General features: G+C 46.5%; 1 protein-coding gene across 1 annotated transcript; it reads left to right on the forward strand.

Moving 5' to 3' along the window:
* The first annotated feature begins 12965 nt into the window (after positions 1 to 12965).
* DIPK2A (divergent protein kinase domain 2A) lies at positions 12966 to 87096 on the forward strand. Its single transcript, XM_075338603.1, has 3 exons — positions 12966 to 13850; positions 82674 to 82977; positions 86034 to 87096. The coding sequence occupies exons 1-3, from the start codon at positions 13197 to 13199 to the stop codon at positions 86363 to 86365; spliced, it is 1290 nt and encodes a 429-aa protein (XP_075194718.1). The 5' UTR covers positions 12966 to 13196; the 3' UTR covers positions 86366 to 87096.
* Positions 87097 to 144179: the final 57083 nt, after the last annotated feature.

The following is a 144179-nucleotide window of genomic DNA, read 5'->3' on the forward strand; positions in this document are numbered from 1 at the left end:
CCGGGAGCTGCAGCTTGTAGGAGACCTCATTTATTCTGCAGAGGACTTTAAACGGCCCGATGTAGCGAGGACCCAGCTTGTATGATGGTAGCTTCAATCGGACGTACTTGGAAGCAAGCCAGACGAGATCTCCTGGAGAGAAACACGGAGGATCCAAACGCCTCTTGTCTGCATGTCTCTTCATCCGCACGGAAGCACGTCCAAGGGACGCCTTGACAGAGTCCCAAATCGTTGCAAAGTCACGGGCTACAGCATCAGCAGCAGGGACATCCGAGGAAGAGGATACAGGTAATGGGACGGAAGGCTGAAGTCCGTAAACGACATGGAAGGGAGAGCTGGAGGAGGACTCACTGACGTGGTGGTTATGGGAGAATTCAGCCCAAGGAAGAAGCGTGGACCAGTCGTCATGATGGGCGTTGACGTAGTGACGTAGGAAGGAGGTCAAGATCTGATTGACTCGTTCCACTTGGCCATTCGACTGAGGATGGTAGGCTGAAGAAAAGTCCAGAGTCACTCCCAGATGTTTGCAGAGAGCCCTCCAGAAGCGGGAGGTGAACTGAGTTCCTCTGTCGGACACAATGTGTGATGGAAAGCCATACAACCGGAAGATGTGCTGTATGTAGGCGTCAGCGAGTTCCTGGGCTGAGGGCAGTCCAGCCATAGGGACGAAATGAGCCATTTTGGAGAACCGATCCACCACGACACATATGACTGTGTGTCCGGAGGACAGGGGCAAGTCCGTAATGAAGTCCATTGCAATGTGTTGCCACGGAACTGAGGGTATAGGCAGAGGCAGAAGACGGCCATATGGCAGATGTTTGGGCGTCTTGTTCCTGGCACAAGAGGAGCAGGCTGAGACAAAAGAAGCGACGTCCGTGCGAAGGGATGGCCACCAGTAATGACGTACAATCGTACTCCATGTTCTCTTCTGACCAGCATGGCCGGCTGTTTTCGAGGCATGGCCCCAGTGCAACACTTTTTGCCTGTCAGTCTCAGAGACATAGGTCTTCCCGGGCGGTATCTGGGCCAGGGTGCCAGGGTGACAGGGGCCACCGGAACGATTTTACTAGGACAGATGATGGGCTGGGATGTCTCCTCCTCCTGCTTCATGGGCATGAATGACCTGGACAAGGCATCTGCGCGTACATTCTTGTCCGCGGGTCGGAAATGGAGCTGAAAATCGAATCTGGCAAAGAACAAGGACCACCTGGCTTGCCGTGGGTTCAGTCGCTGAGCAGACCGCAGGTATTCCAGGTTCTTGTGGTCCGTGTAAATGATCACGGGGTACACTGCTCCCTCCAGAAGGTAGCGCCATTCCTCCAGAGCCAGTTTGACTGCCAATAGCTCTCGGTCACCGATGGTGTAGTTGCGTTCAGGCGCTGAGAAGCTCTTGGAGAAGAAACCGCAAGTAACCATCTTCCCGGAGGAGGACTTCTGCATGAGCACTGCTCCGGCTCCTGAGGAGGAGGCATCCACCTCCAAGGTGAACTGTCGGTTTAACTCCGGACGGTGGAGCACAGGGGAGGAAGCAAAAGCCCGCTTCAGAGAGCCAAACGCGGCGTCGGCCGCAGGTGACCAGTCCTTTGGATTAGCCCCCTTCTTGGTCAAGGCGGAGAGAGGTGCAGTCAGAGCAGAGAAGTGAGGGATGAACTGACGGTAATAGTTTGCGAATCCCAGAAAGCGTTGGATTGCCTTCAGTCCAGAAGGAGGAGGCCAGTTGAGAATGGAAGAGACCGTCTCCGGATCCATCTGCAGGCCAGTATCGGAGATTACGTAACCCAGGAAGGGAAGAGAAGACTGCTCGAAGACACACTTCTCGTACTTGGCGTACAGACGATTTTCCCTCAGTCTTTGTAGTACCAGCTGCACGTTCTCTCTGTGGGTCTGGAGGTCCGGAGAAAAGACCAGGATGTCATCAAGATACACCACCACACAGACGTAGAGAAGGTCCCGGAACACATCGTTCACCAATTCCTGAAAGACTGCTGGTGCGTTACACAGGCCGAAGGGCATCACACAGTATTCATAGTGCCCATCGCGAGTATTGAACGCGGTCTTCCATTCGTCCCCAGAGCGGATGCGGACGAGGTTGTAGGCACCCCGAAGATCCAACTTGGTAAACACACGAGCTCCTCTAAGCCGATCAAACAATTCGGGGATGAGCGGCAGGGGGTATTTATTTTTCACGGTGATTTGGTTCAATCTCCGGTAGTCAATGCATGGGCGTAGGTCGCCCTCTTTCTTCTTAACGAAGAAGAAGCCTGCTCCAGCAGGAGAGGAGGATCTCCGAATGAATCCCCTTGCCAGGTTCTCTGTGATGTAGGTAGACATGGCCCTTGTTTCGGCAGGAGACAGCGGATATATCCGTCCTCGAGGTGGTGTAGTTCCCGGGAGCAGGTCGATGGCACAATCGTAAGGACGATGTGGCGGCAGTACCTCTGACTCCTTTTTATCAAAGACGTCCGCGAAGGACCAATAGGCCGAGGGCAGTCCCGGTAGGGACTCTGGAACCGGAGGTCGTCGGATGGGTTGTATAGTCTTCAGACAGTTCTCGTGGCAAGAGGAGCCCCATCGGGTGATTTCACCAGTACCCCAGCTGACTGACGGTTCGTGTGTCCGTAACCAGGGGAGTCCCAGCAAGATTTGATGAGACATGTGTGGAAGGACATAGAGAGCGATGTTCTCGGTGTGCAGGGCACCGATACGCAGTTCCACCGGCTTGGTGATCCACGAGATGGTGTCAGAGAGGGGTCTCCCATCCACAGAGGCTATCACGAGGGGTTTGTCGAGTGGAGTAACAGGCACCTGGTACTTGTCCACCGTGGCCTGCTGGATGAAATTGCCTGCTGCCCCGGAATCGAGGTACGCCTCGGCCGTGAACCGCGTTTCTCCCGTTGTCACTTGAACAGTCCACGTAACCGGGTCTGAGAGAGTCCCAGCACCTAGGGTGGCCTCTCCTACCAACCCTAGGCTTTGGAGTTTCCCGGCCTCTCTGGACAGGAGCGTAGAAGGTGTGTGCCCTCTCCGCAGTAGAAGCAGAGGCCCTTGGCGAGCCGTTCTGCTCGGCGTTGTTCGGACTGCCGTAAACGGTCGATCTGCATGGGCTCGTGGACGGAGACACCAGATGACATTGACTGAAGTACGGCGGGCTTCTGCGGAGGAGAGGAATGCCGTATCGGACGTCTCTCACGGAACACCTCTTTGGATCGTTCCTGAAAGCGAAGATCCACTCGAGTCGCTAGGGCAATCAGGGCATGCAGGGTGGACGGCACGTCACGACCAGCCAGCTCATCTTTAATTCGACCCGAGAGTCCTTCCCAGAAGGCGGCGGTTAGAGCTTCATTGTTCCACGAGAGTTCCGAAGCCAAGGTGCGAAAACGGGTAGCATATTGGCCCACCGTCAGAGTCCCCTGACGTAGCCGAAGGAGAGATGAGGCAGAAGCGGAGGCGCGTCCGGGCTCGTCAAAGGTGCCACGAAATGCCTGCAGGAACTCCTGGATGTTGGTGGTCACCGGATCCTCCTTCTCCCACAAGGAGTTCATCCAGGCCAGTGCCTCACCCTCTAGATGGGACATCATGAACGAGACCTTGGCTTGGTCGGAGGCAAACAAGTGCGGCAGCTGCTTGAAATGGAGAGAGCATTGATTGATGAAACCCCTGCAGGTCTTGGGATCTCCGGCGTACCGGGGTGGTGAGGCCAAACGAAGTCTGGAAGCATCCAAGGAGGCTGCCACGGGAGCTGTGGCCGTGGATTGTACAGTGGAAGCTCGAGATGCCGAAGATGTGACCGACGCTTGCAGCGTGTTCAGGCGGGCGTCCACAGAAGACATGAAGTTCAGCATGCGGGTCTGGGTCTCACGCTGGCGTGTGAGTTCCTCCTGCAAGGCCGCTAGTGCTTCGGCGGGATCCATGGCCTGTTCTTACTGTTAGGACCAGGTGGACGGGCAGACCCAGGAGGTGGATCCACTGGGCCGAACACCTTACTGAAGGCAAGGGGTCCGGTAGCCGGAGCACTACGGGTAGCAGGACAGTCCGTGCAAAAGAGTGGAAAGGAGAAGTCCCTGGGACCACGGAGTCACTGATGGTAGTCCTGGTGACGGAGCTCAGGTTCGGAGGCCGAGATGTTGTCAGGCAGAGTCCGGAACCGTGGGAGCGAGAGGACAGATCACCACAGGGATCAGAGATGGTACGGACTGACGGGATGGCAGATAGTCAGCGTTCGGGGTTCGGGAATCGGCAGGACCGGATGGCGAGACAGGAGTGGCTCTAGAAGAGAGATAGGTAAGTATATCACAGAGACAAGGAGACCTGACTCCTAGCTTAGGAAACACGAAGAACAGTCCCCGCCCACTTGGACATTAAACCCCTTTATACCCTGTACCTGTGTGTTCAATTTCCTGTCAGTGGACGCTGGCCCTTTAAGAGAGGGTCAATGACCGCGCGCGCGCCCTAATGCGCATGCGCGAGGCCCGGGTGCCAGAAGCCAGGGCAGGGAGCGGCGAACAGGAGGCAGGGGAGCCGGGCTGGAGCGAAGCTGCCGACGGACGCCGGGAGCGGGGACCGGGACGCCTGGGGATCATAGGTGAGGGGGCCTGGAGGCTGTGGAGCGGGGGACGCCGGACAGAGGAGCCGGGGAGCGAGCCAGGGAAGCCGGGGAACGTGGGAGGTGAGCCGGGGAGCAGAGCAGGGGACCCGGGGAGCGTGACAGTATTTGTCTCTTGTATGTGGTGTTATTGGTCTTGGTATACTTGCTTTTGCTTAGTTACAGTATAGTTGTTATGTTCAGACACTATGTTATGGCAGTATGTGGTTATGGTGTGATGGCAATATTTTGCCTGTGTACTTTTCTCAGTATAGTGAACTTTGCACACAGTATAATATTGATAATATTTGCTATTTGGTAACTGCATTAGTATCATTTAGAAGTATCATTGATAAAATCAACTTATTGCAGCATTTCCTGTGAGATTTGTATATGTTATATTTCTTTTTTTAAGGCGCCCTTCACACGTCCGTGATAAAAATGCACTTCCATGCTGGGGTGCGTATTTGTGTGCGTGTTCCGTGTGTGGTCAACGTGTGCTATCTGTGATAGCAAACGAACAGCAGGAACTTCTATACTCACCTATCCCTGACGCTGCTGTCTCCGGTGCTGCTGATTATGAGTCCGTGGTGCCGTGAGCATAATGAGCGGGCCCAGAAGTAAGTGACAGTATCACGGAAGATAGCGGCACTGGAGACAGGTGAGTATAGATAACCATTTGATTTAAAAAACACGTGTTTTCTCCGGTACATGTCACACTCAGAGCGAAGTGTTCTAACTATGATTGACTGCAGCGGTCAGAATCATGGAGCCATTGGAGCATTGTGTAAGGGTCTGCTCAAGAAGAGGTGGGGAGTATAGCGCCTTTTATAATTTTAATACAATCCCTCCCTTTGAGACAGTAGGGTAGCTACCGGGAGGCAGAGGGTGCGGTTGCCCCGGGCCCTGTGCTCAGAGGGTGCCCACCCGGAGTTGCGCTACTGTTAACTATATCGGCGTGCATAGTTCGCTGATATAGCAAACCTCTGTGGTAGTGTTGGGAGAAACAATATCCCTGCACTGCTACTGTTGATAGCGCACGCACAGGTCATCAAAGTCCCAGTGTGTGACATCATTGCAAAGCACTGGGACTCTGATGTCTTGTATGTGCGATCTCCTGCCCACACTGCACCGTTCAAGACCTGCCGGATTAAGTGAGTATATGATTTTTTTTTTTTTTTTTAAGTGCAGAATGGGAGACATACAGTACAGGCCAAAAGTTTGGACACACCTTCTCATTCAAAGAGTTCTCTTTCTTTTCATGACTCTGAAAATTGTAGATTAACATTGAAAGCATCAAAACTACGAATTAACACATGTGGAATGAAATACTTAACAAAAAAGTGTGAAATAACTGATAATATGTCTTCTATTCTAGGTTCTTCAAAGTAGCCACCTTTTGCTTTGATTACTGCTTTGCACACTCTTGGCATTCTCTTGATAAGCTTCAAGAGGTAGTCACCAGAAATGGTTTTCCAACAGTCTTGAAGGAGTTCCCAGAGATGATTAGCACTTGTTGGCCCTTTTGCCTTCACTCTGCGGTCCTGCTCACCCCCAAACCATCTCGATTGGGTTCAGGTCTGGTGACTGTGGAGGCCAGGTCATCTGGCGTAGCACCCCATCACTCTCCTTCTTAGTAAAGTAGCCCTTACACAGCCTGGAGGTGTGTTTGGGGTCATTGTCCTGTTGAAAAATAAATGATGGTCCAAATAAACGCAAACTGGATGGAATATTATGCCGCTGCAAGATGCTGTGGTAGCCATGCTGGTTCAGTATGCCTTCAATTTTGAATAAATCCCCAACAGTGTCACCAGCAAAGCACCCCCACACCATTACACCTCCTCCTCCATGCTTCACGGTGGGAACCAGGTATGTAGAGTCCATCCGTTCACCTTTTTTGCGTCGCACAAAGACACGATGGTTGGATCCAAAGATCTCAAATCCGGACTCATCAGACCAAAGCACAGATTTCCACTGGTCTAATGTCCATTCCTTGTGTTCTTTAGCCCAAACAAGACTCTTCTGCTTGTTGCCTGTCCTTAGCAGTGGTTTCCTAGCAGCTATTTTACCATGAAGGCCTGCTGCACAAAGTCTCCTCTTAACAGTTGTTCTAGAGATGTGTCTGCTGCTAGAACTCTGTGTGGCATTGACCAGGTCTCTAATCTGAGCTGCTGTTAACCTGCGATTTCTGAGGCTGGTGACTCGGATAAACTTATCCTCCACAGCAGAGGTGACTCTTGGTCTTCCTTTCCTGGGGCGGTCCTCATGTGAGCCAGTTTGTTTGTAGCGTTTGATGGTTTTTGCCACTGTACTTGAGGTCATTTTCAAAGTTTTCCCAATTTTTCGGACTGACTGACCTTCATTTCTTAAAGTAAAGATGGCCACTCGTTTTTCTTTACTTAGCTGCTTTTTCTTGCCATAATACAAATTCTAACAGTGTATTCAGTAGGACTATCAGCTGTGCATCCACCAGACTTCTGCACAACACAACCGATGGTCCCAACCCCATGTATAAGGCAAGAAATCCCGCTGATTAACCCTGACAGGGCACACCTGTGAAGTGAGAACCATTTCCGGTGACTACCTCTTGAAGCTCATCAAGAGAATGCCAAGAGTGTGCAAAGCAGTAATCAAAGCAAAAGGTGGCTACTTTGAAGAACATAGAATATAAGACATATTTTCAGTTGTTTGACACTTTTTTGTTAAGTATTTCATTCCACATGTGTTAATTCATAGTTTTGATGCCTTCAATGGGAATCTACAATTTTCAGAGTCATGAAAATAAAGAAAACTCTTTGAATGAGAAGGTGTGTCCAAACGTTTGGTCAGTACTGTAAATATCAAGGCTGGGGGCCCATATATACCAGCATGGGGCCCAGACTGGAGTCTATATACACCAGGCTGTGAGTCCATATACACCAGGCTGGAGGCCCATACACCCCAGTATGGGGCCCAGACTGGGGATATACACCCAGGAGGGGAGATACTATATATACCACAACAGGGGATATTGCTACATAATGAAGGGGGAGCAACACATGTCTTTACAGTGGAGCCTCGGTTTACGAGTAACTTGGTATGCGAGTATTTCGCTATACGATCAAAGCTTGCTGTGAATTTGTAACTCAGTTTACGAACAAGCTTTGCTATACGAGCAAATACTCACCGCACACACTTCCGGTTCCGTACTTTCACCGCGCTCTGACCCGCTCTTACAGTCTGCACAAACACACACGCACAAACACATATTATGCTCACCTTACCTTCCGTTCCCTCGCCAGCCTCATGGTTCTTGTAGTTCGCTGGAGGAACTTCCGCTGTCAGCCACTACTCAAAGGCAGCGCGTTGACCAATCAAAGGCAAGCGGCTCATGCCTTTGACGCTAGCGCTCTGGCAGCGGAAGCTCCGGCATCGGTCACAATGGTTACCTGATACACATCCTGTAGCTGCGAACTTCAAGAACCAGGAGGCCGGCGATGGAACGGAAGGTAAGGTGAGCATAATATGTGTGTGTGTGTGTGTGTGTGTGCGTGTGTGGAATGGCACAATAGGGGACTGGGATGGGACATTGAACAAGTTGTGGAACAAATTGTCTGAGCTTACATTATATCCTATGGGAAATCTTGCTTTGCTAGACGAGTAACTTGGTTTACAAGCACAGTCCCAGAACGGATTATTATTGTAAACCAAGGTTTCACTGTATATAATTTAGAAAGTTACAAGGGCCTGTACATATGGCATAAACATGAAGGGGAGTGGGAGGGCACTTCTACAGTGTGAGGAGCCATTATACAGGGTGGGAGCTAATGTAGTGGTCATTATACAGTGTGGGAGCTAATGGGGGCCTTTTTGCAGTGTGGCAACTAATGTGGGGGCTGTCATACTGTGGGGACTAATTTGGTGGTCCTAATGGGGGGCTACTATTGAAGACATTATACAATGTGGTGACTACTCTGGGGACACATTAATTAGTGTATTGGCTACTGTGGTGGCTATTATACAATGTTTGGATTATTGTTTTGGAGGAGCTGTGGGCCCATCATACTATGTATAGGGGAGGTACAGAGGTAGGGTACTGAGTGTAGGGGATCTATGGAAATATCATACTGTGTATAGGGGAGGAGCAGAGGTAGGGTACTGAGTGTAGGGGATCTATGGAAATATCATACTGTGTATAGTGGAGGAGCAGAGGTAGGGTACTGTGTGTAGGTGATCTATGGAAACATCATACTGTGTATAGGGGAGGAGCAGAGGTAGGGTATTGTGTGTAGGGGATCTATGGAAACATCATACTGTGTATAGGGGAGGAGCAGAGGTAGGGTACTGTGTGTAGGGGATCTATGGAAACATCATACTGTGTATAGGGGAGGAGCAGAGGTAGGGTATTGTGTGTAGGGGATCTATGGAAACATCATACTGTGTATAGGGGAGGAGCAGAGGTAGGGTACTGTGTGTAGGGGATCTATGGAAACATCATACTGTGTATAGGGGAGGAGCAGAGGTAGGGTACTGTGTGTAGGGGATCTATGGAAATATCATACTATGTATAGGGGAGGAGCAGAGGTAGGGTACTGTGTGTAGGGGATCTATGGAAACATCATACTGTGTATAGGGGAGGAGCAGAGGTAGGGTACTGTGTGTAGGGGATCTATGGAAATATCATACTATGTATAGGGGAGGAGCAGAGGTAGGGTACTGTGTGTAGGGGATCTATGGAAACATCATACTGTGTATAGGGGAGGAGCAGAGGTAGGGTACTGTGTGTAGGGGATCTATGGAAACATCATACTATGTATAGGGGAGGAGCAGAGGTAGGGTACTGTGTGTAGGGGATCTATGGAAACATCATACTGTGTATAGGGGAGGAGCAGAGGTAGGGTACTGTGTGTAGGGGATCTATGGAAACATCATACTGTGTATAGGGGAGGAGCAGAGGTAGGGTACTGTGTGTAGGGGATCTATGGAAACATCATACTGTGTATAGGGGAGGAGCAGAGGTAGGGTACTGTGTGTAGGGGATCTATGGAAATATCATACTGTGTATAGGGGAGGAGCAGAGGTAGGGTACTGTGTGTAGGGGATCTATGGAAACATCATACTGTGTATAGGGGAGGAGCAGAGGTAGGGTACTGTGTGTAGGGGATCTATGGAAATATCATACTGTGTATAGGGGAGGAGCAAAGGTAGGGTACTGTGTGTAGGGGATCTATGGAAATATCATACTATGTATAGGGGAGGAGCAGAGGTAGGGTACTGTGTGCAGGGGATCTATGGAAATATCATACTGTGTATAGGGGAGGAGCAGAGGTAGGGTACTGTGTGTAGGGGATCTATGGAAACATCATACTGTGTATAGGGGAGGAGCAGAGGTAGGGTACTGTGTGTAGGGGATCTATGGAAACATCATACTGTGTATAGGGGAGGAGCAGAGGTAGGGTACTGTGTGTAGGGGATCTATGGAAATATCATACTATGTATAGGGGAGGAGCAGAGGTAGGGTACTGTGTGTAGGGGATCTATGGAAACATCATACTGTGTATAGGGGAGGAGCAGAGGTAGGGTACTGTGTGTAGGGGATCTATGGAAATATCATACTATGTATAGGGGAGGAGCAGAGGTAGGGTACTGTGTGTAGGGGATCTATGGAAACATCATACTGTGTATAGGGGAGGAGCAGAGGTAGGGTACTGTGTGTAGGGGATCTATGGAAATATCATACTATGTATAGGGGAGGAGCAGAGGTAGGGTACTGTGTGTAGGGGATCTATGGAAACATCATACTGTGTATAGGGGAGGAGCAGAGGTAGGGTACTGTGTGTAGGGGATCTATGGAAATATCATACTATGTATAGGGGAGGAGCAGAGGTAGGGTACTGTGTGTAGGGGATCTATGGAAACATCATACTGTGTATAGGGGAGGAGCAGAGGTAGGGTACTGTGTGTAGGGGATCTATGGAAACATCATACTATGTATAGGGGAGGAGCAGAGGTAGGGTACTGTGTGTAGGGGATCTATGGAAACATCATACTGTGTATAGGGGAGGAGCAGAGGTAGGGTACTGTGTGTAGGGGATCTATGGAAACATCATACTGTGTATAGGGGAGGAGCAGAGGTAGGGTACTGTGTGTAGGGGATCTATGGAAATATCATACTATGTATAGGGGAGGAGCAGAGGTAGGGTACTGTGTGTAGGGGATCTATGGAAACATCATACTGTGTATAGGGGAGGAGCAGAGGTAGGGTACTGTGTGTAGGGGATCTATGGAAACATCATACTGTGTATAGGGGAGGAGCAGAGGTAGGGTACTGTGTGTAGGGGATCTATGGAAATATCATACTATGTATAGGGGAGGAGCAGAGGTAGGGTACTGTGTGTAGGGGATCTATGGAAACATCATACTGTGTATAGGGGAGGAGCAGAGGTAGGGTACTGTGTGCAGGGGATCTATGGAAATATCATACTGTGTATAGGGGAGGAGCAGAGGTAGGGTACTGTGTGTAGGGGATCTATGGAAACATCATACGGTGTATAGGGGAGGAGCAGAGGTAGGGTACTGTGTGTAGGGGATCTATGGAAACATCATACGGTGTATAGGGGAGGTGTAAGGGCTTTATACTGTGTATAGACGAGCTGTACATGTGGGGAGATTATTAACTGTTAAGTGGACACTTAATCATTATTATTATTATGGGGGCACTCAGATATTGTGACCATCATAGGCACACAGGGGGCATTATTACATTCTAGGTGCAATATGTGGACACTTTTCTAGGGCACTTGCACAGGGCATTAATATTTTCTAGGGAGCAATTTGACCATCTAGAGGGCACAACTGAGGCATTTTACCATGTAAAGGGTACAGTGGTGGCATTAATATGTGTGGGGCACAATGGTGGCAATAATATGTGGGGGGCACAGTGGTGGCATTAATATGTGTGGGGCACAATGGTGGCATTAATATGTGGGGGGCACAGTGGTGGCATTAATATGTGGGGGGCACAGCACAGTGGTGGCATTAATATGTGAGGGGCACAGTGATGGCATTAATATGTAAGGGGCACAGTGATGGCATTAATATGTGGGGGCACAGTGGTGGCATTATTATGTGGGGGGCACAGTGGTGGCATTATTATGTAAGGGGCACAGTGGTGGCATTAATATGTGGGGGGCACAGTGGTGGCATTATGTGGGGGCACAGTGGTGGCATTAATATGTGGGGGGCACAGTGGTGGCATTATTATGTGGGGGGCACAGTGGTGGCATTAATATGTGGGGGCACAGTGGTGGCGTTATTATGTGGGGCAGTAGGAGGGGTCGTTTTTAGTGCCACACAACAGGTGCAGTACTAGGGACAAATACAACAGCAGCCGCTCAGTATTGGGATGACGTCAGGATGAGGAGTTTTTGCAGTTTGGGAATAGATGGGGACACCGCTGGAAATGTGAGGTCATGTGTGTCTTTGTTGTTATCTCTGTAGATGAGTCGTGGCTAGAAGAAGTTGTCATGTCGGTCTGGGCCAGATGGAAAAGATGAAAAAGGTGAACAATTCCATCCGAAAGAACATTGCTGTAAGTCACCATCTATAGCTGTGCTGTAATCTCTTGTATGTGCTGCAGGACCCCCCCTTCCTTAGCTGAACCCCTAGCTCCACCTCTGCTTTGAGGAAATAAAAATGTGGGTAATTTGACCCTTTAAAGGGAAACCAGCTGCAACCCGGCAGCCATAGATAACCTGTATTGTGCAGTACAGAGAAAACCCTCCCTGCACGTCATCTCCAGCATGTTTCCAATGGTCCCCTATGCTGCCTGTCACACCACAAGTGTCAGCAAGCACGGAAGGGACACAACAGCTGAAATCGGATTGGCTGCACGGTCACACCTGTCCCCGCCCCCTGCTCATCGCCTTCTGTCACGCGCTGTCCCCGCCTCCTGCCTTGCTCTGTCCCCGCCTCCTGCCTTGCTCTGTCCCCGCCTCCTGCCTTGCTCTGTCCCCGCCTCCTGCCTTGCTCTGTCCCCGCCTCCTGCCTTGCTCTGTCCCCGCCTCCTGCCTTGCTCTGTCCCCGCCTCCTGCCTTGCTCTGTCCCCGCCTCCTGCCTTGCTCTGTCCCCGCCTCCTGCCTTGCTCTGTCCCCGCCTCCTGCCTTGCTCTGTCCCCGCCTCCTGCCTTGCTCTGTCCCCGCCTCCTGCCTTGCTCTGTCCCCGCCCCCTGTCTCCTTTTATTTACTATTCAGGCCAGAGGAAGTTACGCTCTTATTGTAAACTTTGCCCATCCCAAGATGGCGGCGGAGAGTGCTCACGTCACGTCGTTCCACACACTCACCGCCTCCCTTGTCACATGACCAAACAAAGTCTCCCCCTCCCGGGGCTCCGCCGCTTGGCCACTCCCCCCACTCGCGTCTGTTGGCTCCGGAGCGCTCGAGCCGCCTGTGTCAGTAAGTTCAGAGCTGCCTGTACGCGGGGACCGAGGCTTCAGTGGGGACTCCACCGACCCGAGCACCCACGCTAGCGGCCTCGGCTACGAGCTGGCCTCACCGGTGCTCATTCAGCGGCCGCGGGAGGGCGACGCCGCCGCTCCCCTCCTTCCCCGGGAGGGAGGCTGAAGTAGCGTGGGACCATGTTGCGCCTTGTTTCGCTGAAGTTCGGCCGCCTGTACCGCTACGTGAAGCTGCTGTTCGCCGCCAGCCTGCTGGTGGTCATGCTGCTCAACACGCACTCGCTCCTCGCCTCCTTCCAGCGCAACGAGCTGACCGAGCGCCGCTTCCTGAGCCTGAACAAGTGCCCGGCGTGCTTCGGGACCAGCTGGTGCCGCAAGTTCATGAACGGGCAGCTGAGCTTCGAGGGCTGGGGCAGGGTGCGCCTGCTCGACTTCTTCAACGTCAAGAACGTGCACTTCGCGCAGTACGGGGAGCCCCGGGAGGGCAGCCGCCGCGTCGTGCTCAAGCGCCTGGGCTCCAACCAAGAGCTGGCCGAGCTGGACCAGAGGGTGTGCAAGCGGGCGACCGGGCGGCCCCGCTGCGACCTCATCCAGGCCATGTACAAGACCGACTTCGCCCGGCTCAACGGGGACGTGCGGCTGCTCACCCCGGACGTGGTGGAGGGCTGGTCCGACCTGGTGCACTGCCCCTCACAGCGGCTGCTGGACCGGCTGGTGCGCCGCTACGCCGAGACCAAGGACTCCGGCAGCTTCCTGCTCAAGAACCTGAAGGACACGGAGCGCATGCAGCTGCTGCTCACCCTGGCCTTCAACCCGGAGCCGCTGGTGCTGCAGGTAAGAGCCGAAGTTTCCCGCCTCCGGGGTCCCGAGCAGCTGCTCCGCCGTCAGTGTGCTGGGGGGCTGGTTGCGCCCCCCCAATCTTTCCCCCTCGGGGTGCTGTGTCTTGCGAGTCTAACCCCCCCCTACTCCCGGGGTGATGTGTGTGAGCTTGTTGTCCAGGTTTAATGTTTGTGGTGTTTGCGTGTGTGAGGGGTGCAAGCCTGTCTCTTCTCCCCCCTCCCCCCCACGGTTAGTTTGTGTGAGTGGTGAAAGTTTGCCCCCCCCCGGGGTTGGGTGGGTGCGAGTATGCCCTCCTGGGGGTGGTGTGTGTGTCTGGTGAGTTTCCCCCCTCGTGATTAGTTTGTCTGTGAGGGGTTTGAGCTTTCCCCCCCTCGTGGTTTGTGTGTCTGTGAGGGGTGCGAGCTTTCCCCCCTCGTGGTTTGTGTGTCTGTGAGGGGTGCGAGCTTTCCCCCCTCGTGGTTACTGTGTCTGTGAGAGGTGCGAGCTGTCCCCCCTCGTGGTTACTGTGTCTGTGAGAGGTGCGAGCTGTCCCCCCTCGTGGTTAGTGTGTCTGTGAGGGGTGCGAGCTTTCCCCCCTCGTGGTTAGTGTGTCTGTGAGGGGTGCGAGCTTTCCCCCCTCGTGGTTAGTGTGTCTGTGAGGGGTGCGAGCTTTCCCCCCTCGTGGTTAGTGTGTCTGTGAGCGGTGCGAGCTTTCCCCCCTCGTGGTTAGTGTGTCTGTGAGGGGTGCGAGCTTCCCCCCCCCCCTCGTGGTGTGTGTGTGTGTCTGTAAGGGGTGCGAGCTCCCCCCCCCCTCATGATTAGTGTGTCTGTGAGGGGTGCGAGCTTCCCCCCCCCCCCCTCGTGGTGTGTGTGTCTGTGAGGGGTGCGAGCTTCCCCCCCCCCCCTCGTGGTGTGTGTCTGTGAGGGGTGCGAGCTTCCCCCCCCTCGTGGTGTGTGTCTGTGAGGGGTGCGAGCTTCCCCCCCCCCCCCCTCGTGGTGTGTGTGTCTGTGAGGGGTGCGAGCTTCCCCCCCCCCCCCTCGTGGTGTGTGTGTCTGTGAGGGGTGCGAGCTTCCCCCCCCCTCGTGGTGTGTGTGTCTGTGAGGGGTGCGAGCTTCTCCCCCCCCCCTCGTGGTGTGTGTGTCTGTGAGGGGTGCGAGCTTCTCCCCCCCCCCCTCGTGGTGTGTGTGTCTGTGAGGGGTGCGAGCTTCCCCCCCCCCCCTCGTGGTGTGTGTGTGTCTGAGAGGGGTGCGAGCTCCCCCCCCCCCCCCCTCGTGGTGTGTGTGTGTCTGTGAGGGGTGCGAGCTTGCCCCCCCTCGTGGTGTGTGTGTGTGTGTGGGTGAGGGGTGCGAGCTTGCCCCCCTCGTGTGTGTGGGTGTGGTGTGAGCTTGCCCCCCTCGTGTGTGTGGGTGTGGTGTGAGCTTGCCCCCCTCGTGTGTGTGGGTGTGGTGTGAGCTTGCCCCCCTCGTGGTGTGTGGGTGTGGTGTGAGCTTGCCCCCCTCGTGGTGTGTGGGTGTGGTGTGAGCTTGCCCCCCTCGTGGTGTGTGGGTGTGGTGTGAGCTTGCCCCCCTCGTGGTGTGAGCTTGCCCCCCTCGTGGTGTGTGTGTGTGTGTGTGAGGGGTGCGAGCTTGCCCCCCTCGTGGTGTGTGTGTGTGTGAGGGGTGCGAGCTTGCCCCCCTCGTGGTGTGTGTGTGTGTGTGTGTGTGTGTGTGTGTGTGTGTGTGTGTGTGTGAGGGGTGCGAGCTTGCCCCCCTCGTGGTGTGTGTGTGTGTGTGAGGGGTGCGAGCTTGCCCCCCTCGTGGTGTGTGTGTGTGTGTGAGGGGTGCGAGCTTGCCCCCCTCGTGGTGTGTGTGTGAGTGGGGTGCGAGCTTGCCCCCCTCGTGGTGTGTCTGTGAGCTTGCCCCCCTCGTGGTGTGTGTGGGGTGCAAGCTTGCCCCCCTCGTGGTGTGTGTGTGTGAGGGGTGCGAGCTTGCCCCCCTCGTGGTGTGTGTCTGTGAGGGGTGCGAGCTTGCCCCCCTCGTGGTGTGTGTCTGTGAGGGGTGCGAGCTTGCCCCCCTTGTGGCTGGTGTGTGTCTGTGAGGGGTGCGAGCTTGCCCCCCTTGTGGCTGGTGTGTGTCTGTGAGGGGTGCGAGCTTGCCCCCCTTGTGGCTGGTGTGTGTCTGTGAGGGGTGCGAGCTTGCCCCCCTTGTGGCTGGTGTGTGTCTGTGAGGGGTGCGAGCTTGCCCCCCTTGTGGTTGGTGTGTGTCTGTGAGGGGTGCGAGCTTGCCCCCCTTGTGGTTGGTGTGTGTCTGTGAGGGGTGCGAGCTTGCCCCCCTTGTGGTTGGTGTGTGTCTGTGAGGGGTGCGAGCTTGCCCCCCTTGTGGTTGGTGTGTGTCTGTGAGGGGTGCGAGCTTGCCCCCCTTGTGGTTGGTGTGTGTCTGTGAGGGGTGCGAGCTTGCCCCCCTTGTGGTTGGTGTGTGTCTGTGAGGGGTGCGAGCTTGCCCCCCTTGTGGTTGGTGTGTGTCTGTGAGGGGTGCGAGCTTGCCCCCCTTGTGGTTGGTGTGTGTCTGTGAGGGGTGCGAGCTTGCCCCCCTTGTGGTTGGTGTGTGTCTGTGAGGGGTGCGAGCTTGCCCCCCTTGTGGTTGGTGTGTGTCTGTGAGGGGTGCGAGCTTGCCCCCCTTGTGGTTGGTGTGTGTCTGTGAGGGGTGCGAGCTTGCCCCCGGGGTTGGGTGGGTGTGAGTTTGCCTTCCTGTGGGTGGTGTGAGCTTGCACCCTGTGGTTGGTTTGTATGTGTGAGGGGTGCGAGTTTGCCCCCGGCGGAGGGTTAGGGGTGTATGTTTGCCCCTGTGGTTGGTGTGAGGGGTGCGAGCTTGCCCCACTCATGGTTGGTGTGTATGAGGGGTGCAAGTTTCCCTTCCCCCCCCCATGGATGTGTGTGACTGGTATGAGTTTGCCCCCCTTGTGGTTGATGTGTGTCTGTGAGGGGTGCGAGCTCGCCCCCCTCGTGGTTGGTGTGCGCGCGTCTGTGAGGGGTGCGAGCCCGCCCCCCTCGTGGTTGGTGCGTGCTTTTCCCCGGGGGTGGTGTTGCGAGCTTGCCCCATTATATACTGCGATGAATGAACTACAAGCCTCAGGATGTAATCCTTTCATATAAGTTCCAGCTACAGTATGTGTCCTAATCAGCGGCAGCTTCTATCTTGTACCCTGCCGCAGACGTTCGAGCCCCCGCATGTATTCTGCGTACTCAGTTTTAGTAAAACCTCTAACCCCAGATCTCAGCACTACAAGTTCCAGCATGTGTCCCATTCATAGAACTGCATTCCTATCATGTTTCCTGGTTACTGGTGACACTGGCACCCTCAGTTCTTCAGTGTTCAGAGGAACCTCACGTCCCAGAATGCAGCTTCCCATATTGCACCCTGTCTGCTCAGATACAGTAGAACTACAAGTCCCAGTTAGTACTATTGACAGCTGCTGTAAAACTATCACCAACACATTATGTATTCTCTAGGGTTACATGACCGTCATGCTTATTGTATCGTCCGCTGCGGGGGCACTACATGTTCCAGCGTGTTGTCAGGCTCCTCTCATTGTGTTTTCCTGATGGTGACATGCCATGTCGTTTCCCAGCCGATGAACTACAAGTCCCAGCACATGACTTGTAGCGGCTTGTACCTCTAGCAGCTGTGGAACTACAAGTCTCATCACTGAGTCCTTTTTAACCCTCGTATTCCTTTGTTGGCCGGCCCTAGCTGTGATCATCTTGGTGTGAATAGTTGAAGCAGATGTGAATGTGACTGGCATTGGGCACTGGGCTGTGTGCATTATACATGGCTAGTACGGCGTTGTGGGCAGTGTGAATCCAGCCGGGTCCTGTCACTTACTGATCATCCGTGTATGAAGCTGTCAATCAGTGGCGGATGCACATGACAGCTGTTTGGTTTCTGCGGGCAGCTTCACTATGTGGATTAGTGCCTGGCGCTGAACTATTGTTGGCATGTAGATGTCTCCTGGGCACTGATCACACTAGCGCTCACTTGTATCAGGTTTCTATGTGATAGGCAGTATGTTTCCTATTACACTATTCTGTCCCGTAAGAAAATAGAATTGTGATGCCCCATTGTACCAAAATAAACAGCTCCTAGTGGATCGCTCCTCTGCCATGATGCCAGTGTTAGCAGACGCTTATGTGCCCGGTCTGACAACATCTGTACTTCATGTTATGGCCGGAAACGAATGGTGGGTGCTTCCCCCTCAGTATAAATAGCTTGTTTGCATTGTCCTTAATCCCTATTACACACTTACTGCAGGATAGCTTCTTCCAGCTGTTTGTCCTGCACAGAGATGGGCCCTGCCAGCCTCATACCAGTGATTGCCTTCTTGGTGCATTGTGTTGGGGACACGGGGTGATTGTGGTTATGTATCTGGTACCCCCGCATGTTACAGCAGCTATTCTCTGCTCGGTAAGGGACAGATCTTGCACCTGCCCCTCCCCCACATGTTTGCTGCTCCTTTGCTCTGTGTAAGAGTTCATGCTTGCTTTAGGATTGTGATATCTTGCATTTATTTTCAGATCATGGACTCAAGGTAGCCATGTACCTTTTTAGTAGGTGTCAGTAAAATATTCCTAAATCTGATGTCTGTCTCCTGGGATTGGCCAAGAGTGCAATTGTTCTGAATAGGGAGGAAGAGGGGTGTAAGCTCCTAGCAGCCCTCTTTTGGAGGTGTCCTTATTTCCTTTGGGAACCCAAGGATAGCATGTGAGCATCCAAGATACCGGCCCCTTCTGACCAGTTCTGCAGGGTGACATTCAGGGAGCTCCACACAGTAGAATATACTGAGTAATAGTCAGCCAAAACAAGCAAGTTGCCCCCTGATTTCTCCAGTGCCTATGTGACATTCTAATGGCATTGCTCTGGAAATATCTTCTCATGTTTTTGGCTACATTCTCAAGTTCAGTATTTGATTGAATTTAGGAGCAATTTTGATATCAGAATCACATAATGTACGGTGTATTCATTGTGTGATATAGCACAGTGCCGGATAGAGCTGGTCAGTCCCTGTCGTCAATGGAGCGTGCCATCCAAATCTGTCAGTACCCCATAAGCACTGCGGGAACACACAGGCTGCATGCATCTGTCCTCCCAGGCAACCATTGACCACTGAACCCTTAAAAATAAGTGCGGCTTATTCCCTTGGTGATCTTCTGGCACGTCCCGTCATACTTCTGCCACGGATTCTTTGAATATGATTTTTTTAGCCAGATAGTGGAGGACATAGCTATGCATGGTTAACAGAGGACTATGCGTGTACCAAGAATGCACTCGCTGCAGGATGATGCTTGCCTATGTATTAGTGCGCCCCTGCGTGGTGGCTGTCACTTTCCTCTTGCGTCCTTCCGGCAGTAGTCGGCACGTGCTGAGGTGTGTGGCTTTCCTTAGTGCCAGTGAATGCTGATCAGTGTCTTCCTACGTCTGACCCCGGGGCTTTTCATAGTTTCCAGTGTCATGGCACGGGCGATGTGATGGCAGGATTACTGTCTGTGCGATCTTGTTTCACCCTGTAGAATGTATTGGCAGTCTCTATTACTCTGCACTGCTGTAACTACAGCAGTACAGCGTAGACAGGATCAATACCTCAGTAACAATTACACTGGGAGCCATATTTACTGCCGCTGAGCGGTCTGTGGCGCCTTGTGTGACGCTGAGCACTAGGATTAATAATGGTGACCAGCAGTGTACAGATCAGTCATATGGAGCTGCTTGGGACCCCCTGTAGATCATTGTTCTCCTGCACCTCCCCAGTGACACGGCTGTAAATGTCCTCTGCTCTCCACAGAATCTAGTAAATCTCTGCTTCCCTGCACTTGTATTGATGGATTGTTTTTGCAGTATACTTGCTTTCCCAGACTGTTAATAGTGTGCCATATTCTACCTTGTGTCACTGACAATGGAAGTGAAGAAGTAATCTTCCTGGGAAGCCCCAGCGCAGTAGATGGCAGTGCTGGGTCGCTCTTATTTTAGTTTTGTGCATTTTCCAGCTGCGCAGCGCTCTCCTATGATCGCCAGTGATGAGCGAGCCCCCGGCTGTCACTCCAGCTCCTCTTTGGGATGCCTGTTGTATGCACACACCGCAGTAATAGGAATGTGTAGTGAATATGTTGTGCTTTTTGTTCAATCAAATATAATGGGTAAAAAAATCAGTGTTTTGCATAAGTGATTGGTTACTGAGGGTTTCTAAAGGGTGAAGATGTTGAGGATTTGGACACGTTTTCTATTCCAGGTATCCTGCACGGTTTTGTGTTCGCTCTATTATGTGATATTTTTACAACTGAGACAAATTTAGACTTTATGCTGAGACAGTAGCCTTTAGGGTTGTGTATGTGTGACGTTAGTAAACTACATATCGTGCGTGTGTATAGCCACACATATCATTTCTTTCACATTGAGGACCTGTCAGATGAAGTGAGGATGGACTGCTAAGAGATACAGAAAGATGCTAATGCGAGAAGACGGTTTTGTAGCTTTTTCTTTTTCTCCTGCAGTAAAACAGGCTTTGAGTTGATTGATGGTTCAGATTCCCTAAATCTGCAGCTTTTCTGAATTCCCTGCAGGCCCTGTCCTAGACAACAATCCTCTGCTCGGGAAGTATGTAGAGCACAGTGCACAGCCCCTCAGTAAGAGTTGCCACATATTCCCTGTAGTGCTGTCTGTGCTGATCCGTCTCCATTTGTGTGGATCGCTGGTTACAGCTTTTAGCTTGATGGATGCTTCATAGGATGAGATCCATAGTTGCCCATCAGCTGCTGTTATTACTTTATGTTGAGCCATGACATTCAGCAAACTATTTGGTAAATTACAAGTTCCTGAATTGTTTATTTCCAGACACTTCTGGTGGGGATCTTATCAGGTGTACCTAGAGGATCAGACTTATAAACTGTTCTAGGAGTAATACATACAGCAGAGGTGTACAATACAAATACATGTACTGTGCGCTGAACTTGTTACTCCTAGAGCAGCTTAGGCTGGTTTCACACTACGTTTATTTAACATGCGTCAGGAACGTTTTTTTGCTGCAAAAGCGGATCCTGCTTTTACAGCAAAAAACGCATGCAAACGCATCTGTTATTTTGCAGGATCCTGTCACTGGATGTTTAGGGGCGGGCATTGGAGTCATGTGATCGGGAGTGAGGGGAACTAGACTGGGAGCTGGCTTCTGACAGCTGCAGACGCTGGTAACCAAGGTAACCACGGGCTTGGATACCCGATATTTATCTTGGTTACGAGTGTCTGCAGCTGCTAGGAGCAGGGCTGCCTGCACACGTAACCAACATAAACATCGGGTAACTAAGAGAAGTGGTTACCCGATATTTACCTTGGTTACGAGTGTCCGCAGCTCTCAGGTGGGAGAGAGAGGAAGGGGGAAAGAGAGATAGAGAGAGGGTGAGGGAGGGAGGAGGAGAGAGAGACAGATCACGCGAGACTGGTTCTGGGCATGCTCAGTACTTTCTGGGCATGCTCAGTACAAAAGCAGGATCCTGTCTATCAGCACGCCAGCGCTCACATGCGTTTGCATGCTGTTTAGTCAGGATCCGGTGACTTGCAGTATTTGGACGCAGCTCAAAAACGCTACAAGATGAAAGATGTTAAAAAACTGCAAGTCGCTGGATCCTCACTATAACGCACGCAAACGCAGGTGAACGGATGTTAACGCGAGTCCATTGCAAATGCATTGAAATGAAAACGCATTTGCACTGGATCCGTTTTTCCGCTAAAAAAACGTTATGGACGGATGTTAAATAAACGTAGTGTGAAACCAGCCTTACAAGTCAGACCCCAACCAATGTGTACAATGAGCAGCCCAATTTCCTGCTACAGAGCTACTACAGAAAATTTTATCTTCCTTTAATTTTATTTTTTTCTTGCCACCTCGAGTAAGCTTTTTTAATTTCCCTGAATCTATTTTGAAGACTTTTTATGTAGCGTTCTGCAAGAAGATGTATTTCTTTTCACACTTGGAACTGATTTTGCAGCCTTCTGTTTGAAAATGTCAGTGGGGAAAAATGCTGTAAATACTGAACACATGACCAGCAAAGTGGTTTTACAATAGAGAATAGGAAGGGTTTTGTTATTTTTTTGGGGGGGGGGGATTATTTTGAAGCAGAGACTTTCCAAAACTGTGTAGAACTAGATACCCTTAGCTTGTTAACAAGTTAAATGTAGAATATGCACAAAATGACTGTTCAGCCCAGACACATCACATGTTAGGGAGCATGATGGTAATGAAAGAGAAATCATCTTAGGGCAGGTGCAGAAAAGTGTATTTTTGGTCCGAGTGTGATCTGACAAACATCGAATCGCACGTAGACCAATGTTGGGTAGTATATGGGGCTTGTGAGTTTGATCTGATTATTGCATAACTCTCATGCAGGTAAATAAGTGTGTGGGAACATCACACTGCACACCTGAAGTCCCCAGACTGACACAATGGAGAAGATATAGAAACTCTTTCTCCATCTCCTGATTGTGGGAATTGGATCTCACCATACAGACTCTGATCAGTTTTTGGGCTATGTCTCCAACAAACTTTTGTCTGCTCTTGGTTTAAACCACAAAATGTAGTCTGTCAACACAAATTTACTATCAACTCTGGGCAACATTTACTTTCAGGATCTGATGACAATGGGACTCTGTCACCAGGTTTTGCTACCAGCATAACAGAGACAGAGACCCTCATTCCTGCGATGTCACTTACTGAGCTGTTTGTGGTTATTTTGATAAAATCAATGTTTTCTCTGCTGCTGATCTAGCAGTTATACAGAGCTCATGAATATGCTGGACTACCTGGCTGCACGCCCACTACTCCACTAATGATCTACTGCTGATTTAAATAGTGATTTTATCAAAACTGCACTAAGCAGCCCTGTAAGTGACACACCGCAGCAATCAGTGTCTCTGCCCAAACGGTATGCTGCTCTCAGATTAGGTTGCAAAAACCTGGTGACGGTTCCCTTTAATGTGCAGTTTCTGAAATTCTACATATGCAGTGGAAAATAATCGAGCAGGGTAATCACCATACTTCAGGCCTGCAGCATGCTCATTTGTTGGACAATTTCCACATAGAAAAAAATGCATATTGGCTGTATCGGAGAGAATCACATTGGGATCTGCTGGCACATTCACTGCAGATATACTGTAAGTGTCTGCGTTAAATTCCAGCCACAGATTTCTTGAAAAAGACCCATTTAGTAAACATCTAAGGAAGCCTTAAGTGCATGCACGAAAAAGCCCACCTACAACTTACCAGGGCATAGGAAATCATTGCAATGCAGACAATTCGTTCCACAACTATTCCACACATGCACAAACACACAAATTCGCACAAACACACACAAGCACGCACATATTATGCTTACCTTACCTTCCATCGCCGGTCTCCTGGGACTTGCTGTTCTCTAGCACGGGCTGTGTACCGGGTAACCATGACGATGAGGGAGGAACTTTCGCACCCAAAGCACTAACGTCAAAGGCAGGAGCCTCTGATCAGCGCGCTGCCTTTGAGTAGCATCTGACAGCGGAAGTTCCTGCCTCGTCGCTGTTGGTTAGCGATACACAGCGTGGAGTGGCGAACTACAGGACCCAGGAGGCCGGTGATGGAACGGAATGTACACATATGCTCATTTTACCTTCTGTTTCATCGCCAACATCCTGGGTCTTGTAGTTCGCCGCGAGGATTCCTCCCTCGTCGCGATGCACCGGGGGACTACAAGAACCATGAGACCGGCGGTGGAACGTAAGGTGAGCATAATAATACTGTATGTGTGTGTGTGCGTGCGTGTTTGTTTGTGTTTTGTGTGTGTTTGTGTGGACTGCAAGAGCGGGTCAGAGCGCGGTGGATGTACAGAACCGGAAGTGTGTGCATTGAGTATTTTGCTTGTACAGCAAAGCTTTTTCGTAAACAGAGTTACAAATTTACAGAAAGCTTTGCTTGTTAAGTGAAATTCTCGTTAAGTGGGTTACTCGTTAAGCGAGGTTCCACTGTACTGTGATGCTATACTCTGGAGTGATGAGGCATAAATGTTTTTGGAACTGATGGCTTAAAAAATGTAATGGTATTACAAAGTGGGAGTGCAAAGAGAAATGCATGGTGCCTATAGTGAAACATGGTGGCAGGGTACCTAGGGTATGGCCAATGCGTGTGTTTTTTTTTTTTCCTTCCTTGTGAAATCAATGGTTGGAGGGAATAAAAAGGCATAAAGAAGTGATGTGCTGCTCATATTTTTTTTTTTTTTTTGTCTACCAAAAACTGCAAGGAAGAAAAAGCAACGTGCGCACAGCATTTCTGATTTCTCATACAGGTAAAATATATCTTTGTACCGTGTTAGCCAGTAGAGATAAAAAATTGTTTAAAAGAACTGAAGTCCTCAGTGGTTGATACCTTTTTAATGGCTAACTGAAAAGATGGTAATAATAGCAAGCTTTTGTGACTACTCAGGTCTCCATCAGGCTCAGTATAATACAAAATCTGAAGTCACATATTTATACACAACAGGACATAGAATAGTGCAGTAAAAAAAAAAAAAGTTATATGAAGTTATGTAATCTGGTTTTACAAGAGCCGCCAGAATATCAAGAAACCATCTCCTACATTATAAAACTAAAGAAGAAAACAACCGGGTCCCTCTTGTAGTCGCCTACAATCCACATCTGGAGGTGTTTAGAGGAGCTGCATGGAAACTACAACCATTACTGCAAAAAGATGCCCGGTTAAAATCTATTTTTCCAGACCCCCCCACTTCTGTGTTTTAGACAACCCCCGAATCTAAGAAGCATCATTGTCAGAAGCTCCCTGTCCTCTCCAACAACAACAAGAATATTTCCCTGCAACCTGAAAAAATGTAAGACCTGTCCATTTATATTGACAACGGACAAGATAAAGATTCCCAGATCATATCAAGACTACAAGATCCCAGGTACCTTCAGCTGCACCACAACCAATGTGGTGTACTTAATTATATGTACCAAATGTCCAACTGGGGGTCTGTATGTAGGGGAGACAGGACAACAGCTCAGGACAAGGATGAATTCTCATTGCCACATAATTAGAGAAAAAAGGATGGATCTACCTGTGGCCAAACATTTTTGTAACCCAACCACTGCATCATGGACGTGAAATTGCTGGTATTGAAAGGGAATTTCAAGTCCCAGAGAGATAGGAGACTATGGGAGTACAAACTTATGATGACCTTTGACACATTCAGAGCAGGAATGAATGTGTCTCATGGATTCATGTCTTTTTACATCAGTTAAGAGATGTGCTCCTCTTACCATCCGAGCGCATCACAGCCCTGGACCAGACCCTAATGAGAGGACAATAAAACTTTCACACTGAACTGCAGCAATATTTATGGCCACAACAGTTTGCCCCCTGCCATAGTGAGAGTTCTGTTTCATATAAGGCTGCTTTCACACTACGTCTTTTTAACATGCGTCCTGAATGGTTTTTTGCTGCAAAAGCGGATCCTGCTTTTACAGCAAAAAATGCATGCAAACGCATGTCTTATTTTGCAGGATCCTGTCACTGGATGTTTAGGGGCGGGCATTGGAGTCATGTGATCGGGAGTGTGGGGAACTAAACGTGCCAGACTGGGAGCCGGCATCTGACAGCTGCGAGGCTCGTAACCAAGGTAAACATCGGGTATACTTGGATACCCGATATTTACTTTGGTTACAAGCGTCTGCAGCTGCTAGGAGCCGGGCTCCCTGCACACGTTACCAACGTAAACATCGGGTAACTAAGATAAGTGGTTACCCGATATTTACCTTGGTTACGAGTGTCCGCAGCTCTCAGGTGGAGGAGAGGGAGGGGGAGAGACAGAGAGAGAGGGGGAGAGAGACAGAGAGGAAGGAGAGAGACTGATCACGGAGGCTGGTTCTGGGCATGCTCAGTAGAGCAAGCAGGATCCTGCCTATCAGCACGCCAGCGTTCACATGCGTTTGCGTGCTGTTTAGTCAGGATCCAGCAATTTGCAGAAGTTGGACGCAGCTCAAAAACGCTACAAGTAGCGTTTTTGAAAGATGTTAAAAAACTGCAAGTCGCTGGATCCTGACAATAACGCACACAAACGCAGGTGAACGCATGCTAACGCGAGTCCATTGCAAATGCATTGAAATGAAAACACATTTGCACTGGATCCGTTTCTGCGTTAAAAAAACGTTCAGGACGCATGTTAAAAAGACGTAGTGTGAAAGCAGCCTAACTTGTTTTTTTTTTTTTTTTTTCGTTTTTTTTACTAGTCTTTAGTAGTCTGGAAAGCTTGCTATTATTACCATCTTTTCAGTTAGCCATTAAAAGGGATCAACCACTGAGGACTTCAGTTCTTTTAACAAATTTTTGATTTCTCATAGACTTTCCTGGGAGAAGGAAAGACGTGCACAGCCTTATGTGGGCATTCCTGAGTGCTCCTAGTGCAAAGGAGTAGAGTTGAGCGCGGTTCGTGGTTCGTGGTTCTCCAGTTCGCGGCTCGAGTGATTTTGGGGCATGTTCTAGATCGAACTAGAACTCGAGCTTTTTGCAAAAGCTCGGTAGTTCTAGAAACGTTCGAGAACGGTTCTAGCAGCCAAAAAACAGCTAAATCATAGCTTGGTTTCTGCTGTAATAGTGTAAGTCACTCTGTGAATCAAACTATTATCACATTTCAGTGTATAGTGTGCGTGAACAGCGCCTTCAGATCACTGCTGTTTCTATAATGGCGATCGCCATTTTTTTTTTTTTTTTTTCTTGTCTTCCTTCCCTAAGCGCGCGCGTCTTGTGGGGCGGGCCAGCATGTCAGCCAATCCCAGACACACACACAGCTAAGTGGACTTTGAGCCAGAGAAGCAACGGCATGTGTGATAGGATCTGCATGTCACATGTCCCTGCATTATAAAACCGGACATTTTCTTCACGGACGCCATTATCTGCCTTCTGCGTCTTTGGTGTCAGACATCACTGTCGCAGCTCCGTCTTCCTGAGTCCTATAGCCGATACAGCTGTATGCGCTGCATACACAGCGTTAGACAGCTTAGGGAGAGCACTTTATAGCAGTCCTTTTAAGGGCTCCAACCGGCAGGGTCAGAGAGCCATAGGTGACAGGTCCTGCAAACAGCAACAGCGTCTGTGTAGCCCAGGTCAGGGATTTCCTACCTGCATTTCACCATTAGGAGGGAATAGAAAGGCAGTCTTCCATTCCTCTACCCAGAGCACCACAATCCTGCCACTGTACCCTCTTGTCCTCTGCACACTCCAACTGATAACTAAGCCATTATACTAGCAAACACTCAGTGTACCTAGTGGCATCCTATACGTGGCTATTGGACTTTGCTATAGTCCCACTAGTGCAAAGACATTTGCAGAGCGCGTCTGCCTGCATTGCACACTACAACTCATTCTAACCAAGCCATTATACTAGCAAACACTCAGTGTACCTAGTGGCATCCTATACGTGGCTATTGGACTTTGCTATAGTCCCACTAGTGCAAAGACATTTGCAGAGCGCGTCTGCCTGCGTTGCACACTACAACTCATTCTAACCAAGCCATTATACTAGCAAACACTCAGTGTACCTAGTGGCATCCTATACGTGGCTATTGGACTTTGCTATAGTCCCACTAGTGCAAAGACATTTGCAGAGCGCGTCTGCCTGCGTTGCACACTACAACTCATTCTAACCAAGCCATTATACTAGTAAACACTCAGTGTACCTAGTGGCATCCTATACGTGGCTATTGGACTTTGCTATAGTCCCACTAGTGCAAAGACATTTGCAGAGCGCGTCTGCCTGCGTTGCACACTACAACTCATTCTAACCAAGCCATTATACTAGCAAACACTCAGTGTACCTAGTGGCATCCTATACGTGGCTATTGGACTTTGCTATAGTCCCACTAGTGCAAAGACATTTGCAGAGCGCGTCTGCCTGCGTTGCACACTACAACTCATTCTAACCAAGCCATTATACTAGCAAACACTCAGTGTACCTAGTGGCATCCTATACGTGGCTATTGGACTTTGCTATAGTCCCACTAGTGCAAAGACATTTGCAGAGCGCGTCTGCCTGCGTTGCACACTACAACTCATTCTAACCAAGCCATTATACTAGCAAACACTCAGTGTACCTAGTGGCATCCTATACGTGGCTATTGGACTTTGCTATAGTCCCACTAGTGCAAAGACATTTGCAGAGCGCGTCTGCCTGCGTTGCACACTACAACTCATTCTAACCAAGCCATTATACTAGCAAACACTCAGTGTACCTAGTGGCATCCTATACGTGGCTATTGGACTTTGCTATAGTCCCACTAGTGCAAAGACATTTGCAGCACGTCTGCCTGCGTTGCACACTCCAACTAATTATAACTAAGTTGCATTGTCAGGGATATTTATTCTTTATTATTCTGCTGTTAATAAAGCTAGACCACCACTGCAATCTTCACCACCTCTCAATTTTTACTACCACATTTTCAGTCCACAATCTTGTCGCAATCAACATGAGTGGCAAAATGACAGATGCTGGTGGAAAGGGGAAGAGGCGTGGTGGAAAAGGCAAAAAAGGTTTTGTCCGTGGGGAAGGTGGCAAAGCTCCATTATCATCTGCTGAAGATAGACCATCTACCAGCAAAAGTAAGATGTCTACTACTTACCGTGGACAATCCGATGTGCTCCCTTTTTTACGGACACGAACAACAGGAAGAAAGGTAGATGATGGGCAAAAAAGGAAAATGCTTGAATGGATCTCAAGTGGTCCAACAAGTGCCCTCTCAGCCACTTCAAGTACCGCATCCAAAAAACACCAGTCCTCTGAGTTGTCATCCCAATCACACTTGATTTCTCCCAGCTCTGAAGTCTCCATCAGCCCTGCACAGTATGGTGGAACTGAGATGGCTGAGTCTGCAGAGCTGTTCAGTCACACTATAGCCTGGGAATCAGAGGTCTGCTCCCAAGCTACAGTGAGTACAGAACAGGAAATGGTCTGCAGTGATGCCCAGAACCTTTGTGACTCAGATTCAGGCCGTGAGGACCAAGTTTCTGAGCATAATGTTGACCCTTTGTCTATAACCACAGGTGTTACAGTTTGTGACAATGAGGAACATACTGATGAAGATGAGACGCAGATACCCGATTGGGATGACAACTTAAATATTCCGTCAGGGCAAGAAGAGGCTCGGTCTGAGGGGGAGGGGAGTGCAAACACAACAATTGATGATGACGTTCTAGATCCCACCTACTGTCAACCCCCAGTCAGGCACTCGAGGAGGTCAACAGAGGCGGTGGAGGAGGATGCAACCGACGACGAAGTTACCTTGCGCCTTCCTGGACAGAGTCGGAGCACTGGTAGCACGTCTACAACTGCATCCTCAGCCACCACTCTGCCTATGAGCATTATTCGGGGTGGATCAACAGGTCGCATGGCCTCTAAGCCTTGCCTAGCCTGGTCCTTTTTTCACATCGAAAAAGATCGCCCAACTCATGTGATATGTAACATTTGTCATGATTCTCTTAGTAGAGGTCAAAAGCTCAGCAGTTTGACAACTTCTTCCATGAATCGTCACATGAATAAATATCATAAGTCCCGGTGGGAAGCTCACCGTGCTGCAATGCGGCCTAGCGGAGCGAACCATCCACCGCCCGCCCCTTCCACTGCATCCGCGCGCTCTTCATCTTCTAGGACTGTGGGGACAGCTGCCACACCTGTTTTTCCACGCAAAACTTCCACCACTGTAACCGCAACAGGCAGTTTGCTTGTAAGGTCGTCAGTTGGTTTGGAAGGGGAAACAAGTGAGTGTGTACAGCTCTCTCAGACATCGATAGCACCAACGTTGGATGAAGGCAACATCATGTCTCCGCCTGCACTTTCCTCACAAACCTGCATTTTTCCAGGGACACCCTACTCAACACCGTCTACACACAGCAGCCAGATCTCTGTCCCTCAGATGTGGTCAAATAAAAGGCCACTTCCTCCGACCCATGACAAAGCTAAGAGGTTGACTCTATCCCTCTGTAAGCTGTTGGCTACCGAAATGCTGCCTTTCCGCCTAGTGGACACACAGGATTTTAGAGACCTTATGTCTGTCGCTGTGCCCCAGTACCAGATGCCTAGTCGCCACTACTTCTCTAAGAAAGGTGTGCCCGCGCTACACCAGCATGTCGCACACAACATCACCGCTTCCTTGAGAAACTCTGTGTGTGAACGGGTGCATTTCACCACCGATACTTGGACCAGTAAGCATGGACAGGGACGTTACATGTCGCTGACTGGGCACTGGGTAACTATGGTGATAGATGGTGAAGGGTCTGCTGCACAAGTCTTGCCGTCCCCACGACTTGTGTGTCAATCCTCTGTCTGTCCAAGTTCCGCCACTGCTTCTGCATCCTCCACCTCATCTGGGTCCTCCACCTCCGCCCCAAGCCTGCCTGGTCAGGCCACCAGCGTTCTCACTGCGCAGAAGGAATCACGCACCCCTCATTACTATGCTGGCAGCAGAGCGCAACGGCATCAGGCGGTCTTTAGCTTGACATGTCTTGGTAATAAGAGTCACACAGCTGAGGAGTTGTGGTCAGCTTTGCGGTCCGAGTTTAATAAATGGTTGTCTCCACTCAAACTGCAGCCTGGTAAGGCCGTGTGCGACAATGCTGCAAACCTGGGTGCGGCACTTCGCCTGGGCAAGGTGACACACGTACCTTGTATGGCTCACGTGTTGAACCTTGTCGTGCAGCAATTTTTAACACACTATCCCGGCCTAGATGGCCTTCTGAACAGGGCACGAAAACTGTCAGCTCACTTCCGCCGTTCAAGCGCCGCAGCAGAGCGACTTGCATCGCTCCAGAAGTCTTTCGGCCTGCCGGTTCATCGCCTGAAATGCGATGTGGCGACACGCTGGAATTCAACTCTCCACATGTTACAGCGACTGTGGCAGCACCGCAGAGCCCTGGTGCAATACGTCATGACGTATAGCCTGGGCCAACGAGATGCAGAGGTGGGGCAGATCACCCTGATGGAGTGGTCTCAGATCAAGGACCTATGCACCCTTCTGCACAGTTTCGACATGGCGACGAATATGTTTAGCTCTGACAATGCCATTATCAGCATGACGATTCCAGTCATTTACATGCTGGAGCACACGCTAAACACTATTCGGAGTCAGGGGGTGGGACAACATGAAGGGGAGGAACTACAGGAGGATTCATATGCGCAAGGGACAACAACATCACGAAGGTCCAGACGTTCATCATCACCAACGCAGCAGGCATGGGACCATGGGGGACAGGGATCGACAAGGGCGCATAGTAGCAGGCGAAATGTTGAGCAAGGTGCAGGAGAACATGAAGAAATGGAGGACGAACTGTCCATGGACATGGAAGACTCAGCGGATGAGGGAGACCTTGGTCAAATTTCAGTTGAAAGAGGTTGGGGTCAGATGTCAGAGGAAGAAAGAACGGGTAGCACCTCTATGCCACAAACACAGCATGGACTTGGTCCGCATGGCTGCGCAAGACACATGAGTGCCTTTTTGTTGCACTACCTCCAACATGACAGTCGTATTGTCAAAATTAGAAGTGATGATGACTACTGGATTGCCACACTATTAGATCCCCGGTACAAGTCCAAATTTTGTGACATAATTCCAGCCATAGAAAGGGACGCACGTATGCAGGAGTATCAGCAGAAGCTGTTACTAGATCTTAGCTCGGCTTTTCCACCAAACAACCGTGCAGGTGCAGGGAGTGAATCTCCCAGTTGTAACTTGACAAACATGGGACGGTCTCGTCATCTTCAACAGTCTACCCGTACCAGTAGGACCTTTTCTGGTGCCGGTAACAGCAATTTTATGGAATCTTTTCATAATTTTTTTAGACCCTCTTTTGCAAGGCCACCAGAGACAACAAGTCTGACACATAGTCAACGGCTGGAGAGGATGATACAGGAGTATCTCCAAATGAACATCGATGCCATGACTGTGCAACTGGAGCCTTGCTCCTTTTGGGCTTCAAACCTACAAAAATGGCCAGAGCTCGCAACTTACGCCTTGGAGATTTTGTCGTGTCCAGCTGCCAGCGTTGTCTCTGAACGTGTATTCAGTGCTGCTGGGTGTGTGCTGACAGATAAGCGCACGCGTCTGTCCAGTGACAATGTGGACAGACTGACGTTCATCAAAATGAACAAGTCATGGATCCAGAAGGAATTTACTACCCCTGTGTCATCCTGGGGAGAGTAAATGCTTGTGGATTTGGAATGTGCTTGATGCAAATCAAAACATCCTGTTTGCAACTAGGGCCCAAGTGCTGCCACTGATGGGGTGGGTGTCTGTGTGGCCCAATTTTTGGAAAAAAGGGAGACTCCGCTTGGAGTAACCCTTGCTTACATTGTTTTTAAAAGAAGCCAAGATGAACAAGTCATGGGTCAGCAAAGACTTTGCTACCTACCCCGGTGTCATCCTGGGGACGGCTAAGAATAGCGTATTTTTGAATGTGCTTGATGCAAATCAAAACATCCTGTTTGCAACTAGGGCCCAAGTGCTGCCACTGATGTGGTGGGTGTCTGTGTGGCCCAATTTTTGGAAAAAAGGGAGACTCCGCTTGGAGTAACCCTTGCTTGCTGTGTTTTTAAAAGAAGCCAAGATGAACAGAGCTGGGATCAGGAAAGACTTTGCTACCTACCCCGGTGTCATCCTGGGGACGGATAAGAATGGCGTATTTTTGAATGTGCTTGATGCAAATCTAGCTGTGAAGTGTACAACTGGGGCACAACTGCTGCCACTGAATGGGTGGGTGTGTGTGGGGCCCAATTTCTGGAAAAAAGGGAGACTCCGCTTGGAGTAACCCTTGCTTGCTGTGTTTTTAAAAGAAGCCAAGATGAACAGAGCTGGGATCAGGAAAGACTTTGCTACCTACCCCGGTGTCATCCTGGGGACGGATAAGAATGGCGTATTTTTGAATGTGCTTGATGCAAATCTAGCTGTGAAGTGTACAACTGGGGCACAACTGCTGCCACTGAATGGGTGGGTGTGTGTGGGGCCCAATTTTTGGAAAAAAGGGGAGACTCCGCTTGGAGTAACCCTTGCTTGCTGTGTTTTTAAAAGAAGCCAAGATGAACAGAGCTGGGATCAGGAAAGACTTTGCTACCTACCCCGGTGTCATCCTGGGGACGGCTAAGAATAGCGTATTTTTGAATGTGCTTGATGCAAATCAAAACATCCTGTTTGCAACTAGGGCCCAAGTGCTGCCACTGATGTGGTGGGTGTCTGTGTGGCCCAATTTTTGGAAAAAAGGGAGACTCCGCTTGGAGTAACCCTTGCTTGCTGTGTTTTTAAAAGAAGCCAAGATGAACAGAGCTGGGATCAGGAAAGACTTTGCTACCTACCCCGGTGTCATCCTGGGGACGGATAAGAATGGCGTATTTTTGAATGTGCTTGATGCAAATCTAGCTGTGAAGTGTACAACTGGGGCACAACTGCTGCCACTGAAGGGGTGGGTGTGTGGGGCCCAATTTTTGGAAAAAAGGGAGACTCCGCTTGGAGTCACCTTGCGGTGTTTTACATGACTTTAGAAGGGCGTGCCATGCCTATATCTGTGTGTCCTCCTCTTTTTCCTTGTCCAGCTGTTTTGTTTTCGCATGAGTACATGTCCTTGTCACTTTCCCATGTGTTTGTGTTGTGTTGTGAGTTGTTTGTCACCTTTTGGACACCTTTGAGGGTGTTTTCTAGGTGTTTTACTGTGTTTGTGATTGCCTGCCATTGTTTCCTATGGGCTCGAGTTCGGTTCGTCGAACGTTCGACGAGCCGAACTCGAGCCAGACCCCCCGTTCGGCGAACCGCCTCGAGCCGAACCGGGACCGGTTCGCTCATCTCTACAAAGGAGCTACATTTCATTGATGGTATCATGAATTGACAGATGTAAAGCTCTATATTGAGAGAAGATGCTGCTATCACTACATGCCCGTGGTGGATCTGCACTTTTCCAACATAATAATCCAAAATGCACATCTAAGGACTCATGCGCACACTGCATCCATGAAGCGGGACTACAGATTTGCGGTTAACAAAACTGTACCATGTCAATTTGCTGCTTTGCCTACCTTTTTTTTTTACCCATTGGTGTTAAAAAAAAAAAAAAAACCCACAAAATCCACAGCTTGTGGTCAAAAACACATCCAAAAAAGTGTGTTCATATATATATATAATATATATAATATATGCGTGTTTTTGGCCACATGCTGCGTTTTGGGGAGCACAAGGTGCAGTTTTGTGGTGCACACAAAGCTGCAGCGTGCGGACAGCCTTAGGCTGCTTTCACACCTCAGTTTTTTGCAATCAGGCACAATCCGGCGCTTTGCCGGAAAAACGGATCCGTTTTTTTTTCTGCCGCCGGATGCTTTTTTCCTTATAGACTTGCATTAGCGCCAGATTGTGCCGCATGGCCTTGCGTTGCGTCCGTTTTTTGCCGGATGTGGCGGCCGGATGGAACGTTGCTTGCAGCATTTTTTTGTCTAAGGCGAAAAACTGCATTGCGCAGGATCCGGCGCGATTTACAATGTAAGCCTATGGACGCCGGATGCGGCGTCCTGCGGCAAAAAAACACATCCGGCGGCCAAATCCGTTTTTTTGAACGCATGCTCCGTATCAAACCGGATCCGTCAAACGTACAGGCCACATGGAAAAACTTTATGCAAAGGATCCGTTTTTTTCGCCGCATCCGTTGCATAGATTTTTGAGCCGGATTGTGCCTGATGCAAAAAACTGATGTGTGAAAGCAGCCTTAGGCCACTGTTGCATTTTTTGAAGATCAGGGTGAAAGTGACTCACTGGCCATGTTTGTCTCCTGATCTGAACCCAGTTGAACGCCCATGGGGAACTCTGATGAGACAAGTCCAGCATCACCCAGCATCCAGGCTCTAAGATGGGCCGTTCTTGAAGAATTGAAAAAGCTGTTGTAATATGTCCCCAGCTTGTTCATTCCATTACTAGAAGACTTGGTACTTTCCTTTAAAAATCATAGTGGTCATATAAAATACTAGATGTAGTAGTTTTTGCATAAAAAAATAAGTAAAACTGAAGATTTTGTAATTAGTTTACCACTGTGCACATGATCTGTTTTGGATGCATATAGAAGTGTCACATTTCCTTTCTATTTTGAGGGCTTTGTCCCAATTTATGGAAATAATAATCTAAGCCAATGGAACTTGGGCTTCCTGGAGTTTAGTGTCCTTGCAGTGTCTGCAAAGATAAGTGAGAACTTCTTTTGTGATCACGATAACATAAGTGACCTCACCAAAGCGTACAGTTGGCCTATTGGTTAGAGGTTGTCCAGTAGTTTTTTTTGGCTCATCCTTGGGATGGTGTCACACACAGCGACGACAACGACGTCACTGCTACGTCACCATTTTCTGTGACGTTGCAGCGACGTCCTGTCGCTGTGTGTGACATCCAGCAATGACCTGGCCCCTGCTGTGAGGTCGTTGCTGAATGTCCAGCTTCATTTTTTTTTTGGTCGTCACTCTCCCGCTGTGACGCACACATCGCTGTGTGTGACAGCGAGAGAGCGACGAAATAAAGGGAGCAGGAGCCGGCTTCTGGCAGCTGCGGTACGCTGTAAACAGGGTAAACATTGGGTAACCAAGGGAAGACCTTACCTTGGTTACCTGATTTTCGTTACCAGCGTCCGCCGCTCTCGCTGCCAGTGCCGGATCCCTGCTCTCTGCACATGTAGCTGCAGTATACATCGGGTAATTAACCTTATGTGTACTGTAGCTAGGAGTGCAGGGAGCCAGCGCTAAGCAGTGTGCACAGCTCCCTGCTCTCTGCACATGTAGCACAGCGACACGTGTCGTTATGATCGCTGCTGCGTCTGCTGTGTTTGACAGCTAATCAGCGATCATAACAGCGACTTACAAGGTCGCTGCTACGTCACAGAAAATGGTGACGTAACAGCGACGTCATTGTCACCATGTGTGAACCCAGCTTTAGGATAGGTCATCAATATTAGATCAGTTTGTCACCTGACATCGGCAGCTACTGATTAGTAGTGGTGCTGGATGTTGCGGGGCTATACAGTACAGCTCAGTCCACTGTACATCTGCCCTTATTCTAATGAATAAGGGTGAGCTTGCATAACAGATGCAGCCACTATATAGTAGACGTTGCTGTGCTTTGGTTGTCTCTTGTTGCCACTGGCATCAGGTGATTGGCAACACCTCCTCTTATCGAATATTGATTGATCCTAAGGCTATTTTGAAAAAATAATGGTATGGGACTAGCCCTTTAAAATTGGGTCAAAAGTGGCCACCACACACTTTTTGGGTCCTCCTCCAGTTTTGAAAGGTAATTGTTAGTGATTAGCGAGCACTCCCATGCTCGGGTGCTCAGTTTTCGTAACTTGTAGTTGGATGCTCAGATGGGTGTGACTCGATTACCCAAGTATAATGGAAGTCAATGGGAGACTCCAGCATTTTTACAGGAATTTTTCGCACCCATCTGAGCATCCAAATGCAAGTTACGTTTATTGAGCACCGGAGTGCTTGCTCATCACAATTTTCCCCCTCCCCTCATCTAATTTGCCTCATATGTTTTGTTTCTCCCAGAAAAGGTTTTAGGCAAGACTTTTCATATAGGAAACCCTCTCCCCATCTTATTATTTTTTTTTTTTCTTTTTTCTAAATTCCTGAACAATGTACAAGGGCTACAGTCTTAACAACCCAGTCATAGCTGTAAGCCAGTAATGTCTCCATTATCCACACAAAATCCTAATTTTCTTACACCAATATTGAATCGAATTCATCCATCTTGATGGTGAGGCTTCTGAACTTGGTATACAAGGGCTCTGTATTTTTCTGTCTTCCTCCTCTCTGTAATAACTGTTCTTATCTGGGCGGCACGGTGGCTCAGTGGTTAGCACTGCAGTCTTACAGCGCTGGGGTCCTTGGTTCAAATCCTGTCAAGGACAACATCTGCAAGACGTTTTGTATGTTCTCTCCTTGTTTGCGTGGGTTTCCTCCGGGTTCTCTGGTTTCCTCCCACACTGATAGGGAATTTAGATTGTGAGACCCAGTGGGGACAGTGTTGCCAATATATGTAAAGTGCTGTGGAATTAATAGCGCTATATAAGTGAATTATCCCTCCTCATTGCAGCTCATTCTTAAAGTAGAGTCTGTAGTCAACAGAGAAGTTGGTCCAAGTTTTTAGGAACCCAAATCCCTCCTTCCTACACCAATAACTGAACCGTTTTATTTTCGTCCCTAATGGCACATTGCCTCTCTGGCAAGTCTTGCGGTGCAGCTGAAATTTCAGAGAAAACTTTGACTTTGTTTTCAGCCTAAATCCCTGAAATAATTTTAAGGACCTTCCACCTACCTCTAACTTTGTCATATGTGCTGATGTGCGCCTACCCCTCCCAGTAATATATCAATTGTATCCGCGATATGTGGAACTTGCCTTTCTTACAGATTTCTCACACTGTCCCCAAATTGAATTTTTTTCTGCTATCCGCTGTCTGCCTTACCTTGTTCCCCCTTACTGCAACAGACACCCGACTTTCAGAGGACATTTCTAGGTGCAACCCCTTGCGTTGACTTGACTCCTCTCTGCGAATGTAGCAAGCTTGCTGAAGAGTGCTAGATCAGCACTGGCATCTTACTCTTCCTTGTATGCATCCTTCTAAGCCTATGTTCACACAGTGCATTTTTGCTAACCACAAAAAAAGCATGAGTTTTTGCCGTGTTTTTACTGCATTTTGCCCTATGCTTTTTTTTTTTCCCAAGTCAACTCTAGTCACTGGAAGGACTCAGACGCAAAAGAATTGACATGCTGCATCTTCAAAAACACAGCCAAGATGCAGCCAAAAAAAGATGTACAGTGTGGACAGCAAAATAGGATTCTCAGACTTTGCTGAGGGAGGGAAATGCATGCATTTAGGTGCATCTTTGACCTCAAAAACGCAGCAAAAGTTGCCCCAGCGGCCTCATTGTCCTGCACCTCCATGGTACCACACTACCCGCATATCGGCGCAATTTACAATGCAAGACTATGGCCGCCGGATGCGTTTTTTTTGCACTGCGCATGCTCAATATCAAGCCGCATTCGTCAAAAAACGGACGGGCCGCATGGGAAAAACTTATGCAACGGATCCGTTTTTTTCACCGCTTCCGTCGCATAGGTTTTTGAGCCGGTTTGAACCGCACTGCTAAAACCGGATGTGTGAAAGCAGCTTAACTGTGACGAGATCAATGCTATAAGAAAATATTGCACTTGGCCCTGTGTTATTCAAAGAAGTGCAGATCTGCACCCCCACCACCCAAAAAAAATAAAAAAAATTCTCGGCTGTATTCAACCTGAGAGGTCACAGCATGCGGCAAGTGGACCCGTAAATCGGATGAGACTCGTCTATTCGTTTGAGGGTGTAAGAAAAAAAATGGATGCCACACTGCCCATCCAAGTGGCATTCATTTTTTATGGATACATGGTCATTCTGTAACATAGGACACTGTAAGGGTATGTGCCCACGATGAGGACCTGCTGCTTCCTGGATGCAACAGGTCCTAAACTTCGGGGCCGCAAATCTACTCCACAGGCAAACACAGCTGTTCGTGCCCACGATTAGGGTTCGGGCAGTTGTGGTGTCTCGCTGTGTTCTCCCTACGGAGGACGCTTGCAACTCCGCACCAAAGACTTGGCATGCTTGTGGTCCGGAAAGCTGCAACGCAGGTCAGTTTTCACTGCGGGCCGTACATGCACAGTGGGCACGGGATTTCTACAAATCCCATCACTGTGCTTGTACTGTACATTGCAGCGTTTTGGACGCAACGAAAACACGCGCCATCAAAAACTCTGCGAACACTGATCATGGGCACACAGCCTAATAGCTGCTTAGAAAAAACGGATTGCATACGGATGACAAGTGAGAAAAAAAATCGTCCTTCTTTATGCTTCGTGTTTGCACAGCTATATGCACGCGATTCATCAGCAGTTGCACTGGTGTCACTCACCCTGCTTCTACCGTGTCTCTCCAAAATAAGACAGGGTCTTATATTAATTTTTTATTTTCAGCCGATGTCTTATTTTTCCCTGAATAACAATCTAAATTTATTCTTTAACTAAACAAAATCAATATTTATTCAAATAGTCATAAGCAAAGCTTTTCCTCTCCTGTCAGCAGATCACAGATCATGTCTCCTATCTCAGGAAACAAGTGTAGCTGATCTGATCCACACTTGTGCTGCTTAGCATTTCTCTTGTATTCTGTTGACAGAGGTCATCATTCCCTGTTCACTATTTTCTGATCATTTTTTGCCCTCATGTTGTCTGGGGGTCAGTATACTAGTACGATATTTCTTGCTCATCTGTTTACATACAGTACTGTAGGATATGGTGGACAGACCCTCCGAAAGGAAAAGGAGAGCTCTCCGAAAGGAAAAGGAGAGCTCTCCGAAAGGAAAAGGAGAGCTCTCCGAAAGGAAAAGGAGAGCTCTCCGAAAGGAAAAGGAGAGCTCTCCGAAAGGAAAAGGAGAGCTCTCCGAAAGGAAAAGGAGAGCTCTCCGAAAGGAAAAGGAGAGCTCTCCGAAAGGAAAAGGAGAGCTCTCCGAAAGGAAAAGGAGAGCTCTCCGAAAGGAAAAGGAGAGCTCTCCGAAAGGAAAAGGAGAGCTCTCCGAAAGGAAAAGGAGAGCTCTCCGAAAGGAAAAGGAGAGCTCTCCGAAAGGAAAAGGAGAGCTCTCCGAAAGGAAAAGGAGAGCTCTCCGAAAGGAAAAGGAGAGCTCTCCGAAAGGAAAAGGAGAGCTCTCCGAAAGGAAAAGGAGAGCTCTCCGAAAGGAAAAGGAGAGCCCTCCGAAAGGGTAAGGATAGTGAGAGCCTTGCACTTGCCAGCCTTTATTGCGCAGTGTGATTCTTTTCATGTCTGCTTTCCTTTATTGAAGCGTCTATCTGCCCTGATGCAGTTTAGTGCCAATAAATTTGACTTTTTTACCTGTATTGCAGCCTGGACGCTTATTTCAATTAACTTTTTTTTATGAACTGTAACTTGGGCTTATTTTTGGAGTAGGGCTTATATTTTGAGCATCTTCAAAAATCGTGAAAAATCACACTAGGTGTTGTTTTCACGGAAACTGTATCACACAAGCCTGATGATGATTCCTTTGAGGATAAGATGAGTGTCATCAGCACCTCCCTGCAGTGTCTCACTTTTCCCCAATGTCGTTGTCTTAAGCTATGTGCGCACACAGCGCTTTTTTGACACTGTTTTTGGCTGCAAAAAACACACAAATGCAAAAAGACGCACCCGCGGCAAAAACGCATTGGTAAACGCATGTGGTTTTAGGTTTCACTGCGTTTCGGTGCATTTTTGGCTGCATGTTGCTGCTTTTTTTTTTTTTTATCACTCGTGAAAAACGCAGGAAAGAATCTCCAAAATCGTGCCATTGCAAGATACAACTTGCCCTCATACAGCTACTGTGATGGTGGTTGTAATATGATAGCTGCTTTTCCATCCCCCCAACAGTCCGATCCTACGGCCCTGTGCGCACGCTGCGGTTTTTATTGCGGTTTTGCTGCATGTTTTGCCGCAGAAAATGTTTATATCCTTGCTGCAGTCCTTCCCCAGCAAAACCTATAATAAAACAAATTCTGTGCGCACACTGCGTTTTTTTTCACACAGGTTTTGCTGCATGTTTTCTGCAGCAAAAATAATTGCATGTCACTTCTTTACCGCAGGTGCCTGCGGTTTTTGTCATAGATAATGGTCAAAAACCGCAGGAAACAATCTGCGGCAAATTGCAGTACAACCGCATGTGGTTTTCAGGTGCGGTTTGCTGCAGTTTTTTACCTCGGGTGCGGTAATCTTTCAGAGGGTCCGGAATTTTCTGAAGAAAATTCCATTTTCTAGTGCGCACATAGCCTAAAGTGGCTAAATTTCTACTGGCTTTGGACTGGTGTCCTCCTGCCATTCTTGTGTTTCTGTGTATATTATTGAGATCTTAAATGAGATTTTTATCTTATGCAGTCTGATAATGTATGCCTTTTTCTTGATAATGTACAGACTATAAAATAAGGAAAGCAATAAGGCTGTGTGCCAACATGGAGTTTTTTGTTGCAGATTTGGTGCACTTTATTCTGCACGTTGTTGCTTAAATCTGCCTGTCTATCCTTATCCCCTGCAAAGTCCAGGAGAATTCTGATGCTGTGCACACATTGCTGCTTTTCTCCTTGTTTTAGGGTACAGATAAAATCTGCTGCCTGTCAATTGTTGTTTTTTCCCGGCATTTTTTAGCCCTTCCAGGCATTTATTTCACAAACTGCACCAAAAGCTACACAGGTTACTTAGTGTGTTTTTCTGCTAAAGGGTGTATTTTTCTGGTGCAGAAAATTTGTGCACCTAATCTGCAGCGTGTGCACATACCCCTACTTGTGACTGCAGGCTCTGACTACATGCAGTGTTTGTAGTCTGTCACCATGGAGAGAGGCCTGCATCCGATGTAGACACCAAACAATAGGGGATATACTCACTACTTATAAATCTGATTCATTTTTTGATGCATTGGAGCAATACAGTCCTGTTTACTAGAGTGTAATATCTGCCATAGATTACCACTGTGGCCAGGTAATAAATGGGTAGTGTGATGGCTTCACATGTATTGACTGTGTTCTGTATTAGTGGCACGTCAGACATCATGAGCATGGTAGGGCCGTGAACCCACTGCCTGTACAGGTTCCTGTATGTTTGGTAGAATTTGTTACATGTAGTGCCTGCAGGGGAAGAGTCAGGACTTTCAGTCTTTTTTGCTTTACCTTTTAGAATAGGATCCGTGATAGTACAACAGGCGGCAGCTGCTCTGTGTAGATTCTATCACTGTACTGGATTGGAGGAGCTTAGAAGAAAGTGATCACAACAATCGAGCAAGTCTGCGCTGTGCGGGATTACTGTACGTACTGAGATTTTGGAGCTTATTTTGTCAGCTATTTGTAGTACAGATTACTGTAAAGTAGCTGTTCTTACAGAATTGCACCAACCACTGATGTCTGTAATTTGATTTAATCTGTCCTGGTATTTCGTGTGTGTGTGTGTATACGTACACTACAGTTCAAAAGTTTGGGGTCACCCTGACAATTTTGTCTTTTCCATGAAAATCATACTTTTATTTATCAAGTGAGTTGCATAATGAATAGAGAATATAGTCCAGACATTGACGAGGTTAGAAATAGTGATTTTTACTTGAAATAATAATTTTCTCCTTCAAACTTTGTTTTCGGCACAGAATGCTCCTTTGCAGCAATTCCAGCTTTGCTGACCTTTGGCATTCTAGCAGTTAATTTGCGGAGGTAATCTGGAGATATTTCACCCCATGCTTCCAGAAGCCCCTACAAGAGTTGTATTGGCTTGATGGGCACTCTTTGCTTACGATACGGTCAAGCTGTTCCCACAACAGCTCAATAGGGTTGAGATGTGGTGACTGGGCTGGGCAATCTATTACAGATAGAATACCAGCTGTCTGCTTCTTCCCTAAATAGTTCATGCATAATTTGGAGCTGTGCTTTGGGCCATTGTCCTGTTGTAGGATGAAATTGGCTCCAATCAAGCGCTGTCCACAGGGTATGGCATTGCAAAATGGAGTGATAGTCTTATTCAAAATCCCTTTTACCTTGTACAAATCTCCCACTTTACCAGCACCAAAGCAACCCCAGACCATCACATTACCTCCACCATGCTTGACAGATGGCGTCAGGCACTCTTCCAGCATCTTTAAAGTTTTTCTGCCTCTCACAAATGTTCTGTGTGATCCAAACACCTCAAACTTCGATTTTCTGTCCATAACACTTTTTTCCAATCCTCCTCTGTCCAATGTCTGTGTTCTTTTGCCAATATTAATCTTTTTCTTTTATTAGCCAGTCTCAGATATGGCTTTTTCTTTGCCACTCTGCCCCGAAGGCCAGCATCCCGGAGTCTCCTCTTCACTGTAGATGTTGACACTGGTGTTTTTTGGGTACTATTTAGTGAAGCTGCCAGTTGAGGACCTGTGAGGCGTCAATTTCTCAAACTAGAGACTTAGGCTGCTTTCACACATCCGGCTTGAGCTATGCGGCTCAATCCGGCTGTGCAAGCTATGAAACGGATGCGGTGAAAACACCGCATCCTTTGCATAAGTTTTTCCCATGCGGCCTGTCCGGTTTTTGCCGCTTGCGGCATGCTACTGAGCATGCGCAGTGGCAAAAAACGCATGCGGCGGCCGGATGCGGTTTTTGCCGCATCCGGCCGCCATAGGCATGCATTGAAAACTGCGCCGCATCAGTCGGATGCGGCGCGTTGCGGGTTTTTTTGCCGCACGAAAAAACGTGCCAGGCAACGTTCCATCACTGCATGTTTGTGGTTAAAAAAAAAAAAAGCAGCTCACGCACATAGCCTAAAGATCCCGGATAACAACCCAGTTGATCAGTTGGACCTGAAGTGTTTTTCCAATTACATGGGATTACTCTGAATAAATCAGCCCCATGTGGGACTTGTGCTGTGGCAGAACTATTTGCAGTAGACTGTACTCTGTATTCAGAGGTATTCTTTCTAAAAATATGTATATCAGCTCACCGTGTACACGCTCACTCCTGGCCTCCCCCTGGAGCACGGACAGGCACTGCCATAGCCCGATATTGCAAGTAAGGAGAAACATCCAGCTCTTCAGGCAAGGAAAGCCACAGTCTTTATTTCATGACATGACCAGCACAGCACTACGCGTTTCAATCAGCCTTGATCATGATTAAGGGTGATTGTTTCACCTGAAACGCGTAGTGCTGTGCTGGTCATGTCATCCGTTGTCTGCATGCTGAAATAAAGACCATGGCTTTCCTCGCCTGAAGAGCTGGATGTTTCTCCTTTCTTTTATTCTCTCTAAAAAGCATTGTTTTTTAGGGGGGTATAATGTATCCTTGTGTGTTGTGCTCCCCCCCAGCCTGTAATCCACCTCATGGAGGCCGAGCTTACTATCACAGTGGATCCCCTCTAAAGGTGGCTTTACACACTGCAACATCGCAAACGACATCGCTGTAACGTCACCGGTTTTGTGACGTAATAGCGACCTCCCCAGCGACATTGCAGTGTGTGAAACACATCAGCAACCTGGCCCCTGCTGTGAAGTTGTGATCGCTACAAATCGTTCAGGACCATTCTTTGGTCCTTTGTTTCCCACTGTGCAGCATGATCGCTAGAAAGTCTCAGTGTGTAAAGGGAACTTTACAGCGACTTCCCTTTCAAAAAGCTGCTTTACAACGTCCCCAATGACTAGGTCGTTCTGCAGGTCCGTATCGCTGTTGCGTCATTGGCCAGGTCTGTCTGTTTGACAGCTAACCAGAGTAGCGATCCCGGCCAGGTTGGGATCGCTGGTGGGATCGCTAGAAAACCTGTGTAAAGGGGCCTTTAGTTACAGGAGACGCAAAGTTCCCCAATATACAAGGCATACAATGGTGGGATAAGGCTTCACCATAGCGGAGTCTGATGGTGGCAGTTGTTAGTGCAGTTAATCTTCAATCATAAAACTCCACTTTGGGAATGAACATGTTTTTTGTTTTTATTGCTGACCTCTTGGATACTGTATACAGTTAGTGGGTAATGGCTCGTCAGTGTTTTTCTGCACGCCGTTGCAGCCAGGCAGACCTCTAAGGCTGTGTGCACACGTTGCGTTTTTTACCGCGGAAACGCTGCGTTTTGAACCGCAGCGTTTTAGTGGCAAATTGCATGCGTTCAGCTTTCCCAGCAAAGTGTATGGGAAAGCTGAAAAATCAGTGCACACGCTGCGTTTCTTTCCGCAGCGTTTTGGATGCCAAAAATCGGTGCGGAAAGAAAAGCAGCATGTCACTTCTTTTGTGCGTTGTGGCTGCGTTCTCTCCCCCATTGAAATCAATGATGTGGGGTCAGAACGCAGCTACACCGCATGGACCTGCTTTTTTGTTGCGGTCCGCGGGCTTTGTCGGCACGCCAGAACGCAGGCATTTACCTGGAAGTGAGGTCAAGAGGTTTCCTGTTGACCTCACTTCCTGGCAAAGCCCCCGGTGTCGCCAAAGTGCCCGCCCCGACCCCCGACCCCCCCCCCCCCCTCCCGAAAATCCAACATGGCCGCGCGCACAGTAGCGCACCGGCCGCCCTGCTCCTATGTTATCTGTCGCATGTGCCTTGAAACATGCGACAGAAAAATGCCCCCAGGCCCTGCCCGTTCACCCAAATTCCCCCCGGTGTCATACATACCTGTCCGGTCGCAGCGCTGATCCCCCGCGGCCCCCTCCTCCTTCACAGCAGACGCCGGCCGGTCACATGTGCCGAGCAGCTGACAGCCAGCACTGTGTTCAGAGAGCTGTGCTGGCTGCTCGCACTCTGCAGCTGTGACCCGGGGAGAGTGGGTGCAGATTTTTGCACCCACTCTCCTCAAATGGAGGGTCTGCCCTCCTAGAAAATGGGGGATACGTTCCCTGAACGTGCCCCCATATTCTAGAAGGTCCAGAGCCGACGTGGGACATCCAAATGGATTTCTGCGGACCCATTTTTTTTATTAAATTGGAGAACAAGGGAATGATTTGGGGAGTGTTTTTTCTAATAAATTTTTTGTTGTCTTTTTTTGCTTTTGTTTACTGTCAATTAGTTATGTCGGGTGTCTGATAGACGCCGTGACATCACTAATTGCTGGGCTTGATGCCAGGTGACATTACACATCTGGTATCAACCCCATTTATTACCCCGTTAGCCAACGCACCAGGGCGCGGGATGAGTTGGGGCGAAGCGCCAGGATTGGCGCATCTAATGGATGCGCCACTTCTAAGGCGGCTGTGGCCTGCTATTTTTAGGCTGGGAAGAGTCCAATAACCATGGCTCTTCCCACCCTGAGAATACCAGACCTCAGCTGTCAGCTTCACCTTGGCTGGTGATCTAATTTGGGGGGACCCCATGTTATTTTTTTTTATTATTTTTATTTATAAATAAAAAAAAAACCTGGGGAGCCCTCCAAATTGATCACCAGACAAGATGAAGCTGCCAGCTGTGGTTTGCAGGCTACAGCTGTCTGCTTTTACCCTGACTGGCTATCAAAAATAGGGGGGACCCCACGCCATTTTTTTTTTTTTTTTGTTTTTGTGATAAAAACTAGGCTAGGCACCCTTTAGTGCCACATGAAAGGTACTAAAGGTGCCAGCTTAGAATATGCAGGGGGGGGTGGGACGTTGTGTATATATATTTGACCTCCATTGACGCTTTTTAGGCTGGATGCCCACAATCGGGGTTTGCAGCGTTTTGGGCGCAGATTGTTTTCCCTGCGTCCATGACGCTGCGTTGTGCAGTACAAGCACAGTGGAAGGATTTTTAGAAATCTCATGCCAACTGTGCTTCTTTTCTCCGCAGCATAAACCGACCGGTGACGCAGCTTCCCGAGCCTCAGCATGTCAATTTATGCTGCGCAGATGAGTGTTCTCTGCAGGTAGCATAGAGCTCCACAGCAGCCTGAACCCAAATCGTGGGCATGGGCAGCTGCGTTCTCCCATGGGAAACACTCACATCTCTGCAGGAAGGCTGACACTGGGTACTAGACGCCGTGTCGCTGGATCATGGCCACATAGCCCAACAGTGAGAATATTGTTGCTACAGCTACATTTTGGGGGAAGTAGCTGTGGATTCAAAATGATTAATATACTCCTGAATAAAATCCTTGAGGGGTGCAGATTCCAAAATGGGGTCACTTGTGGGGGTTTTCTGACGTATAGGTACCCAAGTCTTAAAAAACGCACCTAAAAAAACGCATGAAAAACGCATGCGTTTTCGATGCGTTGTTTCTCAAAAAGCATTGTTTACTATTCTCCCCTCAGCCAGAGGGTGCGTTTTTTTCCGCGCGGAAAAAAAAGCAACGTGTGCACATACCCTTAAAGCTTTTCTTATCAGTTCACGGTCTCCCTAAGGGGACTTTCACACTTGCGTTCAGCGCAGCCCTTCACTATTGAGAATAGCGCAGTCCGTTAACGCACTGCGCTATTCTCTATAGACTTGTATGGACGATTCACTGTAACGCAAGTGTTAGCGTTGCATCCGCTGGACGACGCAGCAGCGTCGTTATTTTGACGCTGTGTTGGGTGTAAGGAACGCAGCATGTAACGTATTTTTGAGCGGCGGAAACCTTTTTTTTTTTCTTTTCTTTTAAATCACAGAAACTTTATTTTGTTTCTCTGTGGCCGAACGCTCAGCTGAGCGCCCGGCCGCCGGCTATTGAGAGCTCTCAGCTGAGCGCCCGGCAGCTGGCATGTGAGAGCTCTCAGCTGAGCGCTCGGCTGCCGGGTGATCAGCTGATCGTTCACAATAGTCTGCTGCCGGTAAAACTGTAAAGAAAAAAAAAAAAGCTTTCCATTGTTTTGTACGATCCGTTGCGCCATTATATGCAACGCATTCGTTGCATCCGTCACGCAACGGATGCCGTTCAATGCAAGTGTGAAAGTAGCCTAATCTGACTCCATACTCCTTCCTTTGGGCTGAGTTGTGCTTCTCTAGGGCAATTCCTCCTAGGCATGCATTAGAAATCCCCCCCAACATGGAGGCTGTCCGCTGCCCTTCCTCTCAACTGCCGCCTCCAACTCAATTTTTTTCACTATAGCTGGAGTTAGCTCCTCCCACTTGTGACTCCTACAGCTGCAGTCATTGGCTGACTGCACAGGGGAAGCTTAACCCTCTGAGTGCTGCCTGTCAGTAGGCTTCACAATGTTACAGCATTCAGTATACAGTACATAGAAAATGACAGTATTGTATGAAACACACTGGAGCTGGCCACTGTGGGTCACCATAATAACTCTGAAATAAGGCGCTTAGTGGAGCTAAATGCAATGGGAAGCTGTTTTCTATGCCTTACATGTTATATGGAGATACAGTACAGTTCTGTGCATTGTCCAGTTACAGAAGTGTAACTCATGGCTGTATGATGCGCTTAGCATTTTGGTGTTTATTCCTCAAGTGCTACTAGACTTATTTAAAAAAAAAAAAAACTTGGTGACATCAAGGGATCTAAGCTAACAAAATAGTGCAGGGCGAGCACTAAAATGCTCGGGTGCTTGTCCTCGAGTCCAGCAGGTCAGACGCTCTACAAGGGTTTGAGTAACGAGTATAATGGAAGTCACAGATCGGCTCTCCGCCCACATACTGCCCGCCATAAACGGAGCGTGTCCGAGTGTAGGTTGGGATTTTTTTTCTTTGATGCACTACATCCGAAAACTTTGTTGCCTGTGCTTTGTTTGTTTCACAGACAACATATCCACGACACTTGGCCAAGCACCACGAGTACCTGAGCACTGACCACTGTCAAGCATGCTTGCTCAACACTGGAAATAATGTATATCGCACCTTTTTTTTGCAGATTCCTAAAAATGTCATCTATTTTAAAGGGAATCTTGTCAGCAGGTTTTTTTCTATGTAATCTGCAGACAGCATAAGGTAGGGGCTGACACTGATTTCAGTAATACCACTTATTAGCCTGTGTGTTGTTTCCATGCAATTTTGTGTTTTATCACTAGGAAATTATCTTTTGAGCCTGGTCTGACTGCGCCTTCTTCATTGATGGCAGCTCACAGTCAATAGATAGTGTCTGCAGAGCCGTGGTGTGGGCGCTCTGAGCTCTGCTACATCGGATTGTCACAACTGCTGCACCAGTAATGTAAGTGACACATCCCTGGAATCGGGGTCTCCTTTCCTACATTATACTGCTCTCAGATGAGGTAGCAAACACATGGTGGCCGATTCCCTTTTGGTTCTTTGTGGCTGTGATCCAGTATACCCCACATTACTACTCCAGTGTACTTCTGTACACCACTGAGGCCAGTGATAAGGTGCTGCGGTCTTGTCCCACATAGCACACATGACCTCTACAGCCATTATTAGCAGAAAACAGACAGGGAGCATTGTGACGGCCCTGCTGGATTTGGTGAGCATGACATGTTTGTGTACATTATACTGCTGCTGCATTTGTTATTGTGATGGCTCTGCTGCATTTGGTGAGCGGGACATGTTTGTGTACATTATACTGCTGCTGCATTTGGCGAGTGTGACATGTTTGTGTACATGATACTGCTGCTGCATTTGGCGAGTGTGACATGTTTGTGTACATTATACTGATGCTGCATTTGGCGAGTGTGACATGTTTGTGTACATTATACTGCTGCTGCATTTGGTGAGCGTGACATGTTTGTGTACATTATACTGCTGCTGCATTTGTTGCAAACAGAAACCTGCTGCAGATTTTGCCCTTGTCATTACAATGTGCAGATCTGTGACTGTCTGCAGTATAAATCACCATGCTGCACATTTAAAACCCATAGCCCCTGTCAATTTCTGTTGCATTATTTACAGTGTGAAAATGAGATGTAGTGAAATACCTCTCCGATTTTCTAGAAGCTCTTGGTTTTCTTGTGGTGACGTACCCTCGGGCAGGATTCACACACGGCAGACTTGTTGCAGCATTTTCTGTGACTTGTTCTGAATGGCGCTTACAAAGCACCCAGTGCCGGCAGATACGCGAGAGCCTTCAGTGCGTGGGTTATTCCTTTTTCTTTTCTGACTCAGCGTTGTTGGGAATCTTTTTAGGTTTTCTGAAAAATAAATATAAGATAAAATGATTGTCTTGTGTACGAAAGCTTTTTGAATATCTGCAATCTGCATAATTTCCCGGAGTTTATTGCCTATAATTGCTTGCACTTGACAATTCTGCTGCATCGGGAAATGATTGATTCTGCTTTTATGGCTAATGTACAAATCTTTGACATCTGCTGTCTGAGATCTTTTCGTTGGGAGAGGAGATTATCCTGTGTATATTTGACAGACTGGAATAATTAAAGCATGGTGTCCTGCCTTTGCTTTACCAGCTAACTTCTGTAATACACGGTACAGCTGTCACTTAATCCATAACTTATTTCTGGGAGCCCATTTATAATGATGGCCTCCCTGTCGCAGTTGTAGATGTGATTCTCTTCCAATATTAATAGCGAGTTGATGTCTTGTTTGTCGTATTTACTTTTGTTAGCTTGTGTTCTCTGAAATGTAACACTTGCTTTTTCCCTGGAAAATCCAAATGTAGTAAAATGAGTGGTGCCTGATTAAAGGGATAGATCAGTGCCAGCTAATTTCTTTTATTGTGTAATGGAAACTTTCATGTATACGTTGTGAAATAATTTCTTAGTTTTCAAGATCTGTCTTTCATGACTTGCACCCTATTTATCGCTTTAGACACTTTTGGCTCTTTGTCCGTCATCCATTAACTTCAACAAAACAGTCTTGGGGTATGTGCCCACGTTGCTTTTTTGTATGCTTCTTTTCTGCACACAAAAAAGCATGTTTTGGCAAGAAAAAAAGCATCTGAAAAACCACACATTTTTAATTGCGTTTGTGCACTTTTTACTTGCAGCTTTTCTTGCTTTTTTGGCGTTTTTGTTTTCCAGGCGCCGTACCCCCGCGATCACCGCCAGATATCCGGCAGATGTTACAGCCGGGACCCGGCTCTCCGTGCGAGCACGGCATTCAGAAGGCAGGGAGAGAGATCACGTTCCTCTCCCTGGCAATCTGGTCCCTACCCGATCACTGCCATGTTAACACTTAGTCATCACCATGACGAGTCGACCCCAGGTTACTGAGGTACGGAGAGCCTCACACACCACGCTGTAAGCATGGTGTTTGATGCAAAGTGCTGCAATATAATCCACTTTAGGGATAAAGCATTGCAGGGGATTACAGAAACGCAGGAAAAAAAAATTGACTCTGCTTCTTTTTTCAGCAACAAAATCTGCAAGGAAAAAAAAAGTGCCCAGCAAGTGACGATTCTGAGACTTTGCTGGGATGCTTTTTCTTTGCTTATGTTCCCAAGATGCAGATTTTCTGCATTAAAAACTGCATCTCTTGGCAGGAAATACTGCAGAAAAAGTGCATTTTTTTGCCACAGTTTTGCGTTTTTTTTTTGTTTTGTTTTTTTTTTTTGCATTCTGAAAATGCTAGAAAAAAAACGCAGACATAATTGACAAGTCAATTGTTTGGTGCAGATTTTTTTCTGCACCAAAATCTGCAAGGTAAAAATCTGCAACATGTGCACAGTAAGTCAGGAATCACTTTGCTGGGATGCGTTTTCCTTTGCAGATTGAGTAAATGTGCAAGAAAGTGTTTTTAAGCTATGTTCACATGTTGCTTTTTCTATGTGGTGTTTTTATTTGTTTTTGTTTTTTTAATGCAGATTAATAGCTGCTTTTTACATTACCTGAAAAATCTGTGAGATATCAGAAATCTCATACACTTGTTTTTTTTCCAACTGAATTGGAAAACAGCTGATTAAATCCGCAGCAAGTCCATTTTCTGCTTCTTCGCATCATTTGCAGGAGGTGCAAAAATGCTGCAAAACAAAAATGCAACCATGCTTTTTGGTGACTAAAACTACGGTAATATTATTAGGCCACACTCACATCAGCGGTATTTTGCTCCAAAACCGGATCTGTCACATGCGTTTCAATTCCATTTATTTCCAATGGAATCGTGGCAAGATGTGGTCACGTGCGGGTTGCGTGTGTAGCACCCAAGGGGCAGGGGGAATCGGGCACGGGGTCTCGTACCTGAGCTACTAGTCACCGGGCTGGTGTGGTGGCCTGCCTGGCTTCGTGCCCCAAGGTGTACACCAATAAAGAGGGAAGATGATGGGGGTAGTAGTGATATAAATGTCGTGACGCCACCTGTGGTACGCAGCCAGGGAATAGATGCAGTTGCTGTCGCTGTCCTTCGGGGTGGATGGTAGTAGCAGCAGAGATGGTGTCGCTCCCCACAGGTGGAGCGTACCCCGGGGAGGATGATGAGGGGAGTAGTGATGGCCTTTAGCGCCGAGGCGCCGGTAATAAGAGTCAGATGCTGTGGTTCCCGGCGTCTTTACTCACTTTGTGCCGCTCGGCCGGGTAGTACTGTTCACTCGCTGTGATGTGCCTCATTGAACTCGGATAAGTTAGAAGAAGTCACCGGTGTTTGAAAGAAGAAAGTCCTTTTGCAGAGTTCCCCTTCCTGCTGTGAGGAATTTCGCTGAGCGCTCTGCTCCAAGCCGCAGAACCCGTGAAGAGAAGAAAGAGCTGATGGTGTCGTGTCCCAGAACTGGTGTTCCGGGGAGACTGACTGACGATTGTGCGTGTGCTCCTACTTCTACCCCAAGTGGAACCCGCCCACCAGGTGGTAGGCTTCAGTGACCGGGGAAGTCCCATGACGTACGATGGCCACCCCCCTGCCTACCCTGAGCCATCCCCCTGTGAGAAGGCTTCTAAGCTTTATGTAAGGTGTGAATGTGGAACACTGGTGATTAACCCCCTCCTTACCCGAGGCAAATATTGCACCTTAAGTAAGGTGCAATACTCTGTGGCGACTGGAGCCTCAGGGGCGCCACACCTGTGTCACACACAACCACAGGTGATCGCATCTTGCCGCGATTCCATTAGAAATGAATGGAACTGAAACGCATTTGTGATGGATCCGGTTTTGCGGCAAAATACCGCTGATGTGAGCGTGGCCTAAAACATGTACTATAGACAACATGCATCTGTTCCAAAAAATAGCAAAGCCTGATTTTTGTATAAAGTTTTTTTCTGAAAATAGAGCATCTTTTGCCTGCAGAAAAAAAAACACAGAAGCAATCCACAAGGGGTGAGCGGCAGTCGCAGCACTCGCTTGTTAATCACTTAAAGGGAACCTGTCGGTCTTTCCCTTATGAGCTGCGGCCATCAGTGAGCCCTTTATACAGCATTCCAGAATTCAGTAAAAAACACACCTTTATTATACTCATCTAGGGGGTGGTCCGGACCGATGGGTGTGTCTGCTTGCAATCTGGCGCATCAGTCTTGTGCGATTGCCGTCCTCCTTCCCATCCCTGTGTGCATGATGTCCTGCATAGTTCATACAGAGGCCTCCATTACACACGTGCACCTCTCAGTATTGTAGTATGTGGTGGTGCCTGCGCATTACAGTACTTTACTCTGCCCACAACAGGGCCCACAACAGAGAGCGCAGGAGCGCAATTGTAGCCTCGGTGTGGATGACGCAGGATGTATCATCCACACGGAGCTCGGAAGGAGGATGGCGATTGCGCAAGATGGAGGAGACGCCAGACTGAGAAACCAGCCACACCCATCGGACCGGACCACCCACTAATGAGGATTATAAAGGTGTTTGTTTACATTCTGCAGAGCGGCCTGTGCTCTCATACAGCACTCTGGAATGCTGTACACAAGGACTCCATTGGTGGTGGCCGCAGCTCAAATGGGAAAAACCTGGTGACAGATTCCCTTTATCCATCTGAAACTGGGGAGACAGAAGCCAGTGATTGGTGCAGGGCCTTCGCGTGTTATAACCATGCCAAATGGACCCCAGAAACACAGGTACTCCGCTGGAATCGTGCTGGCACTAGAGGGCAGTGTAGACTTTATTTTTATGGTGAATGAGAGATTTGGTCAACTAGTGGACAAGCCCTTTAAAATTGGTCTACGTTTGCACTAAGAATTGGACAGTATTAATGACTATTCTTCAGGTACTGGAAGGCAAAGTCTGATCATGGGATGCACTCATTTGCACGCTGTATTACAGATCTCATAGTCTCACTGATTGTGGTCTGTTTTTGGGGTTGTTCTATTCTAATGTATACACTTGACTCATGAGGGGTGGAGGATTTATCAAAATTGACATATCACATGCAAGTCTGCAGAAGAAAGGTCCGTCAATTTTAGCGCATGCCTTTGTAATATATGGAATCTCTTTGGTCTCTTTACTTTAGGGCACAAGCCCCCTTCACTAGGCCCGAAAGACTGGCACAAAAGAGGAGAAAGCTGCACATATACTACTTGTGGCAAATTTTACATTTTTGGCTTCATTCATGAAGACTTGACTTCAGAATTCTGGCATAAAAAACCTTTGAAAGGTCAATCTTCCTCCAGCAGGGACCGCAGTAAGGCTTGTGGCGCATACCACCTTACACCTCACCAGCGTCATGCTAGTACCCGCCCATAATCTCGTGTCTGAGCAAATACATCCCGGGCGCCCGCGAGGGATATATCCCTATAATCACTTCAAAAGACCATATTATAGTGCAAAATATTCAATCTTTATTAACATGATTAAAAAACATGTACACAAAAGACACAGACATGATAAAAATTGTGAAACAAGGTGTAAAATGAAGGATCTATCAAAAAAGCATGATTTTAACAAATTTCATTCATAGTACCGTTTAATATATTAAACCATCACATACCATCCCCTGTATTCTGAGATGAACTTGTTCAAACCTATGAAGAGTATATATACAAATCTCCTTGCATATAATTCATAGATAATAATTATTTAACTTTTTTACTGAAAAGCGCAAGAGAACCTTCATATGGTGGACAGAAAGGCTGCATGTGAGTTCAAATCAAAGTGCTCTGATATATGGAAAATTTGTATATGTCTCATTACATGTAAATGCCAAGATAGGCCTGATGTTTGTATACTTTGCAAAGGAAAATCATCTTTATGCAGTGGACACAAAAATAGAGCATATTGCAGAGGTGTCAGGTCTCACAGTAATAGAGATCCGATCATTCCTCACAAACCAATGTTTCAAAACCCATATAGGGTAAACATGCAGAAGGATGGTGTTATTTACCTGGTACAGATAGAGCCTCCCTCACACCACTCCCAAGATTGAATATTTTGCACTATAATATGGTCTTTTGAAGTGATTATAGGGATATATACTTAGTAACGCTCCAGAGACCACAGTAAAAAAAGTTTTTTGAGCACTGATGACTTCCTTGTGAGTAAATACTTGTTGCCCGCGAGGGATAGTTTGTACACAGGCCTACGATAACAGCGCATGCGCGAGACTTCGACACAGTGTGGAGGATGACTGGACCGTTGTCATCAAGTCACATCAACACGGGACGGCGTACAGTGGCAGGAGGGGGGAACGAAGGAGAAAGCGAGCCCGCCCTTTAGGCCCTACTAAAAAATTTTTCATGCGAAAAGGTAATATTTATAAAGTTGTTTTTGTGGTCTGAAAAGGGGGCCAGGTACAAGGCACACCTTCATTGAATGCAGCCGAGGAGCTGCAGAAGGTGGTAGTTTTAGTTGCATAGGGAAAAATCTGGTGACAGGTTCCCTTTAAAAACAGACATGTATGACAATACAAATGAAAAGTTGTCTGTTTTGTTTGTTTTCCCCTCTGGATCAAAATTGGACAATTGAGCCCAAGACAGATTTCACATGAGTGAGGCTTCTCCAGTCAGTCATATCTGCAGATCTCAGAAATGACTGCCTCCTTGTGCAGCTCCATGCGCTCATCCAAAATGCAGATTTAACACTCAACACGGTTACATCAATAGACGTTTTTTCTTTTTTCTTTATTTTTTAATATAGAACATGGAGCTAAGTGCTCAAGTGCACTTGGACATCGACTCATAAGTCTGTCTGGTCCATTGTTCTAGTAAAACTCGACTGCCCTTCTAAAGTTCCTCCATGAAATGATGAGGTTCAACCCAGCAAAATAAAGAACCGCTTTGGCAATGTAATAAAATAATTTATGTACACAGTGTATATGCAAAAATAATATACCATCCAGCTCTCCACAATGGCAAGTTCACTTTCACATGGAGTTTGAACATGGGTACATTCACAGCCAAGAAAATGTGAATAAGAGATGGTGTGCTGCACCTGAAACGCGTTGTTATCCATGCGCTGACTGCTTGTCTTAATCGCAATTTCCTGTATGTGAACAACCAATAAGGAAGCATAATTTGTTGCGCTGGACTTCATCTCTTATTATTCATACAGTTTGTGTATATATAATATACAGCTCTGGCAAAAATTAAGAGATCAATGCAAAATTGTCAGTTCTGATTTTTCTCTTTATAGGTATATTTTTGAGTAAAATGTAAATTGTTCTTGTAGTCTATAAACTGACAACATGTCTCCGAATTTCCAAGCAATACATTTTGTATTTATTTTCTGGGAATGAGAAATGGTCAAAATTAACAAAAATGCATTACTTTCAGACCTCAAAGCAAAGAAAACAAGTTCATAATAATTTAGAAACAACAATACTAATAATGTTTTAACTCAGGAAGAGTTCAGAAATCAATATTTTGTGCAATAACCATAATTTTTAATCACAGCTTTCATGGGTCTTGGCATATTTTCCACCAGTCTTTCACACTGCTTGTGGGTGACCTTATGCCACTCCTGGTGCAAAATTTTAAGCAATTAATCTTTGATGGCTTGTGACTAGCCATAATTCCAGCCTTGCTGAAGTATCCCGAGATCATCTCAGATCCTCCACCAAATTTAACAGTGGGTGCAAGACACTGTGGCTTGTACGCCTCTCCAGGTCTCCGTGTAACCATTAGACGACCAGGTGTTGGGCAAAGCTGAACATTACTCATCAGAGAAGATTACGTTACTCCAGTAGTCTATGGTCCAATCCTTAAGGGTGCTTTACACGCTGCGACATCGCTAGCGATGTCGAGCGCGACAGCAGCCGCCCCCGTCGTTCTTGCGACATTTGGTGCTCGCTGCCGTAGCGAACATTATCACTACGGCAGCGTCACACGCACATACCTTGTCAGCGACGTCACTGTGACCGCCGAACAATCCCTCCTTCAAGGGGAAGGAGCGTTCGGCGTCATAGCAACGTCACTGGCGTCACTAAGAGGCCGGCTAATAGAAGCGGAGGGGCGGATATGAGCGGGACATAACATACCGCCCACCTCCTTCCTCATTGCCAGTGGATGCAGGTAAGGAGATGTTCGTCGTTCCTGGGGTGTCACACATAGCGATGTGTGATGCCACAGGAATGACGAACAACATCGTACCTGCAGCAGCAGTGATATTAAGGAAAGGAGCGACGTGTCATCTATCACCGTTTTTGAATAATTTTGCGATCATTGATCGTCGCTCCTTGGTGTCACATGCTGCGATGTCGCTACCGGCGCTGGATGTGCGTCACTAACAATGTGACCCTGACGATATATCGGTAGCGATGTCTCAGCGTGTAAAGCACCCTTTATGGTCTTTGGCAAACTTCAGCCTCGCTCTCCTTTGCATCTCATTGATAAAAGGCTTTTTTCTAGCTTTACATGACTTGGACCCTGCCTCTAGGAGCCTGTTAGGAACTGTTCTTGCCATGCCCTTCACATCAGCTGCCATTGGCCATTCCTTTTGTAGGTCACTTAATGTCATCCTGTGGTTGCTTAGTGACATTCGAATAAGATGACTGCCATCCCAGTCAATGGAGAGTCTTTTGCCCTCTGCCGGTCTGTACTCCTGTTGGAATTCAACTGACAATGGAATGGCTGTGGAACATGTAGAAAAGCTGATTTTTATAAAAATCTGCAGTGGTCTCTGGACCTGTATATATTTAAGTAAAAATGGACTAGTATAAGTAAACTGTTATTTCTTATAGTGGCTTGTAGTGGGTTTTTAGGAACAGAGCTTTCTGCCCTGGTGGCTGAGGGGACAGTTCTGGAGGTGCAGCCTTGAAGTACAAGCTCTGCGTCATCGATGATGGATTAAATCATTCTGTTTCATTATCCTGCCAATGAAGGAGCTGCAGATTACATTACATGCTCTTCTGAGAGCTTTTGTTTCGCATAAGCTCTAACTATACACAGCTGTCAAATGTATTTTTCTTCTGTGTTAAGTAAATTAAGGTTCTGGGTCCTTCATGTAAAAATACAAACCAAGATGTGATGAAATGCCACAGTGAACCGGCCGATGCCCCTTCTGTGCATAATCTGCAGGAAATTAATAGATTTCTCCTCTAATTTATGCAATAAAAGCGTGTCATAACTGAAGTCTGACGTGCCATAAGAGAAAAACGTACCTCGTAGGTTCCCCGATCACACACCTTCAGTGGTCCTCACCTACCACGGTTTTGATGGATTGTTACAAGTTTGTACTGGAGGGGAGGATGACGTGTGGATGAGTTAAAGGGAACCTGCCAGGTACCATATGCACCCAGAACCACAAACCGTTCTGGGTTCATATTGCTAATCCCTGCCTAACCATCCCTGTATACACTAGCATAGATAGAAATTCTTTTTGTAAAGATCTTTAAAGATCTGTTTTTATGCTAATGAGCGAGGGGACTAGTCCGAAGGGCGTTATATCCTCCGACTAGTTCGCCCTCTTAGCATGTTAACACGCCTACAGGTGTGTGCTAACATGATATTCTATCAATTATCGCCATGGGTGACACGCGTACCTGTGTTTGATGTAAGTGCTCGTTTGAATGCCGGGCACATCAGTCATGCACCGTATGAAGTCGGGTGTACGTGTCCCAGCTTCAGATAGGTCTACTGCACATGACTGGAAGTGCCCGGGACTTCAGAAGTGCGGTCACAGCCAAAACAGGTACGCACGGCACCGCTGGTGATGCTGCATTGAATACCATGTTACTACACCCCTGTGGGCATGCTAACATGCCAAGAGGGTGGCTAGTGTGGGGAAGTAACACCCTTGGGACTAGTCCAATCACTCATTAGCATAAAATAAAAGATCTTTAGAAATACTTTTTCTTAGGTTAGGCTATGTGCGCACTAGAAAAGTGATTTTTCTCAAGAAAATTTCTTGAGAAACTTCTGGGAGTTGAAGATTACCGCATCTGCGGTAAATAAATGCACCAAAACCACGGGACAAACGCATGCGTTTTTGCCGCGTTTTTTTCGCAGGTTGGTCCCTGTGGTTTATGCTGTAATTTAATAAAAAAAAAAAAAAAATGACATTTAAAACACATAAAATAATCTCCAAACAAATGTGAGAGTGGATAATGGATGCACAAACATATAGGTAAATAATAGATAATCAATAGATAGTAGATGGATGGATGGATAAATGGATAATGGACTGATGGATTACAGCTTTTATTTGTGATGTATGTGATTTCCCCCCCCCCCACAGTATTTGTGATAGAGCAGTGACACTGGGACCTCGGATCTGAGATCTCACAGGGTCACTGCCGGCCGGTGACGTCACGCTATTACCGCTGACGAGGTTGTGTGAGGACACACAAGTTCTCGATAGCGGTAATGTGGTCAGCGTGGGAAATGTCCTGGAGTTACCCCTGCAGCCTCGTACATGGAGCTGCATTGAGCACTGTCTCAGACGTTGCTGGATGCAAGTGTCGCCGGACCTCCTGTTTTGGACTACATCGGACCTGGATGTTTGGGGGGGGTTAATAAAGGGGTGAAAGAGGGGGGCTGTGTTTTATTTCAAATAAAGGCTTTTCGGTGTGTGTGTTTATTTACTATCACTGACAGATTATTCATTACCCCATTGCCACCACATCACGGCAATTGGGAAGGGCCGGTGACACGCCGGGACTGTGGCATCTGATGGATGCGACAGTCTCGGGGCAGCGCTAGCTGATATTCTTGGCTGTGAGAGGAGGGGGGCAATAATATAGCCCTCGCCCTCCCCAGCCTGTGAATACCAGCCCTCTGCTGTGTGTTTACCTTGGTTGGGCGGTAAAAATATAGCGGAGCTCACGCTATTTTTTTTTTTTTATGTAGATTGTGTCAGTGTATTATGTATGTATCTGTATATAAGTGGGGTGTGTGTGTTTGGCATCACTTGGCATGACATCACTTTCCTGCAAACCGCAGGCAGTGATGAACATTCCCGCAGGTAAACCGTGGCTATACCCATGGTATACCGCACATCATTTGCTACCTGCGGTATACCCGCGGTATTTCGCGATTACATTACAGTGAATGGAGTAAGTGACATGCACATTTTCTCAAGAAATTTTCTCAAGAAATTCTGCAGAAAGAATGTTCTTGAGGAAAAAAAGCAAGTGTGCGCACAGCTATTTTTTTGTTCCCATAGGTTTTTCTGGGAAATGTCTGCAGAAAGATTTCAAACATTTCTCAAGAAATTCCTGCAGCAGAACCGCGGGTAAAAGCGCAGTGTGCGCACAAGGCCTAAGGCAGGATTAGCAATATACACCCAGAACGACCTGACATGTTCCCTTTACGCCACTAATTATGGAGAATTATGGGTTTTGTCGTCATATTTTAAATATTCTGGATTTTTATTCCCCGAGTTCTGCAATATGGAGAGAGCAGTAAATGTGTATACTGGAGGGGTATCGTCTGAGCTGCTCCAGATTGTCTCTGTTCCATAGTTGAAGGGTCCTCAATATGGAGCTATTCGTACTACTGGATTTCCATCCTGTAGTATATTGTACCTCTGTATCTCATTGCTTCCCTTATGAGGGATCCATATGGCCATATTATGCTGTTGGCAGCGGCAGTAATAATAATGTGCTGATTCCACCTCTCGTTTAAAAGCCCTTAAGACAAAGAAAAATGTAAGACAATCAGTATGGCCAGCTGCCCTGCGTGCAGATGTTGGCTTTACGTGTGCTGTCGGTGGTGGGTCACTGAAGGCTGCGGGAGTTTGGCTTTTGCATGGCGTGTGTATGTCTTCTATAATATACCATGTAATCTCCAGATTTGGGAGGTCAGGCATTTATGAAGTGATAATATGGAGATGTTTAATCTTGGCTGGTTTGTCTGGACTGTGCAGGTTACAGAAGGCCGCCCATCATTTGGAGGCTGCTTTTTAGTAGAGCTTAGAGGTGTGAGACTGCTGGGAGAAAAGTGTCATCTGTCTGAGAACAAACACCTAATAATTTAAGTGAAGTGTCTGTGCTGTGAATAGAGTCTTTGAGCAGAGAGCAGCCCAGACAGGTTTATTGGGTCACATCTGCTTTGTTGACAGAGTAGTCTGCAGTGTCTCATGGCTACCATATATTACTTATGCTGGCCTTATTTGCATTAAGAAAATGTCCCGAGTTTAACCCCTAGCCGCATTAAAAGAAATGTATATGAGGCAATCTGAATGCAAACCTTCCAATTCCACTGATTTATGCTTTTTACTTTTTTCATTAGCTTCCTGCATTTTTTTCAGTTTGATATATTCGAATTTAATCCTGATTTTTATAAGGGCTGTTCAAAAACCGCTCCTGTCTTGTCTTATTAATGCTCACTTCCCTTTCATAAGTGTCTTGTTTAAATCAGTTTGTGTCGTATGCTTTTTTTATTTATTTATTTATTTTTTTTTTTAATGTAACTTTTTTTTTGATTGGTATAAAAAAAATAGTAGTTTAGCAATTTTGACACGGCCCAACAAGTTTATTTTTAGGCTTCCTGTTCTGGCTCCTTATCAGTATGGAAGTGTTACCATACATTGTTAATCCTAAAGGCCCAGTCACACACAACGACTTACCAGCGATCCCGAAGACGATGCGACCTGATAGAGCTCGCAGGTAAGGGTACCTTCACACTTTAGCGATGCAGCAGCGATCCGACCTGGTCAGGATTGCTGCTGCATCGCTACATGGTCGCTGGTGAGCTGTCAAACAGGCAGATCTCACCAGTGACCAGCCCCCAGCCAGCAGCGACGTGCAAGCGACGCGCTTGCACGGAGCCGGCGTCTGGAAGCTGCGGACACTGGTAACTAAGGTAAACATCGGGTATGGTTACCCGATGTTTACATTAGTTACCAGCGCACACCGCTTAGCTTAGCGCTGGCTCCTTGCTCTCCTAGCTACAGTACACATCGGGTTAATTAACCCGATGTGTACAGCAGCTACATGTGCAGAGAGCCGGCAGCACAGGCAGCGTGAGAGCTGTGGAGGCTGGTAACTAAGGTAAATATCGGGTAACCACCTTGGTTACCCGATGTTTATCTTGGTTACAGCTTACCGCAGCTGCCAGACGCCGGCTCCTGCTCCCTGCTCGCTTCATTTGTCGCTCTCTCGCTGTCACACACAGCGATCTTTGTGTCACAGTGGGAGAGCGCCTTTGAAGAAAACGAACCAGGGCTGTGTGTAACGAGCAGCGATCTCGCAGCAGGGGCCAGATCGCTGCTCAGTGTCACACACAGCGAGATCGCTAATGAGGTCACTGCTGCGTCACAAAAAGCGTGACTCAGCAGCGATCTCGGCAGCGAGCTCGCTGTGTGTGAAGCACCCCTAAGTCGCTGGTGAGATGTCACAGTCAGATCTTACCAACGATGCAGGAACAATACAGGTCGCAGTAGCAACCTGTATAACGATCTCAGCAGTCACTGTGACCCTGTCACACAGTGTCAAACACAGCGATGTGTCCTGCCCAGCAGGACATCGCCTTTGAAGAAAATGGCCTGGACCATTCGGCAATGACTAGCGATCTCACAGCAGGGGCCTGATCGCTGGTAGGTGTCCCACATAACGAGACCGCTAACGGGATCACTACTGCGTCACGGAAACCGTGATTCAGCAGCGATCTCGCTAGCGATCTCTTTGTGTGACGGTACCTTAAGGCTATGTGCGCACGTTACGTTCTGTCCCTGCAGAAATTTCAGCAGCGATTTGACAGCACATGTGCGCTTCAAATCGCTGCAGAAACCAGGGCTGTGGAGTCGGAGCGCATTTTGGTGGAGTCTGAGTTGGTATAAAATGCACCGACTGCGACTCCTAAAATGCCGTATTTTTCGGACTATAAGACGCACCCTGGTTTTAGAGGAGGAAAATAAAATTTTAAGCAAAAAATGTGGTCATGACACTGTTATGGGGCGAGGATCTGCTGCCTACACTGTTATGGGGGTAATGTCCCCAAATTCTCTAAGGTGCCGCATCCTAGTAATGATCCTCCTGCCTTGTATATACAGTATATGTCCCTCATCCTGCTATATACCGTCATCCTGCCATATGGCCACATCCTGCTATATAACCCATCATGGCATATGACCCCATCCTGCTCGGACGACGCCCATCCTGCTCGGACAACCCCCCCCCCCCCCCCATCCTGCTCGGACGACCCCCCCCCCATCCTGCTCGGACGACCCCCTCCCCATCCTGCTCGGACGACCCCCTCCCCCCCCATCCTGCTCGGACGACCCCCCCCCCCATCCTGCTCGGACGACCCCCCCCCCCCCATCCTGCTCGGACGACCCCCCCCCCATCCTGCTCGGACGACCCCCCCCCCCCCCCCATCCTGCTCGGACGACCCCCCCCATCCTGCTCGGACGACCCCCCCCCCCCCCCCCCATCCTGCTCGGACGACCCCCCCCCCCCCCCCCCCCATCCTGCTCGGGCGACCTCCCCCCATCCTGTGGCACATAAAAAAAAAAATAAACGTTCATACTCAGCTCACCTCACTCCCTGCAGCATCGCTCGTCCTCTGGTCTGTGTCAGCGGCAGCGCCGCTGAGTGGTGCCGTCCCCGTTACCCTGCTACATCGCGATCATCTCCTGTCTGTGCCGGGCAGGCGGCTGCGTGTGGATACGTGCGCACAGCGATGACGTCATCACTGTGCGCGCCGCTAGTCTCCACCCACCCGACGGCACAGGAGATGATCGTGATACAGCAAGGTAACGGGGATGGCTCCACTCAGCGGCGCTGACACAGAGGGGAGAACGAGCGATGCTGCAGGGGAACGGTGAGTACTGTACACTGATTCACTGCTCCCCGCTCTGATGATGATGCGCGGGGGGCAGTGAATACAGCCGCACATGATCACTCCAGGCCGTAGTTGCCAGGGGTGATCATGCGGGCCGGCTGTTTATCCCCCGCCCATCATCCCGCCCACCTGTCAGTGCCTGCTTCAGCGCTGAGGGATGATGGGCGGGGGATGGGCGTGCATATTAAATGAGCGGGTCCACGTGGTCACGGCAGGCTGCTACAGCCTGCTCGTGTCCCCGATGACCCGCTGTACCGCAGCACCCTCATTCTCCGCAGCCACATTCAGACCGCAAGTCGCACCCCCCACTTTCCCCCAACATTTGGGGGGAAAAAAAGTGCGTCTTATGGTCCGAAAAATACGGTATATAATAAATTGGGGACAGTAGTGCAATGCAGAATGTTCTAAATATTTTTTTCATTGGAATTTGGAAAAGTCATGAAATGTCCTATAAATGGCTGTTCTATTCCTGATCTAAGGCTGCATTCAGTGTTTTTGCTGCGTTTTTTGAGGATACGTTTGTCAGCTGCAAAAGCAGATCAGCTTTTTAAAAAACCGCATCACCTAAAAGGTTTTTGAGCTCATAAATGTTTTCAATATCAAAAGGCCACACAAACTGACATGCTCATTCTTTGTGAGGATCCTCACAAAACGCTGTCTGAATGTCCTATCTTGTCACCCATTGCCTTTGCTGGGATGTCCAGAGTCACTGCATTTCACTGAATTATTTTGCCATCAATGTTCGATATGTTTGTAACAAGAAAGAAATTGTTAGCAAGACACTGGCAGTAAAAGATACTAAAGCTCATCACACCGGCCAGTTTCTCCAGGTCTTAGTGGAAAAAGTTCTGCAAGATTACAAACTCAAAAAAAACCAAAACAGGTTCTTGCCATTGTAACGGACAATGCTTCAAACATAAGTACAATTTAAACTGATGAATGAGAGTAATGAACAACATCTAGAAGAAAATTATTTATTTAGTATGTTAGAGATGGAAGGCCACAGTGCTGTTCATGTAACTGAGGAACAAACAGATATTACAACAGAAAAAACAGCAAAATGATACTTTAGGATTAGATGATCTTGTTGAAGCTGCTTCAAAACACTTTCAAAACACTTTCATATTCATCACATCCACTGTGTTGTGCACACGCTGCAGCTGGTAATAAGAGTCTGCAAGAGGGACCCCGATTTCACACATCCGGCTTTTCGCCAGTTTGGCAGATGCGGTGCACTCCAGTACAGTGTATACAGTACAGTGGCAGCGCGACAAACGCCGGTCACATGCTGTGACTCGGAAGTTGCGGCGCTGCCACTGTACTGTATCATACTGTACTGGCGTGCACCGCATCCGCCAAACCGGCGAAAAACTGGATGTGTGAAACTGGGCGGACATGCTGGAAATCTAATTGGAAAAGTGAGGAAGTTGGTTATTGCCGCCAGAACCCCTAAAATTGATTCCATGTTGAAGAGACGTGCTGGGAAAGGGGCAATTGTTGATCAAGCCACTCGGTGAGGCAGCACTTATTTAATGACTGAGCGATATCTTGAACTAAAATCATTTCTTATAGATATGGTGAACCCTCAAGTAACATTAAATGAAGGTCCATGGACACAAGTGGCTGAATTGAAGGAATTGCTTAATCACCCATTTACCATGACTAAAAAATTACAAGCTGAGGATTTAACTCCTGGCATTTTTATAAGGGAGTGGAAGAACTTGCTATTTTGCCTGTCCGAAAGAGGAGATTTATTCACAGATGGCATTTCTGCTTCAATGAAATGGAGAGACAGCTATTGGAAAATAAAATTCTTCTGGCAGCTATTTATGTGGACCCAAGTCATCGTATACTGCTTGATGATCAACAGCTTACTTAAGGAAAAGAAGCTCTGACTGAGGTAGCAGTTAGGATGAGTGGCTACAGGACTGCCAGGCGCAAGAGGACTTTGGGCCTGACAGTGCTACTGCTGCCATATCTTCATCCTCATCAGATGAGGATTTTAACTTTGACAAGTATTTGAATGACATGGAGCAAGCAAAGCGTTGCCGCAAGGAAAATATTTCACTCTGTCTCCAATTAGCAGCAGATTGACCAGATTTCAGTAAAATTTTTCCTTTGCTCTCAAAGAAATAGAAAAATTCAACTGTTCATCAAAACTGACTGTGCATGAGGCAAATCCTTTATACCCGGAAATTGTTAGAGATGTTGCCCATGTGGTTCCGGCTTCGCCTCCAACACAAGTTACTGTAGAGAGGTGGTTCTCCAGCCTTAACGTTATTAGGTCGGATTTGAGGTCATCTGTGAAGGAGGATCTGATGGAAGCAATTCTATTCCTTACAACAAATTCATAGACGCCACAAATGTTATTTAGTATGTTTTTGTTGAAAATTGTATATAACACTATATATTAACTATGTAAGTGGCAAAAAAAACGTTTTCAACAAAAACATACTAAATAATATTTAGTATAATGCTTATATTTAAGTGAAAAATTTATTGTAGTACATGAACATCAGACATTTAATAATTTTTATGATACAATAATCAAGATATTTCGATAGAACATAAAATACATTTATTGGAATACAACTTTAGAACACAAACTAATACATTGTAAAAATATAACACAATATGTAAAATATATATATATATATATATATATATATATATATATATATATATATATATATATATATATATATATATATATATATATATATATATATATATATATATATATATATATATATATATATATATATAATACACATACACACAAGATATATACCGTGTTTTTCCAAACATAAGACCTTCCCCAAAAATAAGCCCTAGCTGGGATTTTCAGCATTTTCGGAGAAAGGCTTAAATATAAGCCCTCCCCCGAAAATAAGCCCTAGTCCCGGATCAATAATGGTGTCCGTGCAGCTAAAAAAGATACAGATACTGCAGGACACTGCATTATACACAGCGGCACCCGGCAATTACACTCACCAGACGCCGAGCAGCAGGACCTGCAGTGATCACACACCCGCACACACCAGATCTCACACACACACACCAGATCTCACACACAAACATCGGGTCGCGCGCACAGTCGGATCGCGCGCACACCTCATCCAGTGACACCGATCTCTTCTCGCCGGGAGAATCCTGAGGCAGTGCGGTGCAGCGCGACGAACAGGACCTGCAGCCGGACACGTGACTTGCTCTCATTGTCTGCTGCCGTAAGTGCTGGATGTGATGTGTGTCTGCGATGGCTGTGATCTGCTGTGTGTATCTGTGATCGGCTGTGTGTGCTACGATCTGCTGTGTGTGATCTGCTGTGTGTATCTGTGATCGGCTGTGTGTGCCTGCGATCTGCTGTGTGTGATCTGCTGTGTGTATCTGTGATGGCTGTGCGTGCCTGCGATCTGCTGTGTGTGATCTGCTGTGTGTATCTGTGATCGGCTGTGCGTGCCTGCGATCTGCTGTGTGTGATCTGCTGTGTGTATCTGTGATGGCTGTGCGTGCCTGCGATCTGCTGTGTGTGATCTACTGTGTATCTGTGATCGGATGTGTGTATCTGTGATTGCTGTGTGCGATCTGTGTGTGTATCTGCGATCTGCTGTGTGTGTGCCTGCGATCGGCTGTGTGTCAGCTAGCAGCAGGGTAGGACGGCGTGCAGCACCGACCGGAGATCACAGGAGGACCTGGGAACCACGCAGACGTCCTGGTCTGGTAAGTATGAGTCTCCTGGGAAGTGGGGGGTCTCCTTTTTTGGGGGTAAACTTACCACCAACCGTGTTTCTCCAAGAATAAGACCTCCTCCAAAAATAAGCCCTAGCGCTTTTTTGGGGGGCAAAAAAAATATAAGACAGTGTCTTATTTTTGGAAAAAGATGGTATGTAATCTACTGTATATTATAGTGTATTACATATTTGCAATTAGTTTTTTTGTGTTCTAAAGTTGTATTCCAATAAATATATTTTGTGTTCTATCCAAATATCTTGATTATTGTATCATAAAATTATTAAATGTCTGATGTTCACATACACATGTTCATGTACTGCAATACATTTTTCACTTAACTATAAGCAATGTATGTCGGAGTCGGAATCTGAATCTGATTGGGTGCAAGGGAAATTGAGTAGTCTGATTCGGTTTGGCTTACAGACTCCACAGAAACACTGCGTAATGAATGCGGTGAAAAGCCGATTTCATGCGCTCTGGATGCAACCCCCACCATAGACAGAGCGGGGGCTGCATTCAAACAGCACGGACTAAGTGACATGTTGCTTTTTAGAACGCAGCGATTTGACAGCATGCAAATCGCTGCGTTCTAAAACACAACGTGCGCATGGATTATGCACAATCTTCATAGATTGTGCTGGGGATGCAGGACGCATGCAGTTACGCTGCAGTGCAATACGCAGCGTAACTGCACGCAAATACGCAACGTGGGCACAGCCTAAGGCTGCTTTCATACTTGCGTCGTTTTGCATCAGTTGCAATCCGTTATTCCGTTATGTGACTGCTGCAACGAATGTGTTGCAGATAGTGGTACGACTGATGTGACTGATGCTGCGAAATCCATTTTTTTTTTTTACTGGCAGCCGGGCGATCAGCTGATCGTTCACAAAAGCTGCCGTCGGCTGTTAAGCTAATCATTCGACCGCCGTGAGAGAGACATTGATTTGCATGATTAAACACAAGAGCTGAGCATGCGCAGTGAAAACAAAAGGATTCTGCCACTCAAAAAAACGTTACATGCTGCGTTCCTGCCACCCGACGGTCAGTTGTTCCTCTAGTGATCTGTCACGCGGCGGATGCAATGCAAGGGCATTGGTCACAATTCGTCATCCATACACCCCCGGCCGGCCCTCTTCCCCCCCCCCTCCTCTGAGCCGACCCTCTTTCCCACCCCCCATCCTCTGAGCCGACACCCCCCCCCTCTGAGCCGGCCCTCGCCCCCCCCTTTCCTCTGAGCCTGCCCTCGCCCCCCCCCTTTCCTCTGAGCCTGCCCTCGCCCCCCCCTTTCCTCTGAGCCTGCCCTCGCCCCCCCCCTTTCCTCTGAGCCGGCCCTCGCCCCCCCCCCCTTTCCTCTGAGCCGGCCCTCGCCCCCCCCCCCCCTTTCCTCTGAGCCGGCCCTCGCCCGCCCCCCCCCCCTTTCCTCTGAGCCGGCCCTCGCCCGCCCCCCCCCCCTTTCCTCTGAGCCGGCCCTCGCCCGCCCCCCCCCCCTTTCCTCTGAGCCGGCCCTCGCCCGCCCCCCCCCCCCTTTCCTCTGAGCCGGCCCTCGCCCGCCCCCCCCCTTTCCTCTGAGCCGGCCCTCGCCCGCCCCCCCCTTTCCTCTGAGCCGGCCCTCGCCCCCCCCCCCATCTCCCCTTCCTCTGAGGCAGCCCTCGCCCTCCCCCTAAAAGACTGTGGGCTTCGCCCAATTCTTGTGTCCAGCCAGATACAACTAGGCAGCTGGGGACTAAAATCTGCAGCGCAGGGTGACCCAAGCTTTCTAGAATGCGCGGTTTCTTCTTAATCCTGGCCAGTGCAGTACTTACAAGTCAGACAGCAGCAGTGGTCCGTCTCCTAGGCAACAAGAAAGTGTTAATATCTCAAGAACAGCTGCAAGTTTTAACTCTTAATTTGCTATATCAATCATGAAGACAGGTAACAACCATTTAGTACTATTATTCTCTGCCCACAGAATATCACATCATGGCAGTATAGAACAGGGCGATATTCTGCTAATGGCTATGATCTTTAAGAAAGTGTACAAATCACTGAATTAGTCCAACCAGCTATCGGCTAATTGGCAGCATGTTTAGATGGTCTGAACGTCTGTAACGTGTGGTCCTAGAAACTCTTTAGCCATGATTATTGGCTCTTCTGATTGGCTTGTCAACCAGCCGCAGCACATGATATCATCCGGTATAATCTGCTGATGTGCTGCCGATAATGTAATGCACAGAACGATTGTATTAACATTTATCGGCCTGTCTAAATAGGCCACTAACAGACTGCTGTTGTATGGTATGTAGCTGAATGCGATCCATGCCATTAATGAGGGCTCAAACTTGTTATACAAAATATATGAATATATTATTCCATTAAGTGATCGCCTGCAGTTTTATTGATGGCGTATTTGGATTCTTGCACAAGGCATTGATTTTCCTGGGCAGCATGATGGGAGAGGTTGTCCTGTAAACAGCGTTATTTCAGTACAGGCTTTTAAAGTAGAATGCTCCTTTCTCTAATTCAGTGGTAGCTTCTGGTGTGATGCGCAATGGGCTGAGACGCAGTTTCACACACAACCATTGACCCCTGTTAATGCTGTTTTTAGGGAAAAAAATAATTTTTAATAAACCTGCAGTGATCATAAGCATGGCCTAGAATTGGCAGCTGGGAAACCTGTAGACTCCCATCTGATTACTATGTAAAGGTGGGCAAAGTTTCAGTGGGGGTCTCGTGCATAGATAATGCCTGAGTTGTGACCTTGTGTGTATTTTATGTGAATACCATCACACAATTTCTTTTACATCTTCTACATGAAGGATTGGGGGTTTTTTTTTTGGGATTCTGCTTGGTGGTTGGCATAGCTAGCAGTGTATTTTGTATCTACAATTTTGTAAAGTTAGGTTAAAAAGCTAAATGGAGCTGTATGCCCAAATTCCATCCCTGAAAATACCTATTTGTACATTCCCCCCTAACCAGCCCTGTATAATGCTGTTCACGAATATATATTTTTAAAAAAAACTTCTAAACCTTTTTTCCTACTATGCTAATTAGGCCTGGGACTAGTCACAGAAGCGTTAGTTTCCCTGACTAGTCTGCACTTTTTCCATGTTATCTCGCCCCCTGTGGGCATCATAACATGATTTCCATGAGTCAGCATCACCACCAGCTTCATAAGGCCGGTATCACATTTGCGTTGAGGAATCCGTCACAGTGCGTTGTGTGACGCATGTGATTGATGCGTTGCAAATAGTGTACTAATAAAGGTAACGGAGTCCTTTGAGAGAGACAGAGCCGCAAATCCCGTGAGTTACTGCAGTGAGCCGCGCGATCAGCTGTGCCGTCACTCAGGTGACCCGTGGCCACAGCTGAAGTCCTCCACCCGAGAGCTGTGTCTGCGGGTCACCTAAATGAGGGCACAGCTGATCACAGCTCAGTTGCTGTGTGGAGCTGATAGAGCGATCGTGTTCTACTGCCGCTCCTGTCAGCTTCATGTAGCAGAGCTGAAGGAGTCGCGGGACCTCGTGTGGATTAATAAAGTGGGGAAAGAGGGTGTTTTTTTGTCTTTTATTCCAAATAAAGGATTTTTTCGGGAGTTTGTGTTTATTTACTTTCACTTACAGGTTACTCATGGAAGGTATTTCGGGATGAGCCAGGTTCAGTCCTGGGACTGTCGCATCTAATGGATGCGGCAATTCCGGGCGACTGCTGGCTGATATTGTTAGGCTGGGGGGCTCTCCATAACGTGGGGCTCCCCATCCTGAGAATACCAGCCTTCAGCCGTGTGGCTTTTCTTGGCTGGTATCAAAATTGAAGGGGACCGCACGCCGGGTTTTTTTTAATTTATTTTATTGTATGATATAGACCCGCCCACCGGTGGCTGTGATTGGTTGCAGTGAGAAAGCTGTCACTCAGTGTGGGGGCGGGTCTGACTGCAACCAATCATGGGTGCCGGTGGGCGGGGAAAGCAGTGAATACGAGATGGATTAATGAGCGGCTCGCATTTTCAAAAGAGGAAAAGCCGCCAAAGCTTTGACAGGCGTGCAGCTCCGCGCCAGTGATCGGTGAGTATGGAAGAGTGGGAGGGAGAGAGACCAGGAGTGATTTTAAACGATTTAGATCGTTCTGCTGGACATGCTGAGCATGCTCAGTAGAACGTGACTGGAACAGTCAGCAGATTCAGGCGCTTAGCGCATTGCGGCGGAATCCGCCGCCATAGACAACCATTACACACCTTGGCGGATACTAACGGAATCCGTCAAGGTGCGATATTATAACGACATAAACGCTACATGCAGCGCTTCTTCTGCCCGATGCAGCGTCAAAATAACGACGCTGCGTCGTGTAGCGGATGCAATGCAGACACTTGCGTTACAGTGCGTCGTCCATAGCGGCAGATTGCGCTGAACGCAGGTGTGAAACCGGCTTAAGCCACACGGCAAGAAAAGCGGTGCGAGTGGAGTGCGATTAAAAAAAATCATATTCCACTCGGACAAATTCCAGCCTGTGTCAGCACACATGAGCGATTATTTTCTCAGCCCTAATCAGACCGAGAAAACAATCGCAGCATGCTGACGGTGTAATGCGAGACTCTCTCGCACCCATTCAAGTGAATGGGGCGAGAGAAAAATCGCACTGCACTCGCAGTACACCGGTTTACTGCACGTGCAGAGCGAGAATTGCAATAACCAGCTACGGAGGAGAGTGGGAGAGAAATCCCGCCCCCCGCAGCTGAGGTCCGCTCACACAGTTGGACCTCAGTCGCAGGGACACTCGCATGACACTCAGCTCCTGCTGTGCTGCCAGCTTCAGCCGAGTGTCATGCGAGGATCGCACTAGTGCTCTGTGTGGCCCCGGCCCTAAGTGCACTGCGCATGACCAGCTGTTCAGAAGATGGCTCACATACACATCTTCTGAACTCCCGCTCATGCACAGTGCACCTAATGAAGCCGGAAAGTGTACATCAGGCTTACAAGGCACAATGATGAGGCTAAAATAAGCTGCGTGCATGATTTCTAGGAGCTGGTGGTGATGTCAACTCGTGCAAATCGTTATCACTCCCACAGGGGCGTGATGACAAAAAGGGCTGTGGAACTAACACCCCAGCGACTAGTCACAGGCCTGGTTAGCATAGGGACAGCGAGGTTTCGAGGTTTAATGCTGCTGGCCTGGAGGGCAAAGGGGACCGGACAGGTTCCCTTAATAGCTAATTACATAGTACGTACGAGCAAAATCCTCACCACACACACTTCCGGTTCCGCACATCCACCGCGCTCTGACCCGCACTTGTAGTCCACACAAACACACACAAGCACGCACAAACACACACACACACACACACGCACATACAGTATTATGCTCACCTTACGTTCCGTTCCACCGCCGGCCTCATGGTTCTTGTATTGCGCTGGCTCATTGCGACGTCCTTGTGGCGAACTACAAGACCCAGGAGGCCGGCGATGGAACGGAAGGTAAGGTGAGCATATGTGTACCTTCTGTTCCATCGCCGGCCTCCTGGGTCCTGTAGTTCGCCGCGCCACTCCACTCCAGGCTGTGCATCGGCAACCATAGCGACGAAGCAGGAAGGTTCCCCCGTCGGACGCTACTCAAAGGCAGTGCGCTGGCCAGTCAGAGGCAAGCGGCTCCTGCCTTTGACATCAGCGCGCTGGGAGCGGAAGTTCCTCCCTCGTCGTTATGGTAACCCGATACACAGCCTGTGCCGGAGAACAGCAAGTCCCAGGAGACCGGCGATGGAACGGAAGGTAAGGTGAGCATATAATGTGTTTGTGTGTACGTGTGTTTGTGTGTACGTGTGTTTGTGTGTACGTGTGTTTGTGTGTACGTGTGTTTGTGTGTACGTGTGTTTGTGTGTACGTGTGTTTGTGTGTACGTGTGTTTGTGTGTACGTGTGTTTGTGTGTACGTGTGTTTGTGTGTACGTGTGTTTGTGTGTACGTGTGTTTGTGTGTACGTGTGTTTGTGTGTACGTGTGTTTGTGTGTACGTGTGTTTGTGTGTACGTGTGTTTGTGTGTACGTGTGTTTGTGTGTACGTGTGTTTGTGTGTACGTGTGTTTGTGTGTACGTGTGTTTGTGTGTACGTGTGTTTGTGTGTACGTGTGTTTGTGTGTACGTGTGTTTGTGTGTACGTGTGTTTGTGTGTACGTGTGTTTGTGTGTACGTGTGTTTGTGTGTACGTGTGTTTGTGTGTACGTGTGTTTGTGTGTACGTGTGTTTGTGTGTACGTGTGTTTGTGTGTACGTGTGTTTGTGTGTACGTGTGTTTGTGTGTACGTGTGTTTGTGTGTACGTGTGTTTGTGTGTACGTGTGTTTGTGTGTACGTGTGTTTGTGTGTACGTGTGTTTGTGTGTACGTGTGTTTGTGTGTACGTGTGTTTGTGTGTACGTGTGTTTGTGTGTACGTGTGTTTGTGTGTACGTGTGTTTGTGTGTACGTGTGTTTGTGTGTACGTGTGTTTGTGTGTACGTGTGTGTACGTGTGTGTACGTGTGTGTACGTGTGTGTACGTGTGTGTACGTGTGTGTACGTGTGTGTGTGTGTGTGTGTGTGTACGTGTGTGTACGTGTGTACGTGTGTGTACGTGTGTACGTGTGTGTACGTGTGTACGTGTGTGTACGTGTGTGTACGTGTGTACGTGTGTGTACGTGTGTACGTGTGTGTACGTGTGTACGTGTGTGTACGTGTGTGTGTGTGTTTGTGTACGTGTGTGTGCACGTGTGTACGTGTGTGTGTGTGTACGTGGAATGGCACAATAGGGACCAGGATGGGACATTTAACAAGTTGTGGAACGAATTGCCTATGGGGAATCTTGCTTTGCTGAACGAGTAACTTGGTTAACAAGCACAGTTCCAGAACGGATTGTTCTCGTTAAGCAAGGTTGCACTGTATAAGGCTATGTGCTCATATAGTGGATTGTGCCCAGATTTTCTGCAAACAAAACGGCATGTTTTTGGGAGGAAAAGCGCAAAAGAAAAAACGCTCGTGTATCGCGGTATTTTTAAGTTTATGCAATCCAGCTTTCAGGAGACGCCTGTACATGGAATTGTACAATAAAAAGAATTTACATTCATAAAGAAGAGTGCCGGTCTTTTTCTTAATTTTTGCATTCAGGAAACAGGGAGAGGAATCTTACCTCTCTGGCAATCGGGTCCTTGTAATGTGATCACAGGGACCTGATTGCTGCCATGGCAATCCTAGATGGTCACCATGACTGCCCCGGGTTACTGTGCTACAGATCCTGTCAGACCATGCGTGATGTGTGAGGTGAAGTGTCAGTGCTGCACTTACAGATCTAATCCACTGCAGTGATCAAACTCAAGCACTGTAGTGGATTATATCCAAAGGAAAAAATACGCCATTTAGGTGTAGTCGTCCAAAGCAGCCATTTTCACAGCCCAAACGTGATTGACAAGTCATTCAGAAACCGGCCATGTATAATCCTACATTTATGGCTGGCCTAAACCACAGGCAATCCGTTATACAAGCTGAATCATATATGGCGGCGTCCTGCTGATGTACATTGTACTTTGTGACTCCTAATGTGTTTCTCCAGTGGTGATGATAGTTTGGCTGTTATTTTCCATCTTCCCCTGCACAATTAATAGTATTAGCATAGTACTTGTATTACTAAGTGGATCAATGCATCTTTTTATGTTACATTAAGACTTACTTGGAGAATGTTGTGATCGAGGCTGAATTATAAATCGCTCTCAAAAAAAATTCCATGTCTTTGAAGTTTTCTTGCAGCTTTTCTCCCTCCCTCCATCAATATTACTGAGGCGTGTGGGCATATAGGATTGTGCACGGAGCAGCGAGATAAAGATGAAAAGTCAGTGAAGACTGTTTGACTGCATGTTTTAACAAGTCTGCTTTCCAACTGGAGCACCAGCAAAAGAAGCTATGAAACGGCCAAGTGCGAGGATGAAATATTAATTCATTGTCTGGAGACGAGCACTTGAAAGGGAACTGCTTACCAAAGTTGTCTTTTACGGGATTGTGACGTCCTTTGTGTCTCGGCTAGGGCCGCATGAAAGCTCATGTGACTTAACGCCGCACTTGTAGATATAGCTCTCCTAAACTGAACATGGCTGCTTTTCAGGTTTTGATGTCCTAATTTCCCGCTAGTTTTCAGCACTAGTTGCTTATATTAAGGCCCTGTGCCCACGGGAGCTTGCTTCTGCGGATTTCTTCGCGGAAAACCTGCGGATTTATCTGGATTTTCCAGATAAATCCGCAGGTTTCAGCATGTACAGACACTCCCCACGTTATCCTATGGGACATGGGGAGTGCTGAGTCCATGTTGCGGAATGTGCGGTTGCGGAATATACTGCGGATATCCCGCAACCGCACAGAACTGCATGTCAATTACTCCTGCAGCATTACCTGCGGAAATCCCCTGCCTTGGTCCCATACTTACCTGCCTTGATAGCAGACACCCGGTCGTTTTCCCTCGGTGCACAGGAGCAGGAAGGAGGAGGTGGGCGTGGCCTGTACGAGCTCCGGTCATGTGACAGCCGGAGCTAGTTCAGGCCCGCCCACCTTCTCCTTCACAGTGTAAACACGTCCGGAGACGGAGAGAAGTGCTGCGTGATGGAGGTATGAACGCCCCGATCACTCTGCACTTGTTCTGCATTGAGGATGCAGTGCCAAAGCCATGGTACTGTATCCCCAATGCAGAATACCGCACCATATCCGCAGGACATTCCGCAAATAGGCCTTGTGCGCACTGGGAAATGGAATTTTCTTGAGAAAATTCCGCATGCTCTCAAAGATTACCGCACCCGCGGTAAAAAAACGCGGGAAACCGCACCCGAAAACCGCATGCGGTTTGCTGCGGTTTTACCGCGGTATTATTCGCGGTATTGCCGCGGTTTTGCCGCGTGCGGGTTGGGATGTGCTTTATTGCATTTAATGCAATAAAGCACATTGAAGAAAAAAAAAAGTCATTTAATTCTGAGATAGTAGATAGACAGAAGAATAGATAGAGGGATAGATAGATAGACAGACAGATAGATAGAGGACAGATCGCTGCATTTCCCACGGTCGGCAGTGAGTTCACATAACCGGCCGTGGGAAATGACCGGTAATTACCTCTGCTGTCTGCTGCATTCATTCAGCGCTGTGTCTGTGACAGTCGCGGCTGGATGGAAGCAGCGCAGGACCTGTGGATTACGCCGGAGCTTTGGTGCGGGAGGGGTTAATAAAATGGTGAACGAGGCTTGTTTGTTTTATTTAAAATAAAGGATTTTTCGGTGTCTGTGTTTTTTTCACTTTACTTACGGGATCATGTCAGCTGTCACATAGACGCTGCCATGATCAAGCCTGGAGTTAATGGCGGTGGTCCCCCACCATCATTAACCCCTTGTATTACCTTGGTGCCACTGCTACACGGTGGCAAGAAGAGCCGAGGACACGCCGGTGCTGCCGCATAATGCATGCGACAGTGCCGGGGCAGCTGCGGCTGATATTCTCGGCTGCGGGAGGGGGAGTGAGGCGGGGGACATTAACCCTGCCCCTCTCCCTCCCCAGCCTGAGAATACCGGCCCGCCGCTGTGTGCTTACCTCGGCTGGACGGTAAATATGCAGCGGAGCCCACGGTCTTTGTTTTCTATATTTCCGTTTTCTTTCTATGTGTGTTCTATGTGTCTGTGTCTGTGTTCTATGTCTGTGATGTCTGTGTGTGTGTGTGTGTGATCTGTGTGTGTTTACTCTCTGCTTTGCTTCCTCTTCCTGTAATGACATCACTTCCCTGCAAAACCGCAGACAAGCGATGTACATTACCGCAGGTAAACCGCCAAATACCACAGGGAATAACGCAGGAAAACGCAGTGAACCGCACAGAATTTGCTGCCTGCGTTATTCCCTGCGGGATTTCATGATTAACATTGGAGTCAATGGAGTGAAATCCCGCAGCGATGTGCGGAAAAGAAGTGACATGCAATTGTTTTTGCTGCGGGATTCCCGCAGCAAAACATGCAGCTGTCAAATTCCGCCCAGTGCGCACAGGATTTTTTTTCTCCATAGGATTTGCTGGTGATTCACTGCAGAGATGTTATGAACATTTTCTGCAGCGAAACATGCAGCAAAACCGCGGAAAATCCGGTAAGTGCGCACATAGCCATAAACCGCAGCATGGAAACAGACAAAGTTGTGCTGCGGTTTTCTGGGAGCTCCTGCGGATATAACCGCAGGACACTGTCCCTGTGGGCACAAAAGGGTGATGAATGTCTATACAGCGAGGAGTGGTGTTTTGTTTTTCGGCCAGGACTTGTTGATCAGTGAGGATAATGGCGAGGAGGTTCACTAGCTTTTCTGCTGCCTTCTCATGCCCTCGTCGCTTTTATTGCTTTCTGTACCTGCTCCCCCTGCTTGTATGGCCTGTTGCCTGCAGTTCTTGTGTTTTGGAGCTCGGCACCCTCCTCCTTCCATGCTGACAAATCTACATGAGTGGAATTTATAGGAATTGTTTTACATTTAGTGAATAAGCATTTTCTCTGCTACAGATTCACAAGTGGGTTTAAAGGGGGTTCTCCTGTGAAAACAAGTTCTGACCTAATGACTTATTGCTCAGTGGGTGTCTGGATTCTGGAACCCTCACCGATCAGCCGGATGGGGAACTTCTATAAGCGACATTATAGAGCTGCTGTGCATATACCCCACTGCTGCTCCATTTGTTCCCTACAGGGCTGCCAGAGCACTCTGCGTCTCATAGGGAATAAATGGAGCGGCACATTCAGCATGTGCATTACCGCTTAATTGTAGCAGGAATAAGGCCATGTGTCCACGAGACTCTGTAACCGCAAAATTTGTAGATAAATCCGCAGGCTTTAGCAAGCACAGACACTCCCCATATTATCTATGGGACATGGGGAGTGCTGTGTCCATGCTGCAGTATGTGCAGCTGCGGAATATGGATGTCCCGCAGCCGCACATAACGGCATGTCAATTATTCCTGCGGCAATCCCGGCCCTCCACTATGGAGATAGAGGCCGGGACTTCCACAGGTAAGTTGCACAAATGTCCGCAGGTTTGCTGCAGCTATTTCGCTGGAATCCCGCAGCTATGTATAGCTGCGGATTCCGGGGATCATCTGCGGGAAACCTGCGGATATATCTGCGGGTACATAGTGCCGTGGGCACATAGCCTTAAAGTACCCTATTCTGCGTAGTAGGAACCTCACCTTTCAGATCCCAATGAGCAATACATTATCACCTATGCTCATAATCCTAGTTTTCACTGGAGAACACCTTTTTGAGCAATATTACAGTATGTTTATAGCATATTAATCAGATATGCCTTAAAGGGACTTTTATCAGCACAAAATGACTGTTCACAACAAATATAGGTGCTCAGCGCATCATGGTAGGGTCACACATTTAATAGGAATCTGTCACCAGGTTTCTGCTACCCTGAGAGTAACACAATGTAGGGGCAGAGACCCGGATTCCAGCATTATGTCACTTACTGAGCTATTTGCTGTCATTTTGATCAATTTTTCATCTGCTGCAGATCTAAAGTTATTTGAATGTGGAGCTCTATAACCCCGCCCACAACACTGATTGGCAGCTTTCTGCTCATGAGCAGTGTACACAGAAATCTGCCAATCAGTGGTGTGGACAGGGTTATACAGAGCTCATGAGTGTGCTGGACTACCTGGCAGCACGCTCAGTAGGCCTCTAATGATCTGCTGGCTAAGTAATTGGTGATTTTATCAAAACTACACTGAGCAGCCCAGTAAGGGTACCTTCACACTTAGCGATCCGACCAGCGATCTGACCTGGTCAGGATCGCTGCTGCATCGCTACATGGTCGCTGGTGAGCTGTCAAACAGGCAGATCTCACCAGTGAACAGCCCCCAGCCAGCAGCGACGTGCAAGCGACGCTGCGCTTGCACGGAGCCGCCGTCTGGAAGCTGCGGAGACTGGTAACTAAGGTAATCATCGGGTATGGTTACCCGATGTTTACATTAGTTACCAGCGCACACCGCTTAGCTGTGTGTGCAGGGAGCAGGGAGCCGCGCACACTGAGCGCTGGCTCCTTGCTCTCCTAGCTACAGTACACATCGGGTTAATTAACCCGATGTGTAATGCAGCTACATGTGCAGAGAGCCGGAGCCGGCAGCACAGGCAGCGTGAGAGCTGCAGAGGCTGGTAACTAAGGTAAATATCGGGTAACCACCTTGGTTACCCGATGTTTATCTTGGATACAGCTTACCTCAGCTGTCAGACGCCGGCTCCTGCTCTCGGCTCGCTTCATTTGTCGCTCTCTCGCTGTCACACACAGCGATCTGTGTGTCACAGCGGGAGAGCGGCTTTGAAGAAAACGAACCAGGGCTGTGTGTAACGAGCAGCGATCTCGCAGCAGGGGCCAGATCGCTGCTCAGTGTCACACACAGCGAGATCGCTAATGAGGTCACTGCTGCGTCACAAAAAGCGTGACTCAGCAGCGATCTCTGCAGTGAGCTCGCTGTGTGTGAAGCACCCCTATGTGATACATCAATGGAATCAGGGCAATTGTCTCTACATTATGCTGCTCTCAGATTAAGATGCAATAACCCTTTAAATACATAATCTTACCTGCCTCTTTTCCCTCTCTCCATCCTTGTCTTACTTTATAAAGCCAGAGCTGTCAAAGAATGGAGGGTGGAGAGGAAAAACAATCAGGTGGGAAGGTTCAGCTTTGTTTGGCCCCGCTAATGATACATCAAGTGCCAGTACTAGGTTTGAACAAATTGTCTCTCCAGGACTGGAGACAAACTCTAGTGCAGCGCAACCTATTGGAAGTAGTGATCCTAAAAGTTAAATGTGGATTTTTAACAATCCTTTCAATATAACTTAGGATATATATGCCAGATCAGAATCCCAATTTGCAGACTGTGTTTCGGGGTGCTTGCCCCTCGTCAGTGCAAAGTATGGGGTGTCTGATCTGGCTCATGAGAAAGCTATGTGGGGATCACAGGGGAACACTATTCTCCTTATGGAGACTTTGCAAGCCAGTCTGGCTGCTTTCAAGTTGGGGGACTTATAGCTGCCACGTCCCTCTGCAAAATATTCAAATTGTCTCTCCAGGACAGGAGACAAACTCTAGCGCAGCGCCACCTACTGGTAGTAGCGATCCTAAAAGTTAAATGTGGATTTTTAACAATCCTTTCAATATAATAGGTTTGAACAGTCATTGTTTGCTGACAATCCCTTTTAATTTTCAGTGGTGGGTGGTGGAAAGGTGTTCCTGACTGCCTGGTCCTGAGTTTAAAAATAAAAAAAAATAGTTTACAGGGAAAACCTTGTTTAAGCATTTGAGATGTTGAAATGTACAGAACATCAGTTCAATAGATTACAGGAATGCCTTTCTTTATTAATGGGAGCAGGCAAACATGGAAACATGGGCGCTTTTGAGTATGGGTCTGAAGGATCTTGCCAAGCACTATTAATCCCAAATATCTAGAAGTTATCCTGAGGATACATTCACCCACACAGTGTTTTTTACAGTCAGCACTGCAGTTTTTGATGCAGGTTTTCGTAGAGCCAAGTATGGATTCAGAAGCATGGGAAGTATAAGGGCTCGTGCAGAAGAACGCATATTAGGAGAAGCATGGGAAGTATAAGGGCTCGTGTAGAAGAACGCATATTAGGAGAAGCATGGGAAGTATAAGGGCTCGTGTAGAAGAACGCATATTAGGAGAAGCATGGGAAGTATAAGGGCTCATGCAGAAGAACGCATATTAGGAGAAGCATGGGAAGTATAAGGGCTCATGCAGAAGAACGCATATTAGGAGAAGCATGGGAAGTATAAGGGCTCGTGTAGAAGAACGCATATTAGGAGAAGCATGGGAAGTATAAGGGCTCATGCAGAAGATCGCATATTAGGAGAAGCATGGGAAGTATAAGGGCTCATGCAGAAGATCGCATATTAGGAGAAGCATGGGAAGTATAAGGGCTCATGCAGAAGAACGCATATTAGGAGAAGCATGGGAAGTATAAGGGCTCATGCAGAAGATCGCATATTAGGAGAAGCATGGGAAGTATAAGGGCTCATGCAGAAGAACGCATATTAGGAGAAGCATGGGAAGTATAAGGGCTCGTGTAGAAGAACGCATATTAGGAGAAGCATGGGAAGTATAAGGGCTCATGCAGAAGAACGCATATTAGGAGAAACATGGGAAGTATAAGGGCTCGTGTAGAAGAACGCATATTAGGAGAAGCATGGGAAGTATAAGGGCTCATGTAGAAGAACGCATATTAGGAGAAGCATGGGAAGTATAAGGGCTCGTGTAGAAGAACGCATATTAGGAGAAGCATGGGAAGTATAAGGGCTCGTGTAGAAGAACGCATATTAGGAGAAGCATGGGAAGTATAAGGGCTCGTGTAGAAGAACGCATATTAGGAGAAGCATGGGAAGTATAAGGGCTCATGTAGAAGAACGCATATTAGGAGAAGCATGGGAAGTATAAGGGCTCGTGCAGAAGAACGCATATTAGGAGAAGCATGGGAAGTATAAGGGCTCATGCAGAAGAACGCATATTAGGAGAAGCATGGGAAGTATAAGGGCTCATGCAGAAGAACGCATATTAGGAGAAGCATGGGAAGTATAAGGGCTCGTGCAGAAGAACGCATATTAGGAGAAGCATGGGAAGTATAAGGGCTTGTGCAGAAGAACGCATATTAGGAGAAGCATGGGAAGTATAAGGGCTCGTGTAGAAGAACGCATATTAGGAGAAGCATGGGAAGTATAAGGGCTCATGCAGAAGAACGCATATTAGGAGAAGCATGGGAAGTATAAGGGCTCATGCAGAAGAACGCATATTAGGAGAAGCATGGGAAGTATAAGGGCTCATGCAGAAGAACGCATATTAGGAGAAGCATGGGAAGTATAAGGGCTCGTGCAGAAGAACGCAGATTAGGGCTGAGTTACATTTGATACATCAGATCTGTCAGACCAATGCTCGGCCAATTCAATGAGGCAGTGCACTATTGTCCTCTGGGATTCAGATGGCATTCGGTTATTTAAGTCTATGGGTCCATGAGAAAAATTGGACTGCACTCAGATGAAATTACAGAATTGAGGTGGAGAAACATTTTTTTTTTTTTATTTTTTCCTTCAACCTGCGAGATCAGACTGATCAGCATAATCGGCCTGGTTTTCTCGGATGGAGAACAGTGAACCCAGCCTAAGACTTAATTCTCCTTGTTGCTCGATCCTATCTGACCATGTCAGTGGCTGATGTGATGAACTGATTGTTTCTTCAGAAATTGTGTAAAATCTGTATTATTCCAAAAGGGTTTTTTTTCTACCTTTTTTTTTTTTTTTTTTTTTTTCATAATTTCCATGGTTTACTTGTAGCTACAACACAGCCCCATCTACCTATAGGCTGTTGCTTTAGTGGTCTTTTTTTGTAGGCCGTGGACAAAGCACGGCCCTCCCAGACTGATGTGGCCACAATGCGGTCTGCAGTGTGAATGTTGCCTACAGGATGGTGTACTCTGTTGTGCAGTGATCTATTGCGTCCCGCTAGTTACTACTATCCGTATGTACTGTTGGTTCCTGTGCTGCCACGTGCCTTATATATCATTTTTTTATTAAATGTCTTGACACTAGTAGTTGTATGCCTTGACTTATTTGATTTCATTCTTCCCCAGAGTTTCCCGTCAGATGAAGGCTGGCCTTTTGCTAAATACCTGGGAGCGTGCGGCAGAATGGTGGCTGTGAACTATGTGGGAGAAGAACTCTGGAGTTTCTATAATGCTCCGTGGGAGAAGCGAGTGGACCTTGCGTGGCAGCTAATGGAGATTGCCGAACAGCTCACAAACAATGACTTTGAATTTGCACTTTACCTCTTAGATGTCAGCTTTGACAACTTTGCTGTTGGACCTCGAGATGGGAAAGTAATCATTGTGGATGCAGAAAACGTCTTGGTAGCAGATAAAAAGTTAATAAAACAAAGTAAGTTTTACTACAATCACTTATGATAGCTGCTGTATACATAATGGTGTCGGTCATTTAAAATTTGACTTGTGTAGTGCTTGGGATTAACCCCTTCAGCCCCTAACCTATTTTGACCTTACGGACCTTGTCATTTTGCACAATTCTGGATGACGGGGGGGGGAGCGAAGATCGTGGTGGGAGTGCGGGGGTGGAATTGGACGGCAGGGGGAGAAAATATTACCTGGCAGCGCGGTGATCGGTGGCGGCAGATCCTGGCAGCGTGTTGGTTGTGGCGGCAACAGGGGACCTCCCTCTTCACCTTCCACGGCCAGGATGAAGCTGAAGGGGGAGGGCACCCACTGGTAACACCGCTATCTCCAATTAGATTGGGAGGGGGGGGGGGGAAATGTCACAGAGGTCATTCTGCTCCAGCCAATGACTGATGATATTGCATAATCAGCCATGGCTGGATTGTAATATTTCATCAAATTTCATTGGTGAAATATTACAATTGTTCTGATTTGAATGTGAAAATGACACTTTCAACAGCCAATCAGACCAATCGGAGGCACCCTAAGCTCAACTACAAGTCTTCACGTACCTGCTGCCCTGGTGACATTTCAGTGAACCCGGTCACCAGCGCTGCAGGAACGAAAACCTGCCATGACGCATATGGTGCGTCAAGAGTCGGGAAGGGGTTAAAGGTGGAGAGCAGTCCTTGGACCCTTGTCGGTCTGCTGATTGAGGGCGCTGCAGCACTGGTGACCTCTTAATTCTTTACTAGAAACTGCTCTCTAGATTTAGTAATGGCTGTGTCTGGTATTGTAGCTGCAGCACCATACACAGCCAGTTGCAAACATATGGAGCTATGCTTGGTAAAGTTATGCTATGTTCACACGCAGCAAATTTTTGTTAGTGCATCTTAAGTGTCAAAACCGATGACAACAGTGAGTTATTTAAAGGGCACCAAACTTGCTGCTATACAAACTGTACACCCACCACTACTTCACATTGTATCACTGTGATATCTTCAGATGTTCAGATAGAAGATTTACAAAAATGTGAGGAATGTACTCACGTTTGTGATTACACTGTATGTAAGTGCTTACTGGTGGTGGCCGCACTTTATAGGTGCAATACCTGTGATACGTACCTCTTAAGGGCCCATCCTGGATGAGACCTCCCAGATGTGGCCGCCTCCAGCTCCTCCCTGTCCTCCCTCCTTCTGAGAATTTCTTCCTGTCCTTGTGTCCCATAAGTCATAGTTTTATAAACACACCGCATCTCTAGTAAAAGGGGACCGATAATTTCCCTTTCAGTCTGTGATGAGGTAGATTTCTTCTAAGTCCTGTGCGTACAGTGCAGTTTTTGGTACAGTTTATTGTGAAGTTTGTTGCCCAAAATCTGCATGTCCATCTGAGAAATCAGAAATGCTGTGCGCACTTTGCTTCTTTGTTTTCTCGCAGTTTTTGGTGCAGAAAAAAGCAGCATGTCAATTGTTAGTCCATTTTTTCCTGCGTCTGTTAGCCCTTTCAGCCAAAAAAACCCCACGCATTTTTCGGCCACACTTTCGGACAATATTTCTGCAGATGCCCACATACCCTTATGAACCCGGTGTCGTCTGCTGCTTGGTCAGATGTGAGTAATAGTCTCATTGGGGTGTGATTTTTGGACTTGTGACAATGAAGTGCTGGCGTATATAATCAGGCTGGTGGGCAGCCGCTGTCGGGAGAGCCCGCCATGCTGATCACTTGTCGGCGTGCTTCAGAGTCGTGCCCATATTTGTTTTGCTCTGGCCGTTCAGCACCTGCTCCTCTGTAGGACAGCCATGATGGATTGGTGCAGTCTCTCCTATGAATCTTCTCTTCTTCCTCACATTGTACGGATGATCTAGTGCCGATTTTACCGTGTTTTGTGATGTCGGCTGCAGCTATTGTTTTGCTCTGCGTTTAGATATCTATGAAAACTGAGTGAACAGGAGCAATATATTCGCTGCTGATATTGGAACGGAGTCTGGGGAATATTCCAAAATGCTCTACTTTAATTTAATTTCTGATCTAGTTAATCAGTGTAACATGCGCTGGTTTATATTAGGTGTAATTAAATGTTCTCAGATGTATAGCTTAAATGTAATAATGCCTTTTACACAGTGTCAGACCCTGGTTGAAGTTTCCAATTATCTCCAGTCTCTTAAAGGCACCCTTACATGAAAATAGATGATCCATCATTTCTTTTTTATGTTGAAGGCTATTACAACACGGCAGCATGCAATTTGTGTGACTTTTCTTGAACATGGCAGTTTTATTTACAATAAAATCAGAGCTCTAAAATAGTCGGCCGAGAGCAGATCACAGAAGTGTTTTGTCACCCGTTTTTCAGACAATTGCTGTAATTTGGCACATATCACCATGTAGCTCTAAGAAACGTTTATGGAGGTTTTGTTGGATAGGTGGTAAACATCTGAGACTCCTCAATCGCCGGGGCGCTCTGCCTCTGCCTTTCCGCCGGGGCGCTCAGCCTCTCCGCCGGGGCGCTCAGCCTCTCCGCCGGGGCGCTCAGCCTCTGCCTTTCCGCCGGGGCGCTCTGCCTCTGCCTCTCCGCCGGGGCGCTCAGCCTCTCCGCCGGGGCGCTCAGCCTCTCCGCCGGGGCGCTCAGCCTCTCCGCCGGGGCGCTCTGCCTCTCCGCCGGGGCGCTCTGCCTCTCCGCCGGGGCGCTCTGCCTCTCCGCCGGGGCGCTCTGCCTCTCCGCCGGGGCGCTCTGCCTCTCCGCCGGGGCGCAACACTTTGGAGACGGATTACACTTAACAGGCAGTGGACACAAGGGAAGGTTCCTAGTAGTTGGCACTTTTAAGCTTATATTTTTTTTTTTTTTTTTAGGGGTAAGTTCAGGATTTGGAAAGTTCAGTGACCATTTAAATCTTTATTTTGTGACCTGCATCTTGAATGTAAAGTGAAGGGAATGTGCAGTGTTCCTGAACAGGATTTACAGTAAAGCCGCATTACCTTGTTATTTGTATGCCTCTGTTTTTCATGAAATGTTACACTAATTCTTCAAATTTCTCTTTGCATTTTCAGATAAACCTGAAAACTGGGATGTGTGGTATGAAAGCAAATTTGACGACTGTGACAAAGAAGCATGCCTTTCTTTCTCTAAAGAAACTCTCTGCTCTCGCACTACTGTGGACCATAACTATTACGCCATTTGCCAGAACCTTCTATCGAGACATGCTACGTGGCGTGGAACTTCTGGTGGCCTTCTTCACGACCCCCCAGCCGAAGTTGCCAAAGACAGCCTTCTTGGGACACTGTTGGATGAATGTGCAAACCCAAAGAAAAGATACGGCAGATTTAAAGCTGCCAAAGAATTACGAGAATACCTTGCACAGCTTAGTAATAATGTGAGGTAGCCTAGACTATATTTTTTTTTTTTTTCTTTTTTTTTAATAGACAATAAGATTTAATTAGTTAGAGCACGTACAGGTCCTAATGGCTCTTGTATATTCAGAGGGTCTCCCTTTTACATAGAGGCTTTATGAATGCCATGAACTTGACCTAAGGTGGCACAGTGCGGTATACAATCCCTTGCAATCATGCCAGTACATGTTCTCATCTAATTAAAACTTCTGGAACTACTATTGATTTTCCTCTCTGATTACCTGAGGAAGATCCGATGTGCGTCTCCAGGTCGCTGGGGATAATAGACTTTGGTAGCCTAATTGATTATTCATGTGTCAAAAAGTAGTTGACATGACATATTACATTGGTATCACAATTTTTGTGAAGCTGATGCCTTTACTTGGAAAGTTCAAGTTAAGACCGCTGGCCTGTTTTAAAGGCTTTATTTCTTACGTCATTTCATATTTGTATGTTGAAAACACCAGTTTCTGACTCTCGAGTTATTTTTGGGGATTTTCTTTTTTTATTTTTTTTTTCCTTTTTTTTTTTCTTCTTTTTTGTTGCGTCCTGTTTCCAGATGAAAATGTTCAGCGTACTGTAAAAAAAAAATTTTTTTTCCATTTAAAGGGCAGGACTCCCATATTTTCTGTCTTAAGTTTTATTCTTTTGTAATGGCTTTGATTTTTGCTGTAAATGTTACAGTTCTACATTAAAATTTAGTCATTCTTGGGTATCTCTTCAACTGTTTGGTTCACTTGACCTCTTCCCTCTGGGGTAAGTTTTCTTCAAGTTTTTACATAGGGTACTGTTCCTAGATGTTTGTCATGAAAAATCATATTTAATGCAGTTGGTAATTTTGAAGAGATGTGTTAAGCACATGATTTTGTGGCACTTACTAATGTATAAGTATTACAGGTAGAGATGGGTTAACCGGCAGGTCCAGCCGGACTAATCCAGTTCAGGATTGGACTTAAACCCGAAGATCTGTGCCTGGACGCCGAACCCCATATGTCTATGGGGAGCCGAACATTGAGCGGTAAAATGGTGGAAAAAAAAGCTAAGGGGTTTTGAGTAGGCTGCAGGCTCCAGCCGTGCTCTTATCTTGGCGCTGTGTCAAAATAAGAGGACCCTTTGTGGCTTTTTTAAAAATATAATTTTTAAAATAAAAACTGCAGTCCCACCCAAATTTTGATGCCCAGCCAACATAAAGCCAACGGCTGGGGGCTGGTATTCAGTCTGAAGACGCCCATGGTTGTTGGGTTACCCCCAGCCTAAAAATAGCAGCACAAAGGCAATCACAATGAGCCAGGTAAAGTGATGGGATCGTCGTATCTAATGGAAGCAACAATTCTGGGTGGCTGCAGGTTGCTATTTTTAGGCTGGACGGGGCACAATAACCATGGGCCTTCAGAGACTGCGAATACCAGCCCCCAAGCTGTCAGCTTTATCTTGGCTGGGTATCACAATATATGCTAATTTTGACAGCATGTATGTTTCTAACCAATCAGACGCTGTTACACAGGGTGGTATGTGGTTTGCCTTCAGCCAATCAGAGACTCCGTGACTGCTGGTGGGCTGGGGAAGCATTTGAATATGTAATGAGGGTTATTGAGCGGACACTGAATCAGAACCCAAAAAGTTACACGGATTTCCCTGAGAAATCCTTGTTCAGGGTCCGTGCACACACACTTTGGGATCCGGATTGGCCCATCACTAATTACAGGTTCTCTGCCCACATATGTAGTACAGCCTTCCTTATAGACTACACAATTCTTCTATCCACAATATCGCTGTTGATGGAGGAGTATGTGAGAAATACTGCACATGGTAAGACAGCACTAAGTACAGACAGCGAACTTTATTGGTAAGTGCCACACATTTGTTAAAATAAAGTTGGTGACCAACCCCTTTAAATTTACCATACCAAAGGTTGTACTCATGATAGGTGGCTTTTATACAGAATAATTGTATTTCAAACATTAATACAAAATACAGATGTAGCAGAGATAAATTTGTCATGTCCAGTTTTTGTGCAGGTTTTTTTTAAGAAAAAAAATGTACATTAAAAATGTTTTATAATAGAGAAATAAGTGGAACCTCGGTTTACAAGTAACTTGGTGTGAGTATTTTGCTATACGAGTAAAGCTTGCTGTAAATTTGTAACTCTGTTTACGAGCAATTTTTGCTGTACGAGCAAACACCGCACACACTTCCGGTTCCGTACTTTAACTGCGCTCTGACCCGCTCTTACAGTCCGCACAAACACACACACATTATGCTCACCTTACCTTCCGTTCCCTCGCCGGCCTCATGGTTCTTGTAGTACGCAGGTACATTATGTGTATCTGGTAACCATCGGGACGATGGAGGAACTTCCGCTGTCAGCCACTACTCAAAGGCAGTGCGCTGACCAATTAGAGGCAAGTGGCTCCTGCATATGGACGCTGACAGCGGAAGCTCCTGCATCGTCGTGATGGTTACTCGATACACATATACTGTACCTGCGGACTGCAAGAACCAGGAGGCCGGTGCGCGTGTGCGTGTGTGTGTGTGTGTGTGTGTGTGTGTGTGTTGTGGCATAATAGGGGATATTGCACACATAGTGGAGCGAATTGGCTGAGCTTCCATTATTTCCTATGGGAAATTTTGCTTTGCTAGACGAGTAACTTTTTTTTTTTTTACAAGCACATGGATTGTTCTCGTAAACAAAGGTTCCATTGTATTTCACTAGTTATTCTCATTGTATCCAAGACTTATTGCCCTCATTCAGAAAGCCTGTACTTGTTGCGTAATATTTTCCTAAGGAAACGATCTTGTATTATGCCAGTCATGGATTTGGTGGGCTGAACGCTCAGCCTTGTATAGTAGAGGTTTTACGGCATATATAAACCTCAGACATTCTATATTTCAATGGAATTTTGTATGGATATGTGGAGTGTGAATCCGTCACAGGTAATCTGGTCTGGATTAGGGGTGGTCTTTTAGAGAATTGCCTGTATTAAGAGTATAAAACAATGAGATGTTCTATGGTATGCAGCTGTCTAATGGACACATCAGCACCAAAGTCTTATTGTTTTTATTCATTAAATTCCTGTAGCATGGGTATAGTTATGTAGCTGAAATTATTTGCCAATTCATCAGATCAAATATATTCCCCATAGTAGGACGAGCAATGAATAAAGCATATGTTCACAATAAAATGGACCGTAATCCGATTATACCTACAACAGCACTAATACAGTCCTGTTAAATAGGGGCTAAATCTATTATCCAGTAATTGTCATTCTTGATGAAGCAAATGGTCTTTAAAAATACAGCCTGGTTTTGTGTCCCAGCTCCGATGCGGACCCTTCTCCACTATTGCAGACTATACACAAGCCCTGTATTTCTGTCAAGTCTTGATGTTCCTTTCCTTCCACAAATCTAATCTCTAATCTAAGCCACACGGATTATAAGGCAGTCCAAAATCAATCCGGTCTCCACAGCTTCAGACTGGCACTGTGTCCTCAGGTTTGCAGTTGTATATAATGCAAGTAGCTCACAAGGAATTTGGTTGATATATTATGTTCATTGACCATAAAGGTTTGGGGATTTTTTGGGTTTTTTACCCAGTCTAACTGCCATTCTTCTACTCAGTTTAGTGGGTTTTTTTTTTCCCCTGCAACTCTTTCTAAAGTATGACCTGCCCCTCTCCCTTTTCCCCCATATCTAATCTTAACTTTTTTGACAAATGGGGGTGGCCCTAAGTCTGTGGCTGCCTTGAGCATCGTACCGCAATGACTAAAATAAAGGAGAATTGTTTGCAAGGAAAAGGGGACATCTCAAGAATGGAAAAGCGCATGAGCAATAGAAAAATGCCATGATGAGAAAACTGGTAAAACTGGAATGAAAATGGCATATTTTTCGCAAAAGACTGTAAAATGAGCATTATGTATCCTTAAAAATGATCTAACCAGAAAACAAATGCAGACAACTCATATATTCATGTTAAGTCCTAGTAGACTTTTGCTCGAAGGGAGACGTACTTGACTTCTATTCCCTAATGTAGGGTATTTTAGCTCCTTATTACATGTCATCAAATGGGGAATTGACTGCAAAAAAGTTTAGTTTTAGTGTAAGTAAATTGGTACTAAAATGCAAAATTAGAATTATCTGAGCAGTTCAACGCACCCAAAATCTGTGTGCTTGTGCTAAACATGCAGTTTCCATGCATCCATGTTTGTAATTCCCAATTTCCAAACATGCAGTCTTGATGGAGAGTAATGATGAGCGAGCAAGCTCGCCACTGTGCGATACTCGATCCAGCATCTGGGTGCTCGCTGCTTGGGTACTCTCCCTCTCCATTCAGTGAATGATGGAAGCCAGCACCCCAGTGAGAGCCGCTTGCAGTGTCTGGCTCCCGTATGTGTGCGGAGAGCCGGACTGCTCAATAATTGACTTCCATTATATTCGTTACACGAGTCCAGCCAGTCAGAGGGTCCAACCTGCCCAACTCGAGTAAAGAGCACTCGAATGGAGAGATGTAACATTGCAAAAGACTGTAGTGGTAAATGAGAAACAGGCCCATAGGGAGAAAATCTTTCCAAGCCCTAAGGCTGTGTGCCCACAGGACAACGTACCCGCGGATTTTGCTGCCGAAAACCTGTGGATTTATCTGGATTTTCCTGATAAATCCGCAGGTTTAAGCACGTACAGACACTCCCCATGTTATCCTATGGGATGTGAGTGCTGTATCAATGCTGCGGGTGTCCCGCATCTGCACGTAACTGCATGTCAATTATTCATGCGGAAATACCTGCGGAATTCACGCTCCTCCACTATGGAGATATAGGGCGGGACGTCTGCAGGTATTTCCACACTTGCCGCAGGTTTACCGCAACAAAAATGCTCGGAACCTGCAGCAATGGATAGCTGCGGATTCTGAGGAGCAGCTGCGTGAAACCTGTGGCAAAATCCGCGGGTACATTGTCCCGTGTGCACATAGCCTGTTTCCTGTGCTCTCAGAAGAATCCGATCCAGTTTATATATGATTTACATGAGAAGCTGCAGAGAATTTATATGTATTCAATGGATCTTTAAACTGTTGAAACAAACAGTTCTTTTGTTTACATTATACAATATCTATGGAAATGGGTACATTCCTATTAACACAATCTATGTGCACACGCAACTGTAAGGAACAGGTTTTTCTGGAAGCTGTAGACTGGTGTAAATCGTCAGATAATTTTCTACCCAAACTTAAATGCGCTCTGTCAGCACACAATGACTGTTCAAGTAGAGGCACTCGGTGCATCATGTCTAGGCCGATAATTTTAAATACATCTCACCGGCTTGTTTTCTTCTATCTCCAACCCCCATCTTTGACAGATCTCCCTTCATAGAGCAAGAGAAGGGTGGAGATGGTAGGAGAACTGAAAGATGGGAAGATGTATATAAAGGATTACCCTCGCCATGATGAACTGAGTGCCTGTACTCTGTTTGAACCGTTATTCTGCGCTGACCATCTGCATTACAGCAGTCCTAGAAGTGGCATCTGTTGGCCGTACAGCCTGGTGATATTTGCTGGGTCTAAAAAATTTGAGTTAAGTACGGTAAGTCTAATCGGGAGCTGAAAAATATGCATATCATTATGTACTGGGGAGATTTGGGTGGAAGGAAGTTGTTGTTTCTCCGAGCTTGGGTGCTTTTTAACTTGATGAAGGCAGAGCTGTGATCTTGACTACCATTTATCTACTGTGCCTACAAGAGTATATGGTGGTCTGAGACCACTGCCTCTCACTGATTCAGGTTACTGCTCACTCTCCTTGTACCTCTGCCACATCTGATACTTGTTCTTATACACAGCTGCCGGTCGCGGGCTTACCTCTTCCTGAACCGCAAAGGCTGATTACAAAGTATAAACTACTAAATTAGTGAGAAAAAGCTGATTACCAGGTAATTGCCGCATATACTGTATATACTCCTGACAATGAGCCTTAGGCTACTTCTCAGACGGCACATGGACCCATAGTTTTACTGATCCATATACACATCCATTTTAAAAACCAATCCGTGTCCTGTCTGGGAGAGCATGTTCTATTCTTTCTTTTTGCAGATCAGACTCGTTAGTCTCTGGGGATGCATCCGTTCTTCACTAATCCATTAAGTCATGGGGTAAACAAGTCTAATTCAGTGAAAAAAAAAAAAAAACATGCCATGCGTTTGAGAGAGGATGAAATGGTCTATTTTTCCATAGATATATAAATAGACGTCTGACTGTAGCGTTAAGCAGATTTTTGCCCGAAACGGGTGTTTACATAACTTTCACACCACCTTTGCAATCGCCATGGGTCGTAAATACAATATTCAGTCACAATCCAGTTTGTATATTACCTGTGCCCTCCCAGTGTACACGGGGAGATGTGCTTCTGACAATGATTTTCAGGCTTACATACATATTTGTTTTGCTCATTAATGGAGTCAGTGATCTGGAACGGTTTCCAATTATTGTCCCACATAATGGACCGTTTAATAAGGAGAGCCCAGATCATCACCTCCACAATGAATTCTGTATTGTACTGTCATAATATAATCTGTGTGGTGCATCACGGTGGTCCATGTGTGCTACTTCTAAGATTAATTTTACATTATGCTGACATGTTTTATCCTCCTGTCAGTGCTTGCTTCTGAAGTCATGGAAAGTAGGATTCGGGCGTCAGACACCGCCATTGTCTATAATGATGCAGACGTAGTCACACTGCTCTCTGATATAATTTTCAACTGTATATCTGAGGCAGTCTCCACAATGTGGTCAGCTGCTCCATTTTCCAGGGCTTGAGACAAAAGCCCCGATAGAGCCACTGAAGGATAAAACGTGATGTGAACAGTCTAAGAAATTGACGTATTATACAAGGATAAGGCTGCACATCAAACTTCGATAATGGTATAATGCCTCAAGCATATGGAAAAATATTGGAAAATACAATGAAAAATGCTACTTGCTAACTTGAACATGTGAATAATGAATTGCATACCTGCCATGAATAATAGGAAAAAGGAGATATTTAGCAATCGCATTGATCAATGTAACTTAGCCCCAAAACCTCGTCAAGGTATATCTCTATATTGGGGTCCCTAGCTCTGTGACCCTAACTGTGTGTCATCTCATTGCAATTAAAAACTGCTGTGGGTGGAGAGAGGTAACCAAGGACTGTCTTATATAGGAGATGGAAAAAACATGGCCGAAAGGGGCGGAGCTGTGTTCACATTCAGAAAAAAAAACTATAACTGAATAGGATAACTGAAGTGAGCACTAATATATATATTCTGAGTGCAAGCCAAAAAAATACATACTATACAAGGATAAGGCTGCACATCAAACTTAGATAATGGTATAATGCCTCAAGCATATGGAAAAATATTGGAAAATACAATGAAAAATGCTACTTGCTAACTTGAACATGTGAATAATGAATTGCATACCTGCTTGCACTCAGAATATATATATTAGTGCTCACTTCAGTTATCCTATTCAGTTATATGTAGTTTTTTTTCTGAATGTGAACACAGCTCCGCCCCTTTCGGCCATGTTTTTTCCACCTCCTATATAAGACAGTCCTTGGTTACCCCTCTCCACCCACAGCAGTTTTTAATCGCAATGAGAGGACACACAGTTAGGGTCACAGAGCTAGGGACCCCAATATAGAGATATACCTTGACGAGGTTTTGGGGCTCAGTTACATTGATCAATGCGATTGCTAAATATCTCCTTTTTCCTAATATTCATGGCAGGTATGCAATTCATTATTCACATGTTCAAGTTAGCAAGTAGCATTTTTCATTGTATATTCTAATATTTTTCCATATGCTTGAGGCATTATACCATTATCTAAGTTTGATGTGCAGCCTTATCCTTGTATAGTATGTATTTTTTTGGCTTGCACTCAGAATATATATATTAGTGCTCACTTCAGTTATCCTATTCAGTTTTAAGAAATTGACGTAACTTGACAATGGAGTTGTTATAGGAGTTCCCCAAGAATAAGATCCCCATGGCTCCTGTGTCAATTCAAACTGCAGCTCTGTCACACGTCCGGACGGCTGCACGGTGAAGAAACTGAACTTGAGCCGTATTTCAACTGTCATAAGTAGTGATGAGCGAGAACACTACCATGCTTGGGTGCTCGCATAGGCTCGACCCGTGTACCAAGTATAATGAAAGTCAATGGTGAACTTGAGCATTTTCTGGGAAGTCTTCCTGACTTCCATTATACTCTGGTACCCGAGTTGCACCTATGGAGCATCCAATTGTTCATTTCCAGTACTGAGCACCTCACTCATCACTAGTAATAAGCACACTTGTGTCTCTTAGCCGTGAAGCAGCGATGACGTAAGATGGATCAAATATTTTTACTGACTGAAGCTGGAGAAACCCTCTTCCCCTCCCCCAGCAGAAGGGGAATACATGCTCAGTCAGTGAAAAGAATTATTCCGTCTCACGTTGGTGCTACTTTTCAGCTGAGGTATGTATGCCTTTGATGGGAGCTCCTCTGACAATTGAGAAACTGAGACGGAATAAATCTTTTCACTTATTACTGAAGCTGGAGAAACCCTCCCCCTTGTGCCCAGTCAGTGAAAAGATTTATTCAGTCTCGTCAGGGCTGCTTCTCAGTTGAGCGGTGTGTGCACTTGTGGCAGAAGCCTCTCTCGACAGTAGAGCTACGTCTTGAGCTCGCTCTTCAGCGTACAGCCATACTGACGTGACTAGGATGGCTGCAGTTTGAATTGTCACAGGCGCCATATTTATCACCTTTTCAGAGAACACCTTTTAATATCCATCCTGTATAGGAGGTTTGTCTTAACCTATTCTGACTGTTGGATAACCAGCACCTGAAGAGAGTGGGTGATTCTCCACTATTAAGAACATGGTAGCAACTGATAAGCTCCTAAAAGTGGCTGCATGCTCAGGTAACCAACTACTGGACTTAACAAGAAGACATTTTGGACTGGATATGCTCATGCAAGATAATGTCTAGCTCAAACTGTTAGTTGGAAGTGCACGATCTTTTAGATTAGCTTGAACTAAATGTTTTAGTCCATCACACCGTGAACTCCCAGGTCTATTCCTTCTTGACCAAACTCTAGTATGGAGATGAGAGAATGCCCTAAATTTATGCATGAAACTGCCAGATGGTGAAATGTGATCCTGAAAAATTACATCTGCTTCTCGGTGCATTGGTCATGTGCATTATTCCCCCCTTCAAGCGGAACTGCTTATGGTTGGAATGTGTTTTAATGAGATTAATGTTCAGGACCTCTTCACCACCACGGGGATGCGTAATACTTTTCATTAGCATGTAATAAATATAAAAAAAATAAAATATATATATATATATATTATAAGCTGTATGTATGTATGTCCGGGATTGGCATGTGCACCGTCGCAGCTACAGCCACAAAATTTTGCACACTCACACGTCTGGACCCCGAGAGCGTCATAAGCTATGTTGTGAGGCGAAATTTTTATCCCGCGCGTTCCAATTTACAAATCAATTTTGCCCCTATCTACATAATGGGGAAAATGTGAACCGAAAAGTGTATCTGCACCGTCGCATTTACAATCACAAAATTTTGCAAAGACACCTCATGTGACCCGTGACCCAGGGAACGTCGTAGACTATGTTTTGGCAGGAAAATGTACCCTGCGCTTTACAGGTACCCTCCAAAAACCATGCCTTCATTAAAGTAAATGGAGCCTGGAACTACAGGTTATTAGTAGGAGCTGTGAGTGGTTGCCATAGGAACAAAAGACATTCATAGTATAAGAAGCTTATATGTGAGGTAATAAGATGTCGGTGGGGAGACAGAGAGAGACAGAGAAATAGAGACAGACAAGGAAAGAGACAGACAAAGAGACTGGGAGACAGAGTGGGAAAGAGACAGACCTAGAAAGAGACAGATGGGGAAAGAAACAGAGATAGAGACACAGAGACAGACCTGGAAAGAGACAGACCTGGAAAGAGACAGACGGAGCACATTACTTGGCCAATTTAGTTAAATCTGTGTGGAATATCTGTGGTGTTGAAATATATGTTGTGAAATGCTTCTATTAGCTTAGTTTTTGCCTTTTAATAATTACATTTCTATCTATTTGTTTTGTGGTTTTTGTGTGCAGAATAAATTTGTGTTAATACATTCTATTTTGTTAACAACAGTTATTAACCCGGGCGAAGCCGGGTAGTACAGCTAGTATGTATGTGTGTATATATATATATATATGTGTGTGTGTATATATATATACATAAATATACACTGTGTGTATATGTATATATATGTATGTATTAGATCTGTATATGATTTGACTCAGGCTACATTCACAAGTAGCGTATTTTTCTTTTGTGTGCGAAAGAAAGTCCCATAGATCTATCTTAAAAGAAAAACTCAACCTTAATTAAGAAAAATGGTGCATTATTGATGCTGCAGCATTTCTGCACAAAGTACTCCTCGTGGGAACGTGGCCTGAGCATTCACAGCAACCCTTAGACCAGGATACTTGGAGATAAGTAATTGTCCTCTACAAATTTTTCAAAATAATTAACAGCAAATATCAGTTATTGTTAAATGTGATCTCCCGAGTACTGCAGTTTATTAATGCTGTTGCTGGGTGTAATGGGGCCGCACCAAGCAGAAGTCTAGAACTATGGGGCTGCTAAGTTATGTGCATTGGAGCTTGAGTTTGTGTGGTGTTCCTTTAAGGCGTCACACTAATGCTTTTAACTTCCTGCGGAACATGTTGGAATATTACTTGCACTATTTACTCGTTATCCTTAATGCCGTGTTGAAGACTTAAAATGCAGTATATTTGTTTCCCGTGTTTTAATGTGTTTTCTTCTGTTTCAGACAATAGAGTCCTACATACAACGAAGAAAATGTCATGAAACTAGAGTGTATGCGGTGTCTTCACGTCACAGAAGAGTGGCTATATATTTCAAGTTCTTCATTTCTGTAAATATATTTTTAGTGCAGACCCAATCCTAACACATGTATAGTGATTTTAAATAATTAGCGCTGCTTAAAATTGTCAGGAAATGTCAAAAACAGTCTTTCCTGTCTTCAGTATATTCATCCAACCGCCTGCTCTTTCAAAGGCGTCATATTGTAACAAAAATACAATTTTAACTGTCCTAAAAAAGTGGTTATATTTTCAAACAGACTATCTACGTTAGGCCACCTTCATACGCCTGTGTCTCCCGGTACGTGTGACGTCCGTTTTCACACGTACCGGAGACACTGACACACGTAGACCCATTAAAATCAATGGGCTTGCGCACACAGCAACATGTTCGTTTTCTGCTGGCAGCACGGGTATCGCACGGACCGTGCACTGATGTGGTCCATGTGACATCAGTGTAACACGTACCGGAGAAAACACAGGTGATATAAAAATTAAGACTTTTTATACTTACCTGTCTCCGATGCTGCTGTCTCTGCTTCCGCTGTTGCTTCTGGGTGTGCTCATTATGCTCAGATATATTCACTGCACTGACCGCGGGCAGAAGTAACAGCAGCACCGGAGACAGGTAAGTGTACCAGCTCATGCTGTCCGTATGCTATCCGGATGTCACACGGATAGCACATGGACAGCACACTGAACACACACACTCATTTTCACCACGGACCATGCAAAACATTAGTGTTTTGCACGGATGTGTGAAGAAGGCCTAAATCTAACAAAAGTCTTAAAATAGTGCAATTAAGCCATAGGTAGGAGAAAGAGACCAGCATCTGTAGGGTGAGCCAGACTAGTACACTAAAGCGGGCTTTACACGCTGCGACATCGCTAATGCGGAGTCGTTGGGGTCACGGATTTTGTGACGCACATCCGGCCGCATTAGCGATGCCGTTGCGTGTGACACCGATGAGCGATTTTGCATCGTTGCAAAAACGGGCAAAATCGCTAATCGGCGACATGGGGGTCCATTCTTAAAAATCGTTACTGCAGCAGTAACGAAGTTGTTCCTCGTTCCTGCGGCAGCACACATCGCTCCGTGTGACGCCGCAGGAACGAGGAACCTCTCCTTACCTGCCTCCCGGCCGCTATGAGGAAGGAAGGAGGTGGGCGGGATGTTACGTCCCGCTCATCTCCGCCCCTCCGCTGCTATTGGGCGGCGGTTCAGTGACGCTTCAGTGACGTCGCTGTGATGCCGCACGGACCGCCCCCATAGAAAGGAGGCGGTTTGCCCGTCACAGCGACGTCGCCGGACAGGTAAGTATGTGTGACGGCTGTTGTGTGGCACGGGCAGCGATTTGCCTGTGTCGCGCAACAGATGGGGGCGGGTACCCACACTAGCGATATCTGGACCGATATCGCAGTGTGTAAAGTAGCCTTAAGAGTGGGGGATGAGTAATTGCCCACCTTCTGGATTTGGATGTAATGTGGCAGATAGGTGTTTGGAGATGACTCCACTGCTGAAGAAGACGAGCACTTCCAAACTCCAATGTTGGTTGATATAATTTTATTACGCGATTCTGGCTCGAAGTGAACCCTTTTTCAAATCAAATTATAGATGACTAGATTTTTAATACAGCCTTGCACATTGCAGATTCAATCCCAAAGTGTGTACAGTGATTTATAAGAATTAGTTCCCACTAAGGCTACTTTCACACATCCGGATTTTTGCTCTGCGGCACAATACGGCACTCTGCAGAAAAACCGCAACCGGCTTTTGTAACGCCGGTTGCGTTTTTTTTTTTGCATAGACTTACATTAGTGCCGTATTGTGCCGCAGGGGCTTGCGTTCGGTCCGTTTTTTGCCCCATGCGGCAGATTTAGCCGATGCCACGGCCGGATCGAACGTTCCCTGCAACGTTTTTTGCTCCGGCAAAAAACACCGCATTGCGCCGCATCCGGCCGCTGCGGCGCATTTTTCAATGCATACCTATGGAGGCCGGATGCGGCGCGATGCGGAAAAAAACGCATCCGGTCGCCGCATGCGGTTTTTTCCACTGCGCATGCTCAGCATGCCGCAACCGGAAAAAAAACGGACGGGCCGCATGTAAAAACTTATGCAACGGATGCGGTGTTTTCGCCGCATCCGTTGCATAGTTTTCACAGCCGGATTGAGCCGCAGTGCTCAAACCGGATGTGTGAAAGTAGCCTTAGACTTGTCAGCAAATGCCAAAAACCTCAGTCTTTCATCTCCTCGGTATATTAATCCAACCATCTGCTCTTTCAAAGGCGTTCATTTTTTTTATTTTTTTTTTATTTTTTACAATATAAGTCTTAAAAAAAAAAAATTTATAAATTGGTGATCATATTTTCAACACAATAGATTAAGGCTGCTTTCACACTACGTTTTTTTAACATGCGTCATGAACGTTTTTTTGCTGTAAAAGCGGATCCTGCTTTTACAAAGAAAAACGCATGCAAACGCATGTGTTATTTTGCAGGATCCTGTCACTGGATGTTTAGGGGCGGGCATTGGAGTCATGTGATCGGGAGTCAGTAGAACTGAACATGAGAGACTGGGAGCCGGCATCTGACAGCTGCGGAGGCTCGTAACCAAGGTAAACATCGGGTAACTTGCTTGGATACCCAATATTTACCTTGGTTACGAGCGTCCGCAGCTGCTAGGAGCCGGGCTCCCTGCACACGTAACCAAGGTAAACATCGGGTAACTTGCTTGGTTACCCGATATTTACCTTGGTTACGAGTGTCTGCAGCTCTCAGGCGGGGGAGAAAGGAGAGGGAGGGGGAGAGAGGCAGAGAGGGAGGGGGAGAGAGAGAGTGAGGGGGAGAGAGAGAGACTGATCATGCGAGGCTGGTTTCTGGGCATGCTTAGTAGAGCAAGCAGGATCCTGTCTATCAGCATGCCAGCGTTCACATGCGTTTGCATGCAGTATAGTCAGGATCCAGCAATTTGCAGTATTTGGATGCAGCTCAAAAACGCTACAAGTAGCGTTTTTGAAAAAAGTTAAAATACTGCAAGTCGCTGGATCCTCACTATAACGCACGCAAACGCATGTGAACGCATGTTGACGTGAGTCCATTGCAAATGCATTGAAATGAAAACGCATTTGCACTGGATCCGTTTTTGCGTTAAAAAAACATTCAGGACGCATGTTAAAAAAACGTAGTGTGAAAGCAGCCTATCCCTTGTAAATGTAATAAAAATCCTGAAATAGTACCAGTAAGCCATAGACAGGTCACTTGTCAGCTTTGCTGTTTTGACTGGGACAATATATGCAGAGTCATCTCATCACTTAAGGTAAAGGATAAATGAACAGTTCTGAATAGTGATGAATCTGATGAGGACCTCCAGTATTGCAGACTCTGTATTCGTCACTCTTATTAGTTCTGTACTCCATGTGTAATTTTTAATCATGACTTATCCAAAACTGAAACCCAATCCCACCAGAAAGCATTTCTAATCCTATTCCTCAGTAATGCTTGAAGCATAGTTCTGGATTTTCTCTTTTCCCAGCAGCCTACAGATGAGTTACCTATAAAGCGAGAATCCGAATATCAGGTTATTGCTGTGACACCATAGTGTTTGTAGCCATTAATCTTCTGGATTGCACAGCTGCATTCCTTCCTATCGCCCCCTTCCCCCATCCCCTTAGTCAGTGTTCTGGAATTTTCAGAACTGCTCTTTACCGAGCAATATGAGCGTCTGGGAAACCTTGTTTTATCACTCCAGCTGATTGAAAATTAAATGTGCTCCTTTTCTGATGAACCGGTTTCAACATTTTGTGTGATTGCGAAACCACAGAAGAGAAAACACTGCCAACTCTGATTACTAGTCAAAGCGGGTCTGTAAGTGCTCGCCGTTCAGCTAAATGTGATGTGTACGCCATAGACCACATTCTGATATGCTGAAAAATATGATTCTGCAAGCAATTTGGGGCAGTAATATGCACCCATAGGGAGAGGAGTGTAAGTGAAAAGCAAGCGTTTTCCTACATACCTGATAATGCATTATTTCTGATTTGTAGTAGTTGCTCGGTGATGCTATATATATTTTTTTCTGTGTAGAATATTTTTGGATGAAACCATTGTAATGGCTTTTATGTGCAGTCATTTAATGTAAATGACAACTCAACATTTCAAATTGAATCAGAATGCTCTCCTGTGCCTTTAAATGGAAAGTCATTTCTACTGCTTTTAATGCATGTGAATAATAAAGATTAGTTTTATTCATGTTGATTTTACATCTAAATTGCTGGATGTATTCAGCTTTAAAACCTAGGTAATGCACAAATACAGTAAATAGTTGCTTGTTAAAGGGAATTTTTCACCGGGTTTTTGAAAACTCATCTGAGAGAAGCATCATGTAGGAGCAGAGACCCTTATTCCAGTAAGATCTCACTTACTGGGCTGCTTGCTGTAGTTTATCTACAATCACTGTTTTATCTTCTGCAGATCTAGCATTTTTTGAATGCTGAGCTCTGTATAACCCTGTCCACACCACTGATTGGCAGCTTTCTGCCTATACACATTGTGCATTGTACGGGTCTAAAGGATACTTTACACGCTGCGATATCTGTACCGATATCACTAGCGAGCGTACCCACCTCCAACGGTTGTGCGTCACGGGCAAATCGCTGCCCGTGGCGCACAACATCGCTAACACCCGCCACACGGACTTACCTTCCCTGCAACGTCGCTCTGGCCGGCGATCCGCGTCCTTTCTAAGATGCCGGTTCGTGCGGTGTCACAGCGACGTCACACAGCAGCCGTCCAATAGCAGAGGAGGGGCGGAGATGAGCGGCCGGAACATGCCGCCCACCTCCTTCCTTCCGTATTGCCGGTGGACGCAGATAAGGAGATGTTCGTCGTTCCTGCGGTGTCACATATAGCGATGTGTTGTGCCACAGGAACGACGAACAATATCGTACCTGCAGCAGCAACGATATTTGGAAAAGGATAAACGTGTCAACGAGCAATGATTTTTCACGTTTTTGCTCTCGTTGATCGTCGCTCCTTGGTGTCACACGCTGCGATGTTGCTAACGGCGCCAGATGTGCGTCACTAACGACGTGACCCCGACGATATATCGTTAGTGATGTTGCAGCGTGTAAAGCACCCTTTAGTGTCATGAATATGGAGGACTACAAGGCAACAGGTTTACTAGCCGCCTAGTGATGATCTGTCAGTTTTTTTTTGCGGTGTATTAATCACAATGGTCACTCCTGTTGTGCTTCACTATTAAAAATGATAGCATACAATTAGCAAAAAATAAAATTGGGGAGATTTATTATATTCACACAACAATTGAGTTAACCCCTTTAGAACCATGGACGTATCTATAAGTCTTGGAAAGCAAGTGTTTCCCGACCAAGGATGTATAGGTACATCCTGGCGATCGCGCAGGCATCGGCACTGAGTCCTCAGTAATTGCCGCCAAGACTCTGCTTTCCTGACAGCCGAGCCCCAGCCCTCAGAGCCAGGGATGGTGCCTGTGTCATTCTTAGCTGTTTCACCCCCTAAATACCGCAATCGCTATTGATCACTGCACCTAGGAGTTTGCGTAAGGGATTGCACTCCCTCTCCCCTGTGATTGGGACATGTGCTAAGTAATAGCGAGGGCCCGATCATCATGACAACCTTCAGGTCACCTGACTACAGAAAGCCTAAGTGATCACGCCTGCAGCATGATCATTCAGGCTTTCACAGTGTAGCTCTGACAGCTGCGATGTTCTGCAGTGATTGAGCTTTGCAGTATATTGCAGCTGCGATAAGACAAGTGAAAGTTAGTGTCCCATATATGTACTAAGGAAAAAAGTAAAAAAAAACTAATAGAAAAAAATCAGAAAATAAAGAATAAAAAAAATTGTTATATTTATAAAAAAAAACAAAGTACAAATTTGGTATGGCCACGTCCGTAACAACCCGATCTATAAAACTCACACAAGTTAACCCCTTCAGTGTACAGCAAAAAAATAGCAAAAACTATATCTTTTCATTATACAGCTGCCAAAAAAGTGGAATAAAACGTGAACGAAGTTATATTTAAATACAAATGTTACCACTGAAAACATTATCTTGTCCCACAAAAAATAAGCCGCCATATAGCTCAATCAGCAAAAAAAAAAAATAGCTCTCAGAATGCAACAAAACTTTTCTGTAACTATAGAATAGGTTTTATGGTATAAAAGCGGCAAAACATAAAAAAAACCTGTGCTATTGCTGTAAGCCAACTTGTTACGGGGGGCTGTCTGATAATAACTGAAAGGAGTATCAGACAGTCAGGGTCCACCGTGCAAAGACTTTGCTGCAGACTATGGCAGAGTGCAATACCTCTGTTAACTCACAGAAGAATATAATAAGTAAGTAAAGCAATTCCTCCCTTACTTGGAGGGTGTGTGGAATGATCTCTGTTAACAATCACAGAGACAAAGGCAATGTGTGCGAAATGGCACCTACCTAGGTCCGCTCTTCTAGTGGTGCAAAAGAGACGAACAGCAGCGTAAGCCGCACAAAGCTCCTACCTGCGTTCGCTCCACTAGTGTGCGAGGACACGAACCACTAGATATGGCACCTGCCTAGGTCCGCTCTTCTAGTGGTGCAAAAGAGACGAACAGCAGCGTAAGCCGCACAAAGCTCCTACCTCTGTTCGCTCCCCTAGTGTGCGAGGATACGAACAACTGCCAGACGCAGTATAAGGAACGTTACCCTAGCGGCAACGTCCACCTACGAGTAGAATCACAAGGCCCAGCCAGACCATGTGCCTCAGGCACCTGCCTATGTCCGCTCCCCTAAGAGGTAAGGATACGGACAGCAGCCGAAGCTGTAAGGTATAAGAACGCTACCCTGCCGGTAGCGCTCACCTAGCATAGACAGAGGAATGCCTAGTGGAACGCGCACAGAGCGTCTACTCATATGCATGAACCAAGAGGACTGAGCACCATGCGGCGTGTGTCAGGGTCTTATATAGACTCTGTGCCTCATCCAAGATGGAGGACACCAGAGCCAATCCGCTGCCAGAACGACAGGAGTGACGTCATGCTGGCCTATCACCGAGCAAGACGTCACAAGCACATGACCAGCGACCAATCGGCATAGAAGGTGTCAGAGACATGTGACCTCGTGTCAGCGATGATGTCACCCGCACATGTGCAATGGCTCCAAGATTGGACTTAGTCTCCGGCGCTCGCACATGTGCAGTAGCAAGAAATCTGGACTTAGTCTCCAGCGCTCGCACATGTGCAGTAGCAAGAAATCTGGACTTAGTCTCCAGCGCTCGCACATGTGCAGTAGCAAGAAATCTGGACATAGTCTCCAGTGCTCGCAGCAACCGTAACACAACTGACCCGATGTATGATTTATACATAATTAATTAGCATTTTATTCTATAGAATAAATATTGATCACCTACCAATTAGCAAGAATTCTGGCTCTCACAGACCTGTTATTTTTCCTTTTAGAAGCCCTCCTACTCTGCACTCATTACTTGTATTAATTGCACCTGTTTGTACTTGTTAGGCTGCTTTCACACTATGTTTTTTTAACATGCGTCCTGAACGTTTTTTTAACGCAAAAACGGATCCAGTGCAAATGCGTTTTCATTTCAATGCATTTGCAATGGACTCGCGTTAACATGCGTTCACCTGCGTTTGCGTGCGTTATAGTGAGGATCCAGCGACTTGCAGTTTTTTAACATCTTTCAAAAACGCTACTTGTAGCGTTTTTGAGCTGCGTCCAACTTCTGCAAATTACTGGATCCTGACTAAACAGCATGCAAACGCATGTGAACGCTGGCATGCTGATAGGCAGGATCCTGCTTGCTCTACTGAGCATGCCCAGAAACCAGCCCCGTGATCAGTCTATCTCTCTCCTCCCTCTGTCTCTCTCTCCCACCTGAGAGCTGCGGACACTCGTAACCAAGGTAAATATCGGGTAACCACTTATCTTAGTTACCCGATGTTTACGTTGGTTACGTGTGCAGGGAGCCCGGCTCCTAGCAGCTGCAGACGTTTTACGTTACGTTTTGCTTTTACAGCAAAAAATGCATGCTAACGCATGTGTTATTTTGCAGGATCCTGTCACTGGATGTTTAGGGGCGGGCATTGGAGTCATGTGATCGGGAGTGAGGGGAACTAAACGTGCCAGACTGGGAGCCGACTTCTTACAACTGCGGAGGTTCGTAACCAAGGTAAACATTGGGTAACTTGCTTGGATACCCGATAGTTATCTTGGTTACGAGCGTCTGTACACGTAACCAACGTAAACATTGGGTAACTAAGAGAAGTGGTTACCCGATATTTACCTTGGTTACGAGTGTCCGCAGCTCTGAGGTGGGAGAGAGAGACAGGAGAGGGAGGAGAGAGAGGGACTGATCACGGAGGCTGGTTCTGGGCATGCTCAGTAGAGCAAGCAGGATCCCGTCTATCAGCATGCCAGCGCTCACATGCGTTTGCATGCTGTTTAGTCAGGATCCAGCAATTTGCAGTATTTGGACGCAGCTCAAAAACGCTACAAGTAGCGTTTTTGAAAAATGTTAAAAAACTGCAAGTCGCTGGATCCTCACTATAACGCACGCAAACGCAGGTGAACGCATGTTAACGCGAGTCCATTGCAAATGCATTGAAATGAAAACGCATTTGCACTGGATCCGCTTTTGCGTTAAAAAAACGTTCATGACGGATGTTAAAAAAACATAGTGTGTAGTCTGGCTATGTGTGCAAGGAGCAGGAGCCGGCACTGACAGCAGAGAGCGGCGGACGCTGGTAACGAAGGTAAATATCGGGTAACCAAGGAAAGGGCTTTTTGGATACCCGATATTTACATTGGTTACAGCGTCCGCAGAAGCCTGCTCCCTGCTCACTGCACATTCAGTTGTTGCTCTCTCGCTGTGACACACAGCGATCTGTGCTTCACAGCGGGAGAGCAACAACTAAAAAATGGCCCAGGACATTCAGCAACAACCAACGACCTCACAGCAGGGGCCAGGTTGTTGCTGGATGTCACACACAGCAACATCGCTAGCAACATCGCTGCTACGTCACAAAAGTCGTGCCTCAGCAGCGATGTTGCTAGCGATGTTGCTTAGTGAGACGTGGCCTTTAACGTGACAATGTTGTTTAAGCCGTAACCTTCTTTGACTAAGATTGTATCTCCATAATGTTCTGTGAGGTTTTTTTTTAACACACATTCTCCTATAAGATGATACATCGTCGATATTCAAGAACTCCTTCATTTTTTTCTTGAAGATCTGAAATAGTGAACTGTTCTTCATCATTTTCTTCAAGTTAAGTACACATTATTTAAAAATAAACATTTTCTTGGACAGCATCTTTAGGACACCCACAGTTCCTACAGTTTTCCACGAACCAAATGAAGTATTGCGAAATTGGTGGGTCATATTATATTAGGTGTGAAAAGTTACACTACATGCATGATGATATATGCTGTCAGCCACATGAAGAACTTCGCCATAGTACTCAATTCTCCCTTTTACTTTCAATGACCGGTCATCTGAATGACTTTCACAGCCCTCCTTGATGGTCCTGGCAAATGTACTGTATCTGTTCCCACATAGCTGTAGTCAGAACCTCCAAGGGAAATAAATGTCCCACAGAAAAGACAATCATGCCTACTTATGAAAGGATGGCAGACACCCGTTCACTATTTTTCGGTTTGTGTTTACTGGACTTCCGTTTCATTTAAGAATTGTCTTTCTTTATTATTCACATAATGATTTCATCATTGTACATGCACTTTACAGCCATTAGTGACCACAACACTGTCACCTCTCAGAATTCTTGCTGCATTTATGCTATTTTTCCAATACTAGTCATGATAAAAATAAGAATATATGATTAAAGACATTTACATTTACAATACAAAGTTATCCACTACCCAAACTCGTTTCATTTTTTATTCAGCAATTTTGCTATTATGGGGCACTAAATGCTTCCATACTCTTATTGTAGGAATATACACCTTTTCCCATCAGATAGCATCACTTGGTGTCTGCCAGTAGCAGCTCTGGTGTTTACATCTATCGCTTCCCCTCCCCAGGCTTACTGTGTGCTAATTCTACAAGGTCCATCATGCATTCCTGCAGCCTGTGAAACAGCACTTAGCTCACCCCCTCCCTTCTTCATCCTGTGCTGCTGAACATATTAGGAGATACCAAGTGTCAGAGCAGCCCAGGGTACGTACCAACCCATCTGGCAATTGCAAGATGACCAGTACAGCCCTGCCAATGTATTTGTTATGCAAATTTCAGCACTTTTCAGTTGTCCATGTCAGTGATTGAATTACCTAAACCCTTTGCTTTTAAAATGCAGAACATACCTCTTCACTTGGTGTCTGCCCCTCTTGTTACTGCTGAATGAAACTGTCAGCTCATCATGTGTGAGACTAATTCCGGGGCCACACGGGGCTCTAGTGCGATGCTCGCATGACACTCGGCTCGTGCTGGCAGCACAGCAGGAGCCAAGTGTCATGCTAGTATCCCTGCGACTGCGGTCCGACTGTGTGAGTGGACCTCAGCTGCGGGGGACGGGCCGCCTCTCAGGAGGGGTGGGCCAGCTCTGCAGAGGGGCAGGCTGGCACGGAGGAGGGGAGGGAGGGAGGGATTTCTCTCCCTCTCTCCTCTGTAGCCGGCTATTGCGATTCTCGCTCTGCACGCACGGTACACCGGTGTACCGCGAGTGCAGTGCGATTTTTCTCTCGCCCCATTCACTTGAATTGGTGCCAGCGAAATGAGTCTCGCATTACAATCGCAGCATGCTGCAATAGTTTTCTCGGTCCGAATAGGGCTGAGAAAATAATCGCTCATGGGTGCTGACACACAGGCTAGAATTGGTCCGAGTGGAATGCGATGTTTTATCACACTCCACTCGCACCGATTTTCTCGCTGTGTGGCTTAGGCCTAATTGTGATTCACTCCAAAATGTCTACACCAACCATCAGAAGCCCAGTGACAACTTCCTTTCATTTGGTCTTATTTTTGTGCCAGAACAGGATGTATCAGACATAACAGAGGAGGAAGAAGAATCTACATAACAATCCAGTACTATGTGATCCCTGCTGAGATGCGCTCATAGAAGCTATACATCCAATACAAGTGTATATTACAAAACATATTGTTTAGAAGAACTATACTATATGACAAGAGGGTGAAAAAGTAGTGGAAAACTCCTTTAACATTAACATTGGTTACATAGTGGGTCATTCCCTTTAAAGAGATTGGCTTTTTTATCCGTAAATTTTTCAAAAGGAATATAGCCAACTTATATACAATCATTACAAATTTAACACTTTTTGTTCCCTTTATGCTTCTTTGTTCATGATATGATCACAACTGAAGATAGAGGGTCATGTGAAGTAACCTGTCATGTCGGGGGTGACTGTTTGCCGATAGGGATGTGGTTTTCCAGATAAACTAAATAAAACTTCTAAAAGCTAAACTGGTTGCAAAGCCATTTCTAAGATATTTCTAAATCTACCTCCTTACTGATCCTTTCACAATAATACTGGCACCTGTCAGGCACTAGACTTCCGCTACATCATTTTAACATTAAGGTGCGACTTTGTTGCTATTTTTTACTGAAGTGTTAATCAGTTACACATGGTTTTATTCACACACTTTTTTCTTTTAACTCCTGATGAAATTTCAAGGCAGACAGTTCAGATTTAAAGATTCAGATTCATCATGTAGGATGTGACTTGTTTATTTTAATCCTCCTGATTTTAAAGGTTTCATAAAGTAACTCGGAAAGTTATTGTATGTTAGAGAGCAGAGGTTCTTCGCCCATTCATGGACGAGGATGAGCTACAACAAATCTCTTTTTAAAAAAGTTGCTTGACAAAAATATATTCTTTTGTGACAATGGGGTGGAATATTAGGCAGGAAGTAAACCATAAGTTCTTGACGTTGATGTGTTGGAAGGAGTAAGATTGGGCGGGCGTAAGAATTTCAGCGACTTTGATGGCCAAACTAGACAAAGCTAGAAAGCTGGTTCAGTCGGTGTTCCTAGCATGCAGATGTATTTACTAAGCATGGTGTAAAGAAGGACAGCCGGTGAATTAGAACTATAGACCAATGGAAAGTAATTTGCTCCAATAAATAACATTTTCTTTCAGTTTAGTTGACCTTATTGGTGTGTGCATATCGCATCTTGGTGTCATCTCTTTCCCCGGTAAGTATTAAGGGAAAAAGCAAATATAAAATTGCAGTGTGATGCTCTAGGCTAGTGACCCCCATTGTTTCTGACCTTGAGAGCCATATTCAGCTTTGAGAGAGGGTCACGAGCCACATTTAGCTCTGAAAGAGGGTCGCGAGTCACATTTAGCTCCTGCCCCTCACAGTAGTTATACCCAGAGGACCATTTCCCGTATAATGACAGCCAAAGCTTTTCCACAGAAATCACCACACCGAGGCAGTATGTCAAGCTTCAGGGGTTCCTACCTCCATTCAGATCTACTCTTCTGTGTGAGGCTACTGATTGTCACCATCTGGAGATCTGCTCTTCATAGCTGTTTGCAAGACCTGGGGCAAATGCACCAAGCAGGAACACAACCACAAGCCACCCATTACAGCTTCGAAAGCTACATGTGGCTCCCGAACCACAGGTTTGGACCCCTGTTCTAGGCAATGTTCTGCTAGGAAATCTTATGTCCTGGATTATAGATGGATAGTATGTTAAACCATAAATGCTACTTAAACATTGCTGATCAAGTACACTTTGTGGTGGCAGTATGGCCTAATCGCAGTGTCTGCTTTCACAAGACTAGATGATGCACCCCACCACATGTTCTGATGTGATTTGAGGAACATCACAGTTGATTATGTTGACTTGGTCGCCATTTTCCTTGATCATAAACAGACTCCGTAGGATGTGCTGAAGTAACGTAGACCAGTGGAGTCCATGTCTTAATGGAGCAGTTTGGGTTGCACAAGTGGGATGAAGCCAAAATTAGGGTAAATGCTTCTTTGATAGAAGCAGACTACTCATTTGTCAAGCCAGGTTTTCACAATCAGAAAGTAGAGCATGTATCACTTTTAGCAGATAAACTGCTTATGCTATGGGGACGAATCCTGGCATGAATGAGGCCACTATATTTTATATTTAGTCAATATTTGAGGTCTGAAATGATGCATATACATTTTACATATGTAAGCTGTTTGCTTCAGTTAAAAAAAAAATTACATAAAGTACAAGGCTGGATTCTTCCTCCATTTTTAGGCCCCCTGATAGGCGGCTTGCCGTTATCTGTTAGACTTTTCTACTGTGATGATTCTCCCATTTTAATATGCTGAATGTGAAGTTTGTCCAGAATGTTGCTGCTGTCTGTGCTAACTCTTATTTACAAGTACAGCTTGATTCCCATACCAATTAATCCTACTCCTGGGATACGTTCTTGCTTTTGTGAGGACAGATGCTGAGGAGTGTACATTTCTCCACCTGCACAGAGTTGCCAACCATCTGTGATTTTCTGTGAAGTCTGTAAGAGTCCGTGCAAAAGCGTGTCCATTATTGTGAGATTTGTGTTGAGAAGCATAAGATTTTTATGGTTCATTTTGTTTTTTCAAATTTTCAAGTTTCAAAAATTGATTGTGAACTTTAAGTTGTCCAGAAAAAAATAAAATGTGGGATTCCACTATTCCACCCAGTGTGGGCTCTCCTCACAGTGTATGCTCCTACAATACAGCCTGTGTGATCGGCCGTCCCTAATGATTTGGAAGCTTTTCTCTTTCTCTACATTCTAATAGTGATATCCATATCATTGAGAGAAATGAACGGTAGTATAAATGTGAGAAGATGCAGCAAACACTGATATGTACAGGAGTTACACAAACTTTACCAGAGCAAAAACGATAGGACATTTTTAGTACAATAGAGTTTGTCACCAGGTTTTTGTCACTTAGTCACTGAGCAAGATGATGTAGAGACAGAAACCCGGATTCCAGAAAAGTGTTATGCGGGAGTCACACGGTACGATCTATCGTGCAATCGCACGAGCGATCGTACCTGCCCACGTCGTTTGTGCGTCACGGGCAAATCGCTGCTCGTGTCACACAAAGTCGTTAAACCGCCATCACACGTACTTACCTGCTGAGCGACCTCGCTGTGGGCAGCAAACATCCTCTTCCTGAAGGGGGAGGGACATTCAGCGTGACAGCGACGTCTCACAGCCGCCGGTCAATAGAAGTGGAGGGGCGGAGATGAGCGGGACGTAAACATCCGGCCCACCTCCTTCCTTCTGCATAGCCGGCGGGTGCCGTGGGACGCAGGTAAGCTGTGTTCATCGTTCCCGGGGTGTCACACGGAGCAATGTGTGCTGCCCCGGGTACGATGAACAACCGGCGCAAAAAAAAATAAACGATTTTTTAAAAATAAACGACAAGTACACGACTCACGATTTGTAACCGATTTGCAAACCATCAGTGTCGCTTGGAGGTGTCACACGAAACGACGTTGCAAACGATGACGGATGTACGTCACAAAAACCGTGACCCCGACGACGCATCGCACGATAGATAGTCTCGTGTGACGCCCGCATTACTCATGGGACGTTTTGATAAAATCACTATTTTATCATGAGATTATCATTAGACTAATAAACCTGCAGCTATATATATTCTGTATAACTCCGCCATCGCCACTGTTTGGCTTTCTGCCTATGCACAGTAAACACAGGAAGCTGAGCGGGGTTATACAAAGCTCAACATTTAGGCAACTGCTAAATCTGCGGCAGATAAAACAGTAATTTTATGAATACTGCAGCAAGCAGCCCAGTAAATTACACACCGCTGAAATTGGACCTCTATGTAAGAGGTGGTTGTGTTACCCTCACCCCTACTGAGCATTTTGCTGTAATACTGTATTTTACGATAAGTGTTTTATATACAGTACAGACCAAAAGTTTGGACACACCTTCTCATCTGTAGAACAACTGTTAAGAGGAGACTTTGTGCAGCAGGCCTTCATGGTAAAATAGCTACTAACAAACCACTGCTAGGAACAGGCAACAAGCAGAAGAGACTTGTTTGGGCTAATGAACACAAGGAATGGACATTAGACCAGTGGAAATCTTTGCTTTGGTCTGATGAGTCCAAATTTGAGATCTCTGGATCCAACCACCGTGTCTTTGTAGAAAAGGTGAACGGATGGACTCTACATGCCTTATTCCCACTGTGAAGCATGGAGGAGGAGGTGTGATGGTGTGGGGGGGCTTTGCTGCTGACACTGTTAGGGATTTATTCAGAATTGAAAGCATACAGAACCAGCATGCCTACCACAGCATCTTGCAGCGGCGTGCTATTCCATCCGGTTGGCATTTAGTTGGACCATCCTTTATTTTTCAACAGGACAATGACCCCAAACACACCTCCAGGCTGTGTAAGGGCTATTTGACTAAGAAGGAGAGTGATGGGGTGCTACACCAGATGATCTGGCCTCCACAGTCACCAGTCCTGAACCCAATCGAGATGGTTTGGGGGTGAGCTGGACCGCAGAGTGAAGGCAAAAGGGCCAACAAGTGCTAAGCATCTCTGGGAACTCCTTTAAGACTGTTGGAAAACTATTTCCGATGACTACCTCTTGAAGCTCCATCAAGAGAATGCCAAGAGTGTGCAAAGCAGTAATCAAAGCAAAAGGTGGCCACTTTGAAGAACCTAGAATATAAGACATATTTTCAGTTGTTTCACACTTTTTTAAGTATTTCATTCCACATGTGTTAATTCATAGTTTTGATGCCTTCAATGTGAATCTACAATTTTTAGAGTCAAGAAAATATAGAAAACTCTTTGAATGAGGTGTGTCCAAACGTTTGGTCTGTACTGTATGTGCTGAGCGGCCCTGTTGTGGGAGGATGTGTTTCCCCGACATAGCAAGTCCAACTGGGGTAGCGTCTGGCACCACCTAGTGCTGATGCCTAATACGATAAATTATCATCAAAAATCTCTGAAGTTTTCTGTGTCACTTGTAGATAGATAAAAATCTCAATACCTGTAAAGATGAGAGGCTGGCTTCGCCAAAGGAGGATGAAATGACATATATAACACAATTAAGTTTATTTAAGCAAATACTTAATAAAATATAAAAAAACAAATGCAATTAGAAAAACAGTGTCTCCCTAAATAAGGTATATCAGATAATTAACCAGGTCGGACTACCCAAGATCAAAAAGTGGTAACAGGTTAACATGCATAAAACATACAAATTTCCCATAACAAGTTTCAGTGAGCTAAGTAGTCAGATTATGATATGTGGAACACATCCAGAAACAAAATGCTGCAATGCAATGGGATATGATGAACACATAAACAGTGTATACCTGGGTGTCCGGTGATTGATCGCGTTTCGTTGTCACTTCTTCAGGGGCTTAAATAAACTTTATTGTTTAATATATCTGTCAGTTTATCCTCCTTTGCTGAGGTCAGCCCCTCATCTTTGAAGGTATTGAGATATTTATCTAATAAGATAAATGTATGTTTTATGGTATTACAGCATAATGTGAATTTTATAGTAACATAAAATATTTCATAGTGTAAGTTATTAATGTCTTAGCAATGTGTGAGAATATATTGTAGTGATGTATAAGGTAATATGATTATACAGTATATGCAGGCTTAGGAGTATAGGATATACAGTATACAAGATATTTAGCAACAGGAAGAGTGATGTTCAGGTGCAGCAGGAACAGAGGTAGATACTTTTGGTAGCCGATGAAACTTGGAATAAGGTGGGAGGAGTGACCGAGAGTTGGTTAGCCAGACAGGCCAGGAGGGGAGTTAGTTTTACAGAGAGGTTCCTGGTGCAAGGGCGAGCTCTGTACTAGGGTCTGTCAGAGAAGCGGGAGGTCTCCTCTCCGGCTCACCTCATGATGGGCACCGTAGAACTATCCGTGGCAGTGAATGGACACGGAAAGCCACGAAGCCAAGGAACGGGAAAAAGAAGAATTTTAGACTTGGCTGCTAGAAGGCTAATGCTCAGGACGAGGGCTAAATATGAAAAGTACCCAACAGAACAGCGGCAGCAGGATAGGATTGTATGACCATGTCTGTCCAGAAGATTGAAAGTCAAATAAAACATTTGTTGTTGTATTGCAAAGAATCTCTCAGTGTGATGTGTTGTCCTGCTACATCTGATCAGCAGTGGGGTGAAGTTCGCACCCCAGAAGACTCAAGTAAGTGTTACACCCCCCGGCCGTTGCGGAACACATGCACAAGTTCAGTATAGTAAAGTAGAGCGCAGCCCTGTCAGCCACCACCCGGCGCCGTCACACCTACAATATTCTCTCAAATGGATTACAAAAATCTTTCTACAATTTCTTTTAATGGTTATTTAACCCTTTCCCTGCCGAGGACATATCTCATATTTCCTTGTAAAATGGCAATTCAGCAATCAAGTATGTCAGTATGTATGAGATACTTCCCTGCTATTAATGGCCATATTCCAGTAGATACAACAGGAATCAGTGGCTCATTTTTAAGCTGAGATTTCCAGCTATCGTAGTCGCGAACCTGCCCGATATATCTGGAGTTAGTGTGAGAGCTGCATGTGTCTGCAGTTGCTACTCCTACATTTCACGTTAATCCGTGATATCTGGGTTCAGTCATGACTACATCAATAATTCTGTAGAAAAATGATTTCTTCTAGGAACATAAGCAGAGTAATCAGCTCAAGTGTAGACGCTAGTCAGCCATCCAGGCAGCCCACCTGAAAATACCAATATGCATAGAAGAGGGACAGCATCCAGCCATAGGGGAAGAAGTCCAAAGAAATCCTTTTATTCTGCCATTAGTACATCAATCCAACATTTCAATCTGCTATATGACTTTTTCCTTGAAGGTTGAAATGTTGCGCTGATATATTAATGGCAGAACAAAAGGATTTCTTTGGACTTCTAGACCTATGGCTGGACGCTGTCTCTCTTCTATACATCAGTCTACTTTATGAAGCTGAGAGTCGCTGATATTGCTCTGATGCAAGTGAAGATACAAATTGGGGGAGAGCTGGGCCTCTGCAAGGAAAAGAAAGATGATATACATCTGTCCCTTTATAAAGGCCGCTTTACACGCTGCGATCTCGCTAGCGTGCGTACCCGCCCCTATCGTTTGTGCATTATGGGCAAATCGCTGCCCGTGGCGCATACAATCGCGCAGACCCGTCACACTAGTTACCTGCCTAGCGACGTCGCTGTGACCGGCGCAACGTCACTAAGCGGCCACCCAATCAAAGCGGAGGGATGGAGATGAGCGGGACGAACATCCCGCCCACCTCCTTCCTTCCTCATTGCGGGCAGCCGCAGGTAAGGTGAGGTTCCTCGTTCCTGCGGTGTCACACATAGCGATGTGTACTGCTGCAGGAACGACGAACAACATCGTACCTGCAGCAGCAACAATAATTGGGAATAGGGGGGCATGTTTTTGCGACGATTCAAAATCGCTCGTAGGTGTCACACGCAACGACATCGCTAACACGGCCGGATGTGCGTCACAAATTCCGTGACCCCAACGACATCGCTTTAGCGATGTCATAACGTGTAAAGCAGCCTAAAGAATATGTTTGAATCACACCAGTAAAGCACAAAAAAGTGTAGATAGCCCATTTTTTCTTTTAAGTAGTTGTAACTATTTGAAGAAGAAAAAAGACACATATTTGGCAATGCATGCATTTGGCATTTCTGACCACCCAAATTATAAAACTAGCTTGTAACTTAGCTCACCCTTTCTACATTGTTAAAGCACCACTCCAGCTGTTTTTTTTTTCCATAGCTGGAGAGGCGCTTTAAATACAGTCATATGAAAAAGTTTGGGCACCCCTATTAATGTTAACCTTTTTTCTTTATAACAATTTGGGTTTTTTCAACACCTATTTCAGTTTCATATATCTAATAACTGATGGACTGAGTAATATTTCTGGATTGAAATGAGGTTTATTGTACTAACAGAAAATGTGCAATCCGCATTGAAACTAAATTTGACTGGTGCAAAAGTATGGGCACCTCAACATAAAAGTGACATTAATATTTTGTAGATCCTCCTTTTGCAAAAATAACAGCCTCTAGTCGCTTCCTGTAGCTTTTAATGAGTTCCTGGATCCTGGATGAAGGTATATTTGACCATTCCTGTTTACAAAACAATTCCAGTTCAGTTAAGTTTGGTCGCCGAGCATGGACAGCCGCTTCAAATCATCCCACAGATTTTCAATGATATTCAGGTCTAGGGACTGGGATGGCCATTCCAGAACATTGTAATTGTTCCTCTGCATGAATGCCTAAGTAGATTTGGAGCGGTGTTTTGGATCATTGCCTTGCTGAAATATCCATCCCCTGCTTAACTTCAACTTTGTCACTGATTCTTGCACATTATTGTCAAGAATCTGCTGATACTGAGTTGAATCCATGCGACCCTCAACTTTAACAAGATTCCCGGTGTCGGCATTGGCCACACAGCCCCAAAGCATGATGGAACCTCCACCAAATTTTACTGTGGGTAGCAAGTGCTTTTCTTGGAATGCCGTGTTTTTTTGCCTTCATGCATAACACCTTTTTGTATGACCAAACAACTCAATCTTTGTTTCATCAGTCCACAGGACCTTCTTCCAAAATGTAACTGGCTTGTCCAAATGTGCTTTTGCATACCTCAGGCGACTATGTTTGTGGCGTGCTTGCAGAAACGGCTTCTTTCACATCACTCTCCCATACAGCTTCTCCTTGTGCAACGTGCGCTGTATTGTTGACCGATGCACATTGACACCATTTGCAGCAAGATGATGCTGCATGTCTTTGGAGGTGGTCTGTGGATTGTCCTTGACTGTTCTCACCATTCTTCTTCTCTGCCTTTCTGATATTTTTCTTGGCCTGCCACTTCTGGGCTTAACAAGAACTGTACCTGTGTTCTTCCATTTCCTTACTATGTTCCTCACAGTGGAAACTGACAGTTTAAATCTCTGAGACAACTTTTTGTATCCTTCCCCTGAACAACTATGTAGAATAATCTTTGTTTTCAGATCATTTGAGAGTTGTTTTGAGGAGCCCATGATGCCACTCTTCATAGGAGATTCAAATAGGAGAACAACTTGCAAGTGGCCACCTTAAATATCTTTTCTCATGATTGGATACACCTGCCTATGAAGTTGAAAGCTCAATGAGGTTACAAAACCAATTTAGTGCTTCAGTAAGTCAGTAAAAAGTAGTTAGGAGTGTTCAAATCAAGAAATTGATAAGGGTGCCCATACTTATGCACCGGTCAAATTTAGTTTAAATGCAGATTGCACTTTTCTGTTAGTACAATAAACCTCATTTCAATCCAGAAATATTACTCAGTCCATCAGTTATCAGATATATGAAACTGAAATAGCTGTTGCAAAAACCCAAATTGTTATAAAGAAAAAAGGTTAACATTTATAGGGGTGCCCAAACCTTTTCATATGACTGTATAAGCCCCCTGCCCCCGGTATTATACTAACCTGCCACTGTCTTCATCCTTACTCAGCACTGCTCCCGCAGCGCCATTTGTGCTCTTTACTTCTGACTGGACGTTAGTTCATAGTAATTCCATGAAAGCCAGAACAAGACACTCATAGAGTTGTATAGCTTTGTGACCTCTGGCACACTCTAAAGCGGGCTTTACATGAGACGACTGATCGTGCGATGCATCGTCGGGGTCACGATTTTCGTGACGCACATCCGGCATCGTACACGATGGCGTCTCGTGTAACACCTCCTAGCGACGCAGTATCGTTCACAAATCGTGAGTCGTGTACTCGTCGCTAGGTTTCTTAAAATTGTTTAATTAAAATGGCGGCGGTTGTTCATCGTTTCCGTGGCATCACACGTTGCTCTGTGTGACACCACAGGAACGATGAACAGCAGCTTTACCTGCCTCCCGCGGCACCTGACGGCTTAATGGAAGGAAGGGTGGGTGGGTGTTTACATCCCGCTCATCTCCGCCCCTCCGCTTCTATTGGCCGGCTGCGGTGTGACGTCACTGTGACACCGAACGTCCCTCCCACTCCAGGAAGTGGACGTTTGTCGCCCACAGCGAGGTCGGCTGGAAGGTAAGTGCGTGTGATGGGGGTTAAACGAGTTTGTGCGCCACGGGCAACTAATTGCCTGTGACGCAAAAACAACGGGGGCGGGTACGATTGATCGTGCTATCGCACAATCGGTTGTATCGTGTAAAGCAGGCTTAAGGCCTGTTTCATAAGTCAATGAAAAACACAGACATTTTTCACTGACGTGTTAAAAACGCATATGTCCCTCCGTGTGCCGTGATTCATGGCTCACATTTGATCTCCATGTGCTATCCGTGATCTGTGATGGCACATGGAGATCAGGTATTTCAAACTCATCTGTTCCTGCTCCTGCTGTCCGTGATGCTGAGTCTCCGGCTTTCCTGTGTCCAGCCGCTGCTGTGTCACTGCTGCTGCTACTTCCAGGTTGGCTGTGCAGTGCATATTCATGAGAGTAATTAGCCGACTTGGAAGCAGCAGGCAGCAGCAGCTGAACACAGCATTGCTGGAGGGTGAGTATCAAAAGCTTTTTATTGCAAAGATATGTTTTTCTCTGGTACATGTTTCACGGATCAAAACATAGTGTTGTCCGTGGGACATCAGTGATGCCAGAAAAATATGAATTTGTCTCAGTGCGGAAACACGGACACGCGTGTAAGGCTAGTTTCACACTTGCGTTGAACGGTATCCGTTGCATTGCGTTGTGTAACGGATGCAACGGATGTGTTGCATATAGTGACACAACGGATGCAACGGATGCTGCAAAACAACGCAATTCGTTTTGATTTTTTTTTTTTTTTTTCCCGGTTTTACCAGCGGCAGACTATAGTGAACGATCAGCTGATCGTTCCCTGCAGCCGGCCGCTGGGTGATCAGCTGATTGCTCCCAGTAGCCGGCCGCCGGGTGATCAGCTGATCGCTCCCGGCTGCCGGGTGATCAGCTGATCGCTCCCTGCAGCCGGCTGCCGGGTGATCAGCTGATCGCTCCCGGCCGCCGGGTGATCAGCTGATCGCTCCCGGCCGCCGGGTGATCAGCTGATCGCTCCCTGCAGCCGGCCGCCGGGTGATCAGCTGATCGCTCCCTGCAGCCGGCCGCCGGGTGATCAGCTGATCGCTCCCTGCAGCCGGCCGCCGGGTGATCAGCTGATCGCTCCCTGCAGCCGGCCGCCGGGTGATCAGCTGATCGCTCCCTGCAGCCGGCTGCCGGGTGATCAGCTGATCGCTCCCTGCAGCCGGCCGCCGGGTGATCAGCTGATCGCTCCCTGCAGCCGGCCGCCGGGTGATCAGCTGATCGCTCCCTGCAGCCGGCTGCCGGGTGATCAGCTGATCGCTCCCGGCCGCCGGGTGATCAGCTGATCGCTCCCTGCAGCCGGCCGCCGGGTGATCAGCTGATCGCTGTCACTTGCCGGCGCCCGGGCATGCCGGCGGGCGGGCGCTCAGCTGAGCGCTGTGACTTGCCGGCGGCCGGTCATTCAGCTGAGCGCTGTCGCTTGCCGACGGCCGGGCGCTCAGCTGAACGTTCGGCCACCGCGAGCCAAAATAAAGTTTGATTTAAAAAAAAAAAAAAAAAAAAAAAAAAAAAAAGAGCATGCGCAGTGAAATCCAGAGGATTCCGCTGCTCAAAATAACGTTACATGCTGCGTTCCTCCCGCTGGGCGGAAGCAACGGAGCGTCGCCCAGCGGAAGCAACGCAGCTCCTTTTGGTACAATCCGTCAACCATACAAGTCTATGGGAAACAGCGGAATCCGTTAACGGATTCCGCTGTTTCCCAAAAGGGCGGATTGTAACGGAAGGAAAATAACGCAAGTGTGAAAGTACCCTCAGTGGCACGGATATACAGTCAATGAAAAATCACTGATGTGTGTGCAGACCCATTTATTATCAGGGGTTTGCGTATGTCTGTGATTCTGGTACATATAAAAACCGTCACATACGTACCAGAATCACTGACGCGTGAAAGAGGCCTAAGAGACACGGGCTGCTGACAGGTTACAAATTGCCAGAGACCGCATGGCGCGATGCTGGATAAAAATGAAGACGGCAGCATGTGAGTATAATACAGGGGGCAGGGGACTTACATTTAAAATACCACTCCAGCAGGGGAATAAAAGCCCTGGAGTGGTGCTTTAAGGAAGCCTAAAGCTAATTTGAATAAAAAGCAATAAAAAAAAAAGTCACTATTCCAAAAATAATTCCAACTAACATTACAGTTCTTCCTGGACACAACAATCCTTCATACACTGCTGTTGACCAAAAAATGAGTTATTGCCCCAGTAAAAAGTATAGCTCATCTTTCAAGCAATAAGCCCTTAACAGCCCAGTGAAAAGCAAAATAAAAGGTTGAGTCTCCAAAAATATGACAATACTTTTTTGGGGATTTTGCAAATTATTTTTTATTGTGCAATTGTGCAAGCATAGGAAATCAGAAATGAAACTATAAAAATTTGGTTTCTTGCTAATTGTACCGACAGATAGAATAAAGGAAAAATGACAATTTTGCCACACAGTCAGCGTCCAAAAGATAAACCCTAATTGGGAAAACAACAAATTTCATTTTTTTGCCATCTGCTGCACATTTATTTCTTCAAAACACTTTTGGACTAAAAAATGGTCACTGCATACATTAATGATCCTTTGAAAAATATCAAGATGCAAAGTGAAAAGAAAAAATGTAAATTTAAAGGGAACTTGTCATTTTAAAAAACACTACTAATCTGCAGAGACGTAGGATTACCTGCATGTTAATAGCATTGTAAAACTACTTGGCTGCACTGAAAGCCCGGCTACTGGCAGGAAGTAGACTTTATTCCCCCCGGCATTCTCCAGCTTTCAGTCATAAAGGCACAGCACTACACAGAAGGCTGTCATAGCCAGGGCGTGGTTACAGCCGCTGATCACTATATAGAGAACTGTGATTGAAACTGCCCTGGCCTTGACTCTTTTACTGAAAGCCTGAGGCTGCCGGGAGGAATAATGTTCATTTTCTACAGGTGATATGCAGTGCCTTTTGGCCTGCAAACATGATGTGTATTATGGCATCCTAAAGCGGGCTTTACACACTGCGATCTCGCTAGCGAGATCGCAAGCGATTGTACTTGCCCCGTCGGTTGTGCGACACGGGCAAATCGCTGCCCATGCCGCACAACCTCGCTTAACCCCGTCACACGCATTTACCTACCCTGCGACGTCGCTATGGCCGGCGACCCGCCTCCTTTCTAAGGGGCGGTTCGTGCGGCGTCACAGCGATGTCACATGGCAGGTGTCCAATAGAAGCGGAGGGGCGGAGATGAGCAGCCGTAACATCCCACCCACCTCTTTCCTTCCTCATTGCCGGTGGAGGCAGGTAAGGAGATGTTCGTCGTTCCTGCGGTGTCACACACAGCGATGTGTGGTGACGCAGGAACGACGAACAACATCGCTAATAAGCAGAGAACGATTTTTTGTTTCAGGACGACCTCTCCGCGGCAAACGATTTTGACCGCTTTTGCGATTGTTGAAGGTCGCTCATAAGTGTCACACGCTGCAATATAGTTAATGACGCCGGATGTGCGTCACAAACACCGTGACCCCGACGATAATTCATTAACGATATCGTAGCGTGTAAAGCCCGCTTCAGAGTTCAAGTTTCTTCTCAACTGACCAGACTATATTCTACCAGTATTTCTCAGGATTGTCTAAATATTGAGCAAACTTTTAAATACGTTTGAATACGCTTTTGTTCAACAATGGAGTTATTGTAATTCCACCTTTGATGATAACTAGCTTTGCTGAAAATTCTTTCTGCAAGGACTTGCAAAAAAGCCCTAGTGGCCAGTGTGAAGATTGCAAATTAACATTTTTTTTTTAATTAAGATTTTGGTATGAAAAACATAGCTACATATTTTAAAAAATGCATGTAACACAAACAAGTCAAGCTGGAAATTTCTGTTTTCAAATTTATTATAATAGAAGCTGTGAAACTCAAAATCTCAGATTGGAAAGCACTCTTTACATGTGAACGGATCAGTGGAACCTCTGCCTTGTGGGACTTCCTCTCAATTTTAAAGAGCTGCATACGATAGTGGATTGTATATGGTGAATTGTTCTTTGAATTTTAACTGATTAGCTCCATTAATATAAGGCTCCTGGACAATATTAATATATAAGAATATTTTTGTGAATCAAACTTTTGCTCCTCTTTGTGTTGAAGGGCTCCATGACATAGGCTCCATACGATAGTAATAGGAGATGCAAATGTTCGTGCAGAAATCTGGTGCAGACATTTCAGCTTCATATTTGCATTTCCTGCCAGAAAACTGCACTGAAACTGGATCAAAGTCGTTTTTGTACTTTTTAGCCAAGAGATGCAGATTTGGTGCTGAAATTTATACACCATATTTGTACACCAAATCTGCATCTCCTGGCAAAAAAAATCACATCAATACCACATCGTGTTTTGATTAGTTTTTTTTTGTACCAGAAGATGCAGATTTGGTGCTTGAATATGATGTATACATTTCAGCACCAAATCTGCATCTCTTGGCAATAAAAAACGGTTTCTGCTAGGATATGCAGGTCTGTGAACTCAGTTCACTTGAGGTGAGGTCACTGAGTTCAATTAGGTCACCTGAAGTCAGGTTACCTGCGGTCACAGCTGGGGTACCTTGGGAACCTCCAGCTGTGACCGCACATAAACTCAGTGATGTCAACACTCACAGGTGTGACTAAGTCAGTCTGCCTGCAATCGCAGTGGGGGGTCATGTTCTCCTCCAGCTGTGACCGCACATAAACTCAGTGATGTCAACACTCACAGGTGTGACTAAGTCAGTCTGCCTGCAACCGCAGTGGGGGGGTCATGTTCTGTCCCTGCATACTGTGACTACACGGTATAGCAGAGCCGGGATCGTCGTGGGACCTCACGCGAATTACGTCAGAATTTTGGGGATTAATAAAGGGGTGAAAGAGGGTGGGTTTTTTTATATAATATTTAAAATACATCATTTTTTCGATCTTTGTAATTATTTCTTTTGAGTTATAGTATTATTAATGTGGGGGGCGGTCTTATAGATGCCTCCCAATACTAATCTAATGGTAGTGGCAGCTGGGAGCTGTCATTAACCTCTTATATTACCCCATTGCCACCGCACCGAGGCAATCGAGATGAGCCAGGTGATGTGCCAGGATTGTTGCAACTAATGGATGCAACAATTCTAGATGGCTGCAAGGTGCTATTTTTAGACTGGGGGCCCAATAACCATGGGTCTCCCCAGCCTAAGAATACCAGTCCACAGCTGTTGGCTTTATCATGGCTGGGTATCAAAAATGGGGGGGCATATACCGTTTTTTTAAATTATTTATTTAGATAAAAAAAAAGCCACTTGGAGTCCATCTTATTTTGATGCAGAGCTAAGATAAGCACAAGACTGGGGGCTGCAGACCGTAGGCTCTTTCAGCTCCCAGATTTCCCATGCTCTGCTGTACATCTTCTCTCAGCACCCAGCTTTCCCATGCTCTGATATGGGAAAGCTGGGTGCTGAGGGAAAGATGTATGGCAGAGCATGGGGAAGCTGGGTGCCGAGGACAAGATAGATATCAGATCATGGGAAAGCAGGGTGCTGATAGAGGGATTTCAGATCATGGGAAACCTGGGTGCTGTGGGTAAAAGCCAAGTGTCAGCGTCATGATCCTGTACCCTGAGTGTCAGTGTCATTATCCCGTACCCGAGGTGTCGGTGTACGTGGAGGGGGGCCCCGGTCCAAATTTTGCACCAGGGCCCATCAAACTCTATTTACGCCACTGAAGGGAAGAGATGTTTGTTAAAACCATGCATCAAAGATCTAAAATGCAATGAAATTATAGGAAGCATTATACATTATAATGAAACAGCAGATCTTGTTTAAGATTCAGACCAAGCGGATTTCTAGTACATAGAACAAACATCCACTAAGCCTCAAAGTTCAAAAGTGTTCTTTTATGGTCTCCTCCTCGTGGAGGTGGTAAGACTTTTTCTATACCCATAACTATACAAGAGCTTACGTCTCCTTGATGTACCAATGAGAAATGTCTTGAAACCGAAGAGCAATTTGTAACTAATTTATTTCAGGCGTCAGATAGGTGCCTCTGTCTGCGGGTTTTTAGTCAACAGGTAGTGCAACCTATGTACTGAAGGTTACAGGTTTTACATATAATAGTATACACAACAAAAGTTGTGCTACAATTAATGAAATCTTTAATTGGGTAGTTTTTTTATGTAACTATTGAAGAGAAAGTGTTAGATGGTACCGTGTACTTTAAGATCTTTGATGTATGGTTTTAACAAACATCTCTTCCCTTGTCCCCCTTTTTCCCTCCCCCTCTTCCCTTTTTTATGTTTAAAATGCATGTATTTTTTTCTTTCTGTTTGTGATTAGATGTATTCTACAATGTTTCTCCATCCACCTAATTGATGGGCTTCCCACACATGATCAGGGGGATATGACGTATAACGTCACTAATGTGAATTTAGTTTAGAAACAATGAATATGGAATAGCATCCGAAATGCGTTTGTTTTAATAATAAGGTCGGTTGCTGGATTTTCTACATTCTGTGAACCTTTACTGTTGGCAATACGGTTACCGTGCAGTGGACCTTCAGTGGGAAAGGTGAGCTGGTTATCCTCCTCCTTTGGGTACAAATGTGTTTGATCAATTGTTAGATATGAAAGATTTTTTTTGGAAATTGAATCTCCATAGACATTTGTACCACCCCTGCAGCAGTCGGACTGCACGGATCCGGGGTTGTCGTGGCTCGAGGTCTTGGCGGGGGGTGGGGTGCAGGGGTCACCCGAAAATGAAAGGGGGCTATTTACAGGGGATTAATGTTCGTGACGCCACACATGGTTTGCGGTAAGGAGAGTACCGCCGCTGCCGATGGGTGTATCTGAGGGAGATGGAGTGGGGCAGCCAGATGACGTTCCCTCCACGGGTAGGGGAGGCCCTGGGACTCTGGATGGTGGAGGCGTAGGGAAGCGTGGTGCAGGGCAAGCAGGGAGATTCAGGGGAGAGCGTACTCACTCAAGCCGTATGGATGTTGGTGCGACCATTAAGCAGACTCTGACACAGAAGTAAACCAAGTCTCTGGGTGCCACTGCCGCTTCAAGGGGAGCTCATCCGGGAATCCATCCCGTGGGTATTGCTGATGGTTTAGGACTTGCCTCCATGCACTAAATTTCAACGACTGTTCTGTGTGACCCCTCGGGCTGGAGTTTTCGGGGTCCCGCTCCCTACGGTTAGTTAGAGGAGCTGTTCTCTCGATGGCTGACACTTGGGATCTCAGTGGGCCACATAAGCTTGAAAACCCTATCCCCCTCGTGTTGATGCCTTCGATCTCTGAGCTCTTGGGGAAAGTTCATAAAGAGACTATCCTCCATAGGTTAATTATCAGGTTGCGTGAAGCTACTCCCTGATCTAGGGTCCAGTACCCCACCGTGCTCGGTACCAGTTTGGTTACTAGATTTTCCGGTGCCGACCATTCTCCCAAACTAAGTCTGGCACCCCTCTCTAATACCCTGCGACGAGTTTCTGACTCCTCTGATCCCAGACCACCGTCTGCGACCTAGCCAACGTCTCCCAGGGAGGTCTAACTCCCTCCAGCTCCTCACTCTCTGAGGGGTACCACTGTTCTGACTCAGCCTCTCCCACCAGTCTGCCTGACCCCTAGGTGGGTGGCCCTATTCCAGCTAGACCACCCACTAGTGTGCCTGACAGGGTGTGGTACGAGGTGTGGCTAGGATTTGAATGCTGATGGAGCAATATCAAAGGTTAGGATCCCAGAACCATGGGGGATTGAGCTCTGCACCAAAAGGGAATGTAGTGCAGTACCCTGTGACACCCTGACTACATTGTTTAATATAAGATAAGAGAATTAAGTTTAATGGGGGTCGCGGTATAATAATAAGAATTCCCTTGAAGATCAGGTGGTGATTGCAAGAGAGACTGTTAGGACCAGCTCAAATTATGCAGTGGTTAAAGGATGGTCCAAGTTACACCCTTTACACCACAGAGGTAGCCATCTGGATACCTTGCATACTCCAATACTAAAGAATTAAGATCATTCTCTCATTATCAGAGGATGGTCAATCAAGCTGTGAGGATCAACAGGCTATATGTTCTTTACAAAACAATGACAGGATTGTTATAAAAAAGTGCTAATAAAGGGGGAGGAATTGTAATATGTACAAACCTGGTCTGTCTTAACACAAATTGGGGGATATTATTGCAGGCTGGAATGGGACCCTCCCCTTACTATTATCAATTATATAAAGAATAAATCAAATATACCTAGCTACCTAGTTTTTATTTTTTACGCAAAATTCATAAAAGCCTCACCCACCCTCCAAGGCGTCCAATCATTTCTGGGCTTAGATCCATTACATCTAATTTATCAAATTATGTTGATCTATTGCTACAGATATACGTATGTGTCTGGTTTATACTCTCATTTGCGAGATTCTTCTTACTTATTCCCGATTGTATCTTTTTTACCCTTGAAGTTAGTTCCCTGTACCCAAATATAGACCATGCATTTGGTACAAAGGGAGTAGAGTTTTTCTCACTTGTGACAACTCCAGTCCTGATTACCAAAGAAATTTACTGTGGAAAGCATTACATTTATATTAGCGCACAATGTATTTTTATTTCAGGGTGTGGCCTATCGGCAGTTAAGGGACTGTGAAATGGGGATCATTAATTATGCTAATCGTTTTATGGGACGTTTCAAGTCACTATTTATAGTGTGATCCTTCCTGCCAATGGGCCACATCTATTTTTGTAGCAGCTTTATTGATGACTTCTTTATTTGGAGAGGGATGTTGGATGAAGTACAATCGTTTGTCCAGGAACTTAACATCAATTTTTGGGGACTAGTCTTCACATCTAATTGTTCTGAAGAATGTATCCAATTTTTCAATCTGATTATTTCTAGGAATGAGAAAGAGGAAATAGTTGTTTGTAATTTATGAGTACTCATCTCTCCAAATGGATCAAAAATGTACCCTATGGTCAATATTGAAATATTAGGAAGAATTGCACCAATGATGCAGATTTTTACAAGGAATCATGCATCAAGAGATTGAGATTTAAAGAAAAAAGTTACCCCTGAAGTTCAATTAAGCATGTTTTAAATAAAAACCTTCAGTAGCAAGATTGCCTTTCCAAGATTGACAAGAGATATAAGAGATGGGGCCCAAATTTAAAAATAAGGAGATTAACAGATTCAATTACAGTCTCCTCACTACCTTTAGTAATTCATGTAATGTTATTAAGGGGCTCATAAGGAAATATTTATTCTAGAAAATCACCCATTTTGGCTACCAGTAAACCATAAAATATCTTGGTTATATTTAGGAGTAATAAAAATCCAAAAAATTACATGACACCCAGCAGGATTTCATCTGGCAATAAGAAACGGTCATAAACACAGAAGTCTCACTCTAGTGATTTTAAAGGGGTATTTAGGTTTTGGAGCCTCAGTTGTCTTTGTTACGGCTTCATATAACATGGTAGTGGGAGTCTTTATTCTAAAACTAACGGCGAGCAATTTTACATTAAACAATTTCTGAATTGTAGTTCTTCCTACGTAATCCATCTACTGGAGTGAGGATATAACCATGAGTATGGTGGTCACACTAGTCAACCAGTGCATAACAGAATAAATAAACAATGTCAAGCAGGGACTCATTAATCATAGTGTTTCCAAACATTGTTTTACTAGATCACCCAAAAATTCAGATAGTTTAAGCCTTACAATCCTTGAACAGATTCCTGAAAGTACTCTGGATCGGTATAGGAAACAATTTGATAGAGATTCCTACTGGATTTTTAAACTATCTACACTCACACTTGAGGGTTTGAATATTATCATTGAGCATATGCAACAATTTGTTCTATCCAACAGGGAGAATTAAAGAGAGCCTGTCACCAAATTTGACCACTATAAGCTGTCCGGCAAGGTTCGGTCTGATGGTCGTCGTTGGTCTGTGTGGGATGACTCATCCTACTTCATCCACACAGAGGCACTCTATTGAGCTCCTGTACAAACACACTTCTCTCTGCCCACTGCAAAGTATTGTAATGGACAGGTGCAGGGAAAGGCCAAAGACCAGCCACGCATGCACACTACAGTGCTTTGATGTGCCATCAGCAGGGCAGAGAAAAGTGCGCATGTTCACGAGCACAAGCAATGGAGGCCTCTGTGTGGATGAAGTAGGACACATCATCCACACAGAGCTGGGAAGAAGGACGGCGATGGAAGGAAATGAGGAAACGCCAGACCGAGACCAGCAACACCCATCGAACCTAATCGCCCCGCAGGTGAGTGTTACGAGGGGGACCCGGGGAAGCGTGCCAAGATGGGGAATGGACAGCTTCCGCCGGTCAAGGTCCACTGTGCGGTGTAAGGGACTGCTGCTATGGTGGGTGAAGAGTGAGCGGGTTGCTGCTAGCGATCGTCTGGAATGTCACAGACGATCTATGTACACCGGTCTGCCCTAACCCGTGTGGGTTGTATGGCAGGGATCACACGGCTCGGTGTACCTGTTGCACGGGGAAGCACAGAGGGGCCCACGCACGTGTGCCAGTGGAAGTCACGAGAATATGGCATGAGGGTAGCACAGAGGTGCCCACGCACGTGTGCTTTCAATAACCAGGTGAGTCCAGTGGAGACTCGAGGAGCTCACCTGGGACAGGAACACGGCCTGTAGAAGGAGCTACTGCCGGAGCAGCAAGGCAGGGACACGGCCTGCAAACCAGGTGCTGCCTAAGCAGCAAGGGCCAAGCACACAGAAGAAGATAATGCCTGAGCAGTGGCGTGGCAGCACGCTGCCAGACATCCAAACATAGAAGGACGGTCGCGCGCCGCCATGATGGCAGGAGGAGCTTTTAAGGAGGTGTAGCTCCAGCCAAGGGCGGGCGCGAGGCGGAGATGATGGACTTGACCCAATCAGGATCCACGACATCCCAGCCTGGCCAGTCAGGATTCACCACGTCACCAGCCTTGTCATCAAGCCGTGTGACGTCAGTGGGCGAATCAGGATCCACCAAGCATAGCACATGCTCACCCTCCTGCCTCTGGGAAATAGAGGCGGGATCCTTGGTCTCACAATGTGTAGAGATAACGGGAGTCTCACTGCTTCCCTGAGCAGCAAATCTCTGCACATTGCGCAACCTCACAGACCTTCGAGGCTGCTGAGCAGGAGGAGCTGCGGCAGGCAAGGAATGGGAGACCGCCTCATTTCTTGCAACAGGAGTACCACTAGGTGTCACCCTTGTGCTGCCTCTCTGAGGAGGTTTCTCCTGCACTCTGCGCAGTCTGGCAGACCTTCGGCGCTGCGGAGCAGGAGCGCTCGTGGCAGGCAAGGAGACTGTCTCATTCCTTGCCATAGGAGAGCCACGAGGTGTAACATTACCCACCCGTCTAGGCCCCCCCCCTGCCCGTGCTCGAAGGCCGCTATCAAACCCGGGGCGTGGATATGATCCTCCAATTCCCAGGATCTATGCTCCGGACCACGGCCGACCCACTCCACGAGGTAGTACCTCCTGCCCCGTATAACTTTTGTCTCCACAAGCTTCGCCACCTCAGAGTCGTCGGGCGGGGAGTCAGTTTGAGGCATCAGGGACCCCGAGAACTTATTAAGTCGTACGGGTTTCAGGAGGGACACGTGAAAGGTGTTGGCTATAGCCCAGCGTGGAGGGAGCTGGAGTCGGTATGCCACCGGGTTCACCTGCTCTAGCACTTTAAACGGACCCAGGTACCTAGGGGCGAACTTGGCTGCCTGTACCCGTAGGTTAACATTCTTAGAGGACAGCCACACTAGGTCACCAGGGGCGAAGGATGGTGCAGGGCGGCGGCGCTCATCAGCCGTTGTCACCATCCGGTCTTTAGCCCTCTTAAGGGCCTCTTGGGTGTTATCCCAAATCTCCCGGGCCTCGGTCGCCCAATCCTCCACTCTAGGATCGGGTGACGTAATGGGCATCGGAACCGGGATTCTGGGATGTTGTCCGTTATTGAGCAGGAACGGAGTCTGACCAGAGGATTCATGGACCGAATTATTAATGGCAAATTCGGCCCAAGGAAGGAGGTTAGCCCAGTTGTCGTGGTGCGCGGAGATAAAATGGCGGAGGTAAGTTACCAAGGTCTGATTGGTCCTCTCTACCAGTCCATTGGTTTCGGGATGGTATGCGGAGGAGATGTTCAGCTCTATCTGCAGGAGCTTACAGAGCTCTCTCCAGAAGCGAGACGCGAACTGGGGACCCCGGTCGCTCACCACCTTGTCAGGCATGCCATGCAGCCTAAATACATGCCTAATGAATAAGGTGGCGAGAGCACGTGACGTCGGGAGTCGTGGGAGAGGCACCAAGTGGACCATTTTAGAGAAGTGATCCGTGATGACCCATACGACCTTGTGACCTGCTGACTTGGGCACATCTCCCAGGAAGTCCATTCCCACCACTTCCCAGGGACGATCCGGCACTGGCAGTGGGTGAAGAAGACCTGCCGGTCTCTGCCGGGACGGCTTATTCCGTGCACACGACATACAGGCTCCCACATACTCCTGTATGTCCTGGGGTAGTCTCGGCCACCAATAGTGCCTAGTCACAAGGTCTCTGGTCCTTTTGACCCCAAAGTGACCCCCGACCTTGGAGGCATGGGCCCACGATAGCACCTCATTCCGTAGTTCAGGGGGAACGAGGGTCTTGCCAGGTGGCACCTGGTCCAAAGAAGTGGGAGTGACCATCCTCAAGCTGTCCGGGGGTAGTATAAGACGAGGCTCCTCCTCGTCCTCCTCCAACACAACCATACAACGTGACAAGGCATCGGCCCGTACGTTCTTCTCACCGGCCAGGTGGCGGATAATAAAGCGGAACCGGGAGAAGAACAAGGACCAACGGGCCTGCCTTGGGTTCAGGCGTTGTGCTGTCTGGAGGTATGTGAGATTTTTATGGTCGGAAAATACTTCAAATGGATGCTTCGCACCCTCCAGGAGATGCCGCCATTCCTGGAATGCTAGTTTCATCGCCAGTAACTCCCTATCCCCTATGGAGTAGTTCCTCTCGGCCGGAGAAAAGGTCTTGGAGAAAAAGAAACAAGGATGCTTCCTTCCTCGTTCGTCTTTCTGGTACAGGACTGCACCAGCACCGACCGAAGAGGCGTCTACCTCTAGTAGAAAGGGTTTGGAGATGTCTGGACGATGAAGGATGGGAGCTCTGGAGAAGTAAGTTTTGAGAGTGTGAAATGCCTCTACCGTTTCCCGTGTCCATGCTTTGGGATTAGCGCCCTTGCGGGTAAGGGCAATGATGGGTGCTGCCACCGTCGAGAAGTTGGGAATGAACTGGCGATAATAATTGATAAACCCCAAGAATCGCTGGATCGCTTTCAGCGAGCGGGGCTCAGGCCATTTCATCACTGTCTCCAACTTCCCCGGATCCATTGCTAACCCCTGACTGGACACGATATACCCCAGGAACGGCAAGGATTCACGTTCAAAAACGCACTTTTCTAGCTTAGCATATAACGAATGCGTGCGGAGCCTCTTAAGTACTCGGATGACATCCCTCCGATGGGTGGCAAGATCGGGGGAGAAGATAAGGATATCATCCAGGTATGCAACCACGGAAAGATACAAATCCCGGAAAACATCATTCACAAAGTCTTGAAATACGGCGGGGGCATTGCAGAGTCCGAAGGGCATTACGAGATACTCGTAGTGACCGTCCCTGGTGTTGAAGGCGGTCTTCCACTCATCGCCCTCTCGGACTCGCACTAGATTATACGCCCCGCGTAGATCCAGCTTCGTGAAGATCTTTGCCCCGCGGAATCGATCAAATAACTCCGTAATGAGGGGCAAAGGGTATTTGTTTTTGATCGAGATTGCATTTAATCCCCTGTAATCGATACAGGGGCGTAGATCCCCTTCCTTCTTTTGCACGAAGAAGAACCGCGCACCGGCCGGTGAAATAGACTTGCGAATGAACCCTTTTGCCAGGCTGTCCTGAATATATTTGGACATAGCCTCCGTCTCTGGAGCAGAGAAGGGATACACTCTGCCCCTAGGGGGCTCGGAGCCTGGCTTCAGGTCTATTCGGCAATCGTATGGCCGGTGGGGAGGAAGGGTATCTGCGGCCCTCTTGGAGAAGACGTCCCTGTAGGCCTCATAAGGTGTCGGTAAACCTGGCTCCCCTGTATTCCCTGAGGACCCAACCGACCTAATGGTAGCGGGTGGCTCGGTAGTCACGAGGTGCTCCCTACAGGATCCTGCCCATGATGAGATCTCCCCTGTTGCCCAGTTGAGTATAGGAGCATGCTGTCTCAACCAGGGGAGGCCCAGTAGGATCTCATCCTTCCCCCCTGGAAGCACCAGGAAGGACACCTGCTCATGGTGTCCTGGTGGTACTTCCATCCTGAGAGGGATGGTGATCTGGGTGATGGGATCGACTAGTAGGGACCCGTTGACTACCCGAACCCTGAGTGGCTTGGGTAAGAGAACCAGGGGAACTGAGTATCGGGTTGCCAGGGAGGTAGAAATGAAATTGCCATCAGCGCCTGAGTCCAGGCAGGCCAGAGCAGAGAAGAGAGTAGTGCCAAACTGCAACTGGGCGCTGATAGTCAACCTAGAGGGAGAAGCAGCGTCTAGTAACCCCCCTCTGATGGAAACTAGACGCTGTCTTTTCCCGACGGTTTGGGACATCGGGTAGCTATGTGTCCCCTCTGCCCACAGGAAAAGCAGATGACACCAGACCGAGAACCTGGGGTAGAGGAGACCGCTTTGGACACCTCCATTGACTCCACGGAGTCGCCTACAGAGCTGGCTGGGAGACCTGTCTGGTGGAATACGGGAGCCAGACGCTTTTTAGGCCGTGAGGACGTGGGTGCTGAAGAGACCTCGAGCCTCCGCTCCGCCTGGCGGATGTCTATGCGAGAGGCAACCACAATCAAGGACTCTAAAGTAGCAGGCACCTCACGCGTGGCCAGTGCGTCTTTGACGAACCCTGCCAGGCCCTCCCAGAACACAGGGACAAGGACCTTATCGGGCCAGTCCAGCTCTGCGGCAAGTGTCCTAAAGTGTACGGCAAAGTCCCCGACTGAAGCGGACCCTTGCCGAAGTCGTAGGAGGCGCAGCGCGGAGTCGTGGGTGACTTGAGGCCCGAGGAACACCATTCTCATGGCCCCAAGATAAGATGCTAAGTTATTCACCACCCGATCTCCGCGCTCCCACAACGGTGTGGACCACTTCAGCGCTCTCCCTGTGAGCAGGGACTGGACGAAGGCTACCTTCGCCTTCTCGGTAGCGTAAAGAGTCGCGGACAGCTCTAAGTAGGTGGTAACTTGGTTTATAAACCCACGGCACTCGGAGCTGTCCCCGCTAAAGCGCTCTGGAAGCGCAAGGCGAGGAGACCTTCCGCCCAATAGCACAGCCTGGGTAGCCGCCTGGGTGGCGACTGTCGTCAGAGCAGTCTTGTCGGAGGAAGACTGCTCCACTGCTGCCAAACGTGATTCCAACTGCTGCACATAACGCAGCAACTGCTGCTGCTCTTCAGCCATAGCCAGACCTTTGGCGCGACCGTAATGTTACGAGGGGGACCCGGGGAAGCGTGCCAAGATGGGGAATGGACAGCTTCCGCCGGTCAAGGTCCACTGTGCGGTGTAAGGGACCGCTGCTATGGTGGGTGAAGAGTGAGCGGGTTGCTGCTAGCGATCGTCTGGAATGTCACAGACGATCTATGTACACCGGTCTGCCCTAACCCGTGTGGGTTGTATGGCAGGGATCACACGGCTCGGTGTACCTGTTGCACGGGGAAGCACAGAGGGGCCCACGCACGTGTGCCAGTGGAAGTCATGAGAATATGGCACGAGGGTAGCACAGAGGTGCCCACGCACGTGTGCTTTCAATAACCAGGTGAGTCCAGTGGAGACTCGAGGAGCTCACCTGGGACAGGAACACGGCCTGTAGAAGGAGCTACTGCCGGAGCAGCAAGGCAGGGACACGGCCTGCAAACCAGGTGCTGCCTAAGCAGCAAGGGCCAAGCCCACAGAAGAAGATAATGCCTGAGCAGTGGCATGGCAGCACGCTGCCAGACATCCAAACATAGAAGGACGGTCGCGCGCCGCCATGATGGCAGGAGGCGCTTTTAAGGAGGTGTAGCTCCAGCCAAGGGCGGGCGCGAGGCGGAGATGACGGACTTGACCCAATCAGGATCCACGACATCCCAGCCTGGCCAGTCAGGATTCACCACGTCACCAGCCTTGTCATCAAGCCGTGTGACGTCAGTGGGCGAATCAGGATCCACCAAGCATAGCACATGCTCACCCTTCTGCCTCTGGGAAATAGAGGCGGGATCCTCGGTCTCACAATGTGTAGAGATAACGGGAGTCTCACTGCTTCCCTGAGCAGCAAATCTCTGCACATTGCGCAACCTCACAGACCTTCGAGGCTGCTGAGCAGGAGGAGCTGCGGCAGGCAAGGAATGGGAGACCGCCTCATTTCTTGCAACAGGAGTACCACTAGGTGTCACCCTTGTGCTGCCTCTCTGAGGAGGTTTCTCCTGCACTCTGTGCAGTCTGGCAGACCTTCGGCGCTGCGGAGCAGGAGCGCTCGTGGCAGGCAAGGAGACTGTCTCATTCCGAGCCACGAGGTGTAACAGGTGAGTATAATAAAATTTTAGAATACTGTATATAAGAGCAGTGGTGGCTGCAGTTTATATGAGGAAAAACCTGATGATAGACTCACTTTAAACCCCCAGTAGTTGCTGGTCTGTTGGATGTGTTTTTTGTCCAGGTCCTTTTTATGTGTATATATAGAATGAATGTACATTTAATGTTTATTACAAGTGTTTTCTAATATTTTTTTGTTGTATTTAATATGCTTCTTTCAGTTTTTAAATGTTTTACTTTTTAATGAGATTGATAGCTACGAATATAAAAAGGTTGTAAGTATGTGCCATGGTTGAGCACCTGATGAAGCGGACAGTTCGACCCAGAAACGCGTAGTGCAATAAAAGTTTAACTGATTATCTCCATCTGGCCCCTTGTGTCAGTAGTGTCCAGAATCAACCTCCCTTTTTCTATTTTTAACCCTTGTCTGTATTCTAAGAAGGGGGTTCTTTTGTGTGGGTTTTTTTTCACCTTCCTCACAATAAGGCAGAAAGGTGTCAATGATCAGCATTACTTAACAGAAGAAGACATCCATCTCATGAGCTATTTTTTTTAAACATTGCCCAATTTGTAGATTTTCTCAGTGTATGTACATTGCTTACTGGGACCTTCTATTATTATGGTTTGGTCATTTTATTTTGCATTGAATTGAACGTGTAAGCGGATTACAATGTTTGGCATAGATGCGACAGACTTATTTGCTTGTTAGCATTTGCAGTTATGATGAATGTACACAGCCTTTTTTGGTAAAGCGATTGCTCTGTTAATTGGCCTTGGCATGCAATCAATTTCTTTAGAAATGCCATCTGCCCAATTCTACTGACTAAGTTTCGTGCTCTTTCTTTTTGTGTAACTATGAACTTTCAAGCGCATCCGGTTTCCACTAGCAAACCATCTGCCAAGACTTGACTTACTGCTTACAGAAATGTTGTGGTCTGAAATACTTGTAATGCTCTTTTCATTACTATTATTTAAGGGAAAAAGAGGCAAAATCCTTAAAACAATACTTTTCTGCACGCAGAAATTGATCCTAGCGTTCGTCTGTGCTGATCTCACACTTTGTGTTTTCTCTAAGGAGTCTGGATGTGCTATATTCATGCAGCAAATCTGCAGAGTAACATTGGCCGGGAGATGGATCAGTACACAGAGGAGCAATGACGGAGGCTGTATAACAGGACGGAGAACCATAGCTATGGACTGTATAACATATCCTTTCCTTGCTAAGGCTCAGTGGTAAAATACATTAGGATTATAAAGCTGGCAGTCAGATGAAAATTTGTCTATTTTTCCCATTTGTATTTTATCATTTAAAAGTCTTCATTCAAAAGCATAACTGAGTTTATATCAGATCGCCATGATGCCTAGGTCTGAAGAAGGCCATGTAGGCTAGTCATCTAAACCCATCAATTATGCATGAACCAATGGGTAAGAATCAAGGAGATAACATAACTATAGAAACAGGCAAAAATGTTGTATACCGCTCTCAATTAATGGAGTGACCTAATGACTATGTATAAATCAAAGGTAAATACAAAGATGTCTAATGACCAAGTTATACGCAGTATAGTAACTATCTGTAGAACGGGTGCAGCCACTATGTCCTGAGGAAAGAAGGTTTCTACTCCACCATAGACTGGAATCCTTCCCTGGAATTAATGAGACTTTGAATTGTCACTGTCGTTTCAACAACCTTATGCAGTTATCAATAGTCCAAGGGAAAATTACATAACTTTGTAAACTTAAAGATGTCACATTAAAAATGCAGTGTGATCTGCAGGCAGCAGAAGAGGAGCTGAGAAGACTGATGGATGGGTCTGTGGGAAAGGAATCAGCGGAACAGTATTTTATTAAATTAAACAGTAACTAAACTTATTTTTAATCATTTTGCCAGGATGAAAATTTACACTAAGAAACTTTGCAAATCACTTTATTAGAGGATTTGTCTTCATGCCTAAAAAAAAAAAAAAAAGTGCATTCTCTATTTGTCTTCCTGCAGCTGCGTTGATATCAGAACATACTAATTTGGAGTACAGGTGATGGCAGTGATGGATGAGCTCCTGTCTTATCCTTCTGACTGTTTTGCATATGAGGACAATTGGCTGCTGTATCTGATCCTCACAGTTAGGCTGAAGTCACATTAGTGTTTGACAGCCAATGCGAGAGCATCAGTTGCAATATGCTAATGATCCTCCTGCTCTGCTGCGAGCCTAATGCCGTCGTCACACAGTACGATATATCGGGCGATATGTCGCGGGGTCACGTCGTTAGTGATGCACATCCGGCATCGTTAGACATATCGTACCGTGTGACACCTCGGAACGACTGTGAACGAGCAAAAATACTCACCTTATCGTTGCTCATTGACACGTCATTCATTTTCAAAAAGTCAGTCCTCCTTTTGTATTCCAGTTGTTCATCGTTCCCGTGGCAGCACATATCGCTCCGTGTGACACCATGGGAACGACAAACACAGATTACCTGCATCCTGCCGGCAATGCGGAAGGAAAGAGGTGGGCAGGATGTTACGTCCCGCTCCTCTCCGCCCCTCCACTTCTATTGGCTGGACGCTGTTTGACATCACTGTGACGCCGAACGTCCCTCCACTTCAGGAAGAGGATGTTTGCCGCCCACAGCGAGGTCGTTCGGGAGGTAAGGACGTGTGACGGGGGTAAACGACTTTGTGCGCCACGGGCAACTAATTGCCTGTGACGCACAAACGATGGGGGAGGGTACGATTGCTCGTGCGATCGCACGATAGATCGTCCCGTGTGACGTATAAGCTGAGTGTCATGCGACTGTAATCCGATCTAGTGATCAGATCACAGCTGCGGAGGAGAGGGAGAGAGTAATCTCTCCATCTCCTCCATTGTCAGCCTGTGCGTATATTGCACTGCAGTCGGATATCATCCGAGTGCAGTTCGATGTTTCACTTGCAGCCGTAGACTTGTATGGGTGCGAGTGATCTGAGACTTGCAGACAATCACAGCATCATTGCACTCATGTGAGCCATACGCCAGTGTGACTCTAGCCTTAGGCTGGAGTCACTTGTGTTTGATGTCCACGAGGATCACAATGCACTGCCCGGACCAGCCGCCAGCTCTCCTGACAAGAGCATGACAGCTTCATGTATTTCAAAGTAGTTGGCACTCTCCTGTCAGCAGAGCCGACAGCTGGGTCAGGAGATACGATATGATCCTGGTGGAAGTCACGTGCAAGTGTGACTCCAGCATTAGTGAGGCAAAGGTGCTGAGCTGACCCTTTCACTGCCATCATTTGTACTCCTAATGAGGGCATTCTGATATCAATGCAGCTAAAGACAAACAAGTAGACTGGGGAAAAGAAGAGGTTTGGAAACCACTTACATGCAGTTTTTTTCTTTTTACAGGACAGAAGATAATTCTCCTATAAAAATGATTTGCAAAGTTTCATAACTTTCACTTTCCATACTGGAAAAAATTATAAAAAAAAGTATAAAAATAAATGTTTGGTTGCTTGTTTTATCCTCTGCACATTCTCGGCTTTTCAGTCAAATTCCAGCCCTATATAATGATTGACAGCCTTCATTCAAAGAGTATGTATACTGAGATAACACTAACTGAGTAGGACTGCCAAAATCCAATATCAAGCAATAAAGCTAATTAATGCAAAAATAAATATAAAGGGGATTGGGGTTGGGCAAGTATCGGTTTCATTACTTAATAAACTGCAATAAGTGTCCCCGTCTGGTAGAGTTTCTTGGTAGAATGATCTATGACTCCATGGTCACCATATGGTGGGGATATTGATCTTTGTGATATTTGGTCAAGCACAGTAAGTAATATTCACTCACTGTAGAGAGAATGGTACCTGTCACAGTGTGGCGGTATTAATAGGGACTTTAGCAATGGTAATTCTAGGATGTTTTTACCTTATTTCAGATTTGGTACCTCACTTGTCATGTTACTCAGGGCCGCACAGAATCCAGCGGAAGACCGGTGATATTGATGACTGTATGGCTATTATTTAACACTATCCCTGATCTTTCTGACCGTGTTCTAGGAGCCAGCGCTGTTTGTCTATCACACATTTCTGCAGTTTGCGTTTTAAAATACAAAAATTAAAAGCTTTCTCAATGGCTTTTGGAGGATGAATATTTCTCTACAATTATTTAGATATTTTTTATTAGCCTTTTTAGTGTAGAATCTATAAGAGAGTATCTTATCCTGACAGATCTACTCAGATACATTGATCAAAACGTGTGCGGAGGACCTCACATTAATGTGTAGCATTTATGGCAGTAATGCAATTAAAAAAATCAATGTTTTATTCATCGTTTTAGGAAGGCTCTGGTCTTCTTTATTACATTTGTACTGCAGCTATGGTGTAATTCTGTAATACCTCCATTTTGGTCATGCATTATGTTCCCCTCTCTGTCTAAGGCCCTATTCACACGTCCGTGATTCTGGTATGTATGATGTCCATTTTCATATATACTGGAGACACGGACATACACACACCTATTAAAATCAATGGATCTGAATGCGCAGACACGTGTCCAGGTTTTTCGCATGGAGACATGTCCATTTTTCGCTGGCAGCACTGATGTGATCTGTTTGAAATCAGTGTGACATGGACCGTAGAAAACACGTGTTTTTGAAATAAAATAATTTCCAACACTCACCTGTCTCCAGCTCTGCTGTCTTCGGCACTGCTGTCACTTGCTTCCTGGCCCTCTCATTATGCTCATGAATATTCACTGCACCGCGGACATGGAAGCAGCAGCAACAGAGACTTCAGCACCACGGACAGCAGCACTGGGGACCGGAGAGTAAAGAGTCACAGATAGCACACGGAGAACACACATGTGCCAAAATCACGCCACACAAGGGCCATATGCACCTTCAACACTTACCATGAAAAATGTGTGTTTTTATCACGGACGTGTGAAGAGGGCCCTAGGCTGTTTTCCATCAGAACAGAGTACAGCTGAATCCCCCAGTATTCCCAAGTTTACTTAGAGAGAGAAAAGACAGGGAATGCTTCTGTGAAGCTTCTTACTGACAAGTAAGTAACGCTTGAGTGTAATCCACTCACCTGGATGTGTTGCGCTACAGAAACAACACTGATGAAAGCATGTAACCACAGATACAGGATTTTCCCTCTGCGTTGGATAACGATACTGCCACCCGGTATGGTGTCCAGGAGCTAGGGAGCAGTGTTCAGATGTAAACTGCCGCGCAGGTATCGGTATCAGCTGCGCTGGCGGTAGAGGGGCAGAATACCTTTTTGATGTGCCAGTCTGATCGCTTCTGCACCACTTCTCACTCACAGGTAGTGAGTGCATATGAATCAGGGGTAAAAAGAAAAAATTGCGGTGTTGGGTGCACTGCTGATCAAACAGATGGGCCAGGAGATGACATTTTTTTTGTATTTATTATAGTTAAAAGATAACAGTTGATGGACACTATGTGTTATGGGGGCAAAATGTCCCCGTGACTTTGAAATTAATGGATCCCCATAAATGTACACTAATGGGTAGATAACAAACATACATAAGGTGACCACATTGATAGAAACCTTAGAAGAAAGTGATTATAAAGACACAAAAACAATAAAAGATCCCTACTTAGAGACATACAGTATGGCTCAAAAAAGGTAACTCTACTTAGTACAAAGTCTTATTTATAGGTAAGATAAGATCCGCCTTGCCATGGTGGATGGGTTCACACTGACACACTTTGATCAAAATGTGCACTAAAAAGCCGACATTTGTGTATACTAATTATTACAGTGAAGTAATGGAAAATCCATGGATTCAATGTTTACAGGGAGCTGCAACAACATTGTGTTTACTTTTGTATTGCAACCACAGCGTGTAAAATATAGAAGGGTTTGTTTCACTTCTTTCACGTGATGTACATTCTAGGTGACGTTCCTAAACCAAACTCCCTGAGACAATACAAAAACTTTCTACATTATTTTTCCAATTAGCAGTCAAGGAGTGTGTAAGATGTACACCAGTGCATGAAAGATATAGATGAAATATATATATATATACATATATATACAGTGGAACCTTGGTTTAAGAGTAACTTGGTTTAAGAGCGTTCTGCAAGACAAGCAAAGCTTTCTAAAATTTGTAACTTGGTTTAAGAGCAATGATTTGCAATAAGAGCAATACTCACCCTGAACACTTCTACATCCATCCTTTCACCACGTTCTGACCCGCTCTGGTGGTAACTTTCTGTCCATATGTACTGTTTACTGTATAGAGTATACCATTGCACAGTACAGTATATACTATACAGCATGTCTATCAATTTGCATTTGTGAATACAGTATTGTACTCTCTTTCGGCTAACCAGTAAAGCACATTGCACAGGCCATTTTTAACACCAGACTAAAGGTACTGCAAAATCTGCCCCCCCTCACGAGATTTGGCCCCCGAAATTTAGGCTCTATTGAATAAAAGAGAAAATGGGTGTCTGTGTGTTGAATGCAAAACCACAGTTTTTGCCCAAAGGTTCTTAAAGAATTAAAGTGATGGGGTCAAAATTGATGCTCTTAAAGGGGCACCAACCAAAGTGGGGCAACCTGATAACTCGCTCTAAAGTCTGTAATTATAGCAATGTCTGTCAACAACCAGTGCACAAGTAACTGGGGCCTCATTTATGAACATTGCCTCACAGTAAGATTGTTCAGGTTGTCCATTGCAACCAAATAGCAGCTTTCAGCAATAAAGCTGCTGAGGTAAAGTGAAAGCTGAGCTCTGATTGGTTGCTATGAACAACTAGCACAGTCAGACTGTAAGGCGGTTTCCATAACTGAGATTTTAAATGGTTCAGAATGCACATTTTCTGCTTTATATACAGTGCCTTGCGAAAGTATTCAGCTCCTTTGAATTTTTCAACCTTTCCCCACATTTCAGGCTTCAAACATAAAGATAAAAATGTTAATTGTTAGGGTGAAGAATCAACAAGTGGGACACAATTGTGAAGTTGAAAGAAATGTATTGCTTATTTTAAACTTTTTAAAAAAATAAATAACTGAAAATTGGGGCGTGCAATATTATTCGTCCCCTTTAAGTTAATACTTTGTAGCACCACCTTTTGCTGCGATTACAGCTGCAAGTCGCTTGGGGTATGTGTCTATCAGTTTTGCATATCGAGAGACTGAAATTCTTGCCCATTCTTCCTTTGCAAATAGCTGGAGCTGACTGAGGTTGGATGGAGAGCGTTTGTGAACAGCAGTTTTCAGCTCTTTACACAGATTCTCGATTGAATTCAGGTCTGGACTTTGACTTGGCCATTCTAACACCTGGATACGTTTATTTGTGAACCATTCCATTGTAGATTTTGCTTTATGTTTGGGATCAATGTCTTGTGGGAAGACAAGTCTCCGTCCCAGTCTCAGGCCTTTTGCAGACTCCAACAGGAATCTTCAAGAATGGTCTTGTATTTGGTTCCATCCATCTTCCCTTCAATTTTAACCATCTTCTCTGTCCCTGCTGAAGAAAAGCAGGCCCAAACCATGATGCTGCCACCATCATGTTTGACAGTGGGGATGGTGTGTTCAGGGTGATGAGCTGTGTTGCTTTTATGCCAAACATATTTCTTCTGACTAGCGCACCTTCTTCCACATGTTTGGTGTGTCTCCTAGTTGACTTGTGGCAAACTTTAACTGACACTTTTTATGAATATCTTTGAGAAATGGCTTTTTTCTTCCCACTCTTCCATAAAAGCCAGATTTGTGCAGTGTACAACTGATTGTTCTCCTATGGACAGACTCTCCCACCTCAGCTGTAGATCTCTGCAGTTCATCCAGAGTGATCATGGGCCTCTTGGCTGCATCTCTGGTTAGTCTTCTCCTTGTTTGAGATGAAAGTTTGGATGGACGGCCGGGTCTTTGTAGATTTGGAGTGGTATGATACTCCTTCCATTTCAATATGATCACTTGCACAGTGCTTCTTGGGATGTTTAAAGTTTTGGAAATCTTTTTGTAACCAAATCCGGTTTTAAACTTCTCCACAACAGTATCACGGACCTGCCTGTTGTGTTCCTTGGTCTTCGTGATGCTCTCTGTGCTTTAAACAGAACACTGAGACTATCACAGAGCAGGTGCATTTATACAGAAACTTTATTACACACAGGTGGCTTATATTTCTCATTAACAGTCATTTAGGACAACATTGGATCATTCAGAGATCCTCAATGAACTTCTGGAGTGAGTGCACTGAAAGTAAAGGGGACGAATAATATTGCACGCCCCAATTTTCAGTTATTTAATTTTTAAAAGAGTTTAAAATAAGCAATACATTTTGTTCAACTTCACAATTGTGTGCCACTTGTTGTTGATTCTCCAACATTAAAATTTTTATCTTTATGTTTGAAGCCTGAAATGTGGGAAAAGGTTGAAAAATTCAAGGGAGCCGAATACTTTCTCAAGGCACTGTATATGTATTCAATATATATATATGTATATATATATATACAGTCAGGGCCAGAAATATTTGGACAGTGACACAAGTTTTGCTATTTTAGCTGTTTACAAAAACATGTTCAGAAATACAATTATATATATAATATGGGCTGAAAGTGCACACTCCCAGCTGCAATATGAGAGTTTTCACATCCAAATCGGAGAAAGGGTTTAGGATTCATAGCTCTGTAATGCATAGCCTCCTCTTTTTCAAGGGACCAAAAGTAATTGGACAAGGGACTCTAAGGGCTGCAATTAACTCTGAAGGCGTCTCCCTCGTTAACCTGTAATCAATGAAGTAGTTAAAAGGTCTGGCGTTGATTACAGGTGTGTGGTTTTGCATTTGGAAGCTGTTGCTGTGACCAGACAACATGCGGTCTAAGGAACTCTCAATTGAGGTGAAGCAGAACATCCTGAGGCTGAAAAAAAAGAAAAAATCCATCAGAAAGATAGCAGACATGCTTGGAGTAGCAAAATCAACAGTCGGGTACATTCTGAGAAAAAAGGAATTGACTGGTGAGCTTGGGAACTCAAAAAGGCCTGGGCATCCATGGATGACAACAGTGGTGGATGATCGCCGCATATTTTCTTTGGTGAAGAAGAACCCGTTCACAACATCAACTGAAGTCCAGAACACTCTCAGTGAAGTAGTATCTGTCTCTAAGTCAACAGTAAAGAGAAGACTCCATGAAAGTAAATACAAAGGGTTCACATCTAGATGCAAACCATTCATCAATTCCAAAAA

The sequence above is a fragment of the Anomaloglossus baeobatrachus genome, chromosome 3 (genome assembly GCF_048569485.1).
Source record: "Anomaloglossus baeobatrachus isolate aAnoBae1 chromosome 3, aAnoBae1.hap1, whole genome shotgun sequence".
Lineage (NCBI taxonomy): Eukaryota > Metazoa > Chordata > Amphibia > Anura > Aromobatidae > Anomaloglossus > Anomaloglossus baeobatrachus.

Excerpts from the sequence above, each read along its gene's own strand:
- DIPK2A (XM_075338603.1), top strand. The coding sequence starts at position 13,197 with ATGTTGCGCCTTGTTTCGCTGAAGTTCGGCCGCCTGTACCGCTACGTG. Across the intron at positions 13,851-82,673 it reads CGGAGCCGCTGGTGCTGCAG|AGTTTCCCGTCAGATGAAGG; the intron begins GTAAGAGCCGAA and ends ATTCTTCCCCAG. Across the intron at positions 82,978-86,033 it reads TAAAAAGTTAATAAAACAAA|ATAAACCTGAAAACTGGGAT; the intron begins GTAAGTTTTACT and ends TTGCATTTTCAG.